This window comes from Myxine glutinosa, chromosome 6 (assembly GCF_964187855.1).
Source record: "Myxine glutinosa chromosome 6, kmMyxGlut1.1, whole genome shotgun sequence".
Lineage (NCBI taxonomy): Eukaryota > Metazoa > Chordata > Myxini > Myxiniformes > Myxinidae > Myxine > Myxine glutinosa.
This window is the reverse complement of record NC_136266.1, coordinates 127,390,027-127,534,205: the sequence shown is the minus strand read 5'-3', so window position 1 is coordinate 127,534,205 and position 144,179 is coordinate 127,390,027. Positions and strand designations below refer to the sequence as shown.

The following is a 144,179-nucleotide window of genomic DNA, read 5'->3' as shown; positions in this document are numbered from 1 at the left end:
CCCACCAGGTCCACGTGCACGTGGTCGAACCTACGTGCCGGCACCGTAAACGGGGCCAATGGGGCCTGGGTATGCCGGTGCACCTTCGTGCGCTGGCACGCGAGGCACGTCCTGGTCCAGCCGCGGACGGCCTTCCGGAGGCCATGCCAGACAAACTTGTCGGCGACCAACCTCTGGGAGGCCTTCGTGCCTGGGTGGGACAGGCCGTGGATGGCGTCAAAAACCTGGCGCTGCCAGCCTGCGGGCACGATGGGGCGAGGCCGCCCGAGGGAGACGTCGCAAACGAGGGCTGTGCCCGCGCCGTTGAAGGGCACCTCAGTGACGCGGAGGCCCGTGACGGCGGTCCGCAAGGCCTGGACCCCGGGGTCGGCGGCCTGGTCCGCCGCCATCCGGGCATAGTCGATGCCAAGGTGGACTGCGTGGGCGATGGCCCGGGAAAGGCAATCGGCCACCGGGTTGTCCTTTCCCGCGACGTGTCGGATGTCCGTCGTGTACTCGGACACGGCCGCGAGGTGACGCTGTTGCCGGGCCGACCACGGCTCGGCGACCTTGCCCATCGCGAAAACCAGCGGCTTGTGGTCGACGAAGGCCGTGAACGCATGGCCCTCGAGCAGATGGCGGAAGTGCCTGACCGCCAGGTGAAGCCCAAGCAACTCGCGGTCGAAGGTACTGTAATGGCGTTCGGGCGGGTGAAGCTGCCGGCTGAAGAACGCCAGCGGTTGCCAGGCACCACGCACCCATTGCTCGTGCACCGCGCCCACCGCGTAGTCCGACGCGTCGGTGGTGAGGGCGATCGGTGCATCAGGCGCCGGGTGCGCGAGCATGGTGGCGTTGGCCAAGGCGAGCTTCGCGCCCGAGAACGCCGCGTCCATCTGCTCGGTCCAGTTTAATGTCACCTTTGCCCGGCTTCCCTCAAAGGACCTCGTGTAAGGGGCGCAGGAGCTGGGCGATGCGGGGCAGGAACCGATGGTAAAAGTTTACCATGCCCAGGAACTCCTGGAGCCCCTTGATTGTGCGGGGGCGCGGAAACCCCTTCACCGCCTCCACCTTGGCCGGTAGGGGGACGGCCCCGTGCCTGGTGACGTGGTGCCCCAAAAAGTCGATTTCAGCGACACCGAACCGGCACTTGGCGGGGTTCACGATCAGGCCGTGCTGGTCCAGACGTTCGAAGAGCGTGCGGAGATGGTGAAGGTGCTCTTTGCGGGACGCGCTGGCGATGAGGATGTCGTCCAGGTATACGTACAAAAAATCCAAGCCGCGCAAGACGTTGTCCATGAGGCGCTGGAACGCCTGAGCCGCATTTTTCAAACCGAAGGGCATCCGAAGAAATTCGAAAAGCCCGAATGGCGTGATGACAGCCATCTTCGGGATGTCCTCCGGCCTGACAGGGACCTGATGGTAGCCGCGTACGAGGTCCACCTTTGAAAAGAAGGACATATTCGCCAAGCGGGCAGAAAAGTCCTGAATGTGGGGGACGGGGTAGCGGTCGGGGGTGGTGGCGTCGTTGAGGCACCGGTAGTCCCCGCACGGTCGCCATCCCCCGCCGGGCTTGGGCACGATGTGGAGCGGGGACGCCCACGCGCTCTCGGAGCGCCGCACGATGCCGAGCCGCTCCAGCGTGGCGAAATCCACTTTCGCTACCACGAGCTTCGTCGGCTCGAGGCGGCGTGCCCGGGCATAGACCGGTGGCCCGGCGGTGGGGATGTGATGTTCCACCCCATGCTTGACGGTCCCCGCCGAGAAGGTGGGCCGCGTGAGGGCCGGGAAACCCGCGAGGAGGCGGGCGAATTCGTCCGCTGCCGGAAGCGTACAGATGAACCTGGCCGGAACGGAACCGCTCAGCAAGCCGCTCGGCGAGCTGCTCGATGAGCCGCTCTGTGAGCTGCTCAACGAGGCTGGCAGCGCACACGCGAGTGAGCTGAACGTCTCAGCCTGGACAAGCCTTCTGCGCTTTACATCGACCAGTAATCCATTAGCACATAAGAAGTCCGCGCCGAGCAGTGCCATGGGCACGTCGGCCGTAACGAACGACCAACGGAAAACCTGCCCTCCGAACCTCAGATAGAGACAGCGTTTTCCGTACGTGCGTATAGACGTACCATTGGCCGCAAGCAGCGCGGGACCTCGGCCCATGGTGTGCTTGTCGGACGTACCGGCAGGAACCACACTCACCTGCGCCCCCGTGTCGCACAGGTAACGGCGCCCGGACAAGGTGTCCGTTATGTACAGAAGGCTGTTTGAATTGCCGACGCTCACCGTTGCCACCGAGCGCCGGCTCGCCCGTTTCCCGACCTGCCGAATGAGCACGGCGGGCGACACTGCCGAGCCTCGTGGCCGAACTTGGTGTGGAAGAAACACCAGGCGGGCAGCTGTGGCGTCGGAGGCCATGGTTTTCTTTGCGGCGGCGGCGGTGGTGGTGGGCGGGGCGTGGCGGCGGACACGAGGTGCCATGCATCGGGGAAAGCCTCGGGAGCCTCGGGAGCCTCGGGAGCGGCAACCGCGCCAAGACTCGCCTGCGTGTCCAAAGCCGCGTAGTATTTGTCGGCCTCGGCAGCGAGCACATGGGGTTCCGTTAACGCGGAACCAGCCAAAGCGAGGCGGACTCGTGCTGGCAGCTGGCGTCGAAATAACACCCGAAATAGAGCGTTCAGGGTTTCGTCGCCCATGAGCGCCAGCATGTGGTCCATACGGACTGACGGTCGCGTGTCCCCGATCTCGGGGAGGTCCAAGAGGCGATCGGCCCGTGCGTCCACCGTAAGGCCGAACGTGGCGAGGCGGAGACGCTTGACCGCCTCGTACTTGCCGTTGGCAGGTGGATCCCTTAGGACTGATATGACGCGGGTGGCCGTGCCGGGCCCGAGGGCGGCGACCACGTGGCAGTACATGGTCTCGTCCACCGTGATGCCTCGAAGTCGGAACTGGGCTTCTGCCTGCAGGAACCAAACTTCGGCTTGTGACTCCCAGAATTTGGGGAGCTTGATGGAGACCGCGTTGGTAGCCATTGTTGCGGCGGTTTCGGGTGGTCAGCGACGGCTGACTAGAATGTCGGAGGTCACCAATGAAGCACGCGGTGCTATGCGCGTGACTTGCTACCAAGGAGGAAGCGGACAACGCGGTAAGTTTAATGTTCTTTATTCAAAGAGGTCACTGTAGCACTGGCGCGCTCCGGGCTGCGCGCCCGGTGTATATCCTGAGGCCACGCCTACCCCTCGGGCGTGGCCGCCGCCCACTTGGTGCGCGGAATGATGTGACCACGCCAGTGGGCTTTCGTGTCCGCCACAACGTCATAATTAAGGCACCAAAAACGTCATAGTTAACAACACTTATTCCCCATGCGGAGTTCTTTATAATGAGCGATGTTTCAATTTTCTCGATAAAGCGGTTTTGGAGATATAGAGGTGCAACGTTTTTCGATTTTTCCAAGATGACGCCAGTACCACATTCTCTATGACGTCATAATTATCATTAAAACATTCTGCCGGAGAAGGCACTCCTCTAGTACCCGGTGGGAGGCCATGAGGAAACAAACAATGCAGAAACGGTGAATGCCAAAGCATGAAACCAATAAATTCCACATTCTTGTGGCACCTTCAGTCGCACGTCAGCCATGGACAGCAGGTTCGTGAAAGACTTAGGTTAAAACGACGAATGGGAAACCATGGAACCAATCAATTCCACATTCCTGTGCCACTTGCAGTCAGACATCAAGCATGGATAGCAGGTTCGTGAAGGACTTCCTCGAAAAACGCACCCGTTTGAATAGTTCCATACCCAGTCAATGGTGAATCTGCAAATGGCGATCCGTGAATATCACGCTTAGAAAGTGGAAACCCTCACGGCATTTCGTCATTCACTTGAACCCAATATCTCTATTTTAATTCCAAACAGCGTTACTCCAATCACAAATTAAATAACATTAATATAAAACAAGTACAAAAAGTTTTAATTAAAACAAAAGCCACGTCGATGTTACACAATGCCTAGATGCAGCTGTGCCTATAACGTCGATGTTATAGGCACACGACCTTCCTATTGATTCGATTACTTGATGTTATTTTTGTGCAAAGTGAAAATATATCTCGGCAATTTCCCGTGTGTGGCGACGAATTTTTAATATATCTCGGCATTTTCCCGTCTGTTATTTCAGGCGGTGTATGACTGACCATGCCGCGATTAAAAATATATATATCTCGGCAATTTCCCGTGTGTGGCGACACGTGAACGAAGCTATGCTACTCTCTCCACATTATTGTGACGACGTATAAATTAAATATTTCATCGTGACGATTGTCATCAAATGGACGAATTTTTTATATATCTCGGCATTTTCCCGTCTGTTATTTCGGGCGGTGTATGACTGACCATGCCGCGATTTAAAATATATATATCTCAATGGACTTGAAGTTACAGGCCTTTGAGAATTCATTTCGTTCTATAAAGGGCAACTTTCATCGGATTTTCTTCACGTTTTTTTTCAACCGAGTCTAAAACTATGTTAGCGACTGTGAAAAATGAAATGATATATCGAATTTGATTTGAAAGAAAACTGTGTGAGAGAGCAAGACACCACGGGCCTACAAAACAGGCCTCAAAGCTATGCGAGTTAATAAAATGGTGGATATTTGTGTATAGGAAGCCTCTCCCACAATGGGTGGAGCTATGGTTCCCAGAATGGGTGGAGCTTTGAGGTTTTGTCTTCTCTGCAAGAACAACAACAACAAGAAGAACAAGAAGAAGAACAACAACAACAGCAGAGGGCAATCTATGAGCAGCGTCTGAGACACGGCTAAAAATATACTTTTACCAACATTCGTGACATAAACAAATATTTAAATCTGGATGTGGAGTAGTTCTGTACAACAACAACAACAACATGCATTTTAAAGGCCATTTTACCTGCTAGAGCGGGGGTTAGCCTTGCGGTCCCCATGACAATCTTCTCCATTTTGCCCTATTTCCTGCATCTCTCCTTGTTAACCCCCTTGCCCGCATTTCTTCTTCCACCATCTTCAGCCAAGTCTTTCTCGGTCTTCCCCGTCTTCTTCTTCCTTCTACATTCATTTCCATCACTCTTCTCAACCAGTCACTTTCATCCTTCCTCAACACGTGACCAAACCATCTCAACCTGTTCCTCTTCACAGCATCAATCACAGGCTCTATTCCCATCATCTTTTGCAATTCATCATTTGTCTTCCTCTCTCTCAACGATACTCCGCACATCCGTCGAACCATTCGCATTTCCACCCTTTCCAACCTTCGTTGCTGCTCTACGTTCATTACCCATGTCTCGCTCCCATAAATCATAACACTTCTCACACATGCAGCATACACCTTTCCCTTCAGCTTCAACGACACTCCCCTCATCATCAGCACGCAACTCAATTCCCAAAACTTCTTCCATGCACATCTCACTCGAGCAACCGTTGCCGAGTCTGATCCACCTTCTCCATTCAGCATGTCTCCAAGGTAGCAAAATGTTTTCACACCTTCCAGCTTCACGCCGTCTCCAAGATCCAACTCAACATTTCCTCCATCTGCAGCTCCCTCTGTGCACACCTTACATTTGAATGTAGCTGCCACACTGGTTAATGACCCTCTCAGACCACTACATTTTTGATGAACCCACTCAGCGCTCATTGTACATTGAATGCAGTTCACTCCGACACCCTTTATACACACAGCACAGGGCCACTTCCCAGTTCTTTCCACCTCACCACATGCTTTACCACTTGCCATCACCTTCGTCTTTCCGATATTCACCTTCAGACCTTTTGTCAAGGGGTCGGTACTAAGTCCACTACTATTTGTAGCTGTGATGGAGGTGCTGGCTCAGAACGTAAAGGAGGGTTTACCGTGGGAGTTGTTGTATGCAGTTCTGTACGATTGGGTGAATACAATTACGAATTCAAAATCGTAATTGTATTCACTCAATTCTAAACCTCATTCTTATCATCAATTGATACTTTAACAAAATACTGTTTCAAATGACGGTTGTATTGGGATATTATCAAACCAGCTCATTACCGTCACTGGCCACTTTTGGATTCGCGGCAGGTTCGTATCGAGTTAATTTCAAAATCATAATTTTATTGAGGAATTTCTGAAACCTACCTACAAAACTGAGGGAGTAGTTTGGGGACAGACATACAGACACTCCTGTTTTATAATATACGAGCTGAATGCACCCGGTGTTGCCCGGGTTCTTTTTGAATGAATTTCATCTTCTGTACATAGGTCTTACGATTATAATTCAGCTTTTACTCGTGGCTGTAGAAGATTGACGACTATAATTCGGCTCAGCTTTTAATTGCGAAATGGACCCAGCTCGGCCTGGCCACCTAGCCGATAACCTTCCCGGGGCCCGTCCCGACATTTTTTGTTTCAGAGGTATCCTCCTATCTTTCACCGTTCAGGAGATTAGCGCGTGCAGACAAACAAACAAACAAACAAACAAAAACTTTCTTTTTTATATCGAAGAAGAAGAAGATAGAAGAAGAAGACAAGCATAAAGTACCCGGCGTTGCCGGACGGGGAAGGGGGGGGGAGGGAAAGGGAGTGGGGGAGGGGAAGAGGGGGAGGGGAGGCAGGAGAGGGACGGGGTTAATATATATGCTAGTGGGTGAATGTGGCAATTGTGGCATTCATCACGTTTCTGAGTTAAGTGTGATGCCGTTCAGGAAGAAGAAGAAGCCGTACCACCAACTTCGTACACTTCCGGAATTATTTGATTTATTTGTATTGGTGATTGTTTTGTATTTATTTATGCGAATGTGTACTTGTATATAACTGTCATTAATTTTAAAAGGCTTTGGCACTATCGAGCGATTTTTTTTTTTTTTTTTTTTTGAAAACATTTTTTTTTTGGCCTGAAACACTTCCAGGCACTCACTGATGAACCTCTGAAGGTTTGACGAAGATTCATTCAGCCATCTCTGAGAAAAATGGCGACACAGACAGACCAACATCTCTCTTGTGTTGTGGACTCGTGGGGTCACCCGTTGGAATCCCACGGGCATGGACGGACATGTGTGACATTTGGACATCTTCATTTAGATGTATATACTGTTACGGACACGACTTATTGAGATGTTATGCTGGGCCGAGCGGAATGGCCGCCGTGTTCGCACAAGTTACCCGATTATACTCGAACGTTGGCCGAATCGCGCTACGCTAGATCAATGAAGGAAAGGACACAACGGCTGGGTTAAATGACACGACACCAGGGGTACAGTTCTCAAGACCTCCGGAGGAGGTTATAATATGGGTTTGCAGAATGTTTAGATTACACGGACTAGAGGTACAGCACAGAAAGGTGGGCACTTAGACACGGTCTTATCTTATTCCCGACAGACCACAGACAAACGGGACAAGACTGACTCACACAGGGATTGATGGCAAGGAAGGGCAGAATCGATGGCTCAAGGTGCACCTTGGCTCAGGGGCAGAATCGACTCGGTCCGGTCCAGAGATGCGGGTAGGTATCGTCGCGCTGGAGGTGGCGTCTGTTTCTCTTCAAGCTCAGGCGCATCTGACGTCACCTCCGGTAAGTGGCTGCGTATGTCCAGCGGGGAGTGACACGCCCTCGGCTCGTTAGCTCCGCCCCAGATGGAATCGGTCCGCCGCTTCTTATTGGGTGCGGGGGGTTACCGGGCTCCGCCCTTGACGAGGAGCTGACAGTCAGCCCCTGTGTGGTAACCCCGTCGGAGCACATGGGCAATGGCGGCTAACCAAGCCGGAGTGAGGACGCACACTCCCCGCGCCGCCGCCGCGCCGCCGCCGCTGTTGTTGTAGTTGTTGTTGTTGTTGTAGTTGGTGTTGTGGTTTCATGGGGAAGAGATGCGGGGAGGTATGGGGAGGTCCTAAACTCACTATTGGTGCCATACAATCACATTCTGGTGCAACGAAGAGTCAGAATTAATGGAAACGAGTCCTTAACTGACATAGACTAAGAATAACTAGCAAGATGTCCTATAGTTGTCTACGTGAGATGCGGTGAACCTGGGCACGACATTTAATGGGGGAAAAAGGGGAAGGTCGGGGCTACAGAGTGTTGTTTACAGACAATGGGACTAGGGAATGGGGGATTGGGGATAGTTGGGGAGTATTGGGGAAATAGGGGAATATTTACAAGCGGATATGGATGGAGGCCAAATCCCATATCCGCAACATTGCACCCTTCTCTACCTCGGGGCGTCCCGACCCGATAAATTTTTACCTACTTTAGTGTGGCACTCAGATGTAGTTCCCTCTACTATTAATTCTACCCTGAGTGCGACAGTTTTACAGATGTTCACAAATGAGTAAATATGTCCCCCTGAGATGTTGCACCCTTCTCCTCACAGAAACACACCCACAGGATAACCGAATCGCGGAAAGAATCCTCAAACTAAACATACAGCCGGTAGGGAGCATCATTTACACAAGACTACACTGATATTTACACTACGATCCAGGACCTGTTTTTGGAGGAACACATGCAGATGTTATGCATAGAGAGAGCACGCATGCCAGCATCGATACACCAACCCACGAGTGCTCTGTGGCCTTACGGCCTTTAATAATGTGCAGAGCACCCCGTTCAAGCACCAAAAGCACCACCCCATCACACAGTCAGCACCATCCGGTGCACCAATAAAGTGTTTATAGTCACCGGTGGTGTCGCAGCCGGCCGATGTTCTGCCGCTGGTCTTGCCTTCATGTGGTGCACTTGGCCTTCTTGCTTCTTTAAAAATAAAGAAAGGCACCAACCGCGTCCATTTCTGTATTGTGGTGTCAGGGGGCCAACTATTAGTGGTTCACCTGTATGGCAGAGGTGCCACGTCGACCCATAGGTCCATCAACGGGTGGTGCTTGCCCGCAAAAGAACTGCGGTCCGTGGTGGGCGGCCACAAACATTGCGGTCCATATGGTGTATCGATCCAGGCAGCAAGCAGCGAAAGTACAGGCCCACAACTGCGGAGCCAGCACCTCTCTCTCCTCTCTATCTGCCCCAAAGCCAGATCCTCGGAGGTGGGAGACAAAAGAAGAAGACAAGTGAGTAAGGTGGTAAGGGCGCAAAAGTGCACGCAATACAAGGTGATGCACACTGGGGGCACATGGGAACCAGGTGAGACAGGTACGTTCCTACCGTACGCCCCCCCCCCCACCAGGTAACCTACATTGCCCCTCCCTTACCCCTTCCTGTATCCACAAAACACAACACTACCCATAAACATCTACTTTACAAATCAACAAACGTCCCTACTGTCTTCCCCGTTCCTCCCATAAACCAAATTCGTCTCCTCTCCCTCCTAACCAATCAAATTTGCCATTTCCAACTCTCATCAACATTTGCCATCACCAATTCATCATCAGTCCCTCCTAAGGAGGGAGAGATGGAATCACCCCAATGTCTTATCCACGTCGTGATGCGTCTCACAAATCCAACAGCGATTCTCATTTCCTGCACACAGAACAAAGAAACACAGGTGTGGAGTCATCATCATCACCACAGGTAAGTGGCTGCGTATGGTGCGACAGGTTCATCAATCCTAACTATTTCCTATATGACTTTAACAACTTTACATTACCCGGGGTCTTTCTCCTGCCAAACCATTGGCCCTCTTACACTATGGGTTCTAAAAACCAATTCCCATTGACCAAACTGTGGTGCTTTTCAATTTGGGGTCTCACTCCCCCGATTCATCTCCCGGTGCCCTCGCAAAATTTCTGGGCCGCGACGTGTAGCTCTCCCAGCAGGTCTACCCACCTGCACACCTCCACCACTGCAGTTGCCTCCGAGCTTACCTGCTCCTTACCCTAACCTAACTACCCGGGGGAAGGCCCTCTGGCGCTCTCCCCACTCGGTGCCCTCTCTGGCACTGGGCTACCCGGGTCCGTCCTCCGGATCCTCGGGCCCCACTGACACTAACGGCTCCCAGAGCCCACCTGCGGCCTCACCTGGCCGACATCCTCACAGTGGTGGAGTGCCCAGCAAACTACACACACTAACAGGCTACACGCCCAGCCATTTCCACAACACTAATGCACCCATCCACAATACCATTCTGCAACCGCACCACAAATGCCAATATCCAACCACAATTTACCTATACCCTCTACCTAACACTTACACTACCCGCCCCGGGTACTCGTGAAAGGGGTCCACTCTTCCCCCATCCACACCTTCGCACCATGCACACCACTCCGTACCACTTACTCCAACTCTCTCCACACACCTGTACTTGCACACCTGTGCTCTCACACCTGGTGCCACCTGCACCCTTCTCTCCCCAAGCGCATTCGCGCTGATCCACAACACTCACTACTCATACACTGCTCCACACTGCTCCACACACCTGTCCAGTTCTCACACAGCATCATCTCATCTAACTACTCCCCTCTGAAACTTGCGCTTCCCAGTCGTCCCTTTAAACTATTGCGCTCCCACGTCATTATCATCCACACTAAACTACCTGCGTCCCCACTACAGGTATCAGTCACTACCTAACCTTATCGTCACCTAATGTCATCTTCTAGGGCCCTATCAATATCCTAACCCACCCGGGATAGTTTTCACTGCCATCAACCCCATAAACTATAGCGCATTTGCCCCACCATGGGAAGGGTGGCAGGGATGCCACCCTTACCCACCGGGCCCATCGCTCACTACCAATTTTGCACATCAAATTTCAACAAATCAAAAATTTGCCAATCACTGCCCATCATCTGCCAATCATTACTGCCAATCCTTTGCCAATCATCAAATTTTGTTTTTCTCTAATTTTGGGTCCAAAACACTAACCTCATCACCCAGTCTACTCACTAATGCCTCTCGGTGCGCCAATTCCTGTCCAAAGCCCAGCTTCGTAAAGCCGAGCAATGAATGCGGGTTGTTTGGTGCCAGCGGCTGGATACGTCCCGCATTCGGGGCAGGGACGGGGGCTTACCCGGCCCGAGACCCCACGCACCACCTTGGCGTGGAGCCATCCAATGTCCCGATCTCGACCTGCCGGCACGTCTCAACAAAAAGTGGTCGCCATGACGACCCTTCCTATCCAGCTGCCCGCTCCGCCTAGTGGAGCACGGACGCGGCCGTTCAAAGCGAGGCCCGGCATGCACCGAGGGCCCGATTCGGCTAAAAGTCGCTCTAACCTCTAACCCGGTTACCTTCGATGCCTCACCTGCATGCTTACACCCCGCAGCCCGTTCCTTGCTCACACATCCAGCCATTTCCATGCTCCTCGTCGTACCTTCTCTAACACACCCAGGTACACTCATTCCACTCCCAGCCTTGGTCACACACCTGACCACCGAACACCTTGGCACACATTCGTCGCTCGCACACCTCACCAACACACCTCTTCGCGCCCCTTCCTCGGTCACCTCCTCTGTGACAACCACAGGTGTGCTCTCACCCGCACACCCAACCACGTGCCTCACTACCAATTCCAGCGTGCATTCCCACACACGCTCTACCATTCCAGGTGTGCATCCTTCCATTCCAGGTGTACATCCTCGCTCACCTGTCACAACCAACTCACGCTCCTTGTCACTCTCACTACTCTCACCTCCATTCTTGACAGCGCACTCACCATTACTCTTGACAGCGCACTCTTTCCCCATGCACCTGTCCGTCACACACCTTTCTCGCGCACACTCTTGCGCACACTCTCCCGTCATACCCTCTGTAACACTTACCACACCGCGCTTCCATGTGCTCCCTCGCACACGCGCTACGACCGACTCACTCTCGCCAGCACCCTCACTCCTTGGCACGCACTTTTTCCTCACACACCCCAGAGTCGGACTTTCTCGCACACCTCCTTTTTCGCACACCAGACCTGTCGCACACTTCACCAACGGCCTCTCACGAACACTCGGGTCCATCTCGACCCCCATGCTCCTTAAATCACCTGGCGCATCATACGCACGACCATATTGGTCACCACTTACACCGGGTCCTCTTCCTCTTCGCTTCTCCTCCATCACCTGCGAATCCCTCATCCGGTTAATGAGCACATCATCACGATCCAAACACAGACTTTGGACCAATTCTTTTATCTCCTCTTTGATCTCTTTCTTATCCCCTCTCCGTCGCTTCTTAATTTCGCTCACCCCTTCTTCCACTTCTTCTAATTTCTGCTTCACCTCTTTTATTTCCCGGTACGTCTCCTCAAGCTCGTCCTCCAAGGCTACCTTGACCGTTTCCATGTGCGTCCTCACCTGCCGGTCCTTTGTCTCCATTACCTCTATCACCTCGTCCAACCTCGTTGTCAGTCCCTCACGTACCGTCTGACACTCTTTTTTAATTACCCCTACGTCCTTTTTCATCTCCTTCTGTGTCGATTTTAAACCCTCTATTACCGCTGTGTTCTTCTTTACCTGGTCCCCCAACTCCTTTTGTCCCACTGTCAGTTGTTCTACTCCCAGCGTCAACTCCTCTATACCCCCTTGCAATTTTACAGTCCCCTTTCTCACCTCCTTCTCCATGCGCTCCTTACAGTGCCTCACCTCCTCGCGCACTCCTCCGACCTCCTCACTCACACCTCTTCTGATCTCCTCTCCCATCACTTGCATCTCCTGCCCAGATGCCACCCTCATCTGCTCCATTTCCTCCCTGTGAGCATCCAGTTTGGTTTCTACCCCCATTCTAACCCCCTCTATCTGCTGCCCCATTTGTTTAACTTCCCTTTCCGCTTGGTCCCTCATGTCCCTCAATTTGCCTTCCATACTGTTTTCTAACCCCTCTAACCCCTTTTGCATCCCTTCCATTTGATTCTCTTGAGCGGCCATTCTGTTTTCTACCCCCATTAACCCATTCTTTACCTCTTTTATCCCGTTGTCTAACCCCTCACCGGTACACCTCGCTTCGTCCCTCATTACCCCCATTTGGTTTCCCATTACCCCCAATTGCTCACTCTGAGCCCTCGCTTCGTCCCTCATTACCCCCATTTGGCCCTCCAATCGCTCACCCAATCGCTCACTATCAGCCCTTATTTCCTCCCTCATTTTCTCGCTATTCTGGGCCATAAGGGCCTTCATTTGTATGAAAAAAAGGTCCAAATCTACCAGTGGCGCTACCACGGTCGCGGGCGCGGTCGCCGTGGCCATGTGCGAGGCGCCATTTTGCACGCCCGCAACCTCGTGCGCGACGACGCCATTTTGCGACCCTGCTACCCTCACTGCTTCGCTCTCCTCATGTCCCTCAATTTGGTCCTGGATCGACCCTGCCTCACTCTCCTCTACCGGAACCCAGCCGTCTTGGTCTGCCATAGCGCGACTTTCAAAATTCGGGTTTTTATTTTTTTTTGTAAAACACAATTAAATTTCGCTGTTATAATTTCGAGCGCGTAAAAACGCGCTCCGGGACCGATCCCACTTCCCGACACCAATTGTTACGGACACGACTTATTGAGATGTTATGCTGGGCCGAGCGGAATGGCCGCCGTGTTCGCACAAGTTACCCGATTATACTCGAACGTTGGCCGAATCGCGCTACGCTAGATCAATGAAGGAAAGGACACAACGGCTGGGTTAAATGACACGACACCAGGGGTACAGTTCTCAAGACCTCCGGAGGAGGTTATAATATGGGTTTGCAGAATGTTTAGATTACACGGACTAGAGGTACAGCACAGAAAGGTGGGCACTTAGACACGGTCTTATCTTATTCCCGACAGACCACAGACAAACGGGACAAGACTGACTCACACAGGGATTGATGGCAAGGAAGGGCAGAATCGATGGCTCAAGGTGCACCTTGGCTCAGGGGCAGAATCGACTCGGTCCGGTCCAGAGATGCGGGTAGGTATCGTCGCGCTGGAGGTGGCGTCTGTTTCTCTTCAAGCTCAGGCGCATCTGACGTCACCTCCGGTAAGTGGCTGCGTATGTCCAGTGGGGAGTGACACGCCCTCGGCTCGTTAGCTCCGCCCCAGATGGAATCGGTCCGCCGCTTCTTATTGGGTGCATGGGGTTACCGGGCTCCGCCCTTGACGAGGAGCTGACAGTCAGCCCCTGTGTGGTAACCCCGTCGGAGCACATGGGCAATGGCGGCTAACCAAGCCGGAGTGAGGACGCACACTCCCCGCGCCGCCGCCGCGCCGCCCCCGCTGTTGTTGTAGTTGTTGTTGTTGTTGTAGTTGGTGTTGTGGTTTCATGGGGAAGAGATGCGGGGAGGTATGGGGAGGTCCTAAACTCACTACTGGTGCCATACAATCACATTCTGGTGCAACGAAGAGTCAGAATTAATGGAAACGAGTCCTTAACTGACATAGACTAAGAATAACTAGCAAGATGTCCTATAGTTGTCTACGTGAGATGCGGTGAACCTGGGCACGACATTTAATGGGGGAAAAAGGGGAAGGTCGGGGCTACAGAGTGTTGTTTACAGACAATGGGACTAGGGAATGGGGGATTGGGGAGTATTGGGGAAATAGGGGAATATTTACAAGCGGATATGGATGGAGGCCAAATCCCATATCCGCAACAATACTATATATATATATTTTTTCACACCAGCCCCACACAGGAATTTACTTCCTGTTTATTAAAAATTGTTAGATGAGTTCATCTTCAATGCACTTTCACACTGACATACACATACATACACTCACATCCGGGGTCTGCCTCGCAGGCACGTAAGACATCGGCCATTATAAAGCTCTCTGTGTTAGTGTGAGAAATCTCTGAGGATATCCTGGAGACTCAATAGCTCAGTGGGCTGTCACCGCGTAAGTGATGAGTTCCTGGGTTCGTATTCCCAGATTGAGTCAGATTTTTTTAACACTAGCCCCACGCAGGAATTTACTTCCTGTTTCTTAAAAAAAAAAATTTGATACGGTTTTGAGATTGGCACATATTGATCATTAAAGGTTAAAGGGTTGCCCCCCATAGATAGTCCATGAGCAACACGTAGGCCACCTGTAGTATTAGTTATGTCATAGTATGTGTAAGTATAGGCCATTTCCCCTAGTAATACCTGCGTTGTGTAAAGACATGAGATTAGGTCCCCTTCATTTTGCGTCCACCCCTCTCCATTCCACCTCTATGGGCATAATTGATCCCGCGCCCCATTTGGCTGACCCACACAGCATTTGTTACGCTTTGGCTGCCCACAGCATTTATTATGCTTTGGCTGCCAGCAGCATTTGCTGCTCTTTGCTCACTCACTAGTCGAGTAACACGAGGTAGGTCTGAGAAGGAGGAGGAGCGTGGGGTCGGGGTGGGGCAGCGTCAAGGCAGCGCGTCAGAGGTGATGATGGTAAGGGCCACCAGCCAACCAGGGCTCTAACGGCATGGCGTGACAGGGCGTGGTAAGGCGCGTCTGGTATGTGCTAGAAGGTTCGCGGGGCGTGCCTATAAAAGTCTTTGCACAAAGCCCTTGAACAGGACTGCACAGGACTCGCAGAGCACTTGTTACAAGGACTGCCCTTGAAAGGACTGCAGAGCTTTCACGGAGAAGAGGACTCGCAAGGGGAGAGCGCACGCGAGAGGACTTCTTAATCAAGAGGACTGTGAAGAACTTGATTCACGTCGCTCGCTTTGGAGGTATTGCACTATATCCTGAGTATAACGTACGCGCCAGAGGAAAGGCAGCCAGACGCACCGGTGGCAAATAGCGCTTACTTCAGCCACGCGAGTGAACGCGGCAATAGCCGCCAGTGATAACCGCCAGAGCCCAGACCCTACCGTTCGCCCCGTATTAACTCTTGTGCGCCAAACGACACGCGGAGAGCTCTTGCCCCTCTACTTACCATCTGCACGGGACAAACCGGAGACCGGAGGGAGCTGCACGAGAGCCATCCCTGGACGGGGTGAACATCATCCTGCAGCTGCAAGCCCCGTGTGAGTGTGTCTGTGTGTGAGACGGGCCCGTTTGTCCTGGGGATTAAGTTAAGACTGTTTTAAGGCTGCACTGTGTCCCCCTTTTCTGGAATCCCTGTATCGTGTAAATAAATCTTGTTATTCCTTTCTTCCCAATTCGATCGCCTTTGTGATTTATCCATTGGCTAAGCGTGGTATGAACGAGATCGCTAGAACCGGGGTCACCATATAGACGGCACGGATCGCGTGTTCGCACCGCTCGGTGTCTCAGCACGTGTGATTCGTGAGGGGCTTATTTCCTCGTTTCTGGGCGGCGCGAGTACTTAGGTATTAGTGATTAGTCCTACGACCCTACTTCGCGCTGTCCAGGAGTGACGTCATAGGTCCCGGGTCCCCCCGGCTAGTAAAAGACGAGTGGACTAATCCCCCCTTGGTAAAGGGGAAAGGCCGGCGCTGAGATCCGCAACATTTGGTGTCAGGGGAGTGGGATTTGACCCGAAGTGTGCTAACGCACTCAAAATTATGAGCGGCCGAAATTTAATAAAAAAACCAAATTATATTCGTGCCATGGATAACCAAGACGGTCGGATGCCGGTGGGGCTAAATGAGGAGATAGAGGAGGAATTAGAATCAACCCAGGACCCCCAGGAAGAAGTGGGAGAAATGGAGGATGCAATTGATGAGGGTGCAGCATTGCAGCAGTAGGGGTGGCAGGCGAAGAAAATGGCGGCGCCTCGCACATGGCGGCGAGGGCCGCGCCTGCTGCGCAAGTGGGGGTTACGGATATGCAATCCTATATGGACACCTTCATGGCACAAATGAGGGCCATTCTGATAGAGTCGGAGCATAAGAGGGATGCTCGGAGTGAGCGATTGGGAAATCTAATTGGGGGATTGAAAAATGATATGGGAGAAATGAAAGACGGGTTAAATAATTTGGAAAACAAAATGGACGTCCAAAGTAACAAATCCACCCTTGAATTGAAAGAGGTAAAACACGAATTGGAAAACAAAATGGGTGGCCAAATGAAAGAAATGAAAGACAGGATAAAAGGGTGTGATAACAGAATAGGAGGCCAAATAAAAGAGATGGGAGTGGACATAAGGCGCAGGTCGAACGGGAAAGTCGCATTGGTACGCGACGGGGTAGAGCCGAGCGCAGTCAAGTTGATCGGGGTAGAAATCGCGACTCGGGGGGTGGAAAAGCCGATGGCCGCCGAGTTGGAAAATTTTATTTTATGTGCGCCAGAGGTCGTCGAACTTAATAAAGAAAAATAAATTATAATTGAAATTGGGGTTGAGGAGACGGCAGAGTTAGTACATGTATCACGGGAGATTGAGATGGAATGTACTCAAAGTCTGCATTCGCATTGTGATGTCGTGCTGCCTAACCCCAAAGGAGGTTTGCAGGTGCGGTTGGAGAAGAGAATCCCAAAGGTAAGTAGGAAAATGTATGGCGCGAAAGTGTTTGGCGCGAAAAGATTTTTCGCGCGCTTGGGATCGCGACGTCGCCCGGGCGCTCGTGGAAGGTCCGTGGTGCGCTGTGTGAAGGTGAATGGCGCGCGTGTGCGAATGGTGCCGGAGCGCGAGTGTGAAACCGAGAGTGAGAGTGAATGCACAACGGAGTATATGTGTGAAGAGTGCGACACAGAGTGTGCGATGGCCGAAGGGGGTGTGCGAGAATGCACACCAGAGCGTGTTGTAGAGAGTGTGCGGGAGTGCACACCAGAGCGCGTGATTGGGTGTGTGCAGGAGTGCACACCCATGGGTGTTACAGAGGATGTAACGGGAGAGTGTACGTGAGGATTTGCGATGGCCAAGTGTGTAACGGAGTGCGCGAGTGGTATGAGTGTGCCAGGGTGTGTGCGAGGATTTGTGGTAATGGAATGTGTGAACGGCGTGAGTGCGCCTGAGGAGTGTGCACCGGAGTGTGCGGGAAACGAGTGCACACCGGACCGTGTGCGGAGAGAGAGTGCAGTAGTAGAATGCATGGGATGTATGAGAGGCGCTGGAGCGCCTCGATGTGCAAGAGTGGAGCGGGTCGCGTGGTGTGAAAATGCGATTCAGGCATCGACGCAGACTGGGTTAGCGTTTAGCCCGACGTATAGCCGACGCGAGCTCTCGGGGCATGGTGCGCTTTGTGTGCTTCGGAGACCGGCGGGGATCGTTGCCGCGGCGGTTTCGCAAGGACCGCCGTGCACGATTCGTGCCGGGCCCCGCCCTGTATGGTCGGTGCCGCGTTGTAAAGGTGAACGGCACGGTTTGAGGGGGGGCAGGAGAGGTCGGACCTTCGCCCCATGGCGGGCGCAGTGCTCTGACCGGGGGAGGTTGGGCCATCGTGCCGGAGACCGAAAGGCTCTGCGCCGAGATGGTGCCTGGAACCTCGGCCCGAGCATGCCTCCTCCCCAGAATCGAAAATGCCGGACGGACCCAACCAACAGGAGACCAACCACCCGCATGCATTGCTCGGCTTTTCGAAGCTGAGCGGTGATGGAAATGTATTCCCATTTGACGAGGCTCAAGTATAGTGGACGATGAGCAGTGATGTTGGCGAATGGTACCCTTACCATTCACTTTGGGGCACATGAGCTTTAGATTATGGGGATGGCAGTGAAAACTAGGCGAGGGCGGGCTAGGATATTGTTAGGGATTTAGAAATGACAGTAGGGACAAGATTTAAGTAGAGACATTTGTGCCGGTAGAGGGGACGTAGAGAGATTAGATGGATAATAATGACGAGGGAAGTGCTTAGTGTAAGGGAAGACGGGAAAGCACGAGTATTAGAGGGAAGTACAGTCACGTGAAAAAGTAAGTACACCCCATGTAAAGTTTTGACTTTTTCAACATATTTCAACATACAGCTATTTGATCTTCATTTCAACAATATTGATAGATAAAGGTGATATAATATAACAAATATCATGAAACATTTACATTTTGTTGTCCATTGTATAATTTAAATAAAGATAAATGAAAATTTCGCATGTGGAAAAAGTAAGTACACCCTTGGCTCTAATAGTTGGTATTGCCCCCTTTGAGAGAAACAACGTCAAGTCGGCATTTCTTATAACTGTCTACCAGTCTCTGACATCGACTGGGAGAAATTTTTGCGCACTCCTCCATGCAGAATTCTTTCAGCTGTGCGATGTTTGAGGGGTTTCTTGCATGCACAGCTCGTTTCAAAGCCCCTCCCCCACATCATTTCGATGGGATTGAGATCCGGGCTTTGACTTGGCTATTCCAGAACCCTCCATTTCTTTCTTTTCAGCCATTCCTTGGTGGATTTACTGGTATGTTGAGGGTCATTGCCATGTTGCAAGGCCAACCTTCGGTTGAGCTTCAACTTTCCGACAGATGGCCTCACATTATCCTCAAGCACCCTCTGGTACAATGAAGAATTCATAGTGGATTCTATGATGGTGAGCTGCCCAGGCCCTGATGCAGCAAAGCTGCCCAAAACCATAATATTTCCACCACCATGCCTTACAGTTGGTATCAGGTTCTTATGGTCAAATGCTGTCTTTGGTTTTCGCCAAACATGTTTTCTGGTACTGTGGCCAAATAGCTCTACCTTTGACTCATCTGTCCAGAGCACATTTTTCCAGAAGTGCTGGTCTTTGCCTCGGTGTTCATTGGCAAACATTAGTCTTGCCCTGATGTTCTTTCTGGACAGGAAAGGTTTCTTCCTGGCACACCTCCCATGGAGATCAAATTTGTGCAGCCTCTTTCTAATGGTAGACTCGTGCACTTCGACATCAACAGTGGCAAGAGCTACCTGTAGGTCCCGTGATGACATTCTGGGGTTCTTAGAGACTTCTTTTAGCATCTTGCCGTCTGCTTTCGGGCTGAACCTGCTGGGGCGGCCTGGCCTGAACAAGTTGGCAGTTGTTTGGAATCTTCTCCACTTGTAGATGATCTTCCGGACAGTCGAATGATTGATTTCAAATTGTTCGGAGATCTTTTTAAATCCCTTCCCAGACTCGTAGGCATCTATAACCTTCTTTCTGAAGGCCTCAGAGAGCTCTTTTGAACTAGGCACGGTGACGCCGCACACTTCAACAACAAAGAGCAAACCAAACTAAATGTCTGAGGTTTAAATAAGACAGGTTCCTCCAAGATCCTCTCTAACGATGTTCTAATCATTTGCACCTGAGCTGGTGCACCTGATTCTAATTTTAGGTATTTGAAGTAGTGATAAATGTAGGGGTGTACTTACTTTTTCCACATGCGAAATTTGCATTTATGTTTATTTAAATTATACAATGGACTACAAAATGTAAATGTTTCATGATATTTGTTATATTATATCACCTTTATCTGTCAATATTGTTGAAATGAAGATCAAATAGCTGTATGGTGAAATATGTTGAAAAAGTCAAAACTTTACATGGGGTGTACTTACTTTTTCACGTGACTGTAGTTAGTTAGATGATGCTGTGTGTATGAGCTTGAGATGAGAATCTTTGTGGTGAGCGTGAGCAAATGAGGAATTGAATGAAATTGTTTGTGGATGAACTTGCGCAAATGAGGCATTGGTCGGGGATGACCAGAGAAAGTGTATAAGTGGTGTATTGAGGATAAGTGTAAGTGTGTTGAGTGATTGACTTGCATGAAGTGCAAGTAGGGAACAGGTGTGTGGAATAAATGGTGTATGGAGTGAGTGGTGTGGAATGAGTGGTGTGGAGTGCATGGTGCGAAGGAGTGGATGGGGGAATATGGACCCCTTCACGAATACCCAGGGAGGGTAGTTTAAAGTTAGGTAGAGGGTTTAGGTAAATTGTTGGATATTGACACCTGTGGTGCAGATAGTAGCAAGGTATTGCTTGGAGGGGTGCGTGAGTCTGTGGAAATGGCTGGGCGTGTGGGCTTAATTGGTGAGTATAGTTATTGGGGCACCCCGCCACTGGTAGTCTGTCGGCCAGGTGAGGCCGCAGGTAGTCTCTGGGAGCCAGGTAGAGTTCAGAGTAGTGTTCAGTGGGGCCCGAGGATCCTTGGAGAGGACCCGGGTAGCCCAATGCCAGAGAGAGCATCAGAGGGGTGAGAGAGCCAGGAGGGGCCTTCCCCGATTTTGCGTAGTTGTAGGAGCAAGGTAAGATCGGGTGGCGACTTCAGTGGCGGAGGTGCGCAGGTAGTTGGACCTGCTAGTGGAGCCACACGACCCAGCCCCGAAATTGTGCGAAGGCACAGTGGTGAAAAATTGGGGGAGTGAGACCCCAAATTTGGGAGGCACCACAGGGTGGGTCAATGGGAATTGGTTTTTAGAACCACATTGTTAAAGATGCCGATTGGCAGGGCATGACCCCGGGTAGTGTAAGTGAGTTAATGTCAATTAGAGTATAGTTAGGATGAAATCTCTTCGCACCGTCCGCATCCACTCACCAAGGTGACAGAACTCCACACCAGATTTTGTGAGCTGTTTGGAATGTAAGACGCATCTCGACGTGAGTTTGACATTGTGATATTCCATCTCTTCCTTCTTGGGAGGGATTGGATGACGAATTTGGCATAGAGGGGGATAGAAAAGACAAGACGTAGAGACAAATTTGTAAAGGAAGTGTAAATACGGGGAGGGGCAAGGGTAGTGTAGGCCGACATGGGGGTTACGAACGGCTAGGGATGAGCTTTCTCCGCTCGCCCTCACGCGCCCCTCATGTTGCATTGCCTTGTATTGTGTGTACCCTTGCGCCCTTTCCTCCACTGACTCTCTGCTTTGTCTTTCCTCCCCACCCATGGACCCATTATTTTTGTTGAGGGGAGTGTGCAGGAACCCTGAGCTGTGCGGCTGCACTTTTGCGCTGCACTCTGCTACCTCTGGCTGCACCAGTACACCTATGGACCACACGTTCTGTGGCCTGGCACCTTTTGCTGGGGCAAACATTTGCTGCAAGCGTTATCTTGCCCTGCGGACCACTGGTTTTAAGTGGCGTAAAGTCACGCAGATGGACCATAAGATGGCCCTGCAAATAATTTAAAAAACGGACACGGTTTGTGCACTTTTTATTATTCCGGTGTGTCAGGAAAGAAGATCTCCAAGTTTTATTACGGCACACCGAAGACGAAGCAGGAAGACGCAAGACGCAGCCAAGCAGCAGCCCCGCAGCAGCCCAGCAGCAAAGCCAACATTTATTTGAAATGTGCATTTATGATGATTGTGCATGATTGTGCATTTTTGTGCATATTGGTGTATGGTGTATTGGTGCAGTGCATTGTGTTTTCTTTCTCTCAAAAATTCTTTCCCAACAAAAGAACAGGTCCTGGGTTGTAGAACTGTAAATAAGTAGATTATACTTAGGCAGTTAAGACCGAAAAATAGGGCGTATCGTTCATTTTTTCAGGAAAGCACCAAATTTGGCACAGATGTAGTATGGACCTATACAATTGTTTTCCTGAGGGGCGCCCAAAAATTCAGAACCCCTGGTGGCCGCCATATTGAATTTCAACATGACTGCCCTCTGTAACCTATTTCCCTCAATAACTTCTATACTATGAGCGATAACACCACAGTTCCAGTGTCTTACCCCATGTTTTCATGGTCTCTGAATCCAATGGGATCAATTGCATAAAGATTGGCATCCATCATCTTTAATTTCAAGATGGCCGCCATGGTGTTTCCATTTTCCTTGAATCTCTCATCGTATTTTAGGTAAAATTTCAATTCCAAGTGATACACATTGTTTTATTGGTCTCTGATAACATTGGAATGGTATTAATTAATCAAAGTTACACACAGTTGCAGTTTTAACTTAAAATATTGTGGGCACTTGAAAGGTGGAGGCTCTCGCACAGACGCGTAGTACTACAAGCACTGTCCATCGCAGTCACACAGTGATGTGCAGGGCAGATTTGCCCTGGAGCATTTACAGTTGCCTTTACAGGCTGACTTACAATGGCAGCTTGTAAGCTCTGAGCATGCCTCCTGTATCAGTGGTATTGTGGTCCAAATTGGTGTCCAAGAAGTCCCTGTTTTCATCCAGCCCCAATCAGCTGGTGATGGAAGTTCTGGGTAGGGCACAAGTGCCTGACTCCATACGTTTCCAGCCTGAAAACATGCACGTTTTAGGTGTTGTTCGAAGGCATCTGCTGTTGGGGGAATGTGATCAATTGTTCTTGCCTTCTTTGTGAACAAGTGTCGGCGCATGTCATTCACTGTCTTTATCTCGGTAGTCCGGTCATAGAGGATGGCAACATATCTTTCTATGCTCTGTAGTTCCATAGTAATAGCGTCCACAGATGGCCTATAAGCGAGAGCATGAAAGGTCTGCGTGATGCTGGGGTATGCCTCCCAAGCCTTCCAGGCTGTCTTTTTCCCAATTTGGGCAAAAAATGACACTGTGTCGCAGCCAGTGAAGGCATGAAATAATGGCAAAGACTCGGACTTCCTGCGGCCAAGGCCGGTGGCAATTTTATGGATGGCAAGGTAGCGGTAGCTTTTACCAGTGCCAATGGCAATCCAGAGTTCCTCCACACCGTGTGACAGGTAGGTAAAGTAGTGTGCTATTGCCAAGACCACAATACAAGACCAAGACCACTCATAGTATATAAGTTATTGAGGGAAATAGGTCACAGAGGGCAGTCATTTTGAAATTCAATATGGCGGCCACCAGGGGTTCTGAATTTTTGGGCGCCCCTCAGGAAAACAATTGTATAGGTCCATACTACATCTGTGCCAAATTTGGTGCTTTCCTGAAAAAATGAACGATGCTTCCTCTTATCTGCTCTGCTAATTAGTCTTGTAAATAACATGCTCCCCACCGGCTTTATGTATAGTTTGAGAATTCTTTCCGTAATTCGGTTAGTCGTGGGTGTGAATCTGTTAGTTAGTACACAACGCAGTAGGTGGGACATATCTAGTGTTGTAAAATTGTCACACACAGGGTGTTAGGTTAAATGTAGAGGGGAACCACACCTAAGTGTCACACGTAAGTTAAAAAGTAGTCCTGACCCTTGCTCAAAACCGGTCGTGCTCACTTGTGTGGGTTCTGCTCGGGGACGAGCCTGGCGAAGAAGGGGGGCAGTGTTGAGGTTTTGAGAATTGTACATATAACGTCATTAAAGGTTAAAGGTTTTCCCCCCGTAGTTAGTCCACAAGCAACGCGTAGGCCCATTCAAATTAGTTATGTCATAGTATGTGTAAGAGTAGGCCATTTCACTAGTAACATCTGCGTTGTGTAAAGAAATAATAAGCTTAGGTCCTTTTCATTTTGCGGCCACCCTCCAATTTCCATCATGGGCATAATCGATACCGCGCCCCATTTGGCATCCGTCAATTTGTTACGCTTTGGGCTACCCGCAGGAGTTTGTTACACTTTGGCCACCAGCAGCGTTCGCTGCCCTTGGTTTCGCTCGAAACTAGTCAGGTAACCACGAGGTAGGCCTGAAAAGGGGGAGGAGCGCGAGGAGCGAGGTGTGGCCGCATCAAGCAGCACGTCAGAAGGCAGTGACGGTAAGGGCAACAGCCAAGCAGAGCTCGGTGGGCATGGCTTGATAGGGCGTGGCAAGAAACGTCTGGTGAGTTCGAGAGGGTTCCAAGGGCGTGGCAATAAAACCCTTGGCGCGAGGCCCCCACCTCAGATGAGTTGAGATGAGAAAGGGGTGCGCGGTGTTGAAGTTGGGTTATGAGGACTGGATGGAAGAGGACTGATCCGGAGCCTTCGTGTGAGAACGGCATTAAGAGGACTGGCGTGCACCCGACGCTTTCGAGCCTTGATTGCGAAGCGCATTGTTCGCGCTAATTGAACTATTGCGAACTATTCGCTTATTATGTACGCGGCTGAGCCACAAGTGTAACCGCCGATGCCAGCTTACCGTCCGCCCTATAATAATCCCGTGCGCAAGAACGACACGTGGAGAGCTCCTGCCATCTTTGTTCGTCTCCTTCGCGGTGCGAGTTGGGGACCGGAGGAAGAGCTGCCTGGACGCCATCCCTAGACCATCGACCTGTTCGTCTGCAACCCCGTGTGAGTGTGTCTGAGAGTGAACGGGCCCGTTTGTCCAGGGATAAGTTAAGACTGTTTAAGGCTGCACTGTGTATTCTTCTTCTTCTTCTTATACAAAGTGTAAATAAATTCTGTTATTCCTTTCTTCCAAATTCGACCGCTTCCGTCATTTCCTCCATTGGGTAAGCGTGTCACAATTAAGAACCGCTCGGAATCGGGTTTAGTCATTGATAACGGCCCGGGTCATGGGTCACTACCGCTTGGCGTTTCCACTAACACCCGTGATTCGGGTGGGGCTTATTTCCTCGTTTCTGGGCGGCGCGAGTACTTAGGTATTAGTGATTAGTCCTACGACCCTACTTCGCGCTGTCCAGGAGTGACGTCATAGGTCCCGGGTCCCGTCGGCCAGTAAAAGACAAGGGGACTAATCCCCCCTTGGTAAAGGGGAAAGGCCGGCGCTGAGATCCACAACAATATGTATGTATGTATATATGTATATATTTATATATGTATGTATGTATATAGTGCTACGGTTTTGAGATTGCACATATTGATCATTAAAGGTTAACGGTTTGCCCCCCATAGTTAGTCCATGAGCAACACGTAGGCCCCTTGTAGTATTAGTTATGTCATAGTATGTGTAAGTATAGGTCATTTCCCCTATTAATATCTGCATTGTGTAAAGACATGAGATTAGGTCCCGTTCATTTTGCGTCCACCCTCCAATTCCACCTCGATGGGCGTAATTGATCCTGCACCCCATTTGGCTGCCCGCTCAGTTTATTATGCTTTGGCTGCCCACAGCATTTGCTGCCCTTTGCTCACTCACTAGTCGAGTAACACGAGGTAGGCCTGAGAGGGAGGAGCACGGGGTCGGGGTGGGGGCGGCGTCAAGGCGGAGCGTCAGATGCGATGACGGTAAGAGCCACCAGCCAACCAGGGCTCGAACGGCATGGCATGGGAGGGCGTGGAGAGGCGCATCTGGTGAGTTCTAGAAGGTTCGCAGGGTGTGCCTATATAAGTCACTGCACAAAGCCCTTGAACAGGACTCGCAGAGGAGAGAGAGAGGACTTATCAAGAGGACTTGAAGGACTTGTTGGGAGAGGACTTGATCAGGACCTGAGGGGGCGAGCGCATTGTGAGCACCTGGGAGAATTTACGAGCAGGACTTTGAAGGATAACTTGACTCGCATCACTCGCTTTGAGGCATTGAACTGTAACTCGCCATCGTATAATGTACGCGCCAGAGAGGAGAGGAAGAAGAGGCGTTGAGTACACGGCTGCAGCCAGATGCGCCGGTGGCAAATAGTGCCTACTTCAGCCACGCGAGTAAACGCGGTAATAGCCTGCCAGTGATTAACCGCCAGAGCCCACACCCTACCGTTCGCCCCCGTAATAACCCTGTGCATACAAACGACACGCGGAGAGCTCCTGCTTTCTCTACTTACCATCTGCACGGGACGAGCCGGAGACCAGAGGGAGCTGCACGAGAGCCATCCTTGGACGCGGACCATCATCCTGCAGCTGCAAACCCTGTGTGAGTGTGTGTGTGTGATGGGCCCGTTTGTCCTGGGTATTAAGTTAATACTGTATAAGGCTGCACTGTGTCCCCTTTTTCTCTGAACCATTGTGAATAGTGTAAATAAATCTGTTCTTCCTTTTTCCAATTCGACCGCTTTTGTGATTTATCCATTGACTAAGCGTGGTAAGCCCACACCCTACCGTTCGCCCCCGTAATAACCCTGTGCGTACAAACGACACGCGGAGAGCTCCTGCCTTCTCTACTTACCATCTGCACGGGACGAGCCGGTGACCAGAGGGAGCTGCACGAGAGCCATCCTTGGACGCGGACCATCATCCTGCAGCTGCAAACCCTGTGTGAGTGTGTGTGTGATGGGCCCGTTTGTCCTGGGTATTACGTTAAGACTGTATAAGGCTGCACTGTGTCCCCTTTTTCTCTGAACCATTGTGAATAGTGTAAATAAATCTGTTCTTCCTTTTTCCAATTCGACCGCTTTTGTGATTTATCCATTGACTAAGCGTGGTAAGCCCACACCCTACCGTTCGCCCCCGTAATAACCCTGTGCATACAAACGACACGCGGAGAGCTCCTGCCTTCTCTACTTACCATCTGCACGGGACGAGCCGGAGACCAGAGGGAGCTGCACGAGAGCCATCCTTGGACGCGGACCATCATCCTGCAGCTGCAAACCCTGTGTGAGTGTGTGTGTGATGGGCCCGTTTGTCCTGGGTATTAAGTTAAGACTGTATAAGGCTGCACTGTGTCCCCTTTTTCTCTGAACCATTGTGAATAGTGTAAATAAATCTGTTCTTCCTTTTTCCAATTCGACCGCTTTTGTGATTTATCCATTGACTAAGCGTGGTACGAATAAGATCGCTAGAACCGGGTTCACCATATAAACGGCACGGATCGCGTGTACGCACCGCTCGGCGTCTCAACACGCGTGGTTCGTGCGGGGCTTATTTCCTTGTTTCAAGGCAGCGCGAGTAATTAGGTAATAGCGATTCTCGTCCTAATACCCTATTTCGCGCTGTCCCGGAAGGATGTCATAGGTCCCGGGTCCCGCCAGGCCAGTCAAAGACAAGGGGACTAATCCCCCCTTGGTAAGGGGAGAAGGCCGGCGTCGAGATCCGCAACAATATATTGTAGCGGATCCCGGGTCTGTCGACGTACTAAGGGGGGAGGGGAGGGGGGGGGTTTACGACCCCGTTTCCCCTCAGACCCCGAGTCCACAGGGTCATTGGCCCTGACTAAGTTCACGCCCGACGAGTTGCAAAGCAACTTCAATCGCCAATCTCCCAGCCACGCGCCGAAGGGTTACTGGTCACTACACCCAAATTCCTTTGAGAAACCGGGGTTTGAACCCTCTCACGATTTCACACCTTATTCCGATTTATTGCGCCGAGCGGTTTTTGCACTGGTGTGACTCATGGATTTAACTACGTGTGATTGATGGGCCTAATCGACTAGTCAAATTCGGTTCAGACCATGCTAGGCCAATTTAAAAAAGGATGATACTGAAGGAGCGGCGCTCCAACGTGAGTCGAAAGAAGTGACGCGACCAAAGACGGAATTCGTCCGAGTTGCTTTATTGAAACAAAACAGCTCAGGTATTCTGACTAAAGCCCTTTTATCGGGCAGCAATATATATACACATTTATGTCGGGAAGTTTGCCCGGCACAAGCTATACCGGGCATGCCCGGGTGTCAAGGGCGAGCCTTGGAAAGGCGAGTCTGGACCTGCCCAGGCGTGTTTGGCTGCGGCCTGGCAAGTCGAGGCTGGGCATGCCCGGGCGCTCTGGACGAGCACTGGAAAGGCGAGAGCGGGCATGCCCGGACGCTCTGGGCGAGCCCTGGAAAGGCGATAGCGGGCATGCCCGGACGCTCTGGGCGAGCCCTGGAAAGGCGATAGCGGACATGCCCGGACGCTCTGGGCGAGTCCTGGAAAGGCGAGAGCGGGCATGCCCGGGAAAGACGAGACCGGGCGTGCCCGGGAGGTTCGGGCGTGCCCGGGAACAGTGAGTCCGGGCATGCCCGGGAGAGGCGCGTCTGGCCGTGTTCTGGCCGGTGCAAGGCGATTGTGTGCATCCAGCGGTAACCGCTACACACGCCCCTCCAGAATCGACCTGCACTGGCAGGGTCAATTTAAGGGGGGTCCGGATGACCCGGCCGAAGCGACCCCTGGAGGATCGTGGGGAGGGGTCCGACGTGGTGGTGGGTGGTCGAGCGGGGGGAACTGTGGACGGGGGGCGGCCTCGCCGTGGAGGAAGGGCCAACCGTGGTGGTCGGTCGACGTCCATGTGCGCCGGTTTGAGGCGGTCCACAGAGATCTGGTCCGACCGGCCGCCAACGTCGATGACAAAGGACTTGTCGCCCCGTCGCAGGACCCGGAAGGGCCCGTCGTACGGCGGCCGGAGTGGCCCCCGGTGCGCGTCATGACGCACAAAGACGTACTCCGCTGTGCGAAGCGCCGGGGGGACGTAGGACTGGGGGCCACCGTGGCGGGATGTTGGCACGGGGGCAAATCGGCGGGCAGCCTCCTGGAGGTCCGAGCGCTGGTGTGCGGCGGACCAGGGACTGGTAGCGTCGGGCACGAACTCGCCCGGGACGCGGAGCGGCTGGCCGTAGACGAGCTCGGCGGCGGACGCCCGGAGGTCCTCCTTGGGGGCCGTGCGGAGACCCAAAAGGACCCACGGCAGCCGGTCGGTCCAACTGTCGTCCTGAAGGCCGGCCATGAGTGCGGCCTTCATGGAGCGGTGAAACCGCTCGCACAACCCGTTGGCTTGGGGGTGGTAGGCCGTGGTGCGGTGCAGCGTGACCCCCAACGAGCGGGCGACCGCGCCCCAAAGTTCGGACGTGAACTGTGGGCCGCGGTCGGACGAGATGTCCGCCGGTGCGCCGAAGCGCGCGACCCAGGTGGCGATGAACGCCTGCGCCACGTCGGCGGTGGTGGTGGAGGTGAGGGGCACGGCCTCCGGCCACCTGGTGGTCCTGTCCACCATGGTGAGCAGGTGGGTGAACCCCCGCGATGGGGGCAGGGGACCCACCAGGTCCACGTGGACGTGGTCGAAACGCCGTGCAGGCACGGTGAAAGGTGCCAGCGGGGCCTGGGTGTGGCGGTGGACCTTGGCCCGCTGGCAGGCCGTGCAGGCGTTGGCCCAGTCGCGGATGTTCCGTCGAAGGCCGTGCCAGACGAAACGCGCCGACACCAGCTTCTGAGAAGCTTTCCGGCCCGGGTGAGAAAGGCCGTGGATGGAGGCGAAGATGCGGCGCTGCCAGGAAACGGGCACGATGGGGCGAGGCTGGCCCTGGGAGATGTCACAGAGCAGGACGGTGCCCGCGAAGGGGATGTCGGCCAGGCGGAGGCCCGTGTCCGCCGCCCGGAGGGCCTGAACCGAGGTGTCGGTGGTCTGGTCGGCCGCCATGAGCGCGAAGTCCACGCCGAGGTGGACCACGTTCGCGCTGGCCCGAGAAAGACAGTCGGCCACAGCGTTGTCTTTGCCGGCGACGTGCCGGATGTCCGTGGTGAATTCCGACACGGCGGAGAGGTGGCGCTGCTGGCGGGACGACCACGGCTCCGTGACTTTGGCCATTGCGTAGACCAACGGCTTGTGGTCGACGAAAGCCGTGAAGGGTCGGCCCTCCAGGAGGTGTCGGAAATGGCGAACGGCCAGGAATAGACCGAGCAGCTCGCGGTCGAACGTGCTGTATTTTAACTCGTTCGGCCGGAGCTGCCGGCTGAAAAAAGCGAGTGGCTGCCAAACCCCGTCCACCCATTGTTCATGGACGGTGCCCACCGCGTAGTTGGAGGCGTCCGTAGTGAGGGCGATGGGCGCGTTGAGCACCGGGTGAGCCAGCAGCGTTGCGTCGGCGAGGGCCTGTTTTGCGCTCGCGAAGGCCGTGTCCATGGCCGCGGACCAAACGATGTCATGCTTGGCCGGCTTGCCCCGGAGGGCCTCGTAAAGGGGCCGCATGAGCTGAGCAGCGCGGGGCACGAATCGGTGATAAAAATTCACCATGCCGAGGAACTCTTGTAGGGCCTTGATGGAATGGGGACGCGGGAACGTGGTGATGGCCTCGACCTTGGTCGGCAGCGGCACGGCCCCGGTCTTGGTGATGCGGTGGCCCAAAAAGTCAACGGTCGTCGTGCCGAAGTGGCATTTGGCCGGGTTGACAATTAAGCCGTGCTCGCTGAGGCGACCGAACAGTGTTCGGAGGTGGAGGAGGTGCTCGGCGCTGGAAGTGCTGGCGACGAGGATGTCGTCCAGATAGACGAAAAGAAATGGCAGGTCGCGCAGCACGCCATCCATTAAGCGCTGGAACGCCTGGGCCGCGTTCTTGAGGCCAAACGGCATCCTCAAAAATTCGAACAGGCCGAATGGCGTGATGACGGCCGTCTTCAGGACGTCGGCCGCCCGGACAGGTACCTGGTGGTATCCCCGTATCAGGTCAATTTTGGAAAATATGACCCGTCCCGCCAAACGGGCGGAAAAGTCCTGGATGTGCGGGATCGGGTACCTGTCGGGGGTGGTAGCGTCGTTGAGGCGGCGGTAGTCGCCACACGGGCGCCATCCACCCCCCGGCTTTGGCACGATGTGCAGTGGTGAGGCCCACGCGCTATTGGAGCGCCGCACGATGCCGAGGTGCTCCAACGCGTCGAACTCGGCCTTTGCCACGGCGAGCTTGGCCGGGTCGAGGCGGCGGGCCCTGGCGTAGACCGGCGGGCCCGTAGTGGGTATGTGGTGCTCGATCCCATGCCGCACTGCGACGGCCGAAAACGTCGGCCGTGTGAGGGCCGGGAATTCCGCGAGCAGGCGAGCGAACTCGTTCGCCGTCGGGAGGGCGCACGCCAGTTCGGTCGGCGCGGAGCTGCTCATCGTGCACGCCAGGGAGCTGAAGGTCTCGGCGTTGACAAGGCGACGACGTTTGACGTCGACCAGCAGCCCGTGCGCGCAGAGGAAGTCGGCGCCCAGCAAAGCCATGGGGACGCAGGCGGTCACAAAGGTCCACTGAAAGCGCTGGCTGCCGAAGCAGAGGGTGACGTTGCGCGGGCCGAAAGTGCGTATGGCCGAGCCATTAGCGGCGACCAAAGAGGGGCCGCAAATGGCGTCCCGCCTGTCCTGCTCGGAGGCGGGTATGACGCTCAGTTGGGCGCCGGTGTCACAAAGGAAACGCCGCCCGGACGCTTTGTCCCGAATAAAAAGCAAGTTGCCCGAGTGGCCGGCGCTCATGGCTGGGAATGAACGCCGGCCCGGCCGTTTCCCGACTTGCCGAAAGTGCACGGGGGTCGGCACGTCCGAGCCTTGTGTCTGAACCTGGCGTGGTAATAACACCACGCCTGGTCAGGTGGAGGCCCCGGCCGTCGTGTCGGAAGCGGTCGGTGCGGCTTGGCGGCCGCCAGTTTCACCGGCAGTTCGGCCTCCAACCGCGCAGGGCGCTCGGGCGTCGTGGGCGTCGCCTCGGACGGCGGCAGGCTCCAGGTAGCCGCGCCGATGTGTTGGCCCGCCGAGGAGATCTTATCGGCTTCCCTGGCGAGGGCGCGGGGATCGGTGATCGACATGCCAGCCAGGGCGAGGCGTACCGGGTGAGGCAGCTGGCGAAGGAACAACTCGCGGAACAGAAAATCCGGAGAGTGCTCACCGAGCAACGAGAGCATATAGTCCATGCGCTCGGACGGGCGCGTGTCGCCGAGCTCGGGCAGGTCGAGCAGGCGCCGTGCGCGTGCCGCCGGTGAGAGGGCGAAAGCGTCGAGGAGGAGCGTCTTCGGCGCGTCATACTTGTCGGCAGCCGGCGGGTGCTCGAGGCGGCTCAGGGCGCGGGCCGCGGTGGCGGAACCGAGCGCTGCCACGACGTGGTGGAAGCGGGTGTCGTCCGCGGTGATGCCTCGCAGGGCGAACTGGGAGTCCGCCTGGGCGAACCAAACAGCCGCGTGAGCCTCCCAGAAGGTAGGCAGTTTAAGAGTCACTGCCGTGTCCATGTCGGTAGGTCACCAGTGAAGGAGCGGCGCTCCAACGCGAGTCGAAAGAAGTGACGCGACCAAAGACGGAATTCGTCCGAGTTGCTTTATTGAAACAAAACAGCTCAGGTATTCTGACTAAAGCCCGTTTATCGGGCAGCAATATATATACACATTTATGTCGGGAAGTTTGCCCGGCACAAGCTATACCGGGCATGCCCGGGTGTCAAGGGCGAGCCTTGGAAAGGCGAGTCTGGACCTGCCCGGGCGTGTTTGGCTGCGGCCTGGCAAGTCGAGGCTGGGCGTGCCCGGACGCTCTGGGCGAGCCCTGGAAAGGCGATAGCGGGCATGCCCGGACGCTCTGGGCGAGCCCTGGAAAGGCGATAGCGGGCATGCCCGGACGCTCTGGGCGAGCCCTGGAAAGGCGATAGCGGGCATGCCCGGACGCTCTGGGCGAGCCCTGGAAAGGCGAGAGCGGGCATGCCCGGGAAAGACGAGACTGGGCGTGCCCGGGAGGTTCGGGCGTGCCCGGGAACAGTGAGTCCGGGCATGCCCGGGAGAGGCGCGTCTGGCCGTGTTCTGGCCGGTGCAAGGCGATTGTGTGCATCCAGCGGTAACCGCTACAATACGAACAGGTTGAAAAGGACCAAAAAATGTACATGCCTTTTATTTACAAGGCACAGATAAAAGAGACGAGAGGCAGTTGTTAACTTAGCAATCCTTACCTTTCTAAATCCCTGACAGGTGCCTTCACACACAGACGGGGAATGAATTGGACAGGTTAACAGAGAATGAATCGCACTCGTATCGAGCAACGTGCAGCCGCGGACTTGGGTGCGCCCGCTTCGGCGTGCAGCTCACGGCCGTTCAGGATGCGCAGGTTGAAGGAGGTCCACAGGACGAACCGCCACTTCGAAGTCCGCACGAACCATGATCCAGGACGGATGAATTTCAGCGCAGGAAGGAGGAACCAGCACGTCGGACAGCCAGCTTCAAGACGGCAAGAGAGGGCTTGAATGACGATGGGCACGGACCTTTATTGGGTGGAATGTCCATTAGGACATGTAATTTGGAGTAGGGATGGGTGAGAGTGATGGCATGGCCAGTGAGGGGATGGAATGTGTGCCACACACTGTCTTGTGGGTGGCGTTTGTTTATGTGTGGAGGTTTTGTGTTTTTATGTGGTCGTGGAGAATGGAAATGACCTGGAATGAGTGATTATTGTGTTTTGCAAGTGGAGTTAAAATGTGATTTAAATGAATATGGGATTTCACATGAAAGCAGGCCATGGCAAAAATCTTTTGTGACATCTTCTCCTGAAATATGTGGTGGAGAATTGAATGGCAGCGGGGGAGGAAATGTTTTTGTGGATTTTGTGGGTGGGGAAGGTGTGTGTGTCCGCAGGTACGGAACAAGTTCTGGAGGAGCGATGACTGCGACCCCCCCCCCCCCCCCCCCCCCCGTCTGCAGTGATTACCCCTGGTAGCCAGTGGTGTCTGGAAATTGGAGCCCGTCAGTGGTGGGGTCTGTTTGGGCGCCCTGGAGTGAGAGACACTTCCGGCGACCCATGAGGCTGCAAGGAAGCCTGAGGTGATGGAGCCTGGTGTGTGTGGAGACCCCCACCGTCGGGATGACAGAGTAAGGAGCTGTTTGGCTGTCATGGGGCCAAGAGGTAAAGGGGGGAGGTTGGGGGGGAGGCGAAGAAGTTGTACGTCGGGTGACTTGTTTTTGGGGCTGCGGGCACCACAGCCTGAAGCGTCCCCACCATCTTACTTGTGCGGTACCTCCCCGCTGCCTCGTAGAAACGCACACACATGTGTATAACATCTATGCCATGGTCCTGCAGTGGGGTGAAATACGTGTTTGCAATGAGTTTTGTGTCTTGATGCTTTTTGGAATGTGTATGAGTGGTTATGGGTTTGTGTTGAATGAATGAGGGCGAAATCCACCGAGACATGTCACTCACCTGTAACACCAAGACAGGGCCCGTGAAAATTTGGGGTGCATTGGGATGGCCCGCAGGTAACGTTGAGTCTTGTGGCATTCACCGGGGGACGCGGTCTGTAGGAAGGGGTTGTACAAATGTTTTATTGGAATTTTTTGAGTTTTTGATGGTTAGGTTTTATGGTTAAGATAGGTTTTTGCATGTTGTTGTTTTTCTCTTCCTCCCCAGGAGTTAGGCACGAACTTCTAAATGATTGTACATATTTGCATGGTTGTTAAGGGGGTAGCATGTTAAGGAGAATAGGTAGGTAGCTTCGGCTCACTTCACACAGCCCTCCTAATTTATTTCATAGGTGAATTAAGTGTGAGACAGTAAGTGCTTAGACTGGAATGGTAGCGCCTGCAGTGAACCGAGCAGGGGCTTCGGTTCCAGGTGGGGGGCTGTGTTATGAATTTTGGGGTAGAGTGATATATAGATTAGGTAGATCTGTGTTGGTATCATGCTCCGAATGTCGTGAAGAAGAAGAACCATTTCGATGTACATAAGTGGAGGACCTGTTTAGCCCGCATGTCGGATTAAGTTTGTATATTTGTGGTCATACAAGGATGGCTTTGTGATAATTATCGTAGGGATTATGTTAATTCCCCTGTGTGTGAGACCTTGTGATTTAACCTTCGTCCCTTATGGCACTACACCAATAGACATGAGGCAGGCCCATTAGCACATACACTAATTAAATTCCCCCCACAATAAAACTCACCGGAAGTGCAGGAAGGAAGCGCCCATGCATTGCGCCACATGGCGATAAAACATTGTTCAGGCCGGTTGAGACCATGCCCACCTTGCGATGGATTGGTCGAGGGGTTGATGGGTTGATCACACAAATGGGCGGGAGTAGACCAATGAAAGGCCAGAGTAAGAAAGGACTCACTATTGGGCCAGGTGTCGACCAACGGGAAGGCCAGGGTAAGGAGGGACTCGTGATTGGTCAAGGCAAGGGAAAGAAGCTGGCCACTGATTGGTGGAAGGAAGGCCGAGGGGGGAGCAGAGCGCCGATTGGCCAGGTACCACCGATGACGCCAGGGGCAAGTAAGAAGCGGCACGCTGATTGGTGGAGAGGACAGCTGACGTCACGAGACGGCCAATAAAAGAATTGGCTGGCCGGCATTTTCTTCTTCTCGTTTTGGATCCCTTCGTGCCTGGACCTCTTCCCTCTGCTGCCTCTTGGATTCCTTTGCCCTCGACCTCTTGCTCCTCTCGACCTCTTGCTCCTCAACTCTTGCTTCTGGTGCCTGCGTGCGAGTGTGTGCTGATGAGAGTACGAGTGCTGTGGTGTGGGACGGACCGTGCAGCGAGGCCTGTTTTCACGCCGTCGGGCGGTTTTCCCGCCAACAGCCCTGGACGGTGCCATTCCCGAGGAGAACGCCATCCACGTCCGCTGGTTGAGCTAAGCCCACCCACACACGCACGGCCCTTTATTTTCATATATTCTTCCTTTGTGTGTATTATACAGTGCATTCAGAAAGTATTCAGACCCCTTAACTTTTTTCACATTTTTTTATGTTGCAGCCTTATGCTGAAATCGTTTAAATTCATTTTTTCCCTCATCAATCTACAATCAATACCCCATAATGACAAAGAGAAAACAGGATTTTAGAAAGTTTTGCAAATTTATTAAAAAGAAAAAACTGAAATATCACATTGACATAAGTATTCATACCCTTTGCTATGACACTTGAAATTTAGCTCAGGTGCCTCCCATTTCTCTTGATCATCTTTGAGATGTTTCTACACCTTGATTGGAGTCCACCTGTGGTAAATTAAATTGATTGGACATGATTTGGAAAGGCACACACCTGTCTATATAAGGTCTCACAGCTGTCAATGCATGTCAGAGCAAAAACCAAGCCATGAGGTCGAAGGAACTGCCTGCAGAGCTCAGAGACAGGATTGTCTCGAGGCACAGATCTGGGGAAGCCTACAAAAAATCTCTGCTGCATTGAAGGTTCCCAAGAGCACAGTGGCCTCCATAATTCTTAAATGGATGAAGTTTGGAACAACCAGGACTCTTCCTAGAGCTGGCTGCCCGGCCAAACTTAGCAATCAGGGTCAAGGGCCTTGGTAAGAGAGGTGACCAAGAACCTGATGGCCACTCTGGCTGAGCTCCAGAGATCCTGTGTGGAGATGGGAGAAACTTCCAGAAGGACAACCATCACTGCAACACTCCACTGATCTGGGCTTTATGGCAGAGTGGGCAGACGGAAGCCTCTCCTCAATGAAAGACACATGAAAGCCCGCTTGGAGTTTGCAAAAAAGCACCTAAAGGACTCTCAGACTGTGAGAAACAAGATTCTGTGGTCTGATGAAACCAAGATTGAACTGTTTGGCCTCAATTCTAAGCGTCATGTCAGGAGGAAACCGGGTACTGCTCATCACCTGCCCAATACCATCCCAACGGTGAAGCATGGTGGTGGCAGCATCATGCTGTGGGGGTGTTTTTCAGCAGCAGGGACTGGGGACTGGTCAGGGTTTAGGGAACAATGAATGGAGCAAAGTACAGAGATATCCTTAATGAAAACCTGAAACAGAGCGCTCAGGAACTCAGACTGGGCCGAAGGTTCACCTTCCAACAGGACCATGACCCGAAGCACACAGCTAAGACAATGCAGGAGTGGCTTCGGGACAACTCTGTGAAGGTCCTTGAGTGGCCCAGCCAGAGCCCTGACTTGAACCCAATCGAACATCTCTGGAGAGACCTGAAAATGGCTGTCCACCGATGGTGCCCATCCAACCTGACAGAGCTTGAGAGGATCTGCAGAGAAGAATGGCAGAAAATCCCCATATCCAGGTGTGCAAAGCTTGTCGTGTCATACCCAAGAAGACTCGAGGCTGTAATCGCTGCCAAAGGTGCTTCAACTAAGTACTGAGTTAAGGGTCTGAATACTTATGTCAATGTGATATTTCAGTTTGTTTTTTAAAATAAATTTTCAAAACTTTCTAAAATCCTGTTTTCTCTTTGTCATTTTGGGGTATTGAGTGTAGATTGATGAGCGAAAAAATGAATTTAAACGATTTCAGCATAAGGCTGCAACATAACAAAATGTGAAAAAAGTGAAGGGGTCTGAATACTTTCTGTATGCACTGTAAGTCTGGTGTGCGGACGTCCCAATTTAGGACATTTATTTGAACGTCGCGTTTTCATTGTTCTCGGGTTCCGTTTAATAAACCTGTTTATTTTTGTACATTTTAATTCCGTTTTCGTTTGAGTTAATTTCCACAGGATTAAAGACTGCTCAGGGATCGCGTCAGGAAAAAGCATCCAGCTTCTTCTTCTTCTTCTTCTCTCTTTCCCCCGCGCGTCGATATAAAATGCGCTATTGAACAACGCCTCGAATAACCCTCGATTTGCTATCCATGATTCCTCGGTATTAACCAAGGGGGAGCCACGCGACAATATAAAACTTGTCTTTCTTCAACATGTTTCATTCAAGCTTTTACGCTGCTGTGATCCTGTCGATGACGACCACCATTTTCTTCACATTACATAGAGCTAAGAGTTGTAGATGAAGTTGATGAATTCGAAATTCCCGACGATGTTTGTGACGATCGACATCCCTGTGCCTACAGGTAAAGACCACATCCCCAGAGAGGTACCGCGTCAAGCCAAGCAGTGGCTGCATCGACAGTATTCAGACAGTGGACATTCTCACGACCTTGCTGTCGGGTATGTACATTTTGTTCAATCTTGATTATGGCTTCGCGGTACGCGATTCTTCCCGTTTGAAGTCAGAAGTTCCCAGGAGGAGTGGTTATTAATCTAAATTGATATATATGTGGGAAAAGTACATGCGGGGGGGGGGGGGGGGAAGGGTGGGGGAGGAAGAAAGCACATGGACACTGCTCGGGCTTCTTCTCGGACACCAGAAGGTCTACGAGGACACTAGAACACGAGAACACTAACAACACTAACACAAACACACAAACATTAACTAACTAACACTAACACTAGCTAACACTAACACAACACTAACACTAACACTAGAACACGAGAACACTAGAGGGTCGAGAAGGTCTTCTCGGACACTTCCAGGAAAGAAGTCGGTATTTCAAAAAGGGGATCTGGGGTGAATTAACGGGGGTAGAAAAGATCAAGGTTTTGGATGGGGGAAGATAAGAGATGGTGGTGAACAGCTGTTTTAAAGACCTGGAGGGAGGAGTGGGATTGAAGAGAGTGAGGGAGTTTGTTTCAGAGGCGGGAGAAAAGAGGAATGAAGGACTGAAGGTGAGCAGAGAGTCTTGATTTTGGCAATTTCACCAGAAGAGGGTAACTGGCAGATCTTGTGCAACCTGTAGGAATATTTGGGGAAGGAGCACAGATAGAGCTGGGGGGGAAAGGCCGGAGAGGATATTTGTTGTGTTGTAACTAAAGTTTGTTCATGGCATTTAAAAAGTCGGGGCCTCGGGGGGTTTACTGGGCTCAAAGTGGATCCAGGTTTGACCCCCCAAAATGGAGCCACCTTTCGAGGACATTTTCCCACGCAGAGCAGGGGTTGGCCTTTTTCGGGTATCGTGGTCCCCTTTTTTTGAAGCAATGTTTTGTGGCCGGATGCCCTTCCTGCCACCAACCCTGTTGGTCTGATTGCCTCTTGTGACATCCAGGGAATTACCAGTGAGCTGGTGCTCAATTTGCCTTCCTTGGAAGGATGGCAGGCTGAATCAACCCCCCTGGCATTGATTCAGTGATCGACCGGGATTTGAACCCAGGATCCTTGGATCCCAAGCCAGAACCCTAACCGCTAAGCCAAGTTGACCCCCCCCCCTCCCCCCAAATAGGAATTTGCTTTTTCCTCTGAAACTACTCACACTATTTTGATGAAACCTGACCACACCTTCACCACCCGTGATGTACCAAAGTTTGTTCACGGCATTAAAAAAAATCTGCCCCTTGATGATATCACTTGATGATAATCCGAGGCCGTGCTATTGAGCATCATTGGGTATTCACTGCCAGAATTAGATTTTCGGACATTTTTCCGACTTGCTGTTCGGAGTGGTACCCTCCCTGCTCATCCTTGCCTCCGTCTGACTCCTGTGCCACTGCCACACCGCTCGTAACTTTGACCTCATCGGCCTCCTCAATGCAAATTGGCTGAAGTGTAACTGATATAAAAATTAGATGACGTGCGACATTCAATGTAAATAGTCTTTGTAGGTATTGGCATTAGTTAACCTGGCTGACCTGGTCGAGCTAAATTTGGTGTAACAGTTTTAGGTTGTCGTAGAGATCATACTTTTGTGATGATTGCCATTTTATTGTCCTGTGTGAGGGCCTTAATTCCACAGTTGTAAAAGGAAACTTGTCTATCAATGATGACAGGTCCCTTCTGTCACACCTTGAATGGCGTTTTTGTTTTAGCATCTGCAGTATGTCGGCTGGCAGGATGGCCTTCAGGTATAGTAGTATGCGCACTCTCCTCTGAGTAGTCCAAGCCTGGGTTCGAATCTTGACCCAGCTATAAACTGTAATCCTGGTGTTAGTCAGGTTCACTATGTTAACAAACATAATTTCTTTCAAAATTTTGGGATTAGCAAACCTGTACATTTTTGGAATCTTCAGAGCATGGAGAATCTGAAAATCAATGTTGGCATTTGCACAGACACCTGCATGGCCGCCATAAAATACATATTTTGCGCGATCTCGGCTTCTAGTCAACCTAGAGACTTAATTAAATATGCTAATCCTATGTTTTCTGGGTCAAGGAATCCAATAAAGGCCTCAAAATAGTGCTCAGGATTATAGAAAAGCAACAAACAATGGTAATTGAAAACCATTGTCTTTATATTTGTGATATTGTAGCGACCCATGGGTCCCCCAAGCGAGACCAGCAGCAGAATCTCCTTGCTCCAACCGGTGACGTCACCGGCGGACAACCTCGGCGCCGGGGTGGCTGGTCACGTGACCACCAAAGCGTGCCGCGCGTGCGGTTATAATCCTTTGCACCTGTCGGTCACGTGACCACCGAAACACGCCTCGCCTGAGAGGCGTGGCTTTCGGTTTCAGTTATGCTTTCTGGTTTTGGATATATATGCAGCCCGATAAACGGGCTTTTCAGAGTTCCCGAGTTGGTTTTTACAATAAACATCTTCTCGGACGAGTTTGTGTCTTGCCCGTCACTTCGTCCGTCTCAAGCAAGAGCCCGGCTCTTCATTGGTGACCCCGAATTTACGACGCGCGATGGACACCGCAGTGTCCCTCAAACTGCCCACCTTCTGGGAAGCACATGCCGCCGTCTGGTTCGCGCAGGCAGACTCCCAGTTCGCCCTGCGTGGCATAACGGAGGACGCCACTCGATACCATTATGTGGTCGCCGCGCTTGGCTCCGCGACTGCCGCACGCTGCCTGAGCTTCCTCCAGAACCCGCCTGCTGACGGCAAGTACGACGCCATCAAGGCACTTCTGCTGGGCGCTTTCGCCCTCTCCCCGGCTGAGCGCGCACGACGCCTGCTCGACCTTCCGGAGCTCGGCGATACGCGCCCGTCCGAACGCATGGATTACATGCTCGCATTGCTCGGCGAGCACCCCTCGGATTTCCTGTTTCAGGAGCTCTTTCTTCGCCAGCTCCCGGCCCAGGTACGGGTCGCCCTGGCAGGTACGACCATCGTGAACCCCCGCGACCTCGCCAAGGAGGCCGACAAGATCGCTTCGGCAAGCCGGCTCGCCGGAGCAGCGAGCCAGCTCGTTGGGGTGGCGGCCGGGAGCCTTCCCACCCACCTGCCCGACGCCCGCGACGCAGTTTCCTTCCCGGAGGCCGCTGGGCCGGCGCGACTGGCAGCGGCGACGCCGCGTCGCGCGGGCCCGACGCGTCGACCGGAGCCCCGCCGGACCTGGCCTGGTGTTATTTCCACGCCAGGTTCGGGCGGCAGGCCCGATCATGTCAGCCCCCATGCACGTTCGGCAAGTCGGGAAACGGGCGAGCCGGCGTTCCCTACCAGCAATGAACGCCGGCCGTTCCGGAAACCTGCTGTTCATCGTGGACCGAGCGTCGGGACGGCGCTTCCTCTGCGACACCGGCGCTCAGCTGAGCGTCATTCCCGCTTCGGCGGAGGACAGGCGGGCTGCCGTTTGCGGCCCCCCCTTGGTCGCGGCCAACGGCTCCGCCATCCGCACCTTCGGCCCACGCACCATCGCCCTCCGCTTCGGCAGCCAGCTCTTTCACCGGCAGGCCCGATCATGTCGGCCCCCATGCACGTTCGGCAAGTCGGGAAACGGGAGAGCCGGCGTTCCCTACCAGCAATGAACGCCGGCCGTTCCGGAAACCTGCTGTTCATCGCGGACCGAGCGTCGGGACGGCGCTTCCTCTGCGACAACGGCGCTCAGCTGAGCGTCATTCCCGCTTCGGTGGAGGACAGGCGGGCTGCCGTTTGCGGCCCCCCCTTGGTCGCGGCCAACAGCTCCGCCATCCGCACCTTCGGCCCATGCACCGTCGCCCTCCGCTTCGGCAGCCAGCTCTTTCACTGGGAGTTCGTGACGGCGGACGTCCCCATGGCTTTGCTTGAGGCCGATTTCCTGTGTGCCCACGGGCTGCTGGTCGACGTGAAACGCCGGCGTCTCATCAACGCTGAAACTTTCAGCTCCCTGGCATGCGCCTTGAGCCGTGCCGCGCCCACCGAGTTTTCCTGCGCCCTCCCATTGGCAGACGACTTCGCACACGTCCTTGCGGAGTTCCCGGCCCTCACACGACCGACGTTTTCGGCCATCGCGGTGCGCCACGGCATCGAGCATCACATCCCCACTACGGGCCCGCCGGTGTATGCCCGGGCTCGCCGTCTCGACCCCGCCAAACTCGCCGTCGCCAAGGCCGAGTTCGCGCCGCTGGAGCGCCTCAGCATCGTGCGGCGCTCCGTCAGCGCCTGGGCCTCGCCGCTGCACATCGTCCCAAAGCCGGGGGGCGGATGGCGGCCATGCGGCGACTACCACCGCCTCAATGACGCCACTACGCTCGACAGGTACCCTGTCCCGCACATCCAGGAATTTTCCGCCCGGTTGGCGGGGCGGACCATTTTTTCAAAAGTGGACCTGATTCGGGGGTACCACCAGGTGCCCGTCCGCCCGGCCGACATCCCGAAGACGGCCGTGATTACACCTTTCGGCCTCTTTGAATTCCTCCGGATGCCCTTCGGCCTCAAAAACGCGGCGCAGGCATTCCAGCGCCTGATGGACGGCGTGCTGCGCGACTTGCCGTTCCTCTATACCTACCTGGACGACATTCTCGTCGCCAGCACGTCCAGAGCCGAGCACCTCCTCCACCTCCGGACGCTGTTCGGCTGCCTCAGCGAGCACGGATTGATCGTCAACCCGGCCAAATGTCACTTCGGTGCGGCGACGATCGACTTTTTGGGCCACCGCATCACCCGGACCGGCGCCGTGCCGCTGCCAGCCAAAGTCGAAGCCATCGCCGGTTTCCCGCGCCCCCGCTCCGTCAAGGCGCTGCAGGAGTTCCTCGGGATGGTGAACTTTTATCACCGCTTCGTGCCCCGAGCGGCGCAACTCATGCGGCCCTTGTACACCGCCCTCTGCGGCCAGCCGGCGAAGCGCGACGTCATCTGGTCCACGGACATGGACGCTGCTTTCACCGGCGCGAAACGGGCCCTCGCCAACGCCACGCTGCTGGCCCACCCGGTACCCCAGGCTCCCATCGCCCTCACCACGGACGCCTCCGACTATGCCGTGGGCGCAGTCCATGAACAATGGGTAAATGGGGCCTGGCAGCCGCTCGCATTCTTCAGCCGGCAACTCCTGCCCAACGAGTTAAAGTACAGCACCTTCGACCGCGAGCTCCTCGGGCTGTACCTGGCCGTCCGCCATTTTCGCCACCTCCTGGAGGGCCGCCCGTTCACGGCTTTTGTCGACCACAAGCCGTTGGTTTTCGCCATGGCCAAGGTCACGGAGCCGTGGTCGGCCCGCCAGCAGCGCCACCTCTCCGCCGTGTCGGAGTACACCACGGACATCCGGCATGTCGCCGGGAAGGACAACGCCGTGGCCGACTGCCTTTCTCGAGCCGGCGCCAACGCCGTCCACCTCGGCGTCGACTTCACCCTCATGGCAGCAGACCAGGCCACCGACGGCACGGTGCAGGCGCTCCGGGTGGCGGACACGGGCCTCCGCTTGGCTGACGTCCCCTTCGCGGACACAGACCTGCTGTGCGACATCTCCCAAGGCCGACCTCGCCCCGTTGTGCCGGTCACCTGGAGGCGTCGCATTTTTGCTTCGCTCCACGGCCTCTCTCACCCGGGCCGGAAGGCGTCCCAGCGGCTGGTGGCGGCGCGTTTCGTCTGGCATGGGCTGCGACGGGACATCCGCGACTGGGCCAACGCCTACACACCCTGCCAGCGGGCCAAGGTCCACCGGCATACCCAGGCTCCGCTGGCTCCCTTCACCGTGCCCGAGCGACAGTTCGACCATGTCCACGTGGACCTGGTGGGTCCCCTTCCCCCATCGCAGGGGTTCACCCACCTGCTTACCATGGTGGACAGGACCACCAGGTGGCCGGAGGCCGTGCCCCTCACCTCCACCACCACCGCTGACGTGGCCCAGGCGTTCATCGCCACCTGGGTCACGCGTTTCGGCGCACCGGCGGACATCTCGTCGGACCGCGGCCCACAGTTCACGTCCGAACTATGGGGCGCGATCGCCCGCACGTTGGGCGTTACCCTACACCGCACCACGGCTTACCATCCCCAGGCCAACGGGTTGTGCGAGCGGTTCCACCGCTCCATGAAGGCCGCACTCATGGCCGGCCTCCAGGACGACGGCTGGGCCGACCGGCTCCCGTGGGTCCTTTTGGGCCTACGCACGGCCCCCAAGGAGGACCTCCAGGCGTCCACCGCCGAGCTGGTGTACGGCCAGGCCCTCCGCGTACCGGGCGAGTTCATGCCCGACGCCACCAGCCCCTGGTCCGCCGCGCGCCGGCGCACGGACTTCCAGGAGGCCGCCCGATGTTTCGCCCCGGTGCCCACGTCCCGCCATGGCGACCCCCAATCCTACGTCACCCCAGCATTCCGCTCGGCGGAGTACGTCTACGTGCGCCACGACACGCACCGGGGGCCGCTCCGACCACCATACGACGGACCCTTCCGGGTCCTACGACGGGACAACAAGTCCTTCATCGTCAGCATCGGCGGCCGGGTGGACCGGATTTCGCTGGACCGCCTCAAACCGGCCCACATGGACGTCGGCCAGCCGCCACGGCTGGCTCTCCCACCGCGGCGCGGCCGCCCCCCGTCTACTTTACCCCCCGTCCACTGCACCCCCCGTCCGACCACCCGCCACCACACCGGACCCCCACCCCCCGCGACTGGCCAGGGGTCGTTTCGGGCGGGTCATCCGGACCCCCCTCAGGTTGACCTTCCTGGATCAAGTCCATTCTGGGGGGGCATGTGTAGCGACCCATGGGTCCCCCAAGCGAGACCAGCAGCAGAATCTCCTTGCTCTAGCCGGTGACGTCACCGGCGGACAACCTCGGCGCCGGGGTGGCTGGTCACGTGACCACCAAAGCGTGCCGCTCGTGCGGTTATAATCCTTTGCACCTGACGGTCACGTGACCACCGAAACACGCCTCGCCTGAGAGACGTGGCTTTCGGTTTCGGTTATGCTTTCTGGTTTTGGATATATATGCAGCCCGATAAACGGGCTTTTCAGAGTTCCCGAGTTGGTTTTTACAATAAACATCTTCTCGTTACAAGACACATCGTTTGTGTCTTGCCCGTCACTTCGTCCGTCTCAAGCAAGAGCCCGGCTCTTCAATATAACTGTATGACATAATACATGATATTGCAAGTCCTTTGAAGTTATAGGTTGTTATAGGAAGTTATAGGTAGTATCAGATTGAACTATAAGTCCTATACACAGGATCTACGAGGTCTATACCATTCAGGAATATGCTTTTACAGATCTTCATCACTGTCCTGAGTGTCATTTTCGCAAAGGTGTCTACACAAATGTAAACATTAATTTTTGGATTCCTCATGCTCTGAATATTCCAAAAATGTATAGTTTTGCTAATCTACCAACATTTTGAACGAAAAAACATAGTGAATCTGACTATGTCTCGCAGGCAGGACCAGGCATCATCGTGTCTGTCGTCCCTCGTATGGACGCTAACTGCGCGACCCGTCTGCTGACATTAGTTGGTGGACGTTGAACTGAAGATCCCACGGCGTCCTTCGCGAAGAGTATGCGAGGTATCGCCGGCACCCGGATACATTGAGGATACATTTAGGCTACACACGTGACTACTTGGGAGTGGATGACCCACCCGAAAGACCCGCCTACTGAGTCCGAGTAGCAATGGCAACCGCACCGGCAGTCGCGAGTCGATCGTTCCTCTCGGCCGAGCCGCTCGGGTTCCGTTCGTGTCGATACGATATTATAAGGAATGTTAAAAGGATCAAATAATCATTTATTATCCCTAATGACGTATTTGATAGAGAGGATTGTTCGTGGGGGTGGAGGCGGGGCTCGGCCATGAGGAGGAGCTCGTCGTGGATAAATAGGACGTAATGCGTCATCACGTACAGTTCATCAGTTGGTTTGTCAGACGAAAATAGGCACAGGGTGCGGGCTGCGGACATCGTGGTGTGCTTGAACGTTATAGCTGCGGCTGATAGCGAAAGGTAAGTTGGGGCGGGGGGGAAATGGGTGAATGGAGACGGGGCGGGATTATTTATTTTAAAGACTTTGTCGTGGGTGTTTCTGTTACGATGTACGTGTCGGAGACGTGGACTGTCTCTGCTGGGTGAAAGCGGAAGCTGCATTGCGAAACCTTGGAGACGAAGATTGCGTCACGTCGGGTTCACGTGCCGGTAGGAAGGTCTTGTGCAAGACGAGGTGTCCATGGGGTCGCTGGGTCGCGACCTATCGCGGCCACGTCTCCGTTTGTTCGGTCAATGTTCGACACGCCATGGTGTTGCTGCATGGTCCTTGCTTGAGTCGGTCTACCTTGGCATGATAGGCCTTATGGTTGCTGCATGGTCCTTGCTTGAGTCTGTCTACCTTGGCATGATAGGCCTTGTTGCTGCATGGTCCTTGCTTGAGTTGGTCTGCCTTGGAATGATAGGCCTTGGTGTCGCTGTATGGTCCTTGCTTGAGTTGGTCTACCTTGGAATGATAGGCCATGGGGTTGCTGCATGGTCCTTGCTTGATTTGGTCTACCTTGGAATGATAGGCCATGGGATTGCTGCATGGTCCTTGCTTGAGTCGGTCAATGGTCGACACACCATGGGGTTGCTGCATGGTCCTTGCTTGAGTCGGTCTACCTTGGAATGATGGGCCTTGGTGTTGCTGCATGGTCCTTGCTTGAGTCGGTCAATGGTCGACACGCCATGGGGTTGCTGCATGGTCCTTGCTTGAGTCTGTCTACCTTGGAATGATAGGCCTTGGTGTTGCTGCATGGTCCTTGCTTGAGTCGGTCTACCTTGGAATGATAGGCCTTGGTGTTGCTGCATGGTCCTTGCTTGAGTCGGTCTACCTTGGAATGATAGGCCTTGGTGTTGCTGCATGGTCCTTGCTTTAGTCGGTCAATGGTCGACACGCCATGGGGTTGCTGCATGGTCCTTGCTTGAGTCTGTCTACCTTGGCATGATAGGCCTTGTTGTTGCTGCATGGTCCTTGCTTGAGTTGGTCTGCCTTGGAAAGATAGGCCTTGGTGTCGCTGTATGGTCCTTGCTTGAGTTGGTCTACCTTGGAATGATAGGCCATGGGGTTGCTGCATGGTCCTTGCTTGATTTGGTCTACCTTGGAATGATAGGCCATGGGATTGCTGCATGGTCCTTGCTTGAGTTGGTCAATGGTCGACACACCATGGGGTTGCTGCATGGTCCTTGCTTGAGTCGGTCTACCTTGGAATGATGGGCCTTGGTGTTGCTGCATGGTCCTTGCTTGAGTCGGTCAATGGTCGACACGCCATGGGGTTGCTGCATGGTCCTTGCTTGAGTCTGTCTACCTTGGAATGATAGGCCTTGGTGTTGCTGCATGGTCCTTGCTTGAGTCGGTCTACCTTGGAATGATAGGCCTTGGTGTTGCTGCATGGTCCTTGCTTGAGTCGGTCTACCTTGGAATGATGGGCCTTGGTGTTGCTGCATGGTCCTTGCTTGAGTCGGTCTACCTTGGAATGATAGGCCTTGGTATTGCTGCATGGTCCTTGCTTAAGTCGGTCTACCTTGGAATGATAGGCCTTGGTATTGCTGCATGGTCCTTGCTTAAGTCGGTCTACCTTGGAATGATAGGCCTTGGTATTGCTGCATGGTCCTTGCTTGAGTCGGTCTACCTTGGAATGATAGGCCTTGGTGTTGCTGCATGGTCCTTGCTTGAGTCGGTCAATGGTCGACACGCCATGGGGTTGCTGCATGGTCCTTGCTTGAGTCGGTCTACCTTGGAATGACAGGCCTTGGTATTGCTGCATGGTCCTTGCTTGAGTCGGTCTACCTTGGAATGATAGGCCTTGGTGTCGAGCTCATAACCTGGAAGACAAGTGCAGGTGTAGAGAAAGGAGTGTTGGGCAATATGATTATGATTTTTACGGATCATGTCCACGTGGTTAAGGCATTTAAGCAATTTTTAAATTGGGATGTGTACCATCTTACTATAATTCACCAAATGTCCGTCTGTCCGTTCGAAGGTACCGCAAAAACGGCTCAACCGATCGCAACGATATTTTGGGTGGGTATTCCTGGGACCACTGGGAGTAAAATAGGCTATTTTGTTTTTCGAAGTTTTCCAGTTTTTCCAAACACGATGGAATAATATTTACCGATATGAACAGTGATGTGGCTTTTGTTGAAATTCTACAAATACTGTTTATTCTACGTACCAGGACAGAGTAGATAGACTCCTGACGAACTCTTCCTATATAAACGTGCGGCTCCGAAGTAACACGGCAGCGTGTGCAAAGCGACTGAGAAACGGGTGTAGTGGCCGCTTCCGTGTTACAGATTCGGTGTGCACTCTTCACACATAAGCGTGCGACTGAAAGACGTGTAGCGGCCGCTTCCCTTTTGCAGAATTCAATCTTTTTTCAAAATGGGCGCCATGTACTGTTTAGATTTTGACGATTTGCATGTGATATGATTGAACGGATGTTTATATGAATCGTTTAAAATAAAAAAAAGCCTTCTGATATTTTGCCTTTTCATTTTGGGCTTCCCAATTGAAGCCCCGCCCATAGGGTGGGTACCGTTGTTAGTTCTGGGAATTTGGAATCCATTCCATTCCGGGTACCATTTATTTATTTATATAAGGGGACTATTTCTACATTGGGGTTCACGAACATATTGGCCCACCTTTGGTGGGCAATTTAAAGTTGTGATGTTTCCAAAATAAGTGATGCTTAATTCTGGAACATACTGTACACAAAAAAATTGAATATACTGTAACTATATTTGGTCTTGCTGAACCACACTAGAGTTTGTGATTTGAAAAGCCAAGTGATCAATTTTGAAGTGTGTGTGTTTATAGATAGAACGCACTAAGGAGGTCGATACTTTGAGATCTGGTAGGTCTCCATTCCATGTCCTGAACCTGACCCACGTGTGGAGATAGCAGCCAACAACTTGCACACACCTATATGTGCACACGCTCACAAATACTCATGCACGGAGGTATATACTTTGAGACCTGGAAGGTATATACTTTGAGACCTGGGAGGGCTCCGTTCCACCTTCTGAAAACCACCTATGGAGATAACGACCAACGGCACACACGCACAACGTGCCAACAACAGCATGCAGACTCTGATCGCTGTCAAGGAAGTGTGCCATGTGAGTGATACACACCTGGGTTTGACAAGATATTTGTCGTGAAGACAATGGAACTATCAGCACGAATCTTCCGTGTAAACTTTGACCTGGTTTATTGATCCACTTCAGGATATTTCACACGAGTGTGCAAAATGCTTAAGCCCTCACGAGGTCATATTTACAGTCCATGGCCGCCATGGTCTTTCAAGCCGGAGTCTCCAATAACAGATACTGGCTGCATGCCCCTCACTCGCCATCATATTTATCAGCATCTGGTTATTAATGCGATTTCCTTTTGGGGAATCGGTGCCGTACTTGCATCGGTTCGAGATTTTCCGGAACATGCGTCGAACGGTCGATTGCGAAGTTGTTGCAGACTTTGGTTTCTCCGATTCCACGTTCTCAACCGTCACAAAAATTGGTACTCGGTCTGGTGCTTGGTTTTCAAACACTTCAACGTATCGGATATATTTTTGTGACGAGGAATCTCTGTTGAACAAATAAAACGTCTAACCTTTGGACCGTTCTTTATCCTTCCTGAAATGATTTCAAAATGGTAATGACTGCTTTTATATTTGATTAATTGTTAAATTCGGTCTTATCTATCTATAATTCCAGTAATCTCTGTCTGTACGTTTGTCTGTGACCGCTGTTTCTCGACAACCACGGGTCCGATATACTTTTAACTTGCCAGGTATATTGCTGGGGACCCGAGGATGTGCCTTTTCAAGGTTTCATATTAATCGGACAATTACTTACCGAGCTATGTCCAAAAAACGATTCAACCAATCAGAGAGCAGCGAACGATCGCGTGTGCCGAACGTGGCGGGCACACTCTGCCTCGGATGGCACATTTGAGAGCGTATTCATTTATTTCACGTTTGCAAACTATGTTGGCGTTAAACTATGTTTTACAACTAATAAAAACGAATTTGCGATTCATTCGCTTTCCTGCGCGTTTGTGCACGCGATGGCGATTTCTTTACCAAACTCCGGAAGCCGTTCGCTTTGGACCAAACCATTGCATGTAAATAGAGGGGGGGGATTGTCACCACTCGCAAGCCGTTCGCTTTGGACCAAACCATTTCATGTAAATAGAGGGGGGGGATATAATTTTAGATATAGATATAGTACGGGCATGCCCTAGTTAGTTAAATGGGTGTAATGTATATATGTGCATCTTGGGGTAATGTGAGAAATGGTGCATATGGCTATATAATCAACTCTATCTAGTTGACCTGGGAAAATGTGAAGCTCCTCAAACCAAAAGATATGGAAGTTATCAACGGGTAACCTGAGCTTTCTAAAGCACCTATTCCTCTTTGGCAGGTTTGAAGTCTAACGGCATTCCGAGAGTGGTTAGAAAAGGTTACTAAAATACAAGATGTATATCTAAAGTTGTTAAAAGTGAACTCGAAGTGGTGTCGAGTTCATCAGGTGCTTTTAACACAATACCTGCATTCTATCACAAGATGGGCCACATCAAACCAGAATTGGCGGTGTCATGGTTGGAGTATCCACTCTGAGTCCGGGAGGTCGGCGGTTCAAACTTGGTCATCCAGGCCGAGTCATACCAAAGACTTAAAGTAGTATGCGCAGCTTCCTGCGTTTGACGCTCAGCATTTAAAAGTACAGTATAGCTCAAACACAGGCAAACAGCTACAAGTTGGCAACACCATTGGCCTCCTCCTGCACTGAAGTTCTTTGTAAGGAACATTATTATTACTATTATACTGCACAGTATCGATGTTAAAATTGACTTTAATGGCTCTTTTGGGGGTGTTTGTCACACGTTATTGTATTGGCTTGGCTATGGTTTTGACAGATGTTTTTTTTGTGATCTTACTGTACGTGCCCACTCCTCCAGCAGTACATTTATCCCTTTAACAGCTTTGAGCTCACACAGTCCAACTTTGTGTATAATATGGAGAACCACCACCAAAGGTGGATGGAAGTTATGTTTTCACCCCTTGGTTGTCTGTCTGTCCGTTTGTGAACAAAATATCTCAGTTGTGGATGGATCCGGACGAAATTTGGCAGAGATGTAGCGTATGTGACCAGGACGAAATGATATAGATTTTGGTGAAGATTCGGATCTGGCTACGATAATTTTTAAAGCGATTCTTCGCCATTGGGAGATGTGGCCAAAAACTATGCACAGCAGGATATCTCAAAAAGTTGTGGACGGAATTGGACGAAACTTGGTGAACCGGTTGGGTGTCTGACAAGGACTATTTGATGGATTAGATTTTGCTGAAGATCTGAATATGGATTCGGATATGAGAATTCTTTAATTTTTTAAAAGTGATTCTTCACCATTGAGTGATCGGGCTAAAACCAACATATAGCAGGATGTCAAGTTTTGGACGGATTTGGACGAACCTAGGTGGGGTGCCGGCTTGGGATCCTCGGATCCTGGGTTTGAATCCCGGTTGAATCCCGGTCAATCGCTGAATTAACGCCAGGGGGGTTGACTCAGCCTGTCATCCTTCCGAGGTCGGCAAATTGAGAACCAGTTCACTGGTAATTCCCCGTGTGTCGCAAGGGGCGACCAACAGGGTTGGCGGCAGGAAGGGCATCCGGCCATAAAACATTGCTTCAAAGAGGGGCCATGGTGCCCAAAAAAGGCCAACCCCTGCTCTGCGGGGAAAAATGGCCTCTAAAGGTGGTTTTCTTCTTCTAGGTGGACAGGGTGTGTATATGACACGGACGAATCTACTAAATTTTGGTGAAGATCTGGATCTGGATCCAGCTAGTATAATTTTTTAAAGTGATTCTTCACCATTGGGCCAAAAACAATTCAAAGCAGGAGATCTCAAAAAGTTGTGGATGGATTATTTTGATTAAATGTGATTCTGTATTGTGATTTTTCTTGTCTACTCTAGGATAAAAAAAACGTAAACTGTTCACCTGGTGGAGGCATGCTCTCTATTGAGTGCCGTTCTAGTTTTCATACTATTATTATTGCCGATAATATACGTATACTACTATAATTTGTTATTAATGTCACATCAAAGGCGTGATCCGTTAGCAAGTAACTCGCTTACTGCTCGCCAAGCGACTTGCTTGATTCAAAGTACATGAGCACTGCAACGGAATGGAGTGCTCTGCACCGCTTAACAACATGGCGGTATCCAATGTAAGCAATGCTGTCATGGTTCTTGAGCAAATACTCTGGGTTGTCGTTTTCAGTTTTACTCAATCCTCTTGTGACAACGACTTCCCCCAAAAAATAATTGTGATAGCAGCAGCTACTAGGAGCATTATGAAAAAGAAATGGGGAGTTAGAAGGAGGAGCTCCCCACCAAGCTTATCTACGGAGCTTCCACTGTGTATTTTGGGTAGTGACGTGAAACAGTTTTGCTTGTTTGTAGATTTTAAATTATTAGAATGAAAAGTAGAAGTAACAATAAAAGCATGAAATGTGTGTTTCAATATCGTCAGCCTCTGTGATAGTTCAATGAAACAAGTAGCCATCAATCTGGGACGCCATCAATCAAAAGCGAAATAAATAGCTTTTGACTACGGTGGCCATTTTTGCGAACATACGGAGGTGTTCCGTTCGCAAGCAGCTTGCTTACCACTTGCCAAGCCTTAATCACTCCCCCTGCTTGCTCAGCACCTAGGCGAGCAGTTTGAAACAGAACGACTGGCTTGGAAAGCGATAGCAAGCCGCTTGCTAACGGAACGTGCCCCGGGTATGAGATAGTAGGTAGTGTCCAGTCGTTATCGGTCTGCTCATCAGGGTTGATTACAACTTGACTTTTTAAACTAGTGCGCATACATCAGACTGTTGGTCAAGAACCTTTGGCTCTACCAATGCCGATCCAGCCTACTTTGGAACACTGACATTCTTAGCCTCGCCAATTTCCTGTGAAGATGGTTCCAATCATTAACAACCCTCTAGCTGAAAAAAATTATGATCGACTGTAAATACAAACCAGCTACTAATAAATGCAAACCATTTAAGAAGCGCTCAAACATCAGGGAATAAATTATGGCAAAGTACATGTTACAATATCGGTCAACACCAATTTTGAGTCCAAAACAAGCAACCTCCTACAAAAGGCATAAAAAAACTAGAAAAATACAATTACGGTAAACACAAATGCATAAATATTGATATGCTTTCGCCCATGTTGGATATCAACCCACTATGTTTGATCTCAATTAAAGGTCACATGAGAGATAGATAAAGCGAAAACATCAGATGCTTCTAACTCGAGTTATGGTCTGCAAACCTATTCTCAAAGGGCACATGACCTTTGACCTGTTGAACCCCAAAATGTAATCTGTTCATCATTATATTCCAGTCGATATTTTTGCCAAGTTTGGTTGAAATATCTTCAGTGGTTCTCAAGCTGCCGTGGTAACAAAAACCGATCATGGATCATGGATGGATGCATGGACATGGAACTAAAACATAATCCCTCCAGCCTCAGGCCTTCGCAGCTGAAGCAAATATTTCCAAAACTATGTATTGATGACGTCATCAAAAAAGAATGCAAACAACAGGGATGGTAGCTTGAAAATATGTGGTCCATCCTAACATCCTTTGTCATCAAATTAGAGTGAACAGAAGATTATGAGTTCTCTCCAACCTTGACTGTTGAAAAGCATCCAACTGTATTCCGAAGCACTTTATTAAAAAAAGTTGTCGAGCTGTAATTTGAGGACGTTATAATTCAGATGACCTCAACGAGTGGTTAGTGATCACTGATCAATAGTGCATGCTCATGTTACTAGCTAGTAAACCATGTAGTCTGGCTTAAACAGTACAAATTGCTGAGGCCGAATCTTCACTTGTGTGGCCGGGGCTGAATGATGGGAAGCAAGGGAACGAATGATGGGAAGCAAGGGAACGAATGATGGGAAGCAAGGGAACGAATGATGGGAAGCAAGGGAACGAATAATTAAAGAAGAGGGCAGGAATACAGTAACCTTGTGAATAAGAGAAAAGTTAATTGATGAAGAGGGTGGATGATGTGAAATGGTGCACTGCCACTTTGAAGCCTTGGAGTGAAGAGTGGGATAGAACAGCTTCAGGAAGGCTATTCTACAAGTGGGATAAACGAGGAGTGGAGGTATGTAGTAAGTCTGTACAGGAAGTCCTCGATTTACGTTGCTTCGATTTGCACTTCATCATTATTGTGTTAACGCCTTTTCCTGCATGCGATTTTATTTATTTATTTTTAACTTCTCTGCAGAAATAAACTCTGCCGCGTAACCTCTCTGCTCAAGTTTTCTTGACCCTCAATGTCAAAGAAGCATAAGACAATATTAATACGAACATAAAGTGATGCTCGTGCATCAAAGAAATGTAAGACCCTTACGTTAGAATTTAAATTGGACATTATAAAACCGTCATGGGGAACTCGTTCGCAAATCGGACGTTTGGCGTCCTTTTACTTCAGTATTCTACGATCAGGACGATAATCGAGTACAAGGCGAGAATTCTCAAAGATGTGAAAGGATTTGCACCAATGAAGTTAAAGGTAATTACCAAGAAAATGAGTGGAGCGGTTGCTGAGATGGAAAAATTTTGATTTTGTGGGTCGAGGAGCAGACAACAAACGGCTTGCTTTTTTGTTTTTCGATGGTAATTCTTGAATCATGATCCTGGTCCAGAATTTGCTTGTTTTGAATTGTCTCGCTGCAAGTGCCGATGTTGAATGAATTTTTTTTTTTTTTTTTTTTTTTGGGCAGATCCAGTTCCAGGTTCAGTTCCTCTAAAATTGACCAGGTTCACATTCCGTTCCAGTTGTATATGTGGTATGTTATTGAGTGATTTGTTTGACTGAGAATATATTTTGCCAAACTTGTCCAAAAAAACCCTTCAAAATGAATCGAGAACATGCTCCACCAAGAGGGCTTGTAAAACCATCAGTTTGGATATGGAAATGGATGTGTTGAAGCGATGCGAAGGTGGGGAGCATTTCGTAAATATTGCCCGCATGCTTGTACTAACTATCACCTTAGACTGTGGGAACAATTATTACTAACTTCACCACGGAGAAGATCTGACTAATGAAGACTCACAAAGGGCAAGTGAGTACCGGTAGGTGAAAGATGCTGAGAACCCGACACCTTTCGCCAAAAGAGCTTGCAACGAAACTACTCTGAGGCTTTCAACCACATTGAGCAAGGGCTCAACTTGTTTAGGGACAATGACCCCAGTATGGAGCGTAGCATAAATTGTAGCCATATAATTGAGTGCCCTGAGTTGCTATAATGAGGTATACCACAATAAGAAAGCTGTCCAGACCACTCTTCTTCCCTACAAACGTCAGGAAACCCAACAACTCCAACAAGAAAAGGAACCGTGTGAGCCATGCATGAAACTAGCCAAATGGGAGACGAAGAGACAGAAAGCTCTGCCTCACTGTCTCGGTAATCTCTCTAATCGTCACACAAACCTCTCGGGCATTGGCATGCATTAATACACACTGCTATTTTTTGCTGAGTACAGTGTGCATTTATGTGCAGTAATTTATTAAAATAACCATTTATCAATGTTCTCCATTTACTTGTTTAGTTATGGTCATTGGTATTCACCTACAGTCACATGAAAAAGTAAGTACACCCCATGTAAAGTTTTGACTTTTTCAACATATTTCAACATACAGCTATTTGATCTTCATTTCAACAATATTGATAGATAAAGGTGATATAATATAATAAATATGAAACATTTACATTTTGTAGTCCATTGTATAATTTAAATAAACATAAATGCAAATTTTGCATGTGGAAAAAGTAAGTACACCCAGACATTTATCACTACTTCAAATACCTAAAATTAGAATCAGGTGCACCAGCTCAGGTGCAAATGATTAGAACATTGTTGGAGAGGATCTTGGGGGAACCTGTCTTATTTAAACCTCAGACAATTAGTTTGGTTTGCTCTTTGTTGTTGAAGTGTGTGGCATCACCATGCCAAGATCAAAAGAGCTCTCTGAGGCCTTCAGAAAGAAGGTTATAGATGCCTGCGAGTCGGAAGGGATTTAAAAAGATCTCCAAACAATTTGAAATCAATCCTTCGACTGCCCGGAAGATCATCTCCAAGTGGAGAATATTCCAAACAACTGCCAACTTGTTCAGGCCAGGCCGCCCCAGCAAGTTCAGCCCGAGAGCAGATGGCAAGATGCTGAAAGAAGTCTTGAATAACCCCAGAATGTCATCACGGGACCTACAGGTAGCTCTTGCCACTGTTGATGTCAAAGTGCATGAGTCTACCATTAGAAAGAGGCTGCACAAATTTGATCTACATGGGAGGTGTGCCAGGAGGAAACCTTTGCTGTCCAGAAAGAACACCAGGGCAAGACTAAAGTTTGCCAATGAACACCCAGGCAAAGACGAGCACTTCTGGAACAATGTGCTCTGGACAGATGAGTCAAAGGTGGAGCTATTTGGCCACAGTATCAGAAGACATGTTTGGCGAAAATCAGACAGCATTTGACCACAAGAACCTGATACCAACTGTAAAGCATGGTGGTGGAAATATTATGGTTTGGGGCAGCTTTGCTGCATCAGGGCCTGGGCAGCTCACCATCATAGAATCCACTATGAATTCTTCATTGTACCAGAGGGTGATTGAGGATAATGTGAGGCCATCTGTTGGAAAGTTGAAGCTCAACCGAAGGTGGACCTTGCAACATGACAATGACCCTAAACATACCAGTAAATCCACCAAGGAATGGCTGAAATGAAAGACATGGAGGGTTCTGGAATGGCCAAGTCAAAGCCCGGATCTAAATCCCATCGAGATGTTGAGGGGGGATTTGAAACGAGCTGTGCATGCAAGAAACCTCTCAAACATTGCAGAGCTGAAAGAATTCTGCATGGAGGTGTGGGCAAAAATTTCTCCCAGTCTATGTCAGAGACTGGTAGACAGTTATAAGAAACGCCTACTTGAGGTTGTTTCTGCCAAAGGGGGCAATACCACCTATTAGAGCCAAGGGTGTACTTACTTTTTCCACATGTGAAATTTGTATTGATGTTTATTTAAATTATACAATGGACTACAAAATGTAAATGTTTCATGATATTTGTTATATTATATCACCTTTATCAATATTGTTTCAAAATGCAGATCAAATAGCTGTATGTTGAAATATGTTGAAAAAGTCAAAACTTTACATGGGGTGTACTTACTTTTTCACGTGACTGTATTCATACATAATATATTGTTTGCTTCTGCCCCCAAAGGTGGATGGAGGCTATGTTGTCACCCCTGTCTGTTTGTCTGTGAACAAGATATCTCAAAAAGTTGTGGATGTATTTGGATGAAATTTGGCAGAGATTGGGTTTGTGATGAGGATGAAATGATTAGATTTTGGTGACGATCCAGATTTGGATCTGGCTATTAGAATTTTTAAAGCGATTCTTCACCACTGGGAGATATGGCCAAAATGTTATGGATGGATTTGGATGAAACTTGGTGGACCAGTTGTGTGTGTGACAAGAGCGAATCAATTGGATTTTGGTGAAGATCCGGATATGGATTCGGAAACGAGAGTTATTTAATTTTTACGTGCTTATTCAACATTGAGAGATCGGGCGAAAAGTGATATACGTAGTGTGTTCAAAAAGTATCCGACCTTTATTTTTTGTGCGTAAAAAAAAAAGAAGCTAGGGAGGCATTGATTGGTGCACGTATGTAGGCGATCCTAATGCGCACGCGTGAATTTTTTCCCACCTGCAGAAGCTGTCATTCGACGGCAGACCGCCGATGAGTGAGGACATGTAAGTGAGCGCCGTCGGATTTTCGTTTTTGACAAAATGACGGAAAAACCTGAACAACGCTACTGCATCAAATTTTGTGTTTTTTGGCCTCAGGGATGTTGGATGCTTCCATTGTGATGACTGCAACTTGGTTTCTGGGTCGTACCCATAAACCCAGGACTCATCGCCAGTGATCACTGTGTTGAGGAAGCTGGGATTGCTGTTCACAGTCTCCAGCATGTCCTGTGCGATCTCCAAACGGAGTTGCTTCTGCTCAATCGTTAGCAGCTTTGGTACGAACTTCGCTGAGATTCTCCTGAAGCCCAAATCCTCCTTCATAATGGAATGAACGGTGTTGAATCTTGCGGATCGTTTCCACTTGGGAATCGCCAAGCTTTACACAAAATTTGATGCAGTAGCGTTCAAGTTTTTCCGTCATTTTGTCAAAAACGAAAATCCGACGGCGCTCACTTACATGTCCTCACTCATCGGCGGTCTGCCGTCGAATAACAGCTTCTGCAGGTGGGAAAAAATTCATGCGTGCGCATTAGGATCGCCTACATACGTGCACCAATCAACGCCTCCCTAGCTTCTTTTTTTTTACGCACGAAAAATAAAGGTCGGATACTTTTTGAACACAGTAGTATAACATGATAATTAAAAAAATCTGTGGACGAGTTATGACGAAACATGGTGGATGAGTTGGTTGGGTAACGAGAACAAGCCGATTAGATTTTTGGTTCAGGTCCGAATCCAGATCTGACCTATCATTGGGATACAAAACAAAGTGTTCGGCCTGGCGGAGGTATGCGCTCTACCGAGTGCCGTTCTGGTGTTCTGTATAAATTTATATAGTTTGTCCATCTTTCGTTTTCACTTTAGTTAGTGGAGGATGACCAAAAATTACTGCCATGAACGCATCCTTGGTTTTTATCATCATGCCAATGGGAAAGACATTTTCGATTTACACTAAGGTTTTCAGGAATGCAAATCGAGCACCTCCTGTATTTTGGAAGTGTGTGTGTTGCTGGAAGATACATCTGGGAAGGGATGAAACTTTGGAGGATTGAAAGACCAAAGGAGAGGTGGTTTAAATGTTCCAAAAAGAGGCCACAAATCTATCTGTGATGGCAAAGCAAGTAAGCCTTTAAGTGCTTCTGCTTCTTTTTGGGAGATGCAAATTATGTTTATCAGTTTTGGATTACACAGTATGGAGCAGAGATTGGTGAATAGTTGGCTTGAGAAGCTGGAAAGGGAGAGTGTTACTCCATTGAGGTATGGACAAAAGCGTCTGGTGGTCATGAGTTAAGATTTGCCACGTTTAGGTGTGAGGTGCAATTTTATCATTGTCAAAAGAACATATTTGTCTGGACTCGATGTCAAGTTGCTGAGATGAAAGGAAGGAATTGTTGATTATGGGTGTGCATCCTCACTTTTTGTTCCATTGTTTTGTAAAAGGCACCTTGCGTGCTTGTACGGGTCATCCAGGTAATTCCAATAGATTGTACATGGTTGTGTGCTCACTGTTGTGGTTGCGAAAGCTGTAGATTTTGAGTATTTTTCTCTTTGTGGTGATTCTTGGCATTTTTTTTCTTTCTTTAAACATGGTGGTATTTATTGAAAGTAATCTGGGAGTGTACGTGTTGTTTTATTTATTTATAACCGCCATCCTACACATGCAAAGTGATTGCACATAATGTTGAAGGGGATATGTGGATTAGGTATGGATTTGTATTGCAGCACCACAACGGTTAACTGGGATTAAACTTTGTACCTTCTTCACCTCCCCCCAGCCCCACATACCACTTCACCAGTCACCCGTCCTCTTTAAATTGTACACTACCATGCACTGAGCATGTTTTGCCTTGCTAATTGTAGTGAGCATTTTACCTTCGCTTTTGGTTCGGGAAGCATTCCATTTGGCACCAACCTGTTCTGTTTTTTTTTTTGTTTTTTTTTTTTGTTTGTTTTTGTATACAAGATTGAGGCTCGTGTAATGCTCGTTATTGTTCTTTTTCCATTATGATGATTAAAAGAAAGTCAAACAAAACAAAAACTGAATCCAATAGTTTTAATATCCTAGCCCATGTTTAATTTAACTGCTGGGATTTTCTTCCTGTTCAGTTCAATTTCGAAAGCATTTAACCCCTCATTGCAACCCATTAGCTTAGTGTTTGAATGTGGGACGAGGCTCTAACGCATCAACACTTTCACTTGTTTTGTTTTTATGTTTAGCTTGATTTAATTTTTTTTATTTTACTCGCTCTTGTGCTGGTAGGATAGTTGAGAGCGCACTTGCCTTCGATCCCAAAGTCTGGGTTCCATACCTGACCTGACTACGAATTGTCATCCTCGGCATTGGTTTTTTGTTTTGTTTTGTATATTACTTATTTATTTGACTGATGATGCCAAGTTCAATTCTGTTTGAGCTTTGTTTGGAAAGACACCCACCCACTTTGGTTTATTATTATTATTATTATATAAAATCCTTGCTTGTACCTGGTCAGCAACAACAAACAGGCATTTTAAGGCCATTTTCCCTGCTAGAGCGGGGGTTAGCCTTGTGGGCACCTTGTGTGGTGGCTAACAAGAAACTGCTTTGGAAGCCATATGCATCTGATGATACAGGAGTGGAAATGTATAATATGTCATGTTCAAGCAGTCTGTTAACACGGACCACTGAATGGATAGACAGAGCTGCAATTATACCTTGGGCACGTCAATTAAAGGCAGCCTTGCGCCTGTGGGAATGTGAGGAAAAACATGAGGCTCCTTATTTCTTTTAAAACAAATGGGGTTTATTTCCCAAAACAATTGGGAAGATTGAATCCACCGGTGGGGAATTTGCCGATGGAATGGGGGAAGGAAAATGCAATAAATAACTATATACAAAAGAACTGTAGGCCTATGGTGCCACATAACTATATTTGGGGTGGCGCGGGGGTGGGGGGGATACCCGGGTGGGCTTAGCACTGCTGTGGTATGTCAAAGGAGGTGTGTTGATGACAAAGCAGGAACAGGGAGAAGGCAGGATACGAGTGGGCAGACGAGCAGATATCGCTTCTCAGGAGCGCGATCAAACCTTCCACTCTCCTTGTCGGTCTCTGAAGCTCTCCTCAGGCTCACTCCAAAAACAACTCTCCTCAGGCGAATTCCTTCCCTCAGGACCACCAAAGCCTATACACTATCAGTGCTGAGCTCGAGAACCTCACTCTTCCCCTTGCTCTCCGGACGACATTCTGCCTTCAGAGGCGTTCATAACTCCACCCCCTCAGGCAGACGCAACTCCTCCCTTCCCTCTTCAAAGCCACATCCAGTCCCCACCTGTGGGACTACACGAGGTTTGACATACGTTTCCTTAACTTTAAACCCTAGCTATTTAATACAACGCACCACTCTCGGTCTCGGTATAATGCACGTTTTAAACAGACAATGCTTAAGCTGACGTGTCCCTGCTTATTACATCAAGATTGGTGAACTACTCCTCAGGTCGGTTATGGGAGCATGCCGCATCCACATTCCGACGCAACTCCAGGGGCCTACGTCTGGCCATCCCCCAGGCTGATGCCTGGCCCATCCCTAGCTCCTTGAGATCCACCTGCTGAAACCACGAGGCATGTGGTCGGCCCATTTGCATCCTCCACTCACGAGGCTCCCTTGCTGAGAGTATCTGGTGAGCTGGATCAGCGTCCGGAAAACGAGCCACATGTCCATACAGCCGCAGTTGACGCTCACGGACTATACAGGTAACAAATCTCATCTGAGTCTCAGCAACCGCTTGTTGGACACAAAGTCCGACCAGCGATAGCCAAGCATTCTCCAAAGAGACTTGGTTCCGAAGGAGTTAAGTCTCATTCTCTGGCCCTTGGTAAGGGTCCAGGTCTTGCATCCGTAAGAGCAAGACTGGAAGCACCAAGGACTTGAAGACAGACTTTTGTCCTCCTGCATAGATACCGACAGCGCCACACCCCATGATCCAGTGAATCCATGACTCCCCAGGCCCGATCCAGACGTCTATCAACCTCTGGCTCACAACATGTGGAGACGTGAATATAACTGCCAAGGTAAGTGAATCTCTTTGTGACCAACATATTCGCCACAAATGGGCACAGACAAGACAGCAGCATCCAATATGTCATTGAAAGCCTGGATCTTGGTTTTGACCCAGTAACTCAATAATTCCAGCGGTTCATTCAGTGCCTGGAGGGCCCCCATAAGAATATCTAGCGTCTCCGCACAGATGACTGCATCATCTGCGAAATCAAGGTCAGAGGTCGTGACACTCCCAAACTATGCACCGCAGCCTGACCTCTCCAACATGCTCCCCAGAATCCAGTCCATACAAGCACTGAAGAGTGTGGGAGCCAGTACACACCCCTGCCAAACTAGTAACAACTGGAAATGTCAGAGATGGAGCCAAAACACCTCACAGCACTCAGTACCAGAGTATAGTTACTCGTACATGGACCATAGAACACTATATATACAGTTCTATCTGTTCTGAGGTAATGTCTATCCCCCTCACCCCTTACAAACGTTACTATATGTATATGTATATAACCTTGAGCCCTTGGTCGACCTATGTATATCTAATTAACATAACGAGTTGGATCGTGAGTATGCCTATTAAATACATATTATTGTTCCATGGTTACATCTATTAATTGTGGATCAAGAGCACCTTTATACCCCAACTATTATTGGAAGAAGACCAGTCTTTTTGCATCTTCAGATGCATAGGGTGCCGAAGCAGTTTCCTCGGCTAGTGGGCAAAATCCTGGATGGGTCGTCACTCCGATGCAGGATACTTGACTGGCTCATTCTTCCCTGCAAGTTGGTACTTATTTTGCTGACCATGGAAGGATGACATACTGAGTCGACCCATCTGGAGTTCATCAACAGCATGACATGGGCTCAAACTCAAGACCCTAAGATCATAAGCCAACCACTTTAACCGTTAAGCCAACACCATATTTTAACTACTGTTGGAACATTAAATGTTTAATGTTCACTTTAGACCTCTTAATACATTTACACCCATTAGAGCCCGATACACTTGTTGTTTGGGCATTAGAGCCCAAACCTGTCAACATTTAGATCATCTCGACCCATTTGACCCATTAAAGCTGTGCTCTCCAAAATGCTTGCCTATGGAATCCAAGGTCAACTCCACACACATGGCATACTGACTTGCTCCACTCTTGGAGCCAACGTGTGGCTCTCAGCGGAACCCTTTCTTCTCCTCTCCCTGTCAAACCTGGAGTGCCCCAAGGCAGTGTTCTAGGCTCCATCCTATTCCTAATAGTCACCATTGATCTCTGATTCTCTGGAAAATCCTCCATCTCTTTGCTGATGACTCTACTCTCCACCCTGACATCCATCAGCCATCTGACAAACGTGCCCAATAGAACCCTCAGACTCTAACAAAATCACAAACTGGTCAAACACTTGGAAATATGTCTTTCAATCCTGACAAATCCCACACTCTCTCCCTCTCTGAATGGACCGTTCCACAAACCCTCCCATCTACTTCCTCAAGAATTGTCTCAGAGGTTGTCACTCAAACTCTTGATCTCATTGTTCCCTCCGGGTCTTCAAAACAGCTGTTCTCCACCATCTCAGGTCATCCCCCATCCAAAGTCATCATTTTTTTCTACACCTGTTAAACCACACCCACCCCTCCCCAAAAAATGCCTATGTACCCATCTTGTCCACCACTTGTGTTCTCACCTAAACCTTATCGTTACCTGCATCCCTTGTTTGTCCGCCTCCATCTACCTTCTTCCTCTGCCCTGATGTCGGCATTTTCCCCCTTTCTCCTGCTGTGCCCTTCATGTTGTGGCTTGATCTGTTCTGTGTCCTAGCTCTTCCACGAGCGTCGACCATGTATTAATGGTGGGTACTCTGCTAAAACCACCATTAGAGGCCATTTTTCCCCGCAAACGGGGGTTGGCCTTTTTCGGGCAGCGTGGTTGTTGTTGTTTTTGTTGGTCCCCTTTTTGAAGCGATGTTTTACGGCCGGATGCCCTTCCTGCCGCCAACCCTGTTTGTCGCCTTTTTACGACACAGGGAATTACCATTGAACTGGTACTCAATTAGCCGACCTCGGAAGGATGACAGGCTGAGTCAACGCCCCTGGCGTTAATTCAGCGATCGACCGGGATTCGAACCCAGGATCCCAGGATCCTAAGCTGGCACCCTAGCCGCTACACCAACACCAGGATAACTCTATAACTCTGCTAGTTATAACATAATTTGCATATTGGGTCACTGAATTGGCTCACCAGTCAAATCTGAGGAGGATATTGTATTAAATGTCAAGCTCACATAGAATCATCAATTTTCATTTGATTGACTTGAAATTGAACAAAATTTGCATATTGGGTCACTGAATTGGGTCACGGAAAATCTGAATGAGCAATTTAGTGATTTTAACAATTAAATTGCCTCTTGTGGTAATACATGCACGAAGGGATTAATTATTTCTAAGCTATACAATATTATTTTCCCGGTGTACCCTGGTTTAGAATAGGTACACCGTATCCCTGCATGTCGTAAGAGGCGACTAAGAGGGTTGGAGTCAGGAAGGGCATCCGGCCATAAAAACGTTGCCTCAAAAAGAGAACCATGACAATTACAACTACATATGGGCAGGGTACAGACTGAAGTGGAGATCGGTTTCTGAGGTTTGGGACATGGAATGTAGGGACAATGACGGAGATCAGGAGAAGTGGTGGAAGTATTGGTCAGTAGAAGAGTGGACATATGTTGTGTGCAAGAGACGAGATGGAAGGGAAGTGGTGTGAATGGTGAAGGGTAGGCAGGGACAGAAATACAGGTTTGTGTGGCAAGGGTGCCCGGAGGGCGTGAATGGTGTTGGTGTCCTGTTTTCTGAGGAGTTTGTCGACAGTGTGGCGAGTGTGATGAGTGAGTGATAGGTTGATGATGGTGAAAATGATGATTGGAAAACTCTTGGTGAACGTCATCTCAGGATATGCTCCACAGGTTGTGCGGAGCGATGAAGAGAAGGACAAGTTCTGGTGTGCGATAGAGAAGCTGATGGAAAACGTGAAAGATGAGGAAGTTGTTGTGGTAGGAGGAGACCTAAGTGGACATGTGGGAAGGAGTATGGATGGTTTTGAGGGAGTTCATGGGGGTTACGGATATGGTGTGAGAAATGGAGAAGGTGAAAGGATTTTGGAGCTTGCTGATGGAGCTGATTTGTTAATTTGTAATACTCAGTTCCAGAAAGAGGATAATAAGCTTGTTACATACACGCCAGGTGGGTCGACGACAACCGTTGACTACCTGATGGTGCGTAGGCGAGATAGGGGGCACCTCCGGGACACAAAGGTGATCCCGGGGGAGGAGGCTTGGTTGTCTGCGACATAAGGGTGAAAGGTGCAAGGAGAGCTCGGCGGGTGAAGTACCAACCAAGAATGAAGGTGTGCAGGTTGAAAGAGGTGACAGTGAGGGAGGCATTAAAAGAGAGGCTGAGTCGGGTAGAGGATGATGTGGTTGAGCTTGAGTGGTTGGATGTCAATGAAAGATAGTCGGTTGGGAGCCGTTGGTGAGGTGTGGATGGACAAAAGGACCACCGAGGCACTCGGAAACATGGTGGTGGGATGATGAAGTTGGAAAGAGGATTGACGAGAAGAGGAAGAAGTTCAAGGAGTAGCAGAAGGCGAAGGGTACGGGAGCAGAAACAGCAGAGCATGAAAGTTATAAGGCAGCCATGAAGGCTGCAAAGAAAGAGTTAGCAAAGGCACAGGAGGCATGAAGGAAAGTGTTCGGAGAACGCTTGGATTCAGAAGAGGGTCAGAGAGCGGTATCCAGGATTGCAAAGCAGATAGCGAAAGAGGTGTGATGTGATGGGGATGAGTTGCTTGAAGGATGAAGTGGGACAAATCGTTGTGGACCCAGATGGAATTAAAGGAAGATGGAAAAGATGTATGGAAATGCTGTTGAATACAGAGAATGAATGGGATGGCAACATCGAGAGTAGGGTGGTGCTCAAAATATTTTTTTTTAAATATTTACTGGGACATGGCTTTATGTTGTTCCTTTTGTTCCAAAATGAAAAGACACCAAATATGAAAGCAATCTGATTTTATTTAGGGGTGCCACATCAGCCTTCAAACTAAAGGTGTCTACAAAACTTTTCTATATATGGATCGAAAGCAAAACCAGAAGTTTGTTTTATGAAAATCCACCCTCCACTCACTTTCTTTGTATTCTAGCAAACACAAGTTACAATACATATTGCTATGAAAACTCAAATTCAATGATAACAATCCAAATGTTCAGTTCATAAAATGAAGACACCATATCACATAATATTAAAAAACCCAAATATAATGAGAAATGTAACTCATATTTCTGGGCCTGTTTCACCACTGTTGCCTTCTTGGCATCGGGGTACATCTTCCTGTGAGCAGCAACAACTTGGAGCAGAGCTTGCTTTTGCTCTTCATCCTTTGTAAGGAGCTTATTGTAGTCTTGTATCAATGCGACACCCCTTTCTGCCCTGTCGTTCACCACGACGAAGCCACTGGCGGCTTTCTTTGCTTCCTGAAAGCTGGTTTCTTGCTCCCATGAACCAGGATCCTTATCCATCCAATCAGTTGGGGTCCCTAGGATGCTGAAGAAATGCTTGGTGTGTTTTGTTATGAGGCCAGCGATTGACAGGGCGGTTCCTCGTTTGATAGCTGGTCTCTTTGGAGAGGGGTTTTCACCGTCATTTTTCAATGCTTCAATCATATTGATCTTGCTTTCTTTGTCAATTCTGGTGTCAAAGAATGCAAATGCCATTAGTACTGGGCTCATGTACCATGTGTGGCGGCCAAGTGCCTTCAAGGCTGCCTGAGCCATCTTCTGATTGATTTGTTCAAACTTTTCCAACTTCTTGAAGAGGTTAATGTCATTCAGGGGAGCCTCAATAGCTTGTGGAGCCTGAAACCAAGCCTGTACATACACAAGGCAGACAAAAATGTTGAAGGCTCGGAGTTCTCTCGCCTCTCGAAGTGTCAAGTGGAACTCTGACCGAAACATGAACACCTGTAGTGAATATAGTGCTTTTGCCATCCATCTGGCTCTGTGCATTGCTCCTGGAGCCATGATCCGGATTCCACGAGGTGGGATTCCTCCCATGTAGATGACAGTCAGTTCTAGGAGTTCACGATAATCATCTCGTGGCTGCTGATCTTTCAAACACACAAGAACGTTTTTGCTTCCAACACAGTGTCTACAGATCCCATTGAAGCCTTCCTCTCTGAGAATTGATAGTGAAGAAACTTCCTGTCCTCGGGGTTGGTGATTATGGCCTCCGAATCTGCATGCCTAAGATCAAACGTCTTCTCCAAGGAGGCCTTGAAGGATGCTTCCTTTTTCTCTTGGGTCGCACCACCCCGCTTTGCACCTTTTTGGAGGCTCCTCCATTCTTCATATAGCCTCTCCAAACGATGGATGCAGTGCTGCTTCGTCGTTGTAGGTAGGTGAGCTTTTTCCCAGAACTTCACAACCTCTTCAATGGTGAGGGTTGCACTCTCCCAGGCAGTGCGATTCTCCTTCTTCAGGTGATGGAAAAACAGGACAAGAGATTGATGCACAGTCGGGAGCTTGGCACCTTTGATGGCATCTCCAGAAGTGGACCCAATGAGATACACATTATCCTGAGCCCGAGTTTTCAATGAAACACTGGTACTAGCACATGCCATATCTGCAAAATAAGCAAGAATGTGGGTAAAATCCTGTTAATTCTTACTCCACAGGGTCACTCTACAAAAGAGCCACAGTCAATAAGTTAGACCTACATATTACACACTAAAAAAGCGTACCCCTGACCCCGGGAACCTGTACAAAACATGCATGAAAATTGCCCAGATAGTGATCATAGGAAGTCTCAAAACTGTATGTATTAATATATTGTATATATATAATGTATAATGTGTATTTATGTATATTTATTATTTAATGTGTTTACTATATATTTATTTTTAATATTATATTTAATGTATAGTATATATAATTATGTATTTATTTTGTGTATATACAGCCCAAAAAATGGGAATTCCTATTTTTGCATGGGGGAAAATTCATCACTGATGTGGCACCCCTAAATATTGTTGGATTCCATTCAAATTTGGTGTGGTTTCCTTTGACACCAAAAGGAACAAAAATAGACCATGTCCCGGAGAAAATCTGCATTTTGCTTTTTTGAAGCCCACCCTAATAGAGAGTAACCCAGTTTTAGGACCGGCAGACAAGATAACTGAGAAGGAAGCTGAGGAAGCGATAAAAGCAATGAAGAGTAGAAAAGCGGGAGGGCCGACGGTAGTTGTGGGAGATATTAGTCAGGTTCACTATGTTAACAAATATAATTTCGTTCAAAATTTTGGTAGATTAGCAAAACTATACATTTTTGGAATATTCAGAGCACGAGGAATCCAAAAATTAATGTTTACATTTGCGTGGACACCTTTGCAAAAATGACACTCAGGACAGTGATGAAGATAGTCAGGTTCACTATGTTAACAAATATAATTTCTTTCAAAATTTTGGGATTAGCAAACCTGTACATTTTTGGAATCTTCAGAGCATGGAGAATCTGAAAATCAATGTTGGCATTTGCACAGACACCTGCATGGCCGCCATTTTGGATTTTGAAAATGGCCGCCACAAAATACATATTTTGCGTGATCTCGGCTTCTAGTCAACCTAGAGACTTAATTAAATATGCTAATCCTATGTTTTCTGGTTCAAGGAATCCAATAAAGGCCTCAAAATAGTGCTCAGGATTATAGAAAAGCAACAAACAAAGGTAATTGAAAACCATTGTCTTTATATTTGTGATACAACTATTACATAATACATGATATTGCAAGTCCTTTGAAGTTATAGGTTGTTATAGGAAGTATCAGATTGAACTATAAGTCCTATACACAGGATATACGAGGTCTATATCGTTCAGGAATATGCTTTTACAGATCTTCATCACTGTCCTGAGTGTCATTTTCGCAAAGGTGTCTACGCAAATGTAAACATTAATTTTTGGATTCCTCATGCTCTGAATATTCCAAAAATGTATAGTTTTGCTAATCTACCAAAATTTTGAACGAAAAAAAACATAGTGAACCTGACTATATGTTGAAGTCAGCAGGAAGTTGGGGTGTGAAGAGAATGACAGAGATCTGTAATCTGGTGGTGAAAGAAGGCCGCATTCCAGTGGATTGGGAACTGAGTAACCTCGTCCCTCTATGCAAGGGGAAAGGTGACCCTCTGGAGTGTGGCTCGTACCGAGTGATAAAGTTATTGGAGCATGGAATGAAGGTATTGGAAAGGGTGTTGGAGAGGAGGATAAGGAAGAAGGTGAAGATCGACGAAATTCAGTTTGGATTTATGCCAGGAAGAGGAACGACAGATGCGCTCTTTATTGTGAGGCAGTTGCAGGAGAAGTACATGGAGAAGAAGAGGTTGTTTCTTGGGTTTGTTGATCTGGAGAACATTCGATAGGGTTCCACGCGAAGTATTGACATGGGCATTGAGGAAGTTAGGAGTGGAGGAATGGTTGATCAGAGTAGTGATGGCAATGTACAAAAGAGCGCTCACAGCTGTAAGGACGAAGGATGGGAACAGTGGTGAGTTTGGGGTGATGGTGTGAGTGCATCAGGGGTCGGTACTAAGTCCACTACTATTTGTAGCTGTGATTGAGGTGCTGGCTCAATGTAAAGGAGGGTTTACCGTGGGAGTTGTTGTATGCAGATGATCTGGTGTCGATTGCGGAAAGTATGGATGGACTGAAGGAAAAGATGAACAAGTGGAAGGAATGTATGGAGACAAAAGGTCTGAAGGTGAATATAGGAAAGACGAAGGTGATGGCAAGTGGTAAAGCACGTGGTGAGGTGGAAAGAACTGGGAAGTGGCCATGTGCTGTGTGCAGGAAGGGTGTCGGAGTGAACTCAATTCAATGTACAATGTACGCTGAGTGGGTACATCAAAAATGTAGTGGTCTGAGAGGGTCATTAACCAGTGTGGCAGCTACATTCAAATGTAAGGTGTGCATAGAGGGAGCTGCAGATGGAGGAAATGTTGAGTTGGATCTTGGAGACGGCGTGAAGCTGGAAGGTGTGAAAACATTTTGCTACCTCGGAGACATGCTGAATGGAGAAGGTGGATCAAACTCGGCAACGGTTGCTGGAGCGAGATGTGCATGGAAGAAGTTTCGGGAACTGAGTGGCGTGCTGATGAGGAGGGGAGTGTCGTTGAAGCTGAAGGGAAAGGTGTATGCTGCATGTGTGAAGTGTTATGATTTATGGGAGTGAGGCATGGGTAATGAACGTAGAGCAGCAACGAAGGCTGGAAAGGGTGGAAATGCGAATGGTTCGGTGGATGTGTGGAGTATCTTTGAGAGAGAGGAAGACAAATGATGAATTGCGAAAGATGATGGGAATAGAGCCTGTGATTGATGCTGTGAAGAGGAACAGGTTGAGATGGTTTGGTCATCTGTTGAGGAAGGATGAAAGTGACTGGTTGAGAAGAGTGATGGAAATGAATGTAGAAGGAAGTAGAGGATGGGGAAGACTGAGAAAGACTTGGCTAAAGATGGTGGAAGAAGAAATGCGGGCAAGGGGGTTAACAAGGAGAGATGCAGAAAATTGGGCAAAATGGAGAAGATTGTCATGGGGACCGCAAGGCTAACCCCTGCTCTCGCAGGGAAAATGGCCTTAAAATGCATGTTGTTGTGTGTTGAGCTATACAATATTAACCACGAGAAGCCATTTGCGCAACAATATTGTTTTGCTTTGCATTCCCCTCCCCCTATTGTGGTGACAAAATTAAAACTGTGGTGACCTGTTGTTTAATTGTGCTGAAGCTGCTGTGATGCTGTGTGTGAACTAGCATTTGTCCTGTGTTTCATCATACAGGTGTGAAAGTACTTCTCAGGATTTGAAGATCATTTGAGCTCAATGTCGGGCTTTCCTCCACCATACCCCAGCCAGCCCGGTGGTTATCCTCCCCAGCCCGGTGGTTATCCTCAGCCTGGTGGCTACCCTGGCCAGCCTGGTGGCTACCCTGGCCAGCCTGGCTACCCTGGCCAGCCTGGCTATCATGGCCAACCTGCTGGTTACTATGGACAGCCTGAATATCCAGGTGGATACCCTTCACAACCAGGTTCTTATCCTGGTCCACCACTACAAGGCTACCCTGGGCAACCAGGTTACCCTCCAGCACCACAAGGAGGGGCACAACCAGGGTTTGGCTTTCCTCCACCCACTGTGCCCCTTCATCCTGCGTTTGGCAGAATGGGACCAGGAAGTCCCATTCAAGGTAAGCGGTGCAGTCCACCATACACTCAGCATCGGGATGGTCATTGGTCAGATCCAAAGCTATGTTGAGCTCACCGTGTAATTGATAACTGGTTGGTGAACTTGGCAATGTATGATCAGATGATTTTTGACTTTGCAGTCGGTGTTTCCATTCCAGATGCATTTCTTTTTGGAAGTTAATGGGTTGATAATATGCATTGGTGTTGGAATCCACACGCACAGTAAATCCTAGCATTTTACAACTCCCGTTGTGGTATAATTATGCAATTAAAGCACTTGCATCTTGTTTCATGACTCCATTCTTCCACACGCATGTTACAATGTGTGATGCTGCTTTTGATGTCTTCTGAAGTTCATCTTTAAATTCCCTGACGTGGAAGAATACACCTGTGCAGCAATTGGTAATTGCCATTAAACACTTTGGAAGGCAGTGAGGATGTAGAAATGGAATGTGGCTCCTTTATTCGATGCTCAATAGTATATTTCTTGTTTTGTTTTATCCAGTGATTAATATAAGTACCATAAAGTTACCTCTCTTTCCTTGCATTAGGTTACTGAGCAGTTTCATCGTGAACGTTCTTCCACTTCTGTGTGTGTTGGGCCCTTTGATATTCTTCGGACATAGTCTAACCTCGGACAACAAAACGTATCTTTCTGGTGAAGACTCGTGGAGGAGCTTGTAGATAATGGACATATCAACAGTTGTAGTAGAATCCTGGTAAAACAATATAGCAACAATGGTAATGAGTTGTGACATCTACCATATAAAACAGTCGGTTTGTGTGTTTGTACAGATGTCTGTCCCCCTTCGTAAGGGTAGGTTTTAAAGGCCAATCTTTTAACACGAATGTGTATTCACTGCGGTCTGTTTTTGAGGTTAAAACAAACTCTTAAAAACATTTTCCATAAAAGAGTAATTATGTCTCTTGTATTGGAAATGTAGACGGTGGCTTGCAAACTGAGCCTCAAGGGCGGTGTACAGAAGCGTTTTTTAAAACTAAAAATAAATACAAAGCACAGGGAGGTGACATTCGCTGGACATGATGTGTAACGTGTGCAAAATAAAACGAGTGTTCATTTACACCCGTAGGATGTCTAATAAATGAAGATATAAGCACACCTGACACTAGGCCTAGGCTTCAGACTTTGGCACACTCGCGAAGCTGCACCGTCGAATAAACTGTTCCAATCCATCATTTTAACGGACTTTTATTAGTAATGAATAATGTACCACTTCGGTACAACCGAATTGCAAAAGGCAAATCCATCAAAGGGTGTGAAGAACGTGAACAAGTCTTTCCTCTAGGCCAGAACAAAGTAAAATATTTTGCAGTTAAGCTGTATGGAGATGCTGTTTAACCCTATCTGGGCTGGGCTATTTTGGGGGTTAATTTGTCTGGGGGGGGGGGGGCTATTGGGGAGAGTAATTGGTAATTGAGTGGCGTTTTAGCGGGGTTATTTTGGCTGAATGCCCCCCCTCCCAACCTCCAATCTCGACAACGGAAGATCCGATCGTCATAAAAGCTCGCATGTACATAGAAGGTCATTTTACGAACATGCCTGCTTTGTAATTTTTGTAGATGGACATGCCTGCGTTCTAAGAAGGCAAAAAGGGACAAACATCAGGTTTATAAATGAGCTCATGCAAGTAACACTGATTTTGGGTATATTTTACACACGCACACACATGGAGAAATTAAGGTTTTGGATGGACATGCGACCATAAAAAGTTATGTAACACTTAGCGGTACGTGCAATTTTCGCAAATTTGGGATCAGAACTTTCACAAGACTCTGGAGGGGAAAAAAATTCATGAAAGGAAATTTTCTGATAATCGGCGGTTTTGGAAGTTACCGCGAAAACGAATGAGAGGGGGGGTGGGGGGAATTTTGCCCCTTCCCCCCCAGATAGGGTTTAAAGGTCTATCCATTCTTGGCGATGATATTGACCTTGGACGGTCCAATCCACTGGTAAAAAATATATTTTCAAACAGATAGACAAGATTGAAATCGGTCACCTGGGGTAATTTATTAGATGAGAGCTGATTGGTTATTCCCTCCAATTTATGGGTGAGAGATGTGATTGGGTCTTGTTAACGTATATGGGATTTAAACCTGGGTCTGTCACATCATGAGCCAGAGGTTTATACAGCAAAGTGTTTTTGAATGTTTGACTGATGCATCGTTCTAATTATCGCGTTGGCCCTGCATGTCCGCAGAGTACGATGGAAGTGAGAATGTTGGCCAGTGGGACGACAGCAACGTGCGCCGTATCTTCATCAGGAAGGTTGGTCCCTTTTGCCTTCTGAAACGCATGCCGCTCATTTCCTCTTTATTCATGTCAAGCTGCTCTCCGTGGTGGCCCGTAGTATTTGGTTTAAAAAACAACAACCCTTTTTTATGTCTTTCTCCAGGTGTACACTATCCTCTCGGTACAGCTGTTTGTCACATTTGGAATTGTGGCCATCTTTTCTTTCGTGTGAGTGACGTTTTGCTCTTGGGGAGCTGCTCTTGTTTGGCTAAAAAGCATATATGGGTTTATTATACTAGTTTCTCTGCAACGGCCTGCCCAAAACAACCCATGTGGATCGTGTTGGACTCTCAGGTTCTGATGAATCATTTAACCAAACCATGATGTAAATGGGAAGTTTATTTTTTTTGAGAAAACTGAAGTCTGAATTATTTATTTTATTCTCATTTGTGTTCAGCACCAGGATGCTCTCTTATTTATAGTCTCCAACATCCTCAATTTACTATTGATTGAGCACAACTATGGTATTTACTCCTTGAGTCACAAACCCTTAATCAGAAGCTTGACTTTTTCTAGCATGTGTATGTACATGTATGTATGTATGTATATATATATGTATGTATATATATATATATATATATATATATATATATATATATATATATATATATATATATATATATATATATATATATATATATATATATACTAGCTGAGGTACCCGGGTTGAATAAGAATAAGACAAATATATGATGAAAAGAACATGTATATTTTAGAGCAATATCACAGTACATTTCCTACATGACGTTTTGTCAATTGTCAATTTCTCAAAACCTCTTGGTATACAACATTTCTGGTTTTCTTACTTGGTGCCAAGACATAAAGATTGCTTGGTTTTCCAACCCTCGAGCAGCCCACGTACAGCTGACCATGGGAAGTACCCGGCATTGCTGGGCAGGGGAAGGGAGAGGGGGAGGGGGAGGGGGGGGGGGGGGGGGAGGGGAGAAGAGGGGGGAGGGGAGGAGGAGAGGAGAGGAGAGGGGAGAAGAGGGGGGAGGGGAGGAGGAGAGGAGAGGAGAGGGGAGAAGAGGAGGGGGAGGGGGGGGGAGGGGGAGGGGGGAGTCGAGTCGGAAGTCATTGTCAATTGAATGTCGCATTTATTTTTTATTCCCTGTCAAATGGCATTGGTCCCGCATTCCGAACCCGGAAGTCGGAAGTCATTGTTGTCAAAGTTGAAACATTAACGTTACGAAATATGCTGATGACGTCATAATTTTAAAACCCGAAGGTTTTAAAAACATTTAAGGTGTGCTGTAGTTTCTCTGGGACGTACTGATTCCGAATATGAAGTTGAAAAATTAACGTTCCGAAATACGCTGATGACGTCATAATTTTAAAACGCGACTTTTTTTTTTTAGTTGAGATTTTATTCGAATTCGAATCCCATTAAATTTCGACTGTTGGAAACAATAATTATTTCAATTTCCAACAGTTGAAATAATTATTGTTTCCAACAGTTGAAATTTAATGAAATTCGAATTCGAATAAAATCTCAACTAAAAAACAAAAAAAAAAAAAACTGTTTATTCGTTCTTGGCGCGAAAAAATGGCGCGCATTTTGTCATTATGTGCGACTTTACGTCACTCCTACGGACGTGAAAACATTCGTTTTCCTTAAAATATATATTTAAAATAAATACAATAGTACATAAATTAACAATAAAAGAAGCTAAAAAACAATTTAAAATACAATAAAAAGCACATTAAAAATGTATAAATATGTACGTACAGTATACTGTACGTACGCGCAACCGCGGGATCGGAAAGGGGCAATATCGCCGCCACAAACTACACCATGGAATTGCAGCTGGCCCGGTTTTTTAAACAATTTATATTAAAATACAAAGTAGCATATAACCACCAGGATTTTATGCTGATTCCGAATCTGTGTCTAAAACTTTTCTCCGATGTGTAGTTCTTGAGTTATAAGTGGACATCCAGACACACACACACACACACACACACACACACACACACAGACACTCCTCCTTTATATATAGAGATATATATATGTAAAAAAAATAAAAAATTATATATATATATATGTCAATTGTTGTAGTGTTGCCACATTTATTCGTTGTAGTGTTGCCAATGAACTGTGATATACTGGCTGGCTGAATAGTTGATTAAATGACCGAGGTGGGTGGGAGATTGGAGACCTTTTTTTATTTTATTTTTAATTATTTTAAAGCAATTTTTTTTAAATCTTAAATTTGCTTTGTGGGTTTTGGGTTGTACTTATTTTATGAGCAACATTTAATCCCCAATTGAGCTGGGCCATTCCAAAAGGCATTTTTGAGTTGACCACAAGTTTGGACTGGCAACAGATTTATTCCCTTACCCTGTAGGTCATTAATGAGCAGGCTGGGTTATTGATCAACAATGCACATGCATCTTCGTATTTCCTCCGAGATTGGCTGTTTATTGATCGTTACTGTCGGGCGTAGGCCTTTCATGGCCACAGTTATTCCCACGTCCTTGTGGGGTTGGCCGCGGAAAGTTTTTGGCCAGTCTTTAAGTTAGACTAAGTACTTTGGGCAGGAATTTGGCCAGGGTGCTGTTGATGGCTCGCCTACTCTTCACGAAGGATACCATGGGATTTTAAACATCGACCAACTAATGCCGACACACGGGACGCCTGTTTAACATCCACCCGAGGGACACGTATTGATGAAACACCGGGAGGACTGTTTATTGCTCTGTTGGGATTCAAACCCAGGCTGTGTGTGTGTGTGTGTGTGTGTGTGTGTGTGTGTGTGTGTGTGTGTGTGTGTGTGTGTGTGTGTGTGTGTGTGTGTGTGTGTGTGTGTGTGTGTGTGTGTGTGTGTTCAGTCAATCTTGCAGTTTCATGCCACTCCCCCCCCCCCCCCCCCCCCCTTCAACCAACAGGCTGCCTGTGAAAGTATGGGTGAAGAAACATCCTGCTGCTTACTGGGCATCCTAGTAAGTGTATTACAACTATACAGTACTAGGAACACCATTCTCTTTACAGAGTCCCTTTTATTTATTTACTTTTCCCCTCTGAATGTTGCCGTCACAACAATTTTTTTTATCTCTAACAAGACTGATGACAATTTTGTGGCCTCCTCCCCAACCCACTCCCCATCCCACTTCAAGCTAAATTCCTTTTCTCCCCCCCCCCCCCCCCCCTTTTTCTTGATAGTCACCACTTACCTCGAGTATATTACGGTTTCGTGAATGTCTTGCATCGTTCCATTTGAAGACCAGTGGTTGAATGATTAAAATGTTGGACCTGGGCCTTGATACATGACATTAATTGGTTGGATATCCCTTCTCTTTCATGAGTTTTATCCCGACACCCAATTATTTTGCATTGTACGCACGTCTTTTAATATAATTTTTTTTCAAAACTGTTCTTCACAACAATGATTATTTGATGAACAATATATTGGCTAAAATCGTTGTATGTTTAAAGTAAGAACTTTTGTAATTATCAAGCGAGTGCCCAATTTTCCAATTGCCTGGATCTTCAGCTGGGCTCCATTATTTAGAGGTTTCAATCGCTTCTGCCCAGAAGAAATTTTTTTTTTTCTCCATCTCTGAACAAAATAAAACACTAGGTCAGGTTGATATTGACAAATCTTCCTTGCTCTTCACAGTGCTGTATTTCTGGGGACTTATTTGGCATTGGTTTGCTGCACGAAGGCCAGGTGGGTGAATGTAGTACCACCTGATGAGGTTTTGGCTGCATTGAATAAAAATAAGTGCAAATCAAATGCTGATTTTTTTTTTTTTTTTCCTGCGTGTTTCTGTGGTTTGCTTCACAGGCGCAAGTTTCCTCTCAACTTCATCCTGCTCTCAGTCTTCGTAAGTTGATTCCAACTGTCTTCTCATGATCACATTGAGAATAGATTAGAAATGCTCTGTCCTTCATTGATATTTGTTCTTCCGGTGTGTTCTTTTCCAGACATTGGCAATGTCTTACTTGACAGGAATGCTTGCCAGGTAAAGGCAGTTGGCTTTCGGCCATCACGGAATCAAATGCGATGCAATTGCTTGTGCAATTTGACATGTTGTCCGTAGCTCAAGGATAAATCGATTACCTCGTGATTTGGAACTTTAATTTGGGTTTGCTTCCTTTAATTGAAATCCTACTATTTCCAAATTAAACAAGCGTTACGCCTGGGTCCCCCGTCGGTGAGTTGACAAAGTGGAAGACGCAAGGAGGCCATCTTGGATTTTGATGTGGCAACCCAATTTTCAATAGCGTTCTCCCTTATGCGTAGATACACCCACACACCCGATTAGAAGTTAGTAGTTAGTTTATTTTTCAAGATATTTCGCTCACATGGTTGACATATATATATATATATATATATATATATGGTGGTGGCCATCTTGGATTTTGACGTGGTGACCCAATTTTCAATAGTGTTCTTCCATATGCCTAGATACACCCACACACCAGATTAGAGTTCGGTCCTTCGCTTACGGACGGACGGACGCACGGAGGGGAAAACCATAGTCCCCCTTTTGCTCCGCGGTGCGATGGGGGACAACTAGCCATTGTAAAAGCATTGTAAAGATTTGTATTTTGATCATTGCAAGACAAACCCATTAATGAAAAATGAGCCTTCTATTTTGTAATCCATGTACATAAAGCATTAACTTTGTGGCATGTAACCAAGATGGACGTGAAGTTTTGCAATTTATCACTTGTGCTCGACATTCCCTCTCGCTGTGCTCAGTTTCTACGAGACGTACTCGGTGCTGATATGTCTTGGTATTACTGCGCTGGTGTGCTGTGCCGTCACACTCTTCTGCTTTCAAACAAAGGTTGGGATCTGCTGCTGTGTGCTACCACTGGTGGTTTTCGATTGTGCTACTTTTTCCAAGTGATGGAATGATATCCTGCAAAAGATAGTTTGTGTAATTCAAGTGTGGGTAGGTTGGAATAATTTGATTACAAGATGTGTACATATATATATTTTTGTACCTGCAGGTTGATTTCACATCTTGCCACGGCCTCATGTTTGTCCTCTTGATTGCGTTGTTTCTCACTGGCCTTGTTGCAGCTTTTACCGTCCCATTTGGTTACGTAAGTGATACCTTTTCTATTTTATCCTTTCCTAGTAGCTTGACAGCCATGTATCCCACTGGTCTCATCCAGAATGGTCATTTTCTAGTTACCCCGCACGTGCGAAGTGAAAAGCAGCGTGAAGCAATTGGTTCACTTTGTCTGTCTCCATCCGTCTACAAATGCTGTTTATGATCGAGGAACAACTTAATTTAAATCGAATGTTATATTTTGAACACGAATCGGAAAACGAACCTGCAGTTCAGCAATACTTTGGCTCTGAATTTATCTTAAATGCACATGTGCAGAGGGAGTCAGATGATTATTTTTTTAAATTAACTTTCTCTGCCTGGCCTAGCAGTCCACCAAAATTGGAAATCATTCCAAACAGGAAACCGTTTGTTAGGATGTCATAAAGGACACAAATAACAGGCACAGAAAACCAATATGACATGTTAAATAAGGTGGTGTAAAAGACTACATCAAAGGTGGTAAACTTCTGAAAGTTAAGGCTGGATGGGGTAAGGTGTGTTGTATGAGCTCTCTTGGTTATTGATGTAACCACCATAATGTGCTGGTGAAGGTTGTACTGGTATGCTGGTTCGGCTTGGTGTTGGTTTTAACAATATTTGCTCTTTTGCAGATTCCTTGGATACAGACTGTATATGCAGGCTTAGGAGCTGTGGTATTTACCCTGGTAAGTGAGAGCCTACCCCATACTCCGAGTCAAATGCATTTTGATGATGGCTGGTAAACACGAGGTCCATAAATGGTGGTATTTATGACAATGTGAACTTTGAGGGAGGAGGCATCCTGGAACAGACCTGGATTAAGATGAGGGGGGGGTGTGGAGTGTGGAGTGGGGGGGGGGGGGGGGGGGGGTGTGGGGGGTGTTAATGATATCGATTTCAATTATTCCCCTAATCATATTTACCCTCTCCTATTGCATTTGAGTCCGTTTGTCTCTGTCTGTTTGTCCACACAGAATAAATATGATTTGGTCTGCAACTATTGGTCTGATTGACAGGACAGTTTCACCATAGGTGCACCTCCACTGTAGAATATTTTAATAATTATGACGACATAGGTCACATGGTACAGGTACCATCTTGGAAAAACCGAAAACATTTGCACCTCCATATCTCTGAAAGCACTGCATAGAAAAAATGGAGACATGGCTCATTGTAAAGAACTCCATGGGGAATGTATATTGTCATAAGTGCCTCCTTTATGACGTCATAATTCGACAAGTACAAAACTTCATCCGATGAAGATTAAATTTCTTGAGCGTCCTCTCGGGATAAATTGGAGAACAAAAATATGATGCCGTCATTGGTCACGTGGTTTGGCCGACATATTTGTTTTGACACAAGCCTTAATAACCACTAAAAACACATCCTTGTGTGGGTCTGCAATCTCTGATTGCTCGTTTCCTTTGTGCCTTGACCAGTTCCTTGCGTTCGATACTCAGCTTCTGTTGGGAAACAGGAAGCACTCGATAAGTCCAGAGGAACACATCCACGGTGCACTGAGCCTCTACATGGACATCGTCTACATCTTCACTTTCCTCCTGCAACTTGTGGGCACGCGGGAATGATCGAATTATAACCCTTTTATGGAAACATTGTGGTGCACCTCTGTCTCACTTATGTACATAACCTTTGACTTACGTCTACCTATTCCCCAACTGTGCAGCTGAATGCTTCTCCCTCTTGATGCAACAACATCTTCATATGGAATCATGATATCTCACTCCCCTCCTGCCCCACTTTCCCCTCCTAAATGGGCATTACAAAACTTCCAAAAATTTTTTTGGTTCCATTTGCTTTTCATTTGGGAACCAAAACTTGAGTTGTCATATGTGAACAATTGTACTTTTCCCACCATCTTTTCCAGCAATAGATCAATAACATTGTGGTCTAAGTTTCAGGAAATTATATTCTCCTCCTCCACCTTTTGGACACCACCAAAGCAACTTTCATTTGATCGGGCGCTTCAGGAGTGGGCATTATAGTGAAACAAACTCTACACTCTGTGCCTTCATACTGTGCCTTCTCAAATAAGTTAATCAACCTCTTGTACTATTGCTGTTAAACCGTCATACCTCCCTCTCCTCTACCATCACCACCTCCCACCTTTGCCAACCCACAACAGTCAAGTTTCACAATATTCACATCCACAAATCACTCATGGCACATGAATCGCTACTGGCACATGCATTTACACAGCTCCCAAGCATGGAGTCGGTGTGCGGTTCGGTGAATGTACTCGTCTGGATTGCATTAAGGCCACCATGTGATCATAATTATGGCCACAAGGGTTAAACCTGTTCTCTCCTTGTTGCCCAGTTACGTTTGGTTTTGACAATTTCAAATGGTGTTTGTTTTCCATTGCATAAACTGAAGCATCTTTGAGGGCATTCGATTTTGGAACTGATCTATGGTTAGAGATGTCACACAACAGATGAAGTTGGGATGCATCCGTTAATAGGCTGATGCTCTAGATGGGAATGCAGAAGTAAATGCATGAACTTACCTGTACCTTATGTCGACGCAGAAAAAGGGGAAACGTAGTACTTTAGAGTAGTTCTTTTACCCAAAAACCTGCCACTCCAACTTGACCCTGCAGCATGTTTGAGGGCGTTTCTTCAGCTCAAGCTTGTGTAACAACTCGTAACCATTAAATCGCCGTTATTCGCGAAGTGCTGTGGCTTTCTCTCCCGCTTGAATGGCTAAAGTGGAAGTATTCCCTTGGCCTGATGCTGAGGCTCGGTTGGTTGTTGTAATTACCAGTCCTGTAAAGTGTTCGATTGAAATCCATACATCTCGATTGCGTCCAATCCATTTGATGGTCTACTTTTTTTAGGATGTGAGTGGCCTGGGTAAAGCGAGTGCTAATTCCAGCTCGGTCCACTTGTCGGTGCCATTGTTTGCTTGTAAGTGCTTCAGCTCCTTTTATGGTGACGTGTAATAAATTTATTAGGGTTAAATAACTTTGTCCGTTTATTTTCACATTCACTTTGCACATTTTGTACACGCACTTAAAATACAAGTTGTACATTGCATTTGTGCTTTATTTTAGCTGTAATGACATTTGCAGTGACATTTGCAGTGCATAAACCTTCATTTGATTAGACCGTGCGTAAACAGACCTGTGATGGTGACCACAACCCTTAAATACAAGTAGTAAACCGGTTGGGGTATGGAACTGTCAGTTGCATCTGGGGATGTCACTGTGCTTGTATCTTTAGGTATTAGTAAATGTAGATGGTTATTTCCTCATACAACTGGTTCATGATCTCATACCTTTTCAGAATTTCAAATGATGGTATCTGTTGTACCAATGACATAGCAAACCCCAGTAAAGATATGTAAATGGATGGTATTTGCTAGTTTAGCAATGGGACCGTCCAGGAGGTAGGCGTGGTGACTACTTTTGAAATGACATATCCCGTATATTGTTTGCCACTTCGATTTATGTATTCAAATCATGTTATGAATTCCCTGCATGATTAAGGATGATTTCATGATTGATCAATTCAACTTTACTTCTGTCAGGTGGAATATCTGATTTGTACCCACCCAGCAAACAAAGATCACATTTTTAACCAAATGTTAGTGAGAACGAGTTTCAGGTGGCTCTTTTGTAAAATTATAGTAAAATACCAATCCGAAGTACCATTAATCATATGCCTAATGCATAGAAGTAGCTTATTGGAGGCAAATTAAATGATTAAACACAGCATTTTTATAAAGCATTTGGATTAGTTATTCACAAAGTTTATTCTTCACAATTTGTAATATGGGCTGGGATGGAGGAACTGAATCTTCTTTAATTGACAATTATATATGTATATGTATTATGGGGTGGGTGCAGATAAGTTTTTAGACCTTCTTTCATGAACCGGCTGGCCAGGCCTGACACTGAAGTAGTTGGAGCAGGAATTTGTAATTTGGTCAGTACTGGTGAGAGCTGACCCTCTTCAGGAAGGACACTGGGATCCTTAATATGCACCAACTAATGCCAGCAGATGGGATGCCAATAAAAGGACCAGTACATGGGTGAAACGGTTTATAGCTGGGCCGAGATTAGAACCCAGGCTAGACAGCTTAGGCATGGACAAAGCTCTAGGCCATTAAACCTGGTAGAGGAACTGATTATTACAAATGAATTAAGAAAAGACAGGATAAATTAGATGTACATATTTATAAAAAAAATGGGGCTATGGTTTTATTTTATATGCAGCCTTAGGCTGCTGGTTGCATCATTGCTGGGAGTGCAGCTGTGTCTGAAGCAGTTCCCCCTGTGCCCAGGAACCTGGTACTCGTCTTGCGGACCTCGAATGACAGGCTGAGTCGATCCACCTGGTGTTGACAGCATGACGGGCAGGGGCTCTGGTGTAAGGAAATGTCAAATTTTCTGTAGGTGGCCTTTAAGTGATATGGAAAGTTTTGCTGGAACATCCTGGTTTCTAGAATTGCAGCACTTCAGGGATTGAGGACTACCACCGTTTAGAGGCCATTTTTCCCCACAAAGCGGGGGTTGGCCTTTTTCGGGGACCGTGGTTGTTGTTGTTTTTTGGTCCCCTTTTTGAAGCAATGTTTTATGGCCGGATGCCCTTCCTGACGCCAACCCTTTTTGTCGCCTTTTACGACAAACAGGGAATTACCAGTGAACTGGTACTCAATTAGCCGACGGAAGGATGACAGGCTGAGTCAACCCCCCCTGGCGTTAATTCAGCGATCGACCGGGATTCGAACCCAGGATCCTTGGATCCTAAGCTGGCACCCTCGCCGCTAAGCCAACACCAACACCACCAACTAAGCCAAAAACCACTTTTCGCACTTGTGTTAGTGTTGAAAAACCACTTTTCGCACTTGTGTTGGTGCAGGAAACCACTTTTGCACTTGTATTAGTGTGGAAAAAAACACTTTTTGCACTTGTAATAGTTGAAAAACCACCTGGTGTTGACACCCACATTGATTGAGGACTGAAGGGTCAAAACTGCTTGTGTATGTTTTACAACAAATGCATTGTGCTGACATGAAATATTTTGTAGCTACACAATTAGCAGTTAATTTGAACAATCATACATTTCAAGCTTTGGTTCCAGTAAAGGTGGTCAGTATAAAATAGGAGCAGGATGTCCAACTTCATGCCGCTATTGAATCGTCTTGAAGGATATTTACTGCAATCTGAGGGTAGGCCAATGCTGCTCGTCTTTATTGGCAGTAATGTATACTACCAGCCAGATGGGCAGCAGCTTTTTCACCAAGCTTGTGGTGTACGAACCTCTGAGAATGGTTCTTTGGATCACGATTATTGTGATGGTGGAGTAAGGCCTATACGTATTGCAGGCATCTAATGAGTTGGCTGAAGGGTCCATATCAAGAGGAAGTACTGGGAGCAACAAGCTCCACAAACAATTCGGGTAACAAAAGCAGCCAAATTGAATGTTTCCGATTCGTAATGAAACAATTTTAAGTCTCCCCGGCCTAAAATTTGAGCCGTGTTGGCCAATAGTTTTTCGGAGCTCAAACCATGAATCCCGCTGCACCAAGTTGGCAATCCTCTGTTTCTACAGACACCATTATTCCAGTTATTTTGCACAATGCCATAAACGACCTGAGCAACAGCCCAGAATATTATGGGAAACAGGTCATGCTAACATGGCAAAGGGAAACACTTTGCTTAAACCTGTTACATTACACTGAACAAATAACAGCTTACCTAGCTGCTGAGAACTATTCCTGTTTCACAACAAATGTAACCACAATTCAACACAAATGCCAAAAATCACAAAGCAGCGCACGTGTTGAACACCAGCCAGGTCTTCATAATGCCTCAATACTTACACAGTTCGACTGTTCCATGTGAGCCAATCCGCCATTCAACACAAATGACGACTTGGTCACCATCTTGCTCACATGGTTAGGAATGGCAGGCACCCCGCACCCACTCCCCCTTCATGCCACGCCATTTTTGCTGCTGGATGCCATGTGTTCGTTTCAGGTTGGTAGCACTCAACAGAGCTGAGATTGGCGAGCCCGTCGTAACCCCCAAGGGCAAATAGGTGGCCAGAGCATCCCACGAGAGCAACACGGCTGCGTCGCACGGCCATGCATGCCAGTCGCGTCCATTTGTCCGAGCAGGTGTCGTAGGCCTCTGCCGTGGACAGAAAAGCTGAACCCGTGTAACCGCCAACTACGTAAAGTCGGCCCCTCAGGGCTGCTGCGCTGTGCCGGCATCTCCTTTGCTGCATGCTGGCAACACTGTGCCAGCTACCGGTGTGTGGGTTGTAATACTCCACCTGACAAATAAGGCCAGGACTTTTCAGAACAGGAAGGCCGTGGGTTTGCAACAGAGTAAAATGAGAGAAAATTAAGTCAAATTATTGGAATGGATAATGATGGTGCTGAAAATAAAAACATGGCACCGCACTCACACAATCTAATCTTTGTTTTAACCATTTCCTCTACATTAATCCTATTATCTATATAATAATACCATAAGGACTCGACTTTGTTATCCCTTTTACGCCGCACCCAGTGACCCGATGCCCACGGCACTAATGGATTTACGATCTACGAACCGTGCTCTTTGTTTATTACATACAGCCATACTCGAAAAATCTGAATTAGCCGACATTGGGGCCCAAAAGCATCCGATTAACTGCCGATACGACGCCATCGTATTGGCGTCTGCTGGGCGAAGGCGAAGCGAGCTGTCCGCTGATTGGATAGTCGAGTGGTGTGAACCAAATGGTCTTTTTATTCCATTGAACATTTTAAATTAGGATATATAAGGAAACGTCTATCGTCATTTTAATAAAGTTAAATGGAGTGACGTTGCGATACTCGGGGTGCGTTGCATAAATCCTTGTAACTCAGAGGTGTAGCAGGTGGCGAGACGTAAGGAAGCTTAAAGATAACGAGCTGAAACAGACGAACGATATGTCAATCCCTTTCTACACCGAACGGCAATAAAAGTATGAGAGCGGGAAGGCATGGCCTGAGCACTTCGAGCAGAGAGGACTGATTGGACTTAACTTAAAGAGAAAAAAGTAGAGCTTAACGGAAGAAGAAGATCCCATGAGCGCTCCCCGATGCCATCCATAATGGTACACTCTATCCATACACCACATCCTCCCTTCCGTGGATGTTCCACGGGTTTCGGCTCGTCTATATAATAATAGCGTAAGGACTCGACTTTGTTATCCCTTTTACGCCGCACCCAGTGACCCGATGCCCACGGCACTGATGGATTTACGATCTACGAACCGCGCTTTGTTTATCACGTACAGACATACTCGAAAAATCTGAATTAGCCGACGTTGGGGCCCAAAAGCATCCGATTAACTGCCGATACAACGCCATCTTACGACGCCATCGTATTGGCGTCTGCTGGGTGAAGGCGAGGCAAGCCATCCGCTGATTGGACAGGCGAAGGCGAAAGCAAGCCGTCCACTGAGTGGACAATCCAGAGCATGCATTTGTGCCGGTGTCGGCGATCGTTGTTCATATACGCACTCTTTATTCTCATCCTTCTTCCTAACTCTTACTCAGACAAGCAAATCCCCTATGCCATCCATAATGGTACACTCTATCCATACACCACATCCTCCCTTCCGTGAATGTTCCACGGGTTTCGGCTAGTTATTATTATTATTCACACACTTTTTGAAAAAAATAAAATAAACGGGATATTGTCATCGGCTCCACATGTATATCTGTCCATCACGCTATCTCCTAAAGGGTTGAGCAGAAATTAACCAAACTTGGTAGTTATGATCACCAACATGGCATGAAGGTGCAAGAGCAGTAGCTTTTTAGCTCCGCCCACTGGGGCCCCCTGTGGTGGGGTCAAAATATCAAATACCAAAAAATGCAATTACAGGTACATTTTTTTTTTAATGAAACGTGTATGCATCCAACATTGGGGGAAGCATGCAATATGTAACTTTTTGATTTGACCCCCGACGTGCCCCGGGGGAGGAGACGAGGTCACAAGGGCCAAAATGGGGAAAAAAATTATTTTAACTCAATTTGATATTGGGTCATTCCTGGTGGTGGCGTCAGGAAGGGCATCCGGCCATAAAAAATTGCCTCAAAAAGAGAACCATGACAATTACAACTACATATGGGCAGGGTACAGCCCGAAGTGGAGATCGATTTCTGAGGTTTGGGACATGGAATGTAGGGACAATGACAGGGAGATCAGGAGAAGTGGTGGAAGTATTGATCAGAAAAAGAGTGGACATATGTTGTGTGCAAGAGACGAGATGGAAGGGAAGTGGTGTGAGAATGGTGAAGGGTAGGCAGGCACAGAAATACAAGTTTGTGTGGCAAGGGTGCCCGGAGGGTGTGAATGGTGTTGGTGTCCTGTTTTCTGAGGAGTTTGTAGACAGTGTGGTGAGTGTGACTAGAGTGAGTGATAGGTTGATGATGGTGAAAATGATGATTGGAAAGCTCTTGGTGAACGTCATCTCGGGATATGCTCCGCAGGTTGGTCGGAGCAATGAAGAGAAGGACAAGTTCTGGTGTGCGATAGAGAAGCTGATGGAAAACGTGAAAGATGAGGAAGTTGTTGTGGTAGGAGGAGACCTAAATGGATATGTGGGAAGGAGTATGGACGGTTTTGAGGGAGTTCATGGGGGTTACGGATATGGTGAGAAATGGAGAAGGTGAAAGGATTTTGGAGTTTGCTGATGGAGCTGATTTGTTGATTTGTAATACTCAGTTCCAGAAAGAGGATAATAAGCTTGTTACATACACGTCAGGTGGGTCGACGACAACTGTTGACTACCTGATGGTGCGTAGGCGAGATAGGGGGCACCTCCGGGACACAAAGGTGATCCCGGGGGAGGAGGCTGTTTCACAGCACCACTTGGTTGTCTGCGACAAGGGTGAAAGGTGCGAGGAGAGCTCGGCGGGTGAAGTACCAACCGAGAATGAAGGTGTGGAGGTTGAAAGAGGTGACAGTAGGGGAGGCATTAAAAGAGGCTGAGTCAGGCCGAGGATGATGTGGTTGAGCTTGAAAGTGGTTGGATGTCAATGAAAGATAATCTGTTGGGAGCCGTTGGTGACGTATGTGGATGGACAAAAGGACGACCGAGGCACTCGGAAACATGATGGTGGGATGATGGTTAGAAAGAGGATTGATGAGAAGAGGAAGAAGTTCAAGGAGTAGCAGAAGGCGAAGGGTACGGGAGCAGAAAAAGCAGAGCGTGAAAGTTATAAGGCAGCCAAGAAGGCTGCAAAGAAAGAGGTAGCAAAGGCGCAGGAGACATGTAGGAAAATGTTCGGAGAACGCTTGGATTCGGAAGAGGGTCAGAGAGCGGTATTCAGGATTGCAAAGCAGATGGCGAAAGAGGTGTGATGTGATGGGGGTGAGTTGCTTGAAGGATGAAGTGGGACAAATCGTTGTGGACCCAGATGGAATTAAACGAAGATGGAAAAGATATATGGAAATGCTGTTGAATACAGAGAATGAAGGATGGCAACATAGAGAGTAACCCAGTTTTAGGACCGGCAGAGAAGATAACTGAGAAGGAAGTTGAGGAAGCGATGAGTAGAAAAGCGGGATGGCCAACGGGAGTTGTGGGAGATATGTTGAAGGCAGCAGGAAGTTGGGGTGTGAAGAGAATGGCAGAGATCTGTAAACTGGTGGTGAAAGAACGTCGCATTCCAGTGGATTGGGAACTGAGTACCCTCGTCCCTCTATACAAGGGGAAAGGTGAACCTCTGGAGTGTGGCTCGTACCGAGCGATAAAGTTATTGGAGCATGGAATGAAGGTATTGGAAAGGGTGTTGGAGAGGAGGATAAGGAAGAAGGTGAAGATCGATGAAATGCAGTTTGGATTTATGCCAGGAAGAGGAACGACAGACGCGCTCTTTATTGTGAGGCAGTTGCAGGAGAAGTATATGGAGAAGAGGAAGAAGTTGTTTCTTGGGTTTGTTGATCTGGAGAAAGCATTAGATAGGGTTCCATGTGAAGTATTGACATGGGCATTGAGGAAGTTAGAAGTGGAGGAATGGTTGATCAGAGTTGTGATGGCAATGTACAAAAGAACGCACACAGCTGCAAGGACGAAGGACGGGAACAGTGGTGAGTTTGAGGTGAAGGTGGGAGTGCATCAGGGGTCGGTACCAAGTCCACTACTATTTGTAGCTGTGATAGAGGTGCTGGCTCAGACCGTAAAGGAGGGTTTACCGTGGGAGTTGTATGCAGATGATCTGGTGTTGATTGCGGAAAGTATGGATGGACTGAAGGAAAAGATGAACAAGTGGAAGGAATGTATGGAGACAAAAGGTCTGAAGGTGAATATAGGAAAGGCGAATGTGATTGCAAGTGGTAAAGCATGTGGTGAGGTGGAAAGAACTGGGAAGTGGCCATGTGCTGTGTGCAGGAAGGGTGTCGGAGTGAACTCCATTCAATGTACAATGTGCGCTGAGTGGGTTCATCAAAAATGTAGTGGTCTGAGAGGGTCATTAACCAGTGTGGCAGCTACATTCAAATGTAAGGTGTGCACAGAGGGAGCTGCAGATGGAGGAAATGTTGAGTTGGATCTTGGAGACAGCGTGAAGCTGGAAGGTGTGAAAACATTTTGCTACCTCGGAGACATGCTGAATGGAAAAGGTGGATCAGACTCGGCAACGGTTGCTAGAGTGAGATGTGCATGGAAGACGTTTCGGGAACTGAGTGCCGTGCTGATGAGGAGGGGAGTGTCATTGAAGCTGAAGGGAAAGGTGTATGCTGCATGTGTGAGAAGTGATATGATTTATGGGAGCGAGACATGGGTAATGAACGTAGAGCAGCAACGAAGGCTGGAAAGGGTGGAAAAGAAAGGGCGAATGGTTCGGTGGATGTGCGGATTGTCGTTGAGAGGGAGGAAGACAAATGATGAATTGCGAAAGATGATGGGAATAGAGCCTGTGATTGATGCTGTGAAGAGGAACAGGTTGAGATGGTTTGATCATGTGTTGAGGAAGGATGAAAGTGACTGGTTGAGAAGAGTGATGGAAATGAATGTAGAAGGAAGTAGAGGACGGGGAAGACCGAGAAAGACTTGGCTAAGGATGGTGGAAAAGAAATGTGGGCAAGGGGGTTAACAAGGAGAGATGCAGAAAATCGGGCAAAATGGAGAAGATTGTCATGGGGACCGCAAGGCTAACCCCCGCTCTTGCAGGGAAAATGGCCTTAAAATGCATGTTGTTGTTGTTGTTCCTGGTGGAAACTTTTACCATCTTTCAACCTTGCTTTTGGTGGGAAGCGTGGGGATTTGGAATGGCACTCCATCGACTTCGTTCTAATTGTCTTGAGTAACCCACTTCTTCCCCAAATTGCTCCTCTCCTCTTTACAAAATACAAATTCAAGTTTATTAACTCAACTGGACTACCGTCCAGTTGAGTTCATCACATACTGAACCCTCCGGCGTCTGTCGTCTGTCATCCGTTAACTTGTCCAGTCAGTTCAGTTGAGTTCTGCTTCCCTGGAAGCTCTAGTTTTAACTACACCCTGGGCTCCATTAATTATTCCCCCTTCCCATCCCTAAACAACCAAGGCAATTATCAGAAAGATTACCCAGATGTTGTGGCCTACAGCAGGTGTGAGACTTTGCACATCCAGAACGGTATTTTTCGGAGTGAGTGCGCACGGCCTGAAAGAATGCCATCCGATGAAGGCTGCCCTTTCACTAAAACTATTTGGTCTTCTTCCCCCCTCTCCTGCTCCCCTTACCCACCTCCCCCACAAATGAGCATGCAAATAAGATTGAAAAAGCGAACTGTCGTTGACACCTCTCGCAACTCACACCAAACTCACCGTGTTGAAGATTTGCAACCCATCATGCCCACCGGTCACATAGATCCTGCCTTCAAAAACGGTCACACCAGCAGCACTCCGGTTTGCAGACATGGGTGTTGCCAACTCCCACCTAAAGGGGCAGCCATAAAAAGAGGAGCACATTTGTACACAATACATTACTATACTAGCATCATCAGAAAACATCACAAGTGAAAACGCAGGTAATGATCAGCAGTGAGGAGCAGAAATTGATTGAAACGTTGTCAAACCTTTTAGCCTTCGGGTCGTAGTACTCCACCGATGAGAGCGACGAAATGCCATCAAAACCCCCACACACAAAGATCTTCCCATCCAGCACAGCCGTTCCCATGGCACTGCACCATTATATAACACATAATTCTGTTTATTGCTCGTCATGGTGATATGCAATAATCAATACAACATGCCCCAAAACAATCTATCAAACAAATGCATAACGTTGCATTCCACCAACGAAAAAAAATTCAATGAATGCGGTGACAAACAGAATAGAAGCGTCAACAATCATGATGAAACAGACAAGTATCCAAGAGGATCGCCAAGACTTGTATTCCATTGCTAAAGACAAAAACAGGACTTTCATGGTCATGGCGATAAAGCTGAGATTCGAACAGTTGAATTTGATCGAGACAAGTAAATAAATCTCAGTTGCTATTTCTATTTTATTGTATCAATGCAAGCCACTCTTTCATTGCCCAGTTTAAGAGCGCCAAATCGCGACATGATAGAATATCGAAATATTGCCTCGAGAGGGCACCTTTGGATTTGAATCATCGCTTCAAATTCCAACATCTACAATGTATATTTATTGCATCATTCCAGTTGAATAAATCAAGAAAAACAGGAAAAAGTTCAATTGATACTAAAGCAGCTACGTGCTGCACACAAAATAAATGAATGAATAACCGGCCGAGGGTGCTGACCTGCGTTTGCTGTTCATGCAGGTGGCGGGCGTCCATGTGCCTGCCTCAGGGTCATACACCTCTGTGCTAGCGAGCCGCTCCTTGCCGTCATACCCTCCAATGGCATACAGGCGGCCGTGCAGAACTGCGATGCCGACACGACTACGGGGAGTGCTCATGGGCCTACAGGCCTGCCATCTTTTGGTCAAAGGACTGTACACTTCTACCATGGTGATGGAGTCTCCTGTATGGCCAGCAGGTCAAAGGATTATCATGTTACCCATACCCTGCCCCCAAAAATGTGTGACGTCATAGCAGCATATTCACAAACTAACACATTATGCCGCTCTTCCCAGTAAGAAAATTGTGTTGTAAGGCATAACAAATATACAAACTAAAGCAGACTGAACCCCAAATAAAAAACTACATCGACATGAAAGTAAAGTATGCAGAGGATGAAGAGACCATGACTCGGATGCTTGTGGAGCGAATATTTACAATTTGTTCTGAGGAATCCAAGCAATATATTTTTAGTCTCGCTCAAAGGGGTTGCCAGACACTTACAACGTCCCTGCCTGTGTATGCATGCATGTGTGTACGTGCATCTAAATATTTTAGTTTTTAATTTTTACGACGTAGCCCATCGGGCAGAGCCGTCTAGAACAGTGTTTGTCCAGCTATGTGTATGTATGTCCCCTCAAACGTATAACAATCAGAACATATCGTCGAACCTGTCATTATCACAATCGCCAGGCTCTACCTTTACGTTCTTCATTCAGTGTGAAACACAAACAAACCGATTGTTAAAATGCCCATCAAATATGGAAAGCATTGGCATTACGGCTCTTCCAACAATAAGGTACGTATAGGCCTTAAGCGTTATGACTCTTCCTTGGACAAATTCAGCCCAGGTTTCTTAATACAGTAGTGTATTGTTTCAGTAGTGTCGTTTTCGTAATAATAATAATAATATAGTAAATATAACCATAATACTTTAATCCCAATGTCGTGAATGGAAGGTTTATGGATTGAAGAGGTGTATGGTTCATGAATCAATGATGAGCGGTGTTCGGCACTTATATTAATAACCGAGGAAATAAGGAATTCACCTCGATTTTTTAAAATGGTAATATTTTCGAAATAATGATAACGTAACGTTAATATTATAGTAAATCTAATAATAACACTAATCCCTTCGTAGTGACTGCAAACTTACTGGAACTTAAAATATATCATGTTCTACATATTAAAGAAGCGGCAGTTTTGTGTCCGTTACATCATTACGTCTATGATGTCATTACGACAGCTGCTCCACCGACCGACATTTTAATTTAGAAGTAGGCCTACACCCACTCACTACGGGAGCTGCAGGAAGGGTCATTCCTCTTTGGGGTATATAGATTACAGTCGATCTATGTTCGGGTCTCAAGAACATTGGATGTGTGTTCATTTACCAAGTATCTTGTGGAGAGATCACCAAGTGGTTTAAACATTCGAACAAGCACTCCATTCAAAACCGTTAAGGAATGGCTAGCTTGGCAAGCGCCAGCTAACTACTTGGTAAATGAGCACACCTTCAAACGTTGAGGTATATAGATTACAGTAGATCTTCGCTCAGTTATGCAAGTAAATCTTACCTCATGGATGTCGAGATTCCTCCAAATTTCTTTTAATGTTATAGACAGCATTAACGACTGTTTGAAAAGCTAATAATATGCGTTTGTGGTTTATAATATTTTACAAGCCCGGCTACGCCGCTGTTCGACTTTTGGTCTTGTTTTTTCTCTGCAACCGCTTGTCCGATCGATGCAAAACTTTAAACATAGGAGGAATTCCCAATGGAGAATATTGTATTGGTAACTATGACATCATAGGTCACATGGTATTGCAGCCATGTTGGATTAAAAGGTAAACGAGAACGGCACTCTTCGTCATTTGGGCCTCCGCACACATTCATTCATATATATATATATATATATATATATATATATATATATATATATATATATATATATATATATGTATAATGTATATTGTTGCGAATATGGAATTTGGCCTCCATATCCGCTTGTAAATATTCCCCTGTTTTCTCCAATACTCCCCAACTTTCCCCAATCCCCCATTCCCTAGTCCCATTGCATGTAAATAACAATCAGTAGAGCCGACCTTCCCCTTATTCCCCCATTAAATGTCGTGCCCAGGTCCACCGCACCACACGTAGCCAACTTTCGGACATCTTCCTAGTTATTCTTAATCTATGTCAGTTAAGGCCTCGTTTCCATTAATTATGACTCTTCGTTGCACCAGAATGTGATTATATGGCATCAGTAGTGAGTTTAGGACCTTTCCCATACCTCCTCCCATCTTCTTCCCCAAACAACAACAATAACAACAACTACAACAACAATTACAACTACAACTACGACTACAACAACAGAGGGGCGGGGAGTGTGCGTCCTCACACCGGCTCGGTTACCCGCCATGACCATACGCTCCACGGCGTTACCCCGAAGGGGCTGGCTGTCAGCTCCTCGTCAGGGGCGGAGCCAGTAACCCCCCCACGCACCCAATGAGAAGCAACGTGCCGATTCCACGAGGCGGAGCTAACGAGCCGAGGGCGTGTCACTCCCCGCCGGATATACGCGGCCCCGCGCCGGATGTGACGTCAGATGCGTCCCCAGCCTGGAGAGAGAAGTCGCCACCCCTCGAGCGCTGCAATACCTCCACCGCATCTCTTAAACTGGACCGTACGTGATCCTGCCCTGAGCCCAGGTGCACCTGGAGCGATCGCTACCCGCCTGTCCTTTGCATCAAACCCCGTGTGAGTGAGCCTTGTCCCGTTTATCTGTCGTCCGTTGGGGTTAATATAAGTGTGTTTAAGTGCCCACCTTCCTATGTTTCCCTCTTGTCCCTGTAATCTAAACCTTCCGCATTATTGTAATAACAACCTTTGAGAACCGTATCCCTGGCGTCGTGTCGTATTAATTCCAGCCGTGTGTCTTCTTTTTCCTTCATTGGTCTAGCATAGCGCGATTAGTCAACGTTCGGGCACAATCGGGTAACTTGTGCAGACGTGGTCATACCATAAAACCGCTCGGTAAATAACATCCAAGCCACGTCTGTAACAATTGGTGTCGAGGAGTGGAATTCGAACCCGGGACTAAATTAGTTAGGCCCAAATTTTGGGAGGGAAAATCGATTCGGAGCGCGTTTCCCGCGCGAAATTATAACGGCGAAATTTGAATTTGTTTTACGAAAATAAAAAAATAAAAACCGAATTTTGAAAGTCGCGCTATGGCGGATCAAGACAGCTGGGGTCCGGTAAAGGAGAGTGAGGTAGGGTCGATCCAGGACCAAAATGAGGGACAGGAGGAGAGCGAAGCAGTGAGGGCGGCAGGTTCGCAAAATAGCGCCGTCACGCACGAAGAAGCGGGCGCGCAAAATGGCGCCTCGCTGATCACCGCGCCAGCGACCGTGGCAGCGCCCCCGATGGATTGGGGCCTTTTTTTTATACAAATGAAGGCCCTTATGGCCCAGAATAATGAAGAAATGGCAAACAGAATGGGGAACCGGATGGATGCTCAGGGTGAGCGATTGGAGGGCCAAATGGGGGCCAATAGCCAACGGTTAGAACAAAGAATGGGGTCCAATAGCGAGAAATTGAGGGAGGACATGGGGGCGCAGATCGGAGGGTTAGGGAGTAGAATAGAGGGATTAGACAATAATTTTAAGGGATTAGACAATAATTTTAAGGGATTAGACATGAAATTTGGGAAATTAGACGATAGATTAGGGGAAATACAGGAGGGGTTAACGGGGGTAGAAAACAGAATGGCCGCTCAAGAGAATCAGATAGAGGGAGTGAAACATGGGTTAACGGGGGTAGAAAACAGAATGGCCGCTCAAGAGAATCAAATGGAAGGGATGCAAAAAGGGTTAGAGGGGTTGGAAAACACCATGGAAGGCAAATTGAGGGACATGAGGGCCCAAGCGGAAAGGGAAGTTAACCAAATGGGGCAGCAGATAGAGGGGGTCAGAATGGGGGTAGAAACCAAACTGGATGCTCACAGGGAGGAAATGGAGCAGATGAGGGTGGCATCTGGGCAGGAGATGCAAGTGATGGGAGAGGAGATCAGAAGAGGAGTGAGTGAGGAGGTCGGAGGAGTGCGCGAGGAGGTGAGGCACTGTAAGGAGCGCATGGAGAAAGAGGTGAGAAAGGGGACTGTAAAATTGCAAGGTGGTATAGAGGAGTTGACGCTGGGAGTAGAACAACTGACAGTGGGACAAAAGGAGTTGGGGGACCAGGTAAAGAAGAACACAGCGGTAATAGAGGGTTTAAAATCGACACAGAAGGAGATGAAAAAGGACGTAGGGGTAATTAAAAAAGAGTGCCAGACGGTACATGAGGACCTGACGAGGAAAATGGACAAGGTGGTAGAGGTAATGGAGGTTAAAGAGCGGGAGGTGCGGGAGCACATAGAAAAAAATAAAGTGGAGTTAGAGGAAGAACTTAAAGGGGCGCACGAAGAGATGAAGGAGATGAAGCAAAAATTAGAAGAAGTGGAAGAAGGGGTGAGCGAAATTAAGAAGCGACGGAGAGAGGATAAGAAAGAGATAAAGGAGGAAGTAAAAGAATTGGTCCAAAGTCTGTGTTCGGATCGTGATGATGTGCTCATTAACCGGATGAGGGATTCGCAGGTGATGGAGGAGACGCGAAGAGAAAGAGGACCCGGTGTAAGTGGTGACCAATATGGTCGTGCGTATGATGCGCCAGGTGATTTAATAAGCTTGGGGGTCGAGATAGACCCGGATGTTCGTGAGAGGCCAAGAGTGAGGTGTATGGCTGGTCCGGAGGGTATGGAACGAGAGGTGCGAGGTGTGGGTGAGCAAGGTTGTGGTGGTATGGAATGGGTAGCGGGTTGCGGAGGTGTGACCCATGCATCGACACCAACAGGGGTAGTTGTTGGAGGGACCGGGGAGGCACGAGAGCCCCTTGAGGGTAATGTACTGTGGGGGCCCGGCCGGTTCGGCCCCGCGCTGACCCCGCAAGGGGCGACGCACGGGGTCCGGCCGGCGGGCAACGACTCGCATACGAGGTGGTCCCACAAGGTCCCACTCGCGCCGTATGACGGCAAGAGTGATCTACGCGCGTACCTGGCGCAGTTCGACTGTGTGTGTAAGGGTAACGGTTGGGGTGAGGACGAAGGTGGAGTACACCTGGTGGCCGCATTGCGCGGCGCGGCGGCGGAGGTGCTGACGGCATTACCAGCGGGTGCTCTCACCCTGCCAGCCCTCCGCGACGCCCTAATTAATCGATTTGGAATAGAACAGCAGAGCGAGCTTGTTAAAGCTCAGCTCGCGCTGCGAAAGCGCAAGCCCCAGGAAGCCATCGGGGAACTTGCCCACGACATTCGCCGCGCAGTGGGGATCGCACATGCTAGCATGGCAGCGGATTCCCGGGAAAGCCTGGCGCTGGACCATTTTATCCAGGCCCTCCCGGATATTGAGCTCCGGCAACAGCTCGCCATGTGGCGCCCGCAGACTCTGAGCCAGGCGGCTGACGCTGCGGCCCGTTGGGAAGCAGCGAGGCCCCTGGCCCGGGGGGGCGAGCGTCTCGCAATGGCGGTCCGCCAGATGGGACCCCCGATGGAGGGCGGACCCCTTAGGGGGCCCGCCCCCGACGTGGGTCCTGACCTGGCGGGCATGGTCCGGAGGCTGGTGGACCAGCGCCTGGCAGGACCTGGACCATGGCAGGCGGCCCCGGAGGTGGCCCGCGGTGGACCACGAGCGGGTAATCCAATTCGGACCTACAGGGGGGGGAATTTGGAATTCCGGAGGCAAGCACCTTACCAGGTGAGGTGCTATACCTGCAACCGCCTGGGTCACCTGGCGCGGCACTGTCGAAACGCGCGCCGGGATGATCCCCGGCAGTTGAGGTCCTCAACTCCGCCCAGGGGGGAGCGGGTTAGCCGACCCCAGACACCCCCCCGCCAGACCCCGGGAAACTAGAAGGTGTCGGGCACGTAGGGCGGTGTTCGGCAGCAGAGGATGGAGGAGAGCCCTCATTGACGCGACAGGTCATTTATTGTGGCCAAATTGGAACCGGTAGCCTGACAATTAGATGCAAAATTGCCGGCGTGGGGGTAGACGCCGTAGTGGACACAGGAGCTAGCGCCACGATCATCAGCCCTGTGGTCCTTGATTCGAGTGCAGGTGGCTGGGATAAGATCCAGCGCCTGCAAAATTATAGTTTGCAGCTTGCTACCGGGGTAACGGCCCCGATCATAGGGCGTGGTTCTGTGACCCTCAAGTTAGGGTCGGTAAGGAGGGAGATAGATGTTTGGGTGGCGGAGGTGTGCGACCCATGTTTAATAGGGTTGGACCTGTTGACTGCCAGCGGTTGTAAAATCGACTTGTGCCGGGGGATCCTGCAGGTGGGAGTAGAAGAGCTGCCGTTAGGGGGAGTGAGCACGGCCGAGAGAGCGGAGCTGGAGGCTTCCGAGGCCGTGACCATCCCCCCAAGGGCCGAGGCGATAGTGCCGGCCCGATGGGCAGCTCGCCCAACATGGCAGGAGTCCTGCGGCCTGGTCGAACCGGTGGCAGCGCAGTCCATACCGGGTTTAATCGTGGGCCGCACCCTTGTAAAAACGAACGGACCGGTAGTGGCCGTCCGAGTAATAAATATGAGTACAGAACCACGCACTATAGTAAGGGGCACGAGGGTAGCTGGCTGCACCCCCGTTGAGGAAGTCGCGACAGTGAGGGGCGAGAACGTCCAGCCGAGCCGACCCCGGGGGGAGCCTTCAATGACAAGTAGGAATTGGCCCGATCCCATTTGCGAGATGGTAAATCGTAGCAGCGTAGAGTTGGGAGGTACCCAGAGGGAGGCCTTACACAAACTGGTTGGGTCCCATTTGGACCTCTTCTCCTTGTCCACCGAGGATATTGGACGTACGGGCCTGGTGAAACATCAGATCCACACCGGTGAGGCCCGGCCTATTCGTCAGGCCGCCCGACGGCTCCCTTGGAGCAAGAGGGCGGAAGCTGACGAGCAGGTTGCAAAAATGCTCGACGCAGGTGTGATCGAGCCCTCGGGAAGTCCTTGGATGTCACCTGTTGTGCTGGTCAAAAAGAAGGATGGGACCACGCGGTTCTGCGTGGACTATCGCCAGCTAAACAACGTGACACTCAAGGACTCATATCCCCTGCCAAGGATTGATGACACCCTCGATGCCGTTGCGGGCTCAAATTGGTTCACAACTTTGGACCTCAAGAGTGGGTATTGGCAGGTGGAGATGGATAGGGCAGGGAAGGAGAAAACGGCATTTTCCACAGGTAAGGGACTGTATCAGTTTACTGTGATGCCGTTTGGTTTGTGTAACGCCCCCGCCACCTTTGAGAGATTGATGGAGCATGTACTAGGCGGCATGCCATGGCAATCATGCCTGGTGTACCTGGATGACGTCCTGGTACATGCCCAAACGTTCCCCCAGGCACTAGCTAATTTGGACCAGGTGTTCGGGTGCCTCAGACAGGCAGGGTTGAAGCTGAACCCGAGTAAGTGCACTTTGTTTGCAAGAGAGGTGGCCTATCTAGGTCACGTGATTGGCCGCGAGGGGGTAAAAACAGACCCAGACAAAATTAAAGCGGTAGAGGAGTGGCCCGCACCACGTACCATCAAAGAGGTGCGGGGATTTTTGGGACTCTGCTCCTACTACCGGCGCTTTGTGGCGAAATTTGCGGAGTTGGCCCGTCCCCTCCACCGGCTTACGGAGAAGGGGACGCGATTTAATTGGACACGGGAGTGCCACGAGGCCTTCCAAAAATTGAAGGGGTGTCTAACATCCGCACCCCTTCTAGCTTACCCCACTAGTGACGGGACATTTACCCTGGACACGGATGCGAGCCAGGAAGGATTGGGCGCAGTTTTGTCTCAGACACAGGAGGGCGTGGAGAGAGTGATTGGTTATTATAGTCGGGCCTTAAGTAGGCCCGAGAGAAATTATTGCGTCACTCGCAAAGAGTTATTGGCTATGCTGGCTGCCATGAACCATTTCCACCCGTACTTGTACGGGCGGAAATTTTTGGTTAGAACTGACCATTCCTCCTTGCAATGGCTCCTTCGGTTCAAGGAACCGGAGGGCCAAATTGCAAGGTGGTTGGAAAAGTTGCAGCAGTACGATTTTGATGTGGCCCATAGGGCCGGGAAGGCCCATGGTAATGCGGACGCACTCTCTCGGCGTCCTTGTCTGGGGGAAAACTGTAAATTTTGTGCGAGACACGAGGAGAGGGAGCAATTGGGCGATTCCGCCCCGATTCTCGTCGTCCGGGCAACCCGGGTGAGAGGGCCAATTTTGCCACTAACCGCGGACGAGGAATTTGGAGAGTTGGCTTGGAGCACGGCCCAGCAGGAGGATCCTGTTCTGGGGCCGGTGTTTCAATGGGTCAAATTGGGGCAAAGACCAAAGGGGGAAGAGGTCACCCCCCTCGGGGCACAAACAAAGGCATATTGGGCTCAGTGGCAGACCCTGGAATTGAAAGGCAACATCTTGTATCGCAAGTGGGTGGAGGTTCCCTCTGATCGAACTTCCTGGCTGGTGATAGTCCCTGACAAATTCAAGAACGTCATATTGCAACAGGTGCATGGTACCCGCTCCGGCGGCCATTTGGGCAGGACAAAGACAATATCTCGGGTCCGCCGGAGGTTCTATTGGGTGAATATGGGGCGCGACATACAGGACTGGTGTCGGAGATGCGACGCCTGTTCTGCCAAAAAGGGACCAGCACGGAGGATGAGGGCCCCCCTTCAATTACATCAGGTGGGGGCCCCCCTTGAGCGGGTGGCTATGGATATTCTAGGACCGCTGCCCCGCACCCGCCAAGGTAATAAGTATATCCTCGTTGTAATGGACTATTTCACCAAGTGGCCGGAGGCCTACGCCCTCCCCAACCAAGAAGCAGGGGTGGTAGCGCAGGCCTTCGTGGAAGGATTTGTATGCCGGCATGGGATTCCACAGGAGTTGCACACCGACCAGGGACGAAATTTTGAGAGCAAATTGCTAAAAGATGTGTGCAGTCTCCTGTCAATTCGGAAAACCAGAACAACGCCTTTAAGACCTCAATCTGACGGGATGGTGGAAAGATTCAATCGAACTCTAATCCAACAACTGGCACTGTTCACCACCACCCGTCAGGATGACTGGGACGAACATCTCCCTTATTTGCTCATGGCCTACCGAACCAGCCAGCACGGGGCCACCGCATGCAGTCCAGCGTTGCTTATGTATGGGCGGGAGTTACGGGCTCCCGCCGACTTGCTATGCGGTCCCGTGCCAGACACAGTGGTTAACCCGCCGAGGGAGGGGTACGCACGTCACCTAGAGGAAGGCATGGAGCTAGTCCATGCCTTCGCCCGCCGCCAACTCCATCTGGCGGGGGAAAAGATGAAGCGCAGGTACGACGACCGGAGCCAGGGGAGTCAATACGCTCCGGGGATGAAGATTTGGTTCTTTAATCCCCGGAGGCGGAAGGGAAGGTGCCCAAAACTCACCTCCCCCTGGCAAGGCCCAGGAGTCGTCCTGTCGCAAATCTGTGACGTGGTCTTTAAGATCAAAATGGGGCCACGAGCCCTCCCTCGGATCGTCCACGCCGACCGGATAAGACCTTACACCGGCGAGCAGGCGCCCCCGTGGATTGCCTCGGCTTTAGATGCCGAGGCGGGACCCAGTACCTCTGAATAAGGGGGGGCTTATTAGTGCCAGAGGACTGGGGGATTGAGGAGCGATAGGCCCGGTGGGAGAGGGTGGCATCCCTGCCACCCTTCCCATGGGGGGCAAAGGAGCAATAGCTTATGGGGTGTATGGCAGTGAAAACTAGCCCGGGTGGGTTAGGATATGGTGTGTAGGGATCTAGCGAGGATTGACATTAGGTGACGTTAAGGTTAGTTAGTGACTGATACCTGTAGTGGGGACGCAGGTAGATTAGTGTGGATGATAATGACGTGGGAGCGCAATAGTTTAAAGGGACGACTGGGAAGCGCAAGTTTCAGAAGGGAGTAGTTAGCTGAGATGATGCCGTGTTTGTGAGAATTGAACAGGTGTGATTGCACAGGTGTGCAACTGGACAGGTGTGTGGAGCAGTGTATGAGTAGTGAGTGTGTGGATCAGCGCGAATGCGCTTGGGGAGAGAAGGGTGCAGGTGGCACCAGGTGTGAGAGCACAGGTGTGCAGGTACAGGTGTGTGGAGAGAGTTGGAGTGAGTGGTACGGAGTGGTGTGCATGGTGCGAAGGTGTGGATGGGGGAAGAGTGGACCCCTTTCACGAGCACCCGGGGCGGGTAGTGTAAGTGTTAGGTAGAGGGTGCAGGTAAATTGTGGTTGGATATTGGCATTTGTGGTGCGGTTGCAGAATGGTGTTGTGAATGGGTGCATTAGTGTTGTGGAAATGGCTGGGCGTGTAGCCTGTTAGTGTGTGTAGTTGGTTGGGCACTCCACCACTGTGAGGATGTCGGCCAGGTGAGGCCGCAGGTGGGCTCTGGGAGCCGGTAGAGTTGTGGATGGGGCCCGAGGATCCGGAGGATGGACCCGGGTAGCCCAGTGCCAGAGAGGGCACCGAGTGGGGAGAGTGCCAGAGGGCCTTCCCCAGGTAGTTAGGTTAGGGCAAGGAGCAGGTAAGCTCGGAGGCAACTGCAGTGGTGGAGGTGTGCAGGTGGGTAGACCCACTGGGAGAGGTACACGCCGCAGCCCAGAAATTGTGCGAGGGCACCGGGAGATGAATCGGGGGAGTGAGACCCCAAATTGAAGAGCACCACAGTTTGGCCAATGGGAATTGGTTTTTAGAACCCATAGTGTAAGAGGGCCAATGGTTTGGCCGGAGGAAGACCCCGGGTGGTGTAAAGTTGTTAAAGTCATTTAGGAAATAGTTAGGATTGAAGAACCTGTCGCACCATACGCAGCCACTTACCTGTGGTGATGATGATGACTCCACACCTGTGTTTTCTTTGTTCTGTGTGCAGGAAATGAGATTGCTGTGGATTTGTGAGACGCATCACGACGTGGATGAGACATTGGGGTGATTCCATCTCTCCCTCCCTAGGAGGGACTGATGATGAATTGGTGATGGCAAATTTTGATGTTGAGTTGGAGATGGCAAATTTTGATGAGAGTTGAAAATGGCAAATTTGATTGGTTAGGAGGGAGAGAAGACGAATTTGGTATATGGGAGGAACGGGGAAGACAGTAGGGATGTTTGTCGATTTGTAAAGTAGATGTTTATGGGTAGTGTTGTGTTTTGTGGATGCAGTAAGGGGTAAGGGAGGGGCCATGTAGGTTACCTGGTGGGGGGGGGGCGTACGATAGGAACGTACCTGTCTCACCTGGTTCCCATGTGCCCCCAGTGTGCATCACCTTACATTGCGTGCACTTTTGCGCCCTTACCACCTTACTCACTTGTCTGCTTCTTTTGTCTCCCACCTCCGAGGATCTGGCTTTGGGGTAGAGAGAGAGGAAAGAGAGGTGCTGGCTGCGCAGTTGTGGGCCTGCACTTTCGCTGTTTGCTGCCGGGATCGATACACCATATGGACCGCAATGTTTGTGGCCACCCACAATGGACCGCAGTTCGTTTGCGGCCAAGCACCACCCGGGGATGGACCTATGGGTCAACGTGGCACCTATGCCATACAGGTGAACCACTTTTAGTTAACACCACTGAAGGCCACACGAAGAGCAAGAGACACCTGCAGGGTTAGGGGTTGTCGCATTTATTTTTAATCATTGAACAATGGTGACTGCACCGATTGGTGGTGGGGTGGTGCTTTTGATGCTGGGACAGGGTGCTCTGCACGTTATTAAAGGCCGTCGGCCACAGAGCACTCGTGGGTTGGTGTATCGATGTTGGCAAGCGCGCTCTCTCTATGCATAACATCTGCATGTGTTCCTCCAAAAACAGGTCCTGGATCGTAGTGTAAATAGCAGCGTAGTCGTGTAAATAATGCTCCCTACCGGCTGTATGTGTAGTTTGCGAATTCTTTCCGGATTCGGTTATCCTGTGGGTGTGTTTCTGTGAGGAGAAGGGTGCAACGTCGCAGGGGGACATATTTACTCATTTGTGAATATCTGTAAAACTGTCGCACTCAGGGTAGAGTTAATAGTAGAGGGAACTACATTGCGTGCCACACTAAAGTAGGTAAAAATTTATCGGGTCGGGACGCCCCGAGGGTAGAGAAGGGTGCAATGTTGCGAATATGGAATTTGGCCTCCATATCCGCTTGTAAATATTCCCCTGTTTTCTCCAATACTCCCCAACTTTCCCCAATCCCCCATTCCCTAGTCCCATTGCATGTAAATAACAATCAGTAGAGCCGACCTTCCCCTTATTCCCCCATTAAATGTCGTGCCCAGGTCCACCGCACCACACGTAGCCAACTTTCGGACATCTTCCTAGTTATTCTTAATCTATGTCAGTTAAGGCCTCGTTTCCATTAATTATGACTCTTCGTTGCACCAGAATGTGATTATATGGCATCAGTAGTGAGTTTAGGACCTTTCCCATACCTCCTCCCATCTTCTTCCCCAAACAACAACAATAACAACTACAACAACAATTACAACTACAACTACGACTACAACAACAGAGGGGCGGGGAGTGTGCGTCCTCACACCGGCTCGGTTACCCGCCATGACCATACGCTCCACGGCGTTACCCCGAAGGGGCTGGCTGTCAGCTCCTCGTCAGGGGCGGAGCCAGTAACCCCCCCACGCACCCAATGAGAAGCAACGTGCCGATTCCACGAGGCGGAGCTAACGAGCCGAGGGCGTGTCACTCCCCGCCGGATATACGCGGCCCCGCGCCGGATGTGACGTCAGATGCGTCCCCAGCCTGGAGAGAGAAGTCGCCACCCCTCGAGCGCTGCAATACCTCCACCGCATCTCTTAAACTGGACCGTACGTGATCCTGCCCTGAGCCCAGGTGCACCTGGAGCGATCGCTACCCGCCTGTCCTTTGCATCAAACCCCGTGTGAGTGAGCCTTGTCCCGTTTATCTGTCGTCCGTTGGGGTTAATATAAGTGTGTTTAAGTGCCCACCTTCCTATGTTTCCCTCTTGTCCCTGTAATCTAAACCTTCCGCATTATTGTAATAACAACCTTTGAGAACCGTATACCTGGTGTCGTGTCGTATTAATTCCAGCCGTGTGTCTTCTTTTTCCTTCATTGGTCTAGCATAGCGCGATTAGTCAACGTTCGGGCACAATCGGGTAACTTGTGCAGACGTGGTCATACCATAAAACCGCTCGGTAAATAACATCCAAGCCACGTCTGTAACAATATATATATCTGTGCAGTGTCTGTCCTGTGTTGTCACTGAACTATTCCCTCAAACTTTTGTGAAATCGTACCAAACTTCTGGTATGCACCTATCTCGTCAGTATGTCCTAAGGGTATTTTTTTTAAGAAAAATTTTCCAATTTTTTTTTTGGGGGGGGGAATTGTTTTGGGAAGAATGTTTTTTCCAACTTCAATTGTTTATAAAATGTGATATCACGTATATTACAAATACATTTGTGCATTATGATTGTTTGAATTATGATTGGTGTAAACCATGGAAAAACAGCAACTCACATTTATCTATATATCTACATATCTGGGCAGTGTCTGTTGTCACTGAACTACTCCCTTAAACTTTTGTGTCCGTGGTGGTGAAGTGTTTTTAATATCGTGGCTGTGAGGTGTTTTTAATATCGTGGCTGTGAGGTGTTTTTAATATCGTGGCTGTGAGGTGTTTTTAATATCGTGGCTGTGAGGTGTTTTTAATATCGTGGCTGTGAGGTGTTTTTAATATCGTGGCTGTGAGGTGTTTTTAATATCGTGGCTGTGAGGTGTTTTTAATATCGTGGCTGAGGTGTTTTTAATTTCATGGCTGAGGTGTTTTTAATCTCGTGGCTGTGAGGTGTTTTTAATTTTGTGTTTCATGGCTGTGAGGCATTTTTAATTTTGTGACTGAGGTGTCTTACGGATTCGTCACTTCCGTTGTTGTGGTTTTCACCCACTTGACATATTTCTGATATTATGTACTATTATTATCTTCAAAAGGTTTAGTATTCATGAACAGTTATCAAAAGTTAAAAAGGTTAACTTTAAATGATACAGGAAACCGAACCGGAAGAGGACGGGGGTGAAGAAGAAGAGGCGTGGTGAGAAACAGTCGGACAAGACGCGTGACGTCGAGCTCCGTAGCGAGCGTTGTCTTACGAAGGTCGCGAGGGAATTTTGAGTTCCTCGAAAGGACATCTCGCGATAGGTATTATTGCTGGGATTGAGAAATCTGCGTAGTCAGGTTAGGCTGAGATTCCGACGAATCCTTGCCTGGCCGGATCGACTCAAGCAAGAGCCGTCGGCCATTTTGAACCCCGTGCTTTGTTCACCGACAGGTTTTGCGACGCGTCAGCTCTTCTCAACATCCTGTCGTCGGTCGGGGTGTGTGTGTGCGCGACCGCTTCGTCTCCAATTACGTTGCGGTTTGCTGATTGAGCTGTGAACGCGCACGTCTGGATCGTGCCTTTGGGATTTCCCTTTCCGACGCCAGTTTGCTTCTGGTTGGACCACGTGACGGTCCACGCTTTACCCCATCGCCTCATCGCCTCATCACTACTCGCTGGAGCGAATCAACTTCGCCTTGGAGAAGGTTATAGAGACATTGAGGAGTGTCCTTTTCCACTCGGAGCGCAGTGAGTTTCTTGACTTTAGTTGATGGTACCATCCGAAGACATATAGTGCACTCTGGATTGCTATTGGTTGTACCGTTATTCTTGTGTGTGGTTTTTAATACAACATTTGTTCGTTTAAAATCATTGGTGTGGTTTCACTGTTGATTTCTAACACAGAATAACATATTTTTCTGCCGTGGCTCCTCGGGGTTCGGAGGTATACCGAGACCAGGAGGTCGGGGAGGAACACGTAGCAGGTGTTTTTAAATCACGTGGCTGTGAGGTGTTTTTAAATCACGTGGCTGTGAGGTGTTTTTAAATCACGTGGATGTGAGGCGTTTTTAATTTCGCGTTCCGTGGCCGTGAGGCGTTTTTAATTTCGTGTTTCATGGCTGTGAGGTGTTTTTAATTTCATGGCTGTGAGGCGTTTTTAATTCCGTGTTTCGTGGCTGAGGTTTTTAATTTTGTGTTTTGTGGCTGTGGTGTTTTTAATTTCGAGTTTCATAGCTGTGGTGTTTTTAATTGCGTGTTTCGTGGCTAAGGTGTTTTTAATTTCGTGTTTCGTGGCTGTGAGGTGTTTTTAATTTCGTGTTTCGTGGCTGTGAGGTGTTTTTAATTTCGTGACTGAGGTGTTTTTAATTTCATGTTTCGTGGCTGTGAATACATGAATGAATGAATGATCGTTTTAAGGCCATTTTCCCCGCAAGAGCGGGGGTTGGCCTTGCGGGCCCCATGACAATCATGGTTCCCTGTTTGAGGCAATGTTTTTATGGCCGGATGCCCTTCCTGACGCCAATCCTTAGTCGCCTCTTACAATGCGCAGGGATACGGTGTACCTATTCTAAACCGGGGTACACACCGGGATCATTCATCCCAGCAAGCTGGTACTCAATTTGCCGACCTCGGAAGGATGACAGGCTGAGTCAACCCCCCTGGCGTTAATTCAGCGATCGACCGGGATTCGAACCCAGGATCCTAGGATCCCAAGCCGGCATCCTAACCGCTAAGCCAACACCAGGCTGTGGGGTGTTTTTAATTACGTGTTTCATGGCTGTGAGGTGTTTTTAATAACGTGTTTCATGGCTGTGAGGTGTTTTTAATTACATGGCTGCGAGGTGTTTTCAATTTCGTGGTGATGAGTTGTTTTTAATTTCGTGTTACGTGGCTGTTAGGCGTTTTCAATTTCGTGTTTCGTGGCTGAGGTGTTTTTAATTTCATGGCTGTGAGGTGTTTTTAATTTCATGTTTCGTGGCTGTGAGGTGTTTTTAATTTCGTGTTTCATGGCTGTGAGGTGTTTTTAATTTCATGTTTCCTGGCTGTGAGGCGTTTTTAATTTCATGTTTTGTGGCTGTGAGGTGTTTTTAATTTTGTGGCTGTGAGGTGTTTTTAATTTCGTGTTTCGTGGCTGTGAGGTGTTTTTAATTTCGTGGCTGTGAGGTGTTTTTAATTCCATGTTTCGTGGCTGAGGTGTTTTTAATTTCGTGTTTCATGGCTGTGAGGTGTTTTTAATTTCGTGTTTCGTGGCTGTGAGGTGTTTTTAATTTCGTGTTTCATGGCTGTGAGGTGTTTTTAGTTTCGTGGCTGTGAGGTGTTTTTAATTTCGTGTTTCGTGGCTGTGAGGTGTTTTTAATTTCATGTTTCGTGGCTGTGAGGTGTTTTTAATTTCGTGTTTCATGGCTGTGAGGTGTTTTTAATTTCGTGTTTCGTGGCTGTGAGGTGTTTTTAATTTCGTGTTTCATGGCTGTGAGGTGTTTTTAGTTTCGTGGCTGTGAGGTGTTTTTAATTTCGTGTTTCGTGGCTGTGAGGTGTTTTTAATTTCGTGTTTCGTGGCTGTGAGGTGTTTTTAATTTCGTGTTTCATGGCTGTGAGGTGTTTTTAATTTCATGTTTCCTGGCTGTGAGGCGTTTTTAATTTCATGTTTCGTGGCTGTGAGGTGTTTTTAATTTCGTGTTTCATGGCTGTGAGGTGTTTTTAATTTCATGTTTCCTGGCTGTGAGGCGTTTTTAATTTCATGTTTTGTGGCTGTGAGGTGTTTTTAATTACGCGTTTCATGGCTGTGAGGTGTTTTTAATTTTGTGGCTGTGAGGTGTTTTTAATTTCGTGTTTCGTGGCTGTGAGGTGTTTTTAATTTCGTGGCTGTGAGGTGTTTTTAATTCCATGTTTCGTGGCTGAGGTGTTTTTAATTTCGTGTTTCATGGCTGTGAGGTGTTTTTAATTTCGTGTTTCGTGGCTGTGAGGTGTTTTTAATTTCGTGTTTCATGGCTGTGAGGTGTTTTTAGTTTCGTGGCTGTGAGGTGTTTTTAATTTCGTGTTTCGTGGCTGTGAGGTGTTTTTAATTTCGTGTTTCGTGGCTGTGAGGTGTTTTTAATTTCATGTTTCGTGGCTGAGGTTTTTAATTTTGTGTTTCGTGGCTGCGAGGTGTTTTTAATTTAGTGGTGGTGGGGTGTTTATAATTACGTGTTTCGTGGTGGTGAGGTGTTTTAAATTACTTGGTGGTGAGGTGTAATCGTCCCAAACTTCCAGTGTGCACCTACCCCTCCCGTATGTATGTGCTGAGGGATTCTTTTTTGAATTTTATATATTTTTTTCAACCTAAATCTTCAACCTAAATGGCTTATAAAAATGCAATATCACAAACACTACAAATACATTTGTGCAAAATAATTGTTTGTATTATGATTGGTGTAAATCATGACAACACAGCAACTCAGGTACAGTCATTATCCTCAGCTAAAACAAGTCCGTTCCTCAGTAACGACGCGTGGTGAGGCGAGCGCAGCGAGCCGAGCCAAGCTCGTCTGTATGTATATATGTATGTATATATATATGTATATTGTTGTGGATATGAGAATGTTTTTTTATTTTATTGTTGTTGTAAAACGTTGTTGTAAAAGGTTGTTGTAAAATATCACCCCTCCTCCCTCCGTTTGTGGTTGTATAAAGGTCAAAGGGCGTTTCCGTAGTTAGTCCATAAAACATACATGCAGGACACGATATATCTTTTTTGACAGTTATATCCTTATTATGTGTATTAGTGTAAGGCTGTGTCTTCCATTAATTGAAATACTCCATTGCACCAGTGAAAGAGAATAGATCCCCTTTCCTTCCCATCCCCAAAAATCTCCCTTTCCTTCCCATCCCCAAAACCTCCATTTCCATATTACATCCCCTCTCGTCACTGCTGAGCCCTCGATTCCCAATCACCTCCCCTCCAATAACCGCCATTGACCATGTGCTTTGAGTCGGAGAAGAAAGGCGTGTCTCCACCTCGTCAGAGGGGAGGAGGGGCGTGCCCGCCCGTCGTCATCCAGGGCGGAGCCCGAGGGTCGCGCGACCAACCAGGGCCGAGGTGAGCACCCCGATGGGCGTGTCCAAAACGCCGGGGGCGTAATCGCTGGAGGCGCTATAAAAGGCGCAAAACGGAAGTGGTCACGAGGAGTTGGTGAGAGATGCACACTGAGTTGGTCTGAGTCGGTTGCCAGTAGAGGGTCTGAGTCGGTTGGTCACAAAGGGTTGGTCTTGGTGAGAGAGGTCTGAGTTGGTCAGGGATGCACAAGGAGTTGGTCAGGGATGCACAAGGAGTTGGTGAGAGATGCACTCTGAGTTGGTCTGAGTTGGTCGTCAAGAGAGTGGTGGTAAAGAGTGAGGGACCAAGAAAGAGTTGAGGGTTTAGACGAGTGGGACAAGGCCTGGCAAGGCAAGTGGAGGCGGCAGCAGCAGCGACACCCGGCAGCCGCTTGGGGCCTGGGCGGCGGTTTGGAGCAGGGCCGAAAAGGAACGGCGGCTGCTAAACGCGCCGATCGTGCTGCATGACCCCCCTTTGGACCTCCCTCTCCCTCCAGCCCTCCACATCCTGCGATTCCTGCAATTCCCCGCGTGAGTCAGTGTCTTTTGTTTGTTCTGTCCTGGGATAAGTTAAGCCTGTAGATAAGCTAGTATTTGCACTGTGTCACCTGCGTCTTATGTGTTGTAAATAAACTTAATTGCTCCTTTTTGCTTGTGTGTGTAAATAATAAACCCCATTACTCGTCTGTACGTCTTCTCGTTTTAATTCCTTTTCCTCTTGCATTGCGTCGTTTTTGTCTTTTCCCTCATTGAGCAGCTACGGTGCGATACGGCCAAAGTTCTGGGTGAATCGGGTGAGTTTTGTTAGGTCGCGGTCTTACACCACCGCTCGGTCTATAACATCTGTCCGCGACCTGTAACAATATATATACTATATATGTATATATGTATATGTATATATATATATATATATATATATATACACACACACATACATACATGAAGTATTACTTCATAGAAACCGTTCTTCAAAGACTTAGAAATCCAATTATTGATCCCAAATCAAAACCTGGTGATGCCCAAATGCTTTTCAAGTGAAGGACTCAAGCGGAAAATTTAGTAAACTTCCTCATACCACGTCTTTCGAGGACCTAGGTGGAGGATAAGCTGCTGTTACAACACACCCACCTGCTGAGTTCAGCCCACCCACTGCAAAGATGAGTCCCGCAAGAGAGGTACAGCAGCGCTGACGAGTCTTGTATGCTGCAAGGGCTGGCCGGTCATCAGGAACTAAATGGTAATCCTTTGCCTCATCAACTAGGTCTCTTGTATGGAGAAATGCATTAAAGTGGAATTAGGGGTCAAGGGTGGAAATAGCAAAAATGTTTGAAAATAAAATCTTTCATAAGCAAGAGTGGCAAAGCCATTAGCAAATTGAGATTTTACCTGCAGCGGTGGCAAGATTTGACCAGTTCATTTTGCTGGACATGGTCAGCGAGGAAGTGTGGATGGCACAGTGGCAGACGCACACAAGACAGCACATCAGCCAAGAGTGGGACCCGCAGTGAGTGGTCATGGCAAACCCAGTACAACCCAGCCTCAAACACCTGATAGGAACATACATGAACTATAGATTAACCCATGCACACTTTCACAAAGTACATTTGCAGATGTAACAGTATTGTTACGTTTGTGGGAGTAGAGGATGGATTACCGTAGTACAGATGGGATTGTATAGTACAGGGTCTGGCTGGGAGGTGTGACGATTTTCAGAAAACTCGTACACAGTTATTTTTAGTCTAATTTCAAATTTTTTTTTTTTAAAGACTACATATATAATGCCATTAAATACACTGTAACAAAGACATTTAAAAAATGTAATTCATGTTTGAATTAGGTATAACAATGCAAGTGGGGGGTCTAGCGCATGCGTGATGGCTGTTGGTTACTCGTTGTTAGGCGCCATTTCAGTAGCCATGGAGCTGTGGACGATTGAACATCGCGTCTTTGTTGTTGAGACGTTTATTCAAACGGGTAGTTCGGTGGTGCTTACACAGCGCAGATTTCGTACTCACTTCAATGTTGGTCGACGTGGCACCGTTCCGTCTCGAAACACAATATTGAAGTGGGTAAAAAGCTTCAGGACAACTGGATCTGAGGCCGAGAGCAGCTCGGGGAGGTGATCGAACCGTTAGGACCCCGGAAAACATCGAAAGGGTTCGACAAGCTGTGGAGGCCAGCCCTCGTCGGTCAGCGGTACGGCACGCTCGCGCTCTACGGATGTCAGACAGATCAGTTCGTCGAATTTTGCACTTGGACCTTCATTATCACGCGTACAAAATCATGGTGGTTCAATAACTGCAGCAGAATGATTTCGTACGGCAGTTTACGTTCGCAGAAAGAATGCTGGAACTGCTGAGGGATGCTGCTGTGCTGAGAAATGCTGGATCTTTTCCGCGCGTCTGCAAGAATGCTTGGACAAGAACGGCCGCCATTTAGATGGTCATTTTTCAAACATGAATTACATTTTTAAAATGTCTTTGTTAGTGTATTACATGGCATTATATATATATAGTCTTTAAAAAAAATAAAAATTGAAATTAGACTAAAAATAACTGTGTACGCGTTTTCTGAAAATCGTCACACCTCCCTGACGGACCCTGTATTAGCATGGAATGTGGATGCGTAGGAGACATTTAAATGTATTAAGTAGGGAAAATGGAGCTTAAGATTGTTTGTGTCTTCATACGGGGGGAGTGGAAGGGGGTGTGGAGCTACATTAACAAGGTAGGGATTAAAGTTCGTTTTCCCCAGTCTGATTGCTCCCTGTGGTTTTCCCGACGTTTTTTACAATTATAACAAGGCCGGCCATAAAAACTCACGCTCTTTACAACAACGATAACAACAACCGTCCATTAACCAACCATAACCAACACCATGCCGACAGAAGCCGAACGTTCTCGATCGGCAATTAAACCCCGCTCACCAACCGAGTAAGGAAAAAGGCCACACCCGAAGTTTGTCATTGGTCAAGCAAGACCATGGGGCGATTCGACGGAGCTCGGCGATTGGACAGTGACGTGAGAGCGAGATGGTTCGGAAAGGAAGAAGAAGAAGCATCGTTCTGGCCCTCTTGGACTGGCTTTTGTCCCTGGCGGTCGCTTTTTGGTCTCGTGTGCTCCTGCGAGGAGACTTTCCAGAGATTATGTGGAACTTTTGCGATCGTGAAGAGGAGCAATAAGGCGGTGGTTTGCGGGGCTCTTGGCGCTTCGGACGGAGATAGAGAGGGAGAGCAAAAAGAGGCCAGTCTTCACAGCTCACTCGACGGCTCTGTGCGCGTCGCCGCCATCAGCTCGGCGACGTATTGGGCGCTCAGGAAGCGTTGGACTTGGTCACCCTGTACTGCCGACTTCATTCAACGATCTCGTTGAGCAAGCTGAGTGCCGGCCGACTAAAATAAACCATTTATTAGTCCCCTACTGGTGTACACCGGAGGGGACTATAGGTTTGCACGCCGTCCCTCAGTCCGTCAGTCTGTCTGTCTGTCAGTCCGTCACGCAAAGAACAGCTTTCCGGACTTTTTTTAAAACTCTTATTGCTAATGATTTCAAACTTGGTACATGGTTTCCTCATGATAAGTTACAGATCAAGTTCTAACTTCACGACGTTTCGATCATTTTTGACAAAGTTATGGCACTTTGTTTATTCTAGAGTTCTCCTCAAGCCGCACCGCACGCACGTCAAAAGTGCGACAGCGCGTGCTTTCGGGAGGGGCGGAGCCACGCCGAGCAACATTATATATATACACATCGATCATTGATCGTGAACTGGAAAATATAATAAATTACTGATATTTAGCGACTCGAAAGGTTCTTTATCAACAACTTATTTTGTCGTGCTTCTACTGACCTGTCTGCAAGGTGTATAAATCGAAGTCCCGAGTGCGAATCACAGATGAGCCCGTCCTGAGGTAATTAGCGATTGGGAACGATTCAGAACCTGTGGGTAAATAACCCTTGGTAATTTCCAACAGTTTTCCAAACGACAGACTGCCGGTAGGGGACATGTATTGCAGCGCAATACTCAGAATGCTTGTTTTATTTTATCTTTCCCCTTGTGTGTTTTTGTGTCTGCGTGGAGGGTCCTCTTCAAAGTGGTGAAGTAGGATTTATTTTACCTCAACCTTTATTTCACATTACATTTACTTTCATTAAATCCCTATTGTTGCATTTCATTTGTTGTCTTGTTTGCATGGTGTTGAGTCCGAGAATAAACCCGTGTGGTTCCGTCCGGGTAAGCGCTTTGGTTCCCTCACCGCGCACGACGGACCAACCGCCAGTTTCGGCTATGCGCCTCGGAGTAAAGGACCGTTACGGCTATTCGTTACCCAGTGGTGTTAACCGCCGGTGCCGTCAGGACAGTATTCACATTTTAGCATAAATCCATGTTTGTCTCCCTCCCATCCATGTTTCAGTACATTACAAAACTGTTTTCATTTTGTATCCCACCAATAGGCCGGATCTGAACCAAAATCTAATCGGCTTTCTTATCACCTACCCAACTCATCCACCAAGTTTTGACATAACTCATCCACAACTTCTTGAAATATTGGGCTATACATCGTTTTTAGCCCCATCTCTCAATGGTGAATAAATGGTCTTAAAACGATCATTCATTCATTCCTTTCTCAATGGTGAAGAACACAAATAATTGTTGTACCCAGATCTGTATATTCACCAACATCTAATCAACTTGTCCTGGTCACAAACCCAACCCGTCAACCAAGTTACGTCTGAATCATTCCACAACTTTTTGAGATATCCTGCTCACAGATAGAGACAGACAAACGGGTAAAAACACCTCTGTCCACCTTCATTGGCAGAGGTAATTATTAATAGCATGTTTTGGTGAAAACTTATTGTCCCTTAAGGCACTCTTTAATACACATGTCCTTGTCAGACAATCACCTGTGCACCAATTGTCTCTACATTCCAAAACATCCAGTCTGTTGGAATGTATGGACAACAGGATCGATCGTATGTACATTTCAACAGGGTTGAGGAGTTGGAAGTAAATTATTGACCATCTTGATATTCAGGACGTATATTAAACCATGAGACAAATTGTCATGGGTAACGGTTATAAACATTACAAATATAAATTCCTTCAATCACTAATGTGCATACATTATTCTATCAGGTGTCTGGAAAGTAAGGTCGTTTTTCAAAGAGGAATACACAGCTTAAAAAAAAACCACATTACTTTCCGGTCGGTACCCCTATTATTTTGTACAAACTAAAGTTCATATCAAGTTTGGACCACTGTCGTAATTGTGGTACAGCTGCAACATGGAACTGCTCCCGGTATAGGTGTGGTTAGAACATGGTTTACAAAGGATGAGGCACAGGATGCCAGAATTATGAGATATGGTGATGGTTGAACAGCATATCCAAAATGCATCAACTGTCCTGAAACGTGAAGTGACACAAAGACAAATCAAAAGAAAAGGCGCAGGAAAGGTTAAAAAAATAAAAATAATAGGACCACGGGTCCTGAAGCTCACCTGGATCAGGAGCAACAGTCACTCAAACCCCAATAAAGTCTTGCAAAAAAAAAGTTTGATAAAGTCTTGCAAATTAAATAAGTGTGCGGCTACTGAAACAGTATAATTTGTGGGACGTTCCACGATGGGTTAGAATCAAAGTTGATGCGCAGAAGTTCTGCAAAGCTTCCCGCGCATTAGCACACCAAATCCAGCTGCACGTGCCCTGAATTGCACGGTAAATATCAGATCAATCCTATCATTTCATATTCTCCCATAATAATGTATCATTTGTGTCATTTTATCTTCCCATCATCATCGACCACATAAAACACAATGTCTGTTTGTACAGATGTCTGTCCTACTTCATAAGGATGATTTGAGTCGGGTTTTAAAGGCCAATCTTTTAACACAAATGTGTGTTCACTATGTTCTATTTTTGAGGATAAAACAAAGTCGAAAAATATTTTCCATAAAAGGGTAATTATGTCTCTTATATTGGAAATGTAGACGGTGGCTTGCAAACCGAGCCTCAAGGGCGGTGTACAGAAGCGTTTTTTAAAATAACAATAAATACAAAGTGCAGGGAGGTGAAATTCTCTGCACGTGATGTGCATCGCGCACAGAGTAAAAAGTGTGTTCATTTACATCCGTATGATGTCTAATAAATAAAATAAAAAGAGATAAGCATATCTGACTAGGCCGAGGCTTCAGACTTTGGCATGCTCATGAGGCTGTATCGTCAAATGAACGGTTCCAACCCACCATTTTTGACAGGCTTTTATACAACTAGTTTTATGTTTCCCGTTCGCAGTGTATAATTACCAAACAATCACACACACCAAAATTAACAACATGGTACTGCTTATGTTTGAAAAATGCAGTACCCACATTCGATTATAGGATCAGTACTCAATAACGTATTGGTTTTTCACAGTTGGGCAAGTTGTCCAACAACCTCTGAGCTGGAATATAGCCTAATGGTTCTTTGGTCTCACCTGCTCCTCATTTTGCACGTTTAGCTCATCCCTGGATAGCAGCTCGATGAGCTCATTGGGAGGCAGGGCAAGGAACTCTTCGCTGGTGGAGACCTCCACAAAATGCTGATGCAAAAAGCTGCTGGCCGCCTTGTACAGTCCAGCACACATCATTGTCTCGGCAAACGTACGCACACCAAGCACGTTCTTCGGGTGCAGCCTGTAGTTTCCAGCAGAACGGACGGAGCAAGTTGGTAACTTTCAGATAATCGACTTGACCCCTTAATGACAATGATGTTTATGGCACAAAACAAAAACTCCAAGCTCCAAGCAAAAACTCCAAAAACGTCCCATGGTGTCCCAAAAAAGTATACACGAGGATGTTCGTCCAAACAATGAAATAAAAGCCATTTGAAACACATGGAAGGATGATGAAGAAGAAGCAGAAGAAGAAGATCCTTTCATTTCTCACCGAGTCTCATCTGCAGTGAAAATTTACTTTTTCCATATTTACTCTGTTAACTTTTCCTGTTTGCTCACGCGCCTGGTCTCCTTATCCCTATCTATTCCGTTGTTTTTCCGGTTCCGCTCTGCACTATCAATGTTTTGCCTTTCCTTTCCCTCTGTCGTTAAACTCTTCCACGAGCCCAGATCTCTGCATATGAAAATTAATCCAAGGGGAAATTGGACCGACGTTCCATATTGCAATTAAGGGTTAATTGGAATATTAGTAACGCCAGGGTTTATAAAGAACTGATTCAACGGTTTTATTAACCTATTGAAACTCTTTAATGCCAGACAATTGATCAGAGAATGTATGCAGTGCGTTTTTGATTCCCATTAATACATCGAGTATGATTTATAACTCTCTTTACCTCCACAACCAAAGGTGGACGAAGGTTGTGTATTCACCTGTTTATCTGTGAGCAGGATATCTAAAAAAAAAAAAGACAGATTCATATGAAACTTGGTGGACATGTTAGGTGTTTGACAAGGACAAATTGATTCCATTTTGGTGAAGATCTTGATCTGGATACTCGTTTTTTATTTTAAAAGTTATTCTTCTTCACCATTGAGAGATCGGGCCAAAAACAGTACATAGCACGATATTTCAAAAAGTTACGGACGAGTCATGATAAAACTTGGTGGACGAGTTGGGTAGGTGACAAGAACAAGCCGATTAGATTTTGGTTCAGGTACGGATGCAGATTCGACCCATCAGTGGGATATAAAACGTAAAGTGTTCAGCCTGGCGGTGGTATGCACACTACTGAGTGCCGTTCTAATTCTCTTTGTCTTCCGAATAAAACACGAGGGATGTTAAACATAATGCTCAAGATTTTAGGGATGTACCAACCTTTCCTTGAGGTAGTGGCAACAAGCATCCTTGACGTTCTGGAGCTGCAAGAAGGATGCGCCAACAAGCAATGCTTGTACATTGTGTCGGTCAATGGCCAAGCGTCCGTTGTAGGCAAAGTTAATGAGGGCCTCAATGGCACTGCATGCGGCAAATGAGAGTAGACAGCAGAGGATGAGGACAGCAACAAAAAAAAGCTGAGGGAGGCCCACAGGCCTGCATTTTGATAAGATCGCTTGATAAAATTGATAAGATACCCTTGATAAGATTGCTGGGTCAATATTGTCATCCGAGTGAGTGCCGTTTCCTAACTTGCAAAAGGAAAACGGTCAAAATAACATATGGCCACAAATATTAACCATAACTCGTCCATAACTTTTTAAAATATCATGTTATATATCGCTTTTCGCCCGATCTATGGCCGTGGTTCCCAACCTGGGGGCCATGGCCCCCTGTGGGGACATGGTGTATTTCTCGGGGGGCCATGGGTTAATTAGAACCATACTAAAAAAAAAAATTTCTTTTATTTTATTGTTTTGACTGATATTGTTTTGATTTTTTCCTATTGCAGATTTGACGTTATGGCTTCTGGGAGTAAAAAAAAGAAAGTATCTTGACGAATACATAAAGCTTGGATTCACGTCCATTACCGTATCTGGCCAAGAGAAACCACAATGTGTGCTGTGTCAAGGTTTTGAGTACTGAATCCATGAGGCCATCCAAGTTGAAGTTGCACCTTGACACGAATCACGCACAACATGTAAAGCAGGATCCCGAATTTTTCAAGCGGCATGAAAGAAATGTAAAGCGACAAGTTGGATGAGGGAGGAGCTTTTCAACAACAAGATGTAGCAACTGTCCAGGCTTCTCATGAAGTTTCTCTTGAAATTGCAAAGAAGAAAAAACCCCACTCGATTGGGGAGACACTCATCAAGCCTTGTACCCTCCTCATTGTTGAACGGGTTCTCGGCAAGGCAGAGGCTCGCAAAGTTGAACAGGTGTCTTTATCGAATAACGCAGTGCAGCGTCGTATCCGTGACATGTCGGAAGATGTGAAAACAGATCATCAATGAGATTAAGGCGGCGCCTTTCGGCTTGTTTTCTTTTCAACTTGATGAATCGACCGATGTTAGTTCCTGCTCCCAGCTACTGGCATTCGTTCACTTTGTCAAGGGAGATGATATCAAGGAAGAATTCTTGTTCTGCAGTGCCCTGGAAACAACGACAAAAGCTAACGACGTCATGGAAAAAATGAAGTTGTTCTTCGATGCGGGAGGAATTCAGTGGGAGAATGTATGCGGTGTCTGTACTGACGGTGCTCCTACCATGCTTGGTTCCAAATCCGGATTCCAAGCAAAAGTGAAGATACTGGCACCACAAGCGAAAGGAACCCACTGTAAGATTAATCGCTACGCCCTGGCTTGTAAGACTCTCCCTCTCTCATTGAAGAAAGTTCTTGAAGTCGTAATCAAGATTGTTAACTACATCAAGGCAGGGGCTCTCAACACCCGAATGTTCAAGGAGCTGTGCAAAGACATGAACGCGGACCATGAAACGTTGCTGTACTATACTGCTGTAAGCTGCCTTCCGAAAGGGAATGTTCTGAACCGCGTCTTTGAACTTCGTGCGGAAGTCAAACATTTCTTGAATCTTCAAGGGAAACATGACCTCCTGCACCATTACGACAAAGAATTGTGGAACGAACGACTTGCTTATCTTGCTGACATTTTCGAGCAGCAGAACCAGCTGAACCTCAAGCTCCAAGGAAGAGCGACTAATATTATTCTTTTCCACGATCATCTCACAGGATTTGTTGCTAAGCTCCAAAACTTGCGCAGGAAAGTCAACACAGGAAACATTGCTATGTTCGAAAGAATGTCGGAATTGCAAGACAGCATGGGAAAAGAGCTTGATCCCATACTGAAAAATGACATTCTTGAGCATCTGCAGTCACTGGAGCTAGAATTTCACAAGTATTTTCCTGATTTAAATGGCAATGAGGCAATAATTGTGAGGAATCATTTTTCCATCAACCTTTGCATGGAGAGCATGCCGGAGGCAATGCAACATGAATTCCTGGATCTCCGAAACGATTCATTTGCCAAAGACACATTCGAAGAGAAGAGCTTGATGGAGTTTTGGATGGGAATGGGTCGCTACCCTAATATCAGCCAGATAGCTATCCGGGTGCTTCTGCCATTCTCGTCTACCTATCTCTGCGAAGCGGGGTTTTTCCACGCTGTTGAATATCAAATCGAAACAGCGTAATCGGCTCCACGTGGAAGATGACCTCCGCTGTGCCCTGACTGTGACTCAACCACGGATACCCCAAATTGGTAGTTAAAATGCAATTTCAGCCATCCCACTGAGTTTTTAATTCACTTTTACGGCGCATGCATCGCGTCCCTAGTTTTGATTACCTGAGTTGTTGTCGAATTGAGTTTCTTTTTGTGAGATTGTAACACACTGTGTTAAATACAGACACAACAGAGGTTTTTAGTTTTCACATATTCTTGACTTGGAACCTTTTCATACTGTTTTCTTGTGTGACTTCTATTTTATGCTGTCCATAGTGTTGCTACTGATAATATTAAAATCTCATATCAAACATGCATCATTCGAGCGACGTTGCTTTGTTTGCTTCTTCCAAAAACGATGTAGTTGGGAGCCAGTAAGGAACAGAAAAAAAAACGATGGAACTAAATGTTCACGTTGGCTACTTGGAATTCCTCATTTTCTGTGTAATAATTTACCAATTCTCATACAAACAAAATAGCCAGTTAAAGGAAAAAACACCTCTCAGAATGCCCCACAGAGCATCTAGAAATCAAAATTTTTCTGGGGGGCATGCTCCCAGACCCACTAGCCTGCTTAGACGCGCTCCGCCGCTCGATCCTCGCGAAAGGGAGGGGAGTGCTGGGGATGTGCTCTGGGAGCCAAGGGGCCCATAACACAAAAAAAGGTTGGGAACCCCTGCTCTATGGTGAAGAATCACTTAAAAATTAAATAATTCTCATATCTGAATCCATATTGAGATCTTCACTAAAATTGAATCGATTCTTCCTTTTCACACACACAACCTGTCCACCAAGTTTCGTCCAAATCCGTCCACAACTTTTTGATATATCCTGTTCACAAACGGACAGACAGGGGTGAAAACATAACCTCCGTCCACCTTTGGTGGCGGAGGTTAAAATGATCACATGAACTGCATGGTGTGTGCGTGTGCGTGTGTGTGTGTGTGTGTGTGTGTGCGTGCGTGTGAGCATCTGTGTGTGTGTGTGTGTGTGTGTGTGTGTGTGTGTGTGTGTGTGTGTGTGTGTGTGTGCGTGTGAGCGAGCGAGCGTGTGTGCATGTGAGTGAGCGTGTGTGTGTATGTCATCGAGCGTGTGTGTGAGCATGTAAGTGTGTGTGAGTGTGTGTGTGTGAACATGCGTGTTTGTGTGTGAGAACGCGTGTGTATGTGTGTGCGTGAACGAGCGTGTGTGTGTGAGCGTGTGTGTGTGTGCGTGTATGTGTGTGCGTGTATGTGTGTGCGTGTGTGTGTGTGCGTGTGTGTGTGCATGTCATCGAGCGTGTGTGAGCATGCAAGTGTGTGTGTGTGTGAGCGTATGTGTATGTGTGTGCCAGTGCAGATCGAAAGGTACCTTGGGTCAGTATCCTTCATGACGATCTCATCCTGCTTGCACTCGGCCATGTCCGTGGTAAACATAGCATGGAAGTATGGTATGGAGGCAGCGAGCACGACACGGTGGGCACTGTATTTGTACTCTCCCACCTGTAATGAACACAGGTATAGTAATAATAATAATTCATTTATTTTGTATAGCGCTTTTCCAGAAGCCCAAAGGCGCTTTGACAGAGTGCAAAACATAATGCATAACAAAACATGAAAACAACAATTGCAAAAAGACAAGAATCAATAGGGAAATATTTAAAGCAAAAGGAGGGAGAAGGAGAAGAGATAGTCAGGGGTTAAATGCTGTGGGTTGAATGTTGAATGCAGTGCTGAACAGGTGGGTCTTGAGTGATGTTTTGAATGTGGTGAGTGAGGAGTCGTCGTTGCATTAAGTACGTCACATCACGGCAGTATCCAGGAGACATGCTCTCAACACGGTGACACATACAAACAGCGCATAACGAATACAATCGGTTAGGTGCACATGTCCGTATCGGTGACAACGATTTCAAAACCTGTCCTTGTACACAAAACCGTGTCTACGTGACACGAACCTTCAGTGTAACGTCACAAAGCTTTCCTTGACGTCTGATTTCCTCCATGACGGCAAAACCACGGACAGGATGGTCATTCACACTGAAATGCTCAATGTCGTCCTCAAAATCATCAGCCATGGCTGCTCCAGCTCTCGACGGTTCCGATTCGGTCGAAGCTTCTTCTCCACAACTTGGCGCTTCACCTCGTTCGTCGTGCGTTACCAAATGTTGTTAGTCACTTCCGCTTCGCCGATCGTCCAGGTGTCCCGCCGCACCTTGTCGCTTCACCTCTGTCTACGGTGTCTAATGGCAATGCGGTCAGACCTCCATTACAATTGTCGGTAACCGACTCACCCACCCAAGCAGCTGTGCAACGTGTGGCGGACACTCCTCTCCCTCCCTCGACACTCACTTCCTCGCTCGGTTTCTCAGTGAAGGTTTCAACGTTAACCATTTTAACCGCAACAGCACAAGCTCCTCATTAAAACCCCAAATCTCATGTTTGAGCCTTTTGCCGTATTCCGGGTTTAACAGGACTTGTTACACACACCGCCCAATGCTTTAACGTGGCTTTATGTCGATTTTGTAACTTACTCGGTGAGTTCTGATCTTGTTTGCAAAATTGTTCAACTATAAGTCAAACTGATAATTAACATAACATTCTTAAGCCCTTAATATATTCTTACCCTCTTATTGTGTCGAATATCCTTCCTATCTTTAAAATAAACATTAATTTTCTTTCTGGTTTCAGAGTAAATAAACACTTTGGGCTAGATTTAATATTTTTAACCAGAACTCTATGAAAAATATTATTAAAGATTACTAGCTTGCTTATCATGCATTCAAACGTATGATGCGAGCAACTACACTGCCATGGCGGTCAATCACAGGTATTAAGTTTCAGTCAAGGGACCAAAACAAAAAATCGAAAAAATGAAATACAAGAGAAACGTCAAGATTCATCGAATTATTATATACGTAAAGAGGAAGGTATTTAATTAAAAAAATAGCAAAACAACATTGAAACGTGTAATGTAAAGGGAAAGGGAGTGAGAAAGACTGGAGAGCGTTTCAAATACAGTATCCGTACGTAGTATGTAGATGGATTATAGGGCTGTCACAAGAAGGTAAACTTTCATAAACAAGCTCGTTTTTATAATTTTAGAAACCAAATTTTAGAAAGAAAATATGGCACAGGTGTGAGAGACCAAATACATTTCACCTGTGCTGTGCCTATACTTACTTTTTGACACTTTTGTGAACAAAATATATCATCTTTTTTTATTACCTTTCCTTTTAATCTTTAATGTTTTTCTTTTCCCCTCTACTATTTTAAACTCCCCAATACAGTACAGTGTTCAAGACAAGACTCCGACATTCAGTCCCTCGATCCCGCCCACTCGACACTAAGCCACGCCCACAATCACACCTTCACTTTAACTCCGCCCTCATCCTGCCTTGTGTGGACATCTTTGTTCCCTGGAGACTGGGGACGCCGAATGGATTGTCCCTTTGGAACTAAGGACTTCGATTAACACCAGAATCTTTGGCTTTTAGACCAAAGACTATAAATACAGAGTCTAAGAAGTTGTAATTTCATGCTAAGGTATGATGCTCCTGCAACAGTTCAGGCTGTATATTATATTTGTTTATTGTATCAGGGTCAAACAACCGTCCCCTACAAACAGCAAGGTACTTGTACATTTAAACTTCCGCAAAATAGTCAAACGATGCTTGTTTGTAACTTGCGGACGAAATATATTATTCTATCGAAGTCGTAATTGAAACATAAATTAAGGGTAACAAGTTTGTTCGAAATCTAAATGTAATTGCGTGTCTTCGAATGTAAAGCGGGACACTAACCCCCAAGCTCTAACACCCTCCAACATGGAACTATTCATCGTTAAACACTTGTTTTATACTTATCTGTACTGGGGAGTGTGGGGTGGGGGTTCTTGCGGTATTTAAATTGATACCTTTGCTTATATAACCTGAACGGCATTCGGTGGAGGGCATACCTCCGCCAGGCTGGACAGTTTATGTTTTGTATCTCACTGAGAGGCCCGATCCGGATTCGGACCTGAACCAAAATCTAATCAGTTTGTTCTTGTCACATCCCAATCTCTACACCAAATTTCATCCGAATCCATCCACAACTTTTTGAGATATCCTGCTATGTATCGTTTTGACCCCATATATCACTCAATGGTGAAGAATCACTTTTTAAAAAATCTGATCCGGATCCGGATTCGAATCTTCACCAAAATCGAATCAGTTTGTGCTTGTCACACCCCCAATCTCTCCACCAAATTTCATCCAAATCCATCCATAACTTTTTGAAATATCGTGCTATAATCTCAATGTCGTCGTTTTTGGCGCTATACCTCAATGGCGAAGAATCACTTTTTTAAAAATCTGATCCGGATCCGGATTCGAATCTTCACCAAAATCGAATCAGTTTGTGCTTGTCACACCCCCAATCTCTCCACCAAATCTCATCCAAATCCATCCATAACTTTTTGAAATATCGTGCTATAATCTCAATGTCGTTGTCGTTTTTGGCGCTATACCTCAATGGCGAAGAATCACTTTCAAAAAATGTTAAACCTCGTATCCGGTCCGGATTCGAATCTTCACGACAATCGAATCAGTTTGTGCTCGTCACACCCCCAATCTCTCCACCAAATCTCATCCAAATCCATCCATAACTTTTTGAAATATCGTGCTATAATCTCAATGTCGTTGTCGTTTTTGGCGCTATACCTCAATGGCGAAGAATCACTTTCAAAAATTGTTAAACCTCGTATCCGGTCCGGATTCGAATCTTCACGAAAATCAGAATATTTCGTCCTTGTCACACCCTCAACCTCTCCACCAAATTTCATCCGAATCCATCCATAACTTTTTGAATTATCGTGCTATAATCTCAATGTCGTTGTCGTTTTTGGCGCTATATCTCAATGGTGAAGAATCACTTTCAAAAATTGTTAAACCTCGTATCCGGTCCGGATTCGAATCTTCACGAAAATCAGAATATTTCGTCCTTGTCACACCCTCAACCTCTCCACCAAATTTCATCCGAATCCATCCATAACTTTTGAATTATCGTGCTATAATCTCAATGTCGTTGTCGTTTTTGGCCCTATATCTCAATGGTGAAGAATCACTTTCAAAAATTGTTAAACCTCGTATCCGGTCCGGATTCGAATCTTCACGAAAATCAGAATATTTCGTCCTTGTCACACCCTCAACCTCTCCACCAAATTTCATCCGAATCCATCCACAACTGTTTGAGATATCCTGCTATGTATCGTTTTGACCCCATATATCACTCAATGGTGAAGAATCACTTTTTAAAAAATCTGATCCGGATCCGGATTCGAATCTTCACCAAAATCGAATCAGTTTGTGCTTGTCACACCCCCAATCTCTCCACCAAATTTCATCCGAATCCATCCATAACTTTTTGAATTATCGTGCTATAATCTCAATGTCGTTGTCGTTTTTGGCCCTATATCTCAATGGCGAAGAATCACTTACAAAAAATTTTAAACCTCGTATCCGGTCCGGATTCGAATCTTCACCAAAATCAGAATATTTCGTCCTTGTCACACCCTCAACCTCTCCACCAAATTTCATCCGAATAATCCTCCTATGTATCGTTTTGATCCAATCCCTCAATGGTGAAGAATCACTTTAAAAAAATTCTCTGATCCAGATCTGGATTCGAATCTTCACCAAAATCGAATCGATTCGTCCTTGTCACAACCCCAACCTCTCCACCAAACCTCGTTTGGATCTGTCCACAACTTTTTGAAATATCTTGATGTATATCGTTTTTGGCCCCATCACTCAATGGTGAGGGATCACTTGAAAATTAAAAAAATTCTCGTATCTAAATCTGTATTCGAATCTTCACCAAAATCGAATCGATTAATCATTGTGGTCCGTGGTCCATATCCGTGGTCACATTTTGGACCTTGTCTGCTCCACTGGATTAAATTTGCACCATCTCTATGGCTCTGACCTCACCCTCTCTGACCACTTAGCCATCACTCTGACCATCAACATCCCCGCCCCAACACCAAGGCATTATCGCACAATCAACTTCCGTAAGCTAAACGCTCTTTCACCTACCTCATTCTCATCCACCCTCTCTGAAAAAATGTCCACTTCTCCCTTCATTGACCTCCACACCCCTTCTGACCTCACTGACTACTACAACCACACTCTCTCCTCCTGCCTTGACCAGCTTGCGCCTGTAAAAACCAAAACAGTTTCTTTCACCCATTCTGCTCCCTGGTTTACCCCTGAACTCCACCTGATGAAAACTCGTGCTCGCCAACTTGAAAGACTCCGCAATAAAACGGGTCTCACAGTTCACTCCCAAGCCTACAAGGACCACCTACAACACTACAAAGATGCCCTCTCCCGCGCCCGCTCTGCCTACTACTCTCAAATTATCCACTCTGGCTCCGGAAACCCAAAAGCACTCTTCTCGACAATAAACAAACTCCTCCGCCCCCTGGACACCACCACCCAGTCATTCACAGTAGACAACTGCATCTCCTTCCTCTCTTTCTTCCAACGCAAAATTGACAACATCTACAACAGCTTGACCACCGCCGCACCCGCTCCCCCTCCAACCACCTGCCCCCCCTTGTCCTGCCATCCCCTGTCTCGGTTCTCCCCAATCTCCCCTACTGACCTCTCTGAACTCCTCATAGGAATGAAAACTGCCACCTGCACTCTTGACCCCATCCCCCCCAGCTTTGTCAAAGCCTCCCTCCCTGCTCTCTCTCCACTTATCATTGCAACAATAAACTCCTCCCTGTCTACAGGCATCGTCCCACCTTCCCTCAAAATTGCTGCTGTTACCCCCATTCTAAAAAAACCTGGTCTAAACCCTGACACCCTAAACAACTTCAGACCCATCTCCAACCTACCCTTTCTGTCAAAAGTTTTGGAACGCGCTGTAGCCACTCAACTCAAACATCATCTCTCTGCCAATAACCTGTATGAAACATTCCAATCCGGATTCCGGTCCAACCACAGTACTGAAACTGCTCTCCTCAAAATCACCAACGACCTTCTCCTCTCCTCTGACGCTGGCAACCTCAACATTCTCGTCCTCCTCGACCTCAGCGCTGCCTTTGACACCATCGATCACACTATCCTCCTCACCCGACTTGAATCCACCTTTAACGTTACCGGCACTGCCCTCTCTTGGATTAAATCATACCTCTATGACAGATGCCAGTTCATCTCCATCAATAACTGCAAATCCCCCACTGCTCCCCTCCCCCAAGGTGTCCCCCAAGGTTCAGTTCTTGGCCCCCTCCTCTTCATCCTTTACCTGTCCCCGCTCGGTCACTTAATCCGCTGTCATGGTCTCCAATTCCACTGCTTCGCCGATGACATCCAGCTTTTCATCTCCACCAAGTTCGTCTCCACCGACACCCACTCTATCCTGACAAACTGCATCACTGAAATAAAATCCTGGCTTCAAATCAACTTCCTCAAGCTTAACTGTGATAAATCTGAAATAATCATCATTGGCCCAAAAACGCTCACAAAATCCACCCATAACTTTGCCCTCAACATCGACGGTATCCCAGTATCCACCTCCCCTCACATCCGGAATCTTGGCGTCATCTTTGACCAAACCCTTTACTTCGACAAATACACTAAACAGATCACAAAGTCAGCCTTCTTTCACCTGAAAAACATTGCCCGTCTCCGCTCATCCCTCTCCTCCACGGCTGCAGAAACCCTCATCCACGCCTTCATCACCTCCCGTCTGGACTACTGCAATAGCCTCCTCTATGGTTCACCCTCAAAAATCACCAATAAACTCCAATACATTCAGAACTCCGCTGCCCGTCTACTCACCCATTCCCGGACCCGTGACCACATCACCCCCGTCCTTTACAAGCTTCACTGGCTCCCCATCCCCCAGAGAATCCAGTACAAAATCCTCCTCTTGACATACAAAGCCCTCCATAACCTGGCCCCATCCTACCTGGCTGACCTCCTCTCCAGACACACTCCCACCCGCAACCTCCGCTCTGCTGGTACAAACCTCCTGACCCCCTCCATCCGGACCAAATTCAGATCCTGGGGGGACAGGGCCTTCTCCATCGCTGCGCCCACCCTCTGGAACTCACTACCTCACACCATCAGAGACTCCTCCTCACTCACCACATTCAAAACATCACTAAAGACCCACCTGTTCAACACTGCATTCAACATTCAACCCACAGCATTTAACCCCTGACTATCTCTTCTCCTTCTCCCTCCTTTTGCTTTAAATATTTCCCTATTGATTCTTGTCTTTTTTGAAATTGTTGTTTTCATGTATTGTTATGCATTATGTTTGCCACTCTGTCAAAGCGCCTTTGGGCTTCTGGAAAAGCGCTATACAAAATAAATGAATTATTATTATTATTATTAATTATTATTATTATTATTATTGTCTCGTGCACAACCAGTCCACCAAATTTCGTTTGAATTAGTCCACAACCTTTTGAAATTTGCTATACTATTTCGTATTTGGACCAGTGACTCAAACAACTTTTTTGAAATATCGTGATGTACAGTGCATTCAGAAAGTATTCAGACCCCTTCACTTTTTTCACATTTTGTTATGTTGCAGCCTTATGCTGAAATCGTTTAAATTCATTATTTCCCTCATCAATCTACACTCAATACCCCATAATGACAAAGACAAAACAGGATTTAGAAAGTTTTGCATATTTATTAAAAAGAAAAAACTGAAATATCACATTGACATAAGTATTCAGACCCTTTGTATGACGCTTGAAATTTTGCTCAGGTGCCTCCCATTTCTCTTGATCATCTTTGAGATGTTTCTACACCTTGATTGGAGTCCACCTGTGGTAAATTCAATTGATTGGACATGATTTGGAAAGGCACACACCTGTCGATTTAAGGTCTCACAGCTGACAATGCATATCAGAGCAAAAACCAGGCCATGAGGTCGAAGGATCTGTGTGCAGAGCTCAGAGACAGGATTGTGTCGAGGCACAGATCTGGGGAAGCCTACAAAAAAATTCTGCTGCATTGAAGGTTCCCAAGAGCACAGTGGCCTCCATAATTCTTAGATGGAAGAAGTTTGGAACAACCAGGACTCTTCCTAGAGCTGGCCGCCCGGCCAAACTGAGCAATCGGGGGAGAAGGGCCTTGGTAAGAGAGGTGACCAATAACCCGATGGTCACTCTGGCTGAGCTCCAGAGATCCTGTGTGGAGATGGGAGAAACTTCCAGAAGGGCAACCATCACTGCAACACTCCACCGATCTGGGCTTTATAGCAGAGTGGCCAGACGGAGGCAAACAGTTCAATCTTGGTTTCATCAGACCACAGAATCTTGATTCTCACAGTCTGAGAGTCCTTTAGGTGCTTTTTTGCAAACTCCAAGCGGGCTTTCATGTGTCTTTCACTGAGGAGAGGCTTCGGTCTGGCCACTCTGCCATGTATATCGTTTTCGACCCTATCACCAATTGTGAAGAATCAATTTAAAATGTTTAAAATTCTCGTTTCCGAATCCGTATTCCAATCTTCACCAAAATTTAAAAAAACAAAAAAAAAAAACGTTTTTTGTCACACAAACAACCTGTACACCAAGTGTCGTCCAAATCCATTTACAACTTTTTGAGATATGCTATACTGTATATCGTTTTTTGCCCTATCTCTTGATGGTGAAAAGTCACTTAAATATTATCAGATCCAGACCTGATCCGCATCTTCACCAAAATCTAATCCAGATCCACGTCCACATCTTCACCAAAATCTAATCATTTCGTCCTTGTCACATACTCAAACTCTCCACCAAATTTCATCCCAATCCATGTACTACTTTTGGAGATATCGTGTTCACAGACAAACAAACAAACAGACAGACAAAAACAGTTTGCGATCGACAATTGTCTTGTCGAGAGATTGTCATGGGCCCGCAAGGCTAACCCCCGCTCCAGCAGGGAAAATGGCCTTAAAATGCCTGTTGTGTGTTGTTTGATCGACAAACAGACAGGGGTAAAAACATAACCTCCATTTTCAGTGGCAGAGGCAAAAAGTGGTCTCTATATGTTGGGATGTGCTCGTCACCTGTTTGTGATTGATATGGGTTCTTTGAACTGTCATGAGAACAAGATGCTCAATGGTTCTCATTAGCATGTGTTGTACTTTTATTTCACACAAGTATCACAGGTAACTTCACCAAACGGTTAACTTGTTGGCGTCATGGGGACGGGCTCATCAGTCCGACAAGCGACAGGAGAACTGACTTCTAACCAGGTAAGGATAAATGAAAGGTGTCTTTCTGCAATAATGTCTTCTGAAACTGGATGGCACTGCCTTTATATGCAATGCTGACTTTTATGTCATATTTTGAAGGAAAAACATGACACTATTTGAAGGTTACCAGAATGATCTGTTTGGGGATGAGGGGGAACTCACTCCTTGTAATAAAACATACCTTTTTCAAAGGTTCATTTTTCACCTTGTTACAATGAATTCTTTTTCTCATACTGAATCCATGCAAAAACATGCTGTCTATCAGGTAGTCACCTACGGAAGATGTACTGAGGTTCCCATTGAGATGCAGCCCCGTCGTGCCCTCAAAAAGCCACTGAAGTCGGTAAAACTGGCATTCACAAACGGGACACATACATTATGATTATAAGCATGATAAGGTTATTGAAACCGAATGCTATGTTTTGCAATGCATTTAAGTGGTACTCACTGCAACATAAGTGAGGCATTCCAAAAGTTATACAGACAAAATGCAATGGTCTAAGACATTGAAAGGTATATATACATTCCCACCTCAGCCACCATACCGGTTTCATCACTTGTTGGCAAGTCATCAGTGACGACAGAAACCTGCTCCACCAAGACTCTCAAGCATGTACCATGTGCAATGCCAATATCAGTTAACATATAAATACCAAGACAGCTGACAGCTGAGGTGGCAGGGTGGAGGAAGGGGTTGTGGCATTGTGATTCTCATGTATGTGCTACTTGTGAATGTCTGCAGCTGTAGAGTAATCCTGGTAGGGTTTGAAACAGCAATGGGCTTACCTTGTGTAGTGTTTTTTGGTTGCTTTATGCAGCTTTCATTGGCTGGCCGAGCATATGTATATGTATATATGTACAGTATGTATTGTTATGAATTTGGTAGAGCAATATGTAGAGCAGAGTAGATCTGAGTAGGTAAAATGCTCCGGGATGTCGCGATAGCTAGAACCCACTATGTACCTTTAAGTTAGTATGTGTAGGCGTATGCCGGGATAATTGCGTATATATTTCCTGTACGGGGACAGGAAGTGCTAAGTAGTTAGGGCGATAAGGGTAACTTTGTGTGTTTTCCCACCCCTGTGGTCAATTCAATGTCCCTTTTGGCATCGCACCTAGACAGTAGGAATTCATGCCCCTAGCGCACCTACATTAATTAATTCCCTTCCCTTTCACATCAATGGAACAACACCAACCAAAACGCACCCTGCTGAGACACGATGAGAAGGGGGTGGATCTTTTGACGTCATGGGGAAGGGCGGAACGGTGCGTGAGGGAAGTGACGACATGAAGAAAAGGAAGAAGAGTTCGGAGTTGGACACGAGGCAGAGCAGACGCCATTTGGGGGAGCTGAGAGGATTCAGTCGTGATAGAGTGCACTGGACATTTTCCCCTCTCGTTCTTTCCTGCCTTCGTTCCCTCCATCTTCCCTGCGATTGGATCGCGTGCTTGCGTGGGCGGCTGTCGTGCCAAGGTTCGCCCTGTTGGTGGCCGTATTCCATTTGTGGCCTCTTGCGTACCATCGCCAACCATTCACGATCTCCAAGGCGCTGGGCAGAGACGACAGCCCCAGAAACCGTGGTCCTTCGGACGGGGCGAGCGTTTGAGAGTTGCGGGGCGAGAGGACTGGGGTCAGCGAGCGAGTCGCGTCGGGGAGACCCTTCCCGCCCACGTGTCAGGGCCTAGCCATCCGAGGCCTGCACGATCTCCACGCCACGCTCCCGAGCGAGCAGAGCTAAGAACGCACCACACACACACACCCTCTTTGTTCATTTCGTCGTCTGCCCTGTGGTTTGTTTAATAACTCTGTTGAGCGGGAGTACTCCATATAGGGGGTTTAGAGCATCATATTTCTTTGTTCTCGGAACCGTTAATAAATCCTTATATTATTTTCTGAATATATCTGAACGCAGTTTCCTGTTGGATTTTAATAGATAAGGCTGCGGAGTTTTGCTGTGTCCCGTCCCGCCATTCCGCGCGTTTAATTTTAGTTTAAGTGTTTGATTTTGAATCCGCTATTGAGTTCTCGCCTCGGAGTTAAAGCCTCGTCATCGGCCATCCACAACTGTGGTGTTAATCGCGGTTGCGTGACAGTTTTTTATATATATATATATATATATATTGTTGCGAATATGGAATTTGGCCTCCATATCCGCTTGTAAATATTCCCCTATTTTCTCCAATACTCTCCAACTTTCCCCAATCCCCCATTCCCTAGTCCCATTGCATGTAAATAACAATCAGTAGAGCCGACCTTCCCCTTATTCCCCCATTAAATGTCGTGCCCAGGTCCACCGCACCACACGTAGACAACTTTCGGACATCTTCCTAGTTATTCTTATTCTATGTCAGTTAAGGCCTCGTCTCCATTAATTATGACTCTTCGTTGCACCAGAATGTGATTATATGGCATCAGTAGTGAGTTTAGGACCTTTCCCATACCTCCTTCCATCTTCTTCCCCAACAATTACAACAACAACAGAGGAGATGGCGGCGGAGCGGGGGAGGATGCGTCCTCACACCGGCTCGATTAGCGCCATTGACCACGCGCTCCACGGGGTTACCACGGAGGGGCTGGCTGTCAGCTCCTCCTCAAGGGCGGAGCCTGGTAACCCCCCGCACCCAATCAGAAGGGCGGACCGATTCCATCTGGGGCGGCGCTAGCGAGCCGAGGGCGTGTCACTCCCCGCCGGATATACGCGGCCACGTAGCGGACGTGACGAGAGATGCGCCCCCAGCTGGAGAAAGAAGGACCTGCGAGCGCTGAAACAGATGCGCCCCCAGCTGGAGAAAGAAGGACCTGCGAGCGCTGAAACAGATGCGCCTGAGTTTGGAGAGGCCTGAGAAAGAACGTCACCTCTGAGCGCTGCGACGAGACCTCCCCGCATCTCTGGACCGAACCGTGTACCCTGCTTTGAGCCAAGAGTGCACCTTGAGCCATTGATACCCGCTTTCCTGCCATCAACCCCCGTGTGAGTCAGCCGTTGTCCCGTTTGTCTGTCGTCTGTCCGGGGTTAATATAAGATTGTGTCTAAGTGCTTGTCTTTCTATGTTGTACCTCTCGTCCCTGTAATCTGACCTTCCGCACGAATATAATCTCCTCCGGAGGTCTTGAGAACCGTATCCCTGGTGTCTGTCATTATAATTCAGCCGTGTGTCTTCTTTTTCCTTATTGAGCCAGCGTGGCGCGGCTTCGTCAACGTTCGAGTACAATCGGGTAATTTGTGCGGACACGACGGCCATTCCGCTCGGCCCACCTTAACATCAAAGTCGTGTCTGTAACAATTGGTGTCGAGGAGTGGAATTCGAACCCGGGACTAAATTAGTTAGGCCCAAATTTTGGGAGGGAAAATCGATTCGGAGCGCGTACTGCGCTCGACGAAATCGATCCGGAGCGCGGTTACTGCGCTCGCCGAAATTATAACGAAAAAAAAAAAAAATTTGGATTTGTTTTACGAAACTCGAATTTTGCAAGTCGCGCTATGGCGGATCAAGACGGCTGGGGTCCGGTAGGGGAGAGTGAAGCAGGGTCGGTCCAGGACCAAATTGAGGGACATGAGGAGAGCGAAACAGCGAGGGTAGCAGGCACGCAAAATGGCGCCTCGCAAGAGCGCGCGGTAGCCGAGCCCGCTGTATCAACGGGCTTTAACATGCAGCCGATTGACATACAGGCCCTCTTTGCGCAGCTACAGGCAGCTGTACAGATGAGTATGGGGAGCCAAATTGAGCGATTGGGTGAGCGATTGGAGGGCCAACTGGGGGTAATGAGGGACGAAGCGAGGGCTCAGAGTGAGCAAATGGGGGTAATGAGGGACGAAGCGAGGGGTACCAGTGAGGGGTTAGACAATAATTTTGAGGAGTTAGACAAGAAATTTGGGAAGTTAGACAATAATTTTGAGGGGTTAGACAACGGGATAAAAGAGGTGAGAAATGGGTTAATGGGGGTAGAAAACAGAATGGCTGCCCAGGAGAATCAGATAGAGGGAGTGAAAAATGGGTTAGAGGGGTTAGAAAACAGGATGGAAGGCAAATTGAGGGACATGAGGGACCAAGCGGAAAGGGAAGTTAACCAAATGGGGCAGCAGATAGAGGGGGTCAGAATGGGGGTAGAAACCAAACTGGATGCTCACAGGGAGGAAATGGAGCAGATGAGGGTGGCATCTGGGCAGGAGATGCAAGTGATGGGAGAGGAGATCAGAGGAGGAGTGAGTGAGGAGGTCGGAGGAGTGCGCGAGGAGGTGAGGCACTGTAAGGAGCACATGGAGAAGGAGGTGAGAAAGGGGACTGTAAAGTTACAAGGGGGCATAGAGGTCCTGACGCAGGAGGTGGAACAGCTGACGGAGGGACAAAAAGGACTAACGGACCAGGTAAAGAAGAACACAGCGGTAATAGAGGGTTTAAAATCGACACAGAAGGAGATGAAAAAGGACGTAGGGGTAATTAAAAAAGAGTGTCAGACGGTACATGAGGACCTGACGAGGAAAATGGACAAGGTGGTAGAGGTAATGGAGGTTAAAGAGCGGGAGGTGCGGGAGCACATAGAAAAAAATAAAGTGGAGTTAGAGGAAGAACTTAAAGGGGCGCACGAAGAGATGAAGGAGATGAAGCAAAAATTAGAAGAAGTGGAAGAAGGGGTGAGCGAAATTAAGAAGCGACGGAGAGAGGATAAGAAAGAGATAAAGGAGGAAGTAAAATAATTGGTCCAAAGTCTGTGTTTGGATCGTGATGTGCTCATTAACCGGATGAGGGATTCGCAGGTGATGGAGGAGAAGCGAAGAGGAAGAGGACCCGGTGTAAGTGGTGACCAATATGGTCGTGCGTATGATGCGCCAGGGGATTTAAGAAGCTTGGGGATTGGTTTGGATCCGGGTGTTCGTGAAAGGCCGTTGGTGAGGTGTGTGACAGGTCTGGTGTGCGAAAAAGGAGGTGTGCGAGAAAGTCCGACTCTGGGGTGTGTGAGGAAAAAGTGTGTGCCAAGGAGTGAGGGTGCTGGCGAGAGTGAGTCGGTCGTAGAGCGTGTGCGAGGGAGCACATGGAAGCGCGGTGTGGTAAGTGTTACCGAAGGTGTGACGGGAGAGTGTGCGCAGGAGTGTGCGCGAGAAAGGTGTGTGACGGACAGGTGCATGGGGAAAGAGTGCGCTGTCAAAGGCAAGGAAGAATGCACACCTGTGGTGAGTGTTACAGAGGGTGTGACGGGAGAGTGTGCGCAAGAGTGTGCGCGAGAAAGGTGTGTAACGGACAGGTGCATGAGGAAAGAGTGCGCTGTCAAGAGTAAGGGTGAGTGTGCTGTCAGGAATGGAGGTGAAAGTAGTGAGAGTGCCATGGAGCGTGAGTTAGTTGTGACAGGTGAGCGAGGATGTACACCTGGGATGGAAGGATGCACACCTGGAATGGTAGAGCGTGAGTGGGAATGCACGCTGGAGTTGGTGGTGAGGCACGTGGTTGGGTGTGCGAATGAGAGCACACCTGTGATTGTCACAGAGGAGGTGACCGAGGGGGGGGCGCGAAGAGGTGTATTGGTGAGGTGTGCGAGCGACGAATGTGTGCCAAAGTGTTCGGTGGTCAGGTGTGTGACCAAGGCTGTGAGTGGAATGAGTGTACCTGGGTGTGTAAGGAAAGGTACGAGGAGCATGGGCACGGCTGGATGTGTGAGCAAGGAACGGGCTGCGGGGTGTAAGCGTCCAGGTGAAGCATCGACGTTACACGGGTTAGAGGTTAGAGCGACTTTTAGCCGAAGCAGGCCCTCGGTGCGTGCTGGGCCTCGCTTTGAACGGCCGCGTCCGTGCTCCACTAGGCGGAGCGGGCAGCCCGATAGGAAGGGTCGTTATGGCGACCACGTTTTGTTGAGACGTGCCGGCAGGTCGAGATCGGGACATTGGATGGCTCCACGCCGAGGTGATGCGTGGGATCTCGGCCCGGGTAAGCCCCCGTCCCTGCACCGAGTGCCGGACGCATTCAGCCGCTGGCACAAAACAACCAGCATCCATTGCTTGGCTTTACGAAGCCGGGCTTTGGACAGGGATTGGCGCACCGAGAGGTATTAGTGAGTCGACTGGGTGATGAGGTTAGTGTTTTGGACCCAAAATTAGAGAAAAACAAAATTTGATGATTGGCAAGGGATTGGCAGTAGTGATTGGCAGATGATGGGCAGTGATTGGCAAATTTTTAATTTGTTGAAATTTGATGTGCAAAATTGGTAGTGAGAGACCCCCGATGTGGTGGGATGGCATCCCTGCCACCCTTCCCATGGGGGGGCAAAGGAGCAATAGTTTATGGGGTGTATGGCAGTGAAAACTAGCCCGGGTGGGTTAGGTTATATTGATAGGGCCCTAGAAGATGACATTAGGTGACGTTAAGATTAGTTAGTGACTGATACCTGTAGTGGGGACGCAGGTAGATTAGTATGGATGATAATGACGAGGGAGCGCAATAGTTTAAAGGGACGACTGGGAAGCGCAAGTTTCAGAAGGGAGTAGTTAGCTGAGATGATGCCGTGTTTGTGAGAATTGAACAGGTGTGATTGCACAGGTGTGCAACTGGACAGGTGTGTGGAGCAGTGTATGAGTAGTGAGTGTTGTGGATCAGCGCGAATGCGCTTGGGGAGAGAAGGGTGCAGGTGGCACCAGGTGGGAGAGCACAGGTGTGCAAGTACAGGTGTGTGGAGAGAGTTGGAGTAAGTGGTACGGAGTGGTGTGCATGGTGCGAAGGTGTGGATGGGGGAAGAGTGGACCCCTTTCACGAGTACCCGGGGCGGGTAGTGTAAGTGTTAGGTAGAGGGTACAGGTAAATTGTGGTTGGATATTGGCATCTGTGGTGCGGTTGCAGAATGGTGTTGTGGATGGGTGCATTAGTGTTGTGGAAATGGCTGGGCGTGTAGCCTGTTAGTGTGTGTAGTTGGTTGAGCACTCCACCACTGTGAGGATGTCGGCCAGGTGAGGCCGCAGGTGGGCTCTGGGAGCCGGTAGAGTTGTGGATGGGGCCCGAGGATCCGGAGGATGGACCCGGGTAGCCCAGTGCCAGAGAGGGCACCGAGTGGGGAGAGAGCCAGAGGGCCTTCCCCAGGTTGTTAGGTTAGGGTAAGGAGCAGGTAAGCTCGGAGGCAACTGCAGTGGTGGAGGTGTGCAGGTGGGTAGACCCACTGGGAGAGGTACACGCCGCAGCCCAGAAATTGTGCGAGGGCACCGGGAGATGAATCGGGGGAGTGAGACCCCAAATTGAAAAGCACCACAGTTTGGCCAATGGGAATTGGTTTTTAGAACCCATAGTGTAAGAGGGCCAATGGTTTGGCCGGAGAAAGACCCCGGGTAGTGTAAAGTTGTTAAAGTCATTTAGGAAATAGTTAGGATTGATGAACCTGTCGCACCATACGCAGCCACTTACCTGTGGTGATGATGATGACTCCACACCTGTGTTTTCTTTGTTTTGTTGCAGGAGATGAGATTGCTGTGAGGATTTGTGAGACGCATCACGACGTGGATGAGACATTGGGGTGATTCCATCTCTCCCTCCCTAGGAGGGACTGATGATGAATTGGTAATGGCAAATTTTGATGTTGAGTTGAAAATGGCAAATTTTGATGAGAGTTGAAAATGGCAAATTTGATTGGTTAGGAGGGAGAGAAGACGAATTTGGTTTATGGGAGGAACGGGGAAGACAGTAGGGATGTTTGTTGATTTGTAAAGTAGATGTTTATGGGTAGTGTTGTGTTGTGTGGATACAGTAAGGGGTAAGGGAGGGGCCATGTAGGTTACCTGGTGGGGGGGGCGTACGATAGGAACATACCTGTCTCACCTGGTTCCCATGTGCCCCCAGTGTGCATCACCTTACATTGCGTGCACTTTTGCGCCCTTACCACCTTACTCACTTGTCTGCTTCTTTTGTCTCCCACCTCCGAGGATCTGGCTTTGGGGTAGAGAGAGAGGAGAGAGAGGTGCTGGCTGCGCAGTTGTGGGCCTGCACTTTCGCTGTTTGCTGCCGGGATCGATACACCATATGGACCGCAATGGTTGTGGCCACCCACAATGGACCGCAGTTCGTTTGCGGCCAAGCACCACCCGGGGATGGACCTATGGGTCAACGTGGCACCTATGCCATACAGGTGAACCACTTTTAGTTAACACCAAGTGCACCACAAGAAGAGCAAGAGACACCTGCAGGGTTAGGGGTTGTCGAATTTATTTTTATTCCAATGAACAATGGTGACTGCACCGATTGGTGGTGGGGTGGTGCTTTTGATGCTGGGACGGGGTGCTCTGCACGTTATTAAAGGCCGTCGGCCACAGAGCACTCGTGGGTTGGTGTGTCGATGCTGGCAAGCGCGCTCTCTCTATGCATAACATCTGCATGTGTTCCTCCAAAAACAGGTCCTGGATCGTAGTGTAAATAGCAGCGTAGTCGTGTAAATAATGCTCCCTACCGGCTGTATGTTTAGTTTGCGAATTCTTTCCGGATTCGGTTATCCTGTGGGTGTGTTTCTGTGAGGAGAAGGGTGCAACGTCGCAGGGGGACATATTTACTCATTCGTGAATATCTGTAAAACTGTCGCACTCAGGGTAGAGTTAATAGTAGAGGGAACTACATTGCGTGCCACACTAAAGTAGGTAAAAATTTATCGGGTCGGGACGCCCCGAGGGTAGAGAAGGGTGCAATGTTGCGAATATGGAATTTGGCCTCCATATCCGCTTGTAAATATTCCCCTATTTTCTCCAATACTCCCCAACTTTCCCCAATCCCCCATTCCCTAGTCCCATTGCATGTAAATAACAATCAGTAGAGCCGACCTTCCCCTTATTCCCCCATTAAATGTCGTGCCCAGGTCCACCGCACCACACGTAGACAACTTTCGGACATCTTCCTAGTTATTCTTATTCTATGTCAGTTAAGGCCTCGTCTCCATTAATTATGACTCTTCGTTGCACCAGAATGTGATTATATGGCATCAGTAGTGAGTTTAGGACCTTTCCCATACCTCCTTCCATCTTCTTCCCCAACAATTACAACAACAACAGAGGAGATGGCGGCGGAGCGGGGGAGGATGCGTCCTCACACCGGCTCGATTAGCGCCATTGACCACGCGCTCCACGGGGTTACCACGGAGGGGCTGGCTGTCAGCTCCTCCTCAAGGGCGGAGCCTGGTAACCCCCCGCACCCAATCAGAAGGGCGGACCGATTCCATCTGGGGCGGCGCTAGCGAGCCGTGGGCGTGTCACTCCCCGCCGGATATACGCGGCCACGTAGCGGACGTGACGAGAGATGCGCCCCCAGCTGGAGAAAGAAGGACCTGCGAGCGCTGAAACAGATGCGCCCCCAGCTGGAGAAAGAAGGACCTGCGAGCGCTGAAACAGATGCGCCTGAGTTTGGAGAGGCCTGAGAAAGAACGTCACCTCTGAGCGCTGCGACGAGACCTCCCCGCATCTCTGGACCGAACCGTGTACCCTGCTTTGAGCCAAGAGTGCACCTTGAGCCATCGATACCCGCTTTCCTGCCATCAACCCCCGTGTGAGTCAGCCGTTGTCCCGTTTGTCTGTCGTCTGTCCGGGGTTAATATAAGATTGTGTCTAAGTGCTTGTCTTTCTATGTTGTACCTCTCGTCCCTGTAATCTGACCTTCCGCACGAATATAATCTCCTCCGGAGGTCTTGAGAACCGTATCCCTGGTGTCTGTCATTATAATTCAGCCGTGTGTCTTCTTTTTCCTTATTGAGCCAGCGTGGCGCGGCTTCGTCAACGTTCGAGTACAATCGGGTAATTTGTGCGGACACGACGGCCATTCCGCTCGGCCCACCTTAACATCAAAGTCGTGTCTGTAAAAATATATATATATATATATTGTTGCGAATATGGAATTTGGCCTCCATATCCGCTTGTAAATATTCCCCTATTTTCTCCAATACTCCCCAACTTTCCCCAATCCCCCATTCCCTAGTCCCATTGCATGTAAATAACAATCAGTAGAGCCGACCTTCCCCTTATTCCCCCATTAAATGTCGTGCCCAGGTCCACCGCACCACACGTAGACAACTTTCGGACATCTTCCTAGTTATTCTTATTCTATGTCAGTTAAGGCCTCGTCTCCATTAATTATGACTCTTCGTTGCACCAGAATGTGATTATATGGCATCAGTAGTGAGTTTAGGACCTTTCCCATACCTCCTTCCATCTTCTTCCCCAACAATTACAACAACAACAGAGGAGATGGCGGCGGAGCGGGGGAGGATGCGTCCTCACACCGGCTCGATTAGCGCCATAGACCATGCGCTCCACGGGGTTACCACGAAGGGGCTCCTTGTCAGCTCCTCGTCAAGGGCGGAGCCTGGTAAACCCCCCGCACGCACCCAATGAGAAGCAACGTGCCGATTCCATGAGGCGGAGCTAACGAGCCGAGGGCGTGTCACTCCCCGCCGGATATACGCGGCCCCGCGCCGGATGTGACGTCAGATGCGCACCCAGCTTGGAGAAGGAAAGCCACCTGCGAGCGCTGAGTCAGATGCGCCCCCAGCTTGAGCAGACAAGACGCCATCCGAGCGCTGCGACCTCCCCGCATCTCTGGACCGGACCGAGTCGATTCTGACCTTTGAGCCCAGGTGCACCTGGAGCCATCGCTACCCGCCTGTCCTTTCCATCAATCCCCGTGTGAGTCAGTTTTGTCCCGTTTATCTGTCGTCTGTTGGGAATAATATAAGATTGTGTCTAAGTGCTTGTCTTTCTATGCTGTCCCTCTTGTAGTTGTAATCTAACCTTCCGCCTTAATATAACCTCCTCCGGAGGTCTTGAGAACTGAACCCCTGGTGTCGTATTGTGTTATTGTAATCCAGCCGGGTGTCTTCTTTTTCTTATTGAGCCAGCATCGCGCGACTTCGTCAACGTCGAGTATAGTCGGGTAATTTGTGCGGACACGACGGCCATTCCGCTCGGCCCACTTTAACATCAAAGTCGTGTCTGTAACAATTGGTGTCGAGGAGTGAGATTCGGACCCGGGACTAAATTAGTTAGGCCCAAATTTTGGGAGGGAAAATCGGTTCGGAGCGCGTACTGCGCTCGACAAAATCGAGCCGGAGCGCGGTCCCGTGGTTACTGCGCTCGCCGAAATTATAACGAAAAAAAAAAATTTGGATTTGTTTTACGAAACTCGAATTTTGCAAGTCGCGCTATGGCGGATCAAGACGGCTGGGGTCCGGTAGCGGAGAGTGAAGCAGGGTCGGTCCAGGACCAAAATGAGGGACATGAGGAGAGCGAAACAGCGAGGGTAGCAGGCACGCAAAATGGCGCCTCGCAAGAGCGCGCGGTAGCCGAGCCCGCTGTATCAACGGGCTTTAACATGCAGCCGATTGACATACAGGCCCTCATTGCGCAGCTACAGGCAGCTGTACAGATGAGTATGGGGAGCCAAATTGAGCGATTGGGTGAGCGATTGGGAAACCAAATTGAAGAAATAACGAACCGAATGAGGGCTCGGAGTGAGCGATTGGAGGGCCAACTGGGGGTAATGAGGGACGAAGCGAGGGGTACCGGAGAGGGGATAGACAACGGGATAAAGGAGGTGAAAAATGGGTTAATGGGGGTAGAAAATAGAATGGCTGCCCAGGAGAATCAGATAGAGGGAGTGAAAAATGGGGTAGAGGGAGAGGAGATCAGAAGAGGAGTGAGTGAGGAGGTCGGAGGAGTGCGCGAGGAGGTGAGGCACTGTAAGGAGCACATGGAGAAGGAGGTGAGAAAGGGGACTGTAAAGTTACAAGGGGGCATAGAGGACCTGACGCAGGAGGTGGAGCAGCTGACGGTGGGACAGACGGAGTTAGTGGAGCAGGTTCAAAGGAACACTGCGGTATTAGGAGGTTTAAAGGCGACACAGAAAGAACTAAAAGATGACTTGGTAGCGACGAAGAGGGAATGTCAGATGGTACGTGAGGGACTGACAACGAGGTTGGACGAAGTGATAGAGGTTATGGAGACGAAGGACCGGCAGGTGAGGACGCACATGGAAACGGTCAAGGTAGCCTTAGAGGATGAGCTTGAGGAGACGTACCGGGGAATAAAAGAGGTGAAGCACAAACTAGAAGAAGTGGAAGAAGGGATGAGCGAAATTAAGAAGCGACGGAGAGGGGATAACAAAGAGATAAAAGAGGAAGTAAAAGAATTGGTCCAAAGTCTGTGTTTGGATCGTGATGATGTGCTCATTAACCGGATGAGGGATTCGCAGGTGATGGAGGAGAAGCGAAGAGGAAGAGGACCCGGTGTAAGTGGTGACCAATATGGTCGTGCGTATGATGCGCCAGGTGATTTAAGGAGCTTGGGGGTCGAGATGGACCCGGGTGTTCGTGAGAGGCCGTTGGTGAAGTGTGCGACAGGTCTGGTGTGCGAAAGAGGAGGTGTGCGAGAAAGTCCGACTCTGGGGTGTATGAGGAAAGAGTGCGCTGTCAGAAGTAAGGAAGAGTGTCCACCTGTGGTGAGTGTTACAGAGGGTGTAACGGGAGAGTGTGCGCGAGAAAGGTGTGTGACGGACAGGTGCATGGGGAAAGAGTGTGCTGTCAAGAGTAAGGGTGAGTGCGTTGTCAAGAGTGGTGGTGAGAGGAGTGAGAGTGACAAGGAGAGTGAGCTGGTTGTGACAGGTGAGCGAGGATGTACACCTGGGATGGAAGGATGCACACCTGGAATGGTAGAGCGTGAGTGGGAATGCACGCTGGAGTTGGTGGTGAGGCACATGGTTGGGTGTGCGAATGAGGGCACACCTGTGATTGTCACAGAGGAGGTGACCGAGGAGGGGGTGCGAAGCGGTGTATTGGTGAGGTGTGCGAGCAACGAATGTGTGCCAAAGTGTTCGGTGGTCAGGTGTATGACCAAGGCTGTGAGTGGAATGAGGGTACCTGGGTGTGTAAGGAAGGGTACGAGGAGCATGGGCACAGCTGGATGTGTGAGCAAGGAACGGGCTGCGGGATGTAAGCATGCAGGTGAAGCATCGACGTTAGACGGGGTAGAGTTTAGAACGACTTATAGCCGAGTCGGGCCCTCGGTGCGTGCTGGGCCTCGCTTTGAACGGCCGCGTCCGTGCTCCACTAGGCGGAGCGGGCAGCCCGATAGAAAGGGTCGTCATGGCGACCACTTTTTGGTGAGGCATTCCGGCAGGCCGAGATCGAGCCATGGGATGGCTCCGTGCCAAGATGGTGCGTGGGATCTCGGCCCGGGTAAACCTCCTTCCCTGCACCGAATGCGGGATGCATCCAGCCGCTGGCACAAAACAACCAGCATCCATGGCTTGGCTTTACGAAGCCGGGCTTTGGACAGGAATTGGCGCACCGAGAGGCAGTAGTGAGTAGACTGGGTGATGAGGTTAGTGTTTTGGACCCAAAATTAGAGAAAAACAAAATTTGATGATTGGCAAGGGATTGGCAGTAGTGATTGGCAGATGATGGGCAGTGATTGGCCAAATTTTTGATTTGTTGAAATTTGATGTGCAAAATTGGTAGTGAGAGACCCCCGATGTGGTGGGATGGCAAATCCACCATCCCTCACAGGGTGGGGCAAAGGAGCAATAGCTTATGGGGTGTATGGCAGTGAAAACTAGCCCGGGTGGGTTAGGATATGGTGTGTAGGGATCTAGCGAGGATTGACATTAGGTAACGTTAAGGTTAGTTAGTGACTGATACCTGTAGTGGGGACGCAGGTAGATTAGTGTGGATTATAATGACGAGGGAGCGCAATAGTTAAAGGGACGACTGGGAAGCGCAAGTTTCAGAAGGGAGTAGTTAGCTGAGATGATGCTGTGTGTGTGAGGATTGAACAGGTGTGATTGCACAGGTGTGCAACTGGACAGGTGTGTGGAGCAGTGTATGAGTAGTGAGTGTGTGGATCAGCGCGAATGCGCTTGGGGAGAGAAGGGTGCCGGTGGCACCAGGTGTGAGAGCACAGGTGTGCAGGTACAGGTGTGTGGAGAGAGTTGGAGTGAGTGGTACGGAGTGGTGTGCATGGTGCGAAGGTGTGGATGGGGGAAGAGTGGACCCCTTTCACAAGCACCCGGGGCGGGTAGTGTAAGTGTTAGGTAGAGGGTGCAGGTAAATTGTGGTTGGATATTGGCATTTGTGGTGCGGTTGCAGAATGGTGTTGTGAATGGGTGCATTAGTGTTGTGGAAATGGCTGGGCGTGTAGCCTGTTAGTGTGTGTAGTTGGTTGGGCACTCCACCACTGTGAGGATGTCGGCCAGGTGAGGCCGCAGGTGGGCTCTGGGAGCCGGTAGTTGTGAGTGGGTGCCTGAGGATCCCGGGTGTGGATCGGGCAGCCCAGTGCCAGAGAGGGCACGGAGTGGGGAGAGCGCCAGAGGGCCTTCCCCAGGTAGATAGGTTAGGGTAAGGAGCAGGTAAGCTCGGAGGCAACTGCAGTGGTGGAGGGGTGCAGGTGGGTAGACCCACTGGGAGAGGTACACGCCACAGCCCAGAAATTGTACGAGGGCACCGGGAGATGAATCGGGGGAGTGAGACCCCAAATTGAAGAGCACCACAGTTTGGCCAATGGGAATTGGTTTTTAGAACCCATAGTGTAAGAGGGCCAATGGTTTGGCCGGAGGAAGACCCCGGGTGGTGTAAAGTTGTTAAAGTCATTTAGGAAATAGTTAGGATTGAAGAACCTGTCGCACCATACGCAGCCACTTACCTGTGGTGATGATGATGACTCCACACCTGTGTTTTCTTTGTTTTGTGCAGG

General features: G+C 48.4%; 3 protein-coding genes across 8 annotated transcripts in view; 2 read left to right on the top strand and 1 right to left on the bottom strand.

Moving 5' to 3' along the window:
- The first annotated feature begins 45,490 nt into the window (after positions 1–45,490).
- LOC137430278 (protein lifeguard 2) lies at positions 45,491–81,344 on the top strand. 3 transcript variants are annotated; one of them, XM_068121039.2, is made up of 12 exons: positions 45,491–45,835; positions 70,603–71,005; positions 73,223–73,290; positions 73,418–73,482; positions 76,204–76,257; positions 76,935–76,985; positions 77,103–77,142; positions 77,243–77,280; positions 78,024–78,111; positions 78,278–78,373; positions 78,996–79,049; positions 79,803–81,344. In XM_068121039.2, exons 2-12 carry the CDS (start codon positions 70,645–70,647, stop codon positions 79,947–79,949), a joined length of 1,062 nt encoding a protein of 353 aa, XP_067977140.2. In that variant the 5' UTR covers positions 45,491–45,835; positions 70,603–70,644; the 3' UTR covers positions 79,950–81,344. The 3 variants fall into 3 exon arrangements, with proteins under 3 accessions (XP_067977140.2, XP_067977141.2, XP_067977142.2); XM_068121040.2 differs by having other exon boundaries at positions 45,772–46,024; XM_068121041.2 differs by lacking the exon at positions 45,491–45,835 and adding an exon at positions 48,675–48,976.
- KLHL18 (kelch like family member 18) lies at positions 81,337–122,540 on the bottom strand. Of its 4 annotated transcripts, none has more exons than XM_068121036.2 (10): positions 122,419–122,540; positions 120,608–120,738; positions 116,961–117,101; positions 115,625–115,823; positions 110,531–110,691; positions 110,273–110,409; positions 91,121–91,343; positions 90,428–90,532; positions 90,177–90,288; positions 81,337–84,662 (listed from the first exon to the last, which is right to left on the bottom strand). In XM_068121036.2, exons 2-10 carry the CDS (start codon positions 120,670–120,672, stop codon positions 84,276–84,278), a joined length of 1,530 nt encoding a protein of 509 aa, XP_067977137.1. In that variant the 5' UTR covers positions 120,673–120,738; positions 122,419–122,540; the 3' UTR covers positions 81,337–84,275. The 4 variants fall into 4 exon arrangements, with proteins under 4 accessions (XP_067977137.1, XP_067977134.1, XP_067977135.1 ...); XM_068121033.2 differs by lacking the exon at positions 122,419–122,540 and adding an exon at positions 121,194–121,872; XM_068121038.2 differs by lacking the exon at positions 122,419–122,540 and adding an exon at positions 121,194–121,698 and having other exon boundaries at positions 83,358–84,681.
- A 6,447-nt stretch (positions 122,541–128,987) lies between these two features.
- The window catches only part of NPHP3 (nephrocystin 3), a 191,243-nt gene continuing 176,051 nt past the window's right edge, over positions 128,988–144,179 (top strand). Inside the window, exons 1-2 of the mRNA XM_068121029.2 lie at positions 128,988–129,489; positions 129,755–129,832. Of these exons, the coding sequence (XP_067977130.2) occupies positions 129,436–129,489; positions 129,755–129,832 (132 nt within the window). The 5' untranslated portion in view covers positions 128,988–129,435. The remainder of the gene's footprint in view (positions 129,490–129,754; positions 129,833–144,179) is intronic.

What these genes read in the sequence shown, in the direction of transcription:
- KLHL18 (XM_068121033.2), bottom strand. Translation starts at nt 121,313, where the DNA reads ATGGCTGATGATTTTGAGGACGACATTGAGCATTTCAGTGTGAATGAC. An exon ending in TACGACCCGAAGGCTAAAAG is followed by an intron (nt 90,289 to 90,427) that starts GTTTGACAACGT and finishes CTGCCCCTTTAG; the next exon opens with GTGGGAGTTGGCAACACCCA. An exon ending in GGTTGCAAATCTTCAACACG is followed by an intron (nt 84,663 to 90,176) that starts GTGAGTTTGGTG and finishes CTTATTTGTCAG; the next exon opens with GTGGAGTATTACAACCCACA.
- LOC137430278 (XM_068121039.2), top strand. Translation starts at nt 70,645, where the DNA reads ATGTCGGGCTTTCCTCCACCATACCCCAGCCAGCCCGGTGGTTATCCT. An exon ending in GCCGTATCTTCATCAGGAAG is followed by an intron (nt 73,291 to 73,417) that starts GTTGGTCCCTTT and finishes GTCTTTCTCCAG; the next exon opens with GTGTACACTATCCTCTCGGT. An exon ending in TTACCGTCCCATTTGGTTAC is followed by an intron (nt 78,374 to 78,995) that starts GTAAGTGATACC and finishes GCTCTTTTGCAG; the next exon opens with ATTCCTTGGATACAGACTGT.